Source organism: Salmo trutta, chromosome 2 (genome assembly GCF_901001165.1).
Source record: "Salmo trutta chromosome 2, fSalTru1.1, whole genome shotgun sequence".
Lineage (NCBI taxonomy): Eukaryota > Metazoa > Chordata > Actinopteri > Salmoniformes > Salmonidae > Salmo > Salmo trutta.
In genome coordinates, this window is record NC_042958.1 from 69584686 (window position 1) to 69728864 (window position 144179).

The window sequence follows — 144179 nt, forward strand, 5'->3', positions numbered from 1 at the left end:
TAGTTTCCTCTATATTCTTCACTCAGCTCCAACCTCAATGAGCCTCTTCAATCAACAACATCGCATGCGGATCATTTTTGTAGGCTATAAAAGTATTATAACTTATGACACTTGACTTCTCAGACAAAATGTCCTTATTTTTAAAGATTGAGTAGGACCTAGCCTATTTTTGTATAATGACCATCGGCCGATTTGTGGTTAATTCGCAGTAGCACGTAGGTATTACACAAACCACACTGACAAATGTTCTGAGCTGGAATGATGTTGAATGAAACAATTGTTGGTAAATATACAGATGTGTAATAGAATGTCTTACGTTGTACCTGACACATCTGGTTTCTGTGGGCAAAGGCATGGCTATGGTAAGGTCACGTGATAAAAGAATGCATGAAAGACATTATTGATGCTCTGACCAGCACATGAGCTGAAAGACTTCTTACCTGTGCCGTATGCACCTGTCTTCTTGTAGGTAGGCTTATGATGATATTGGTAATGCCTTACTCACGAAGAACTTATGTATTTAATACCCGAAAATAGTTTCAAAATAATTTCAATAATTGACCTGTGCAACAAGGCACGTGAGTATATATCCTTTGTTGCCCTCTAGTGGAAGGCTTTATCAGACATTAATTTACAGGAGGCTATATGGAGACGATACCTGTCAACAACAACAAAAAGAAGACTAGACCACCTTTATTAGGTCTCCTTTCATTAGGCAAGACACAAGTTGAAATGACATAAATGCCTGTTATAACATCAATAACAAATGTACACCCTGTCAAAGGGGTGAATAAAGGCGATAAATAACGTCGCAATTGGCATGCCTACACTACAGTAATCTATAACCGTACTATGTCAATTCCCCTCAGATAAAGTTCTCTCTGCACTGAATGACCTAAACTTTCATTTGTTACGCAATCGGCAATAGTGATTTGGCATAGACTATTTGGGAAAATTGAGTCACAAGCCTGTAATTATTTACTTACGGGCGGTAATCTAATCAGACAATAAAAGTGTAAATGGGCTGCATGTGCAGAGAGATGCCACCGGGCCGCTGGAAGGGAAAAGGCGGCGAAAAGTCCCAGGTTTGTTGTTTGTGAAAGAAAGAAAAAACCAGAACGTGAATGTTGGAGTGGTGGGCGTGCCCTTAGCCCATAAGAGGAGCACAGCTGTCATATGAGAAGCTGCACTTGAGCAAGAATATACTTCCTATCATTGGACATCTCTCTGTTCCGCGCTGTGGGCTGTTCTCTCGCAAGTGCGCCCCGGACTGTCCCGCAACATAGGCTACTGCATGAGTACATCTCTGCAGGTTGCTTGCTGAGGATAATTATTATACAGTGACTCCAATACATGGACTGACTCATTTATTTTGGAGACTTCGGAAACACAAGAGAGTTGGAGCCGGACGAGACGTATGAGGATAAAATACAGACGTATATTTTTATGCATGGGCATTATGTATATTTTATCCACCAAATAAATGATGTTCTTATTTTTTTGTGCTTTTCTCGTCAGTCCGTTGACCTATTGGAAAAATACATAAATATCGAAGAAGTGACAGGGATTCAGAATGTGTACTCTGTTCTTAACAGTGCTACTCGGAGCGGTGAGTGTCAATATACTTCTAGAACATTCATCTTGTGTTTTTTGCATGGTCCATTTTTTATTAAGTTGTTTGAACTACCTCGTGCATATTCACGCCGCTATATGTGCGACAACACTGACACTTGCGCATCCAGGTAGGACGGTGTAGCCTAGGCTAGAGTGCCAGGCTACGAGTCGTGATTTCTACAGGCTTCTTTGGTGAAGTCATTTCATCATGTAGTACATGTTAAAGTTTCTGTTCATTCATAGACTCACGTAGTGCATGTTAAAGTGTATCTTCATTCATTGACTCTTTCATTCAATACTCTTGAAATAACCTCATTCACTCTGTCAAACCCACCCCATCGTCCCATTGTTAGCCGATTGGAGACAACCCGCACGTAAAGTAACCATTTAACATGATATCAACGTAATTATGAAGTGTTTTCGGATCAGGGTCTATCAATTGACCATATGGAGCAGGGACTATCAATTGACCATACGTAAAATGTATGCACGCATGACTTTCTCATTAGATAAAAGCGTCTGCTAAATGGCATATATTATAGCCTATACAGAGTTTCATCCTGCATATTTATTTTCCCGTTCCATTTATGCACAAAGTATAGCTGCGAACCTTGGAAACGACATCCTTCTCGATTACATTGTAGACAGCATGACAATAACAATGTCGCAGTAGATCATATAGAAGAGGTCAGCATTAGGCTACCAAGAACATCAGACCTATAGCCCTATAATACACTCCAGCCTGGTCTCATAGACTAGACATAACATAGTAAATGTACATCCAGGACACTCAAATAAGTATGTTAGGTTACATTTGGTATGGTTACATACGACAGATGGTTACTTAATGGCATGGTGGACGGATGGGCATATAACGCAAAACGTCTAGCAAACCGAAGGTTGCGAGTTTGAATCTCTTCACGGACAACTTTAGCATTTTAGCTAATTAGCAACTTTTCAACTACTTACTACTTTTTAGCGACATTGCAACTAAACTCAGCAATAAAAGAAATGTCCTCTCACTGTCAACTGCGTTTATTTTCAGCAAACTTAACATGTGTAAATATATGTATGAACATAACAAGATTCAACAACTGAGACATAAACTGAACAAGTTCCACAGACATGTGACTAACTAATTGAATAATGTGTCCCTGAACAAAGGGGGAGGGGGGGGGGGTCAAAATCAAAACTAACAGTCAGTATCTGGTGTGGCCACCAGCTGCATTAAGTACTGCAGTACATCTCCTCATGGACTGCACCAGATTTGCCAGTTCTTGCTGTGAGATGTTACCCCACTCTTCCACCAAGGCACCTGCAAGTTCCCGGACATTTCTGGGGGGAATGGCCCTAGCCCTCACCCTCTGATCCAACAGGTCCCAGACGTGCTCAATGGGATTGAGATCCGGGCTCTTCGCTGGTCATGGCAAAACACTGACATTCCTGTCTTGCAGGAAATCACGCACAGAACGAGCAGTATGGCTGCTGGCATTGTCATGCTGGAGTGTCATGTCAGGATGAGCCTGCAGGAAAGGTACCACATGAGGGAGGAGGATGTCTTCCCTGTAATGCACAGCATTGAGATTGCCTGCAATGACAACAAGCTCAGTCCGAGGATGCTGTGACACACCGCCCCAGGCCATGACGGACCCTCCACCTCAATCGATCCCGCTCCAGAGTACAGGCCTCGGTGTAACGCTCATTCCTTTCGACGATAAACGCGAATCCGACCATCACCCCTGGTGAGACAAAACCGTGACTCGTCAGTGAAGAGCACTTTTTGCCAGTCCTGTCTGGGCCAGCGACGGTGGGTTTGTGCCCGTAGGCGACGTTGTTGCCGGTGATGTCTGGTGAGGACCTGCCTTACAACAGGCCTACAAGCCCTCGGTCCAGCCTCTCTCAGCCTATTGCGGACAGTCTGAGCACTGATGAAGGGATTGTGCGTTCCTGGTGTAACTCGGGCAGTTGTTGTTGCCATCCTGTGCCTATCCCGCAGGTGTGATTTTCGGATGTACCGATCCTGTGCAGGTGTTGTTATACGTGGTCTGCCACTGGAGGACGATCAGCTGTCCGTCCTGTCTCCCTGTAGTGCTGTCTTAGGCGTCTCACAGTACGGACATTGCAATTTTTTGCCCTGGCCACATCTGCAGTCCTCATGCCTCCTTGCAGCGTGCCTAAGGCACGTGCATGCAGATGAGCAGGGACCCTGGGCATCTGTCTTTAGTTTTTTTTCAGAGTCAGTAGAAAGGCCTCTTTAGTGTCTTAAGTTTTCATAACAGTGACCATAATTGCCAACCGTCTGTAGGCTGTTAGTGTCTTAACAACCGTTCCACAGGTGCATGTTCATTAATTGTTTATGGTTCATTGAACAAGCATGGGAAACAATGTTTAAACCCTTTACAATAAAGATCTGTGAAGTTATTTGTATTTTTACGAATGATCTTTGAAAGACAGGGTCCTGAAAAAGGTATGTTTCTTTTTTTGCTGAGTTTACTTAGCATGTTAGCTAACCCTTCCCCTATTCTTAACCCTAACCTTAACTTTTTTAGCTAACCCTTCCCCTAACCTTAACCCTTTAAGCCTAACCTTAACCCTTTAACTAACTCCTAAACTTAAACCTAACCCCAAGCCTAGCTAATGTTAGCCAGCTAGCTAATGTTAGCCACCTAGACAATTTTTTGGCACCTAGCAAATCTAGCTAGAATTCGTAACATATCATACGTTTAGCAAATTCATAACATATTTTACAGTTGAAAAGTCATAACATATTGTACGTTTTTCAAATTCGTAACATTTAATACTAATTGTAGTTTGTAACATATCATACGAAATGGGTGATGGACATCCACAAATTGATACATACCATACGAAATGTAACATATCATACTGAATGAAGTGTCTCGGATAATACTAAATGCTCTGACACCAGGTTTTACTCTCTACTCTTGCGGCTACAGTTATTTGGTGAATGAATGTTATTTGACCAAACCAAACCTGGAACAGGCACTCCATCACTAATTTCTGTCCAGTGTCAACTGGTACACACAGTTTGTGCATTGTGTGTGCGTGCAGGCCCGTGCATGTGTATCCTCCACCAACCTGGACTCAGGGTTAAACATAACATAGTAATATGTAAAGCTGTCTCCATTTAGTATGATACGTTATGTTTCGTATTGTTTGTATTCATTTGTGGACGTCCATCATCCAATCCGTATGATATGTAATGACTTACACTGAACAAAAATATAAAAGCAACATGTTAAGTGTTGGTCTCATGTTTCATGAGCTGAAATAAAAAATCTCAGACATTTTCCATACACACAAAAAGCATATTTCTATCAAATTTTGTGTACACATTTGTTTACATTCCTGTTAGTGAGCCTTTCTCCTTTGCCAAGATATTCCATCCACCTGACAGGTATGGCATATCAAGAAGCTGATTAAACAGCATGGCCATTACACAGGTGCACCTTGTGCTGGGGACAATAAAAGGCCACTTTAAAATGTGCAGTTTTCTGTCTGTAATATAGCCCTTTTGTGGGGAAAAACAAATTCTGATTGGCTGGGCCTGACTCCCAATAAGGTGAGCCTGGCTGCCAAGTGGGTGGGCCTATGCCCTCCCAGGTCCATCTATAGCTGCACCCCTGCCCAGTCATGTGAAAGCCATAGATTAGGGCCTAATTTATTTATTTAAATTGACTGATTTCCTTATATGAACTGTAACTCAGTAAAATGTTTGAAATTGTTGCATGTTGCGTTTAGAATTTTGTTCGGTATACAATTCATATGATATGTTACGAATTGCAATTTGTACAATATGTTATGAATTTGCAATATGTATTATATGTTACAAATAATTCAAATTTATTGTGGCTAACGTTAGCTAGCTGGCTAGCATGAGCTAGGTTAGGGGTTAGGGTTAAGGTTGGGGTTAGGAGTTAGGGGTTAAGGTTAGGGTTAGGGGAAGGGTTAGCTAACATGCCAAGTAGTTGCAAAGTAGCTTAAATGTAGTAAGTAGTTGCAAAGTTGCTAATTAGCTAAAATGCTAAAGTTGTCCGTGATGAGATTCAAACACACAACCTTTGGATTGTTTGCATTATACGACCGCCCGACCAACCACCCTCCTTTAGTTTTTGCCTTAATAACCATACCTAATTAACATCATACTCATTTGAGTGTCCTGGATGTTACGTTTAGTCTATGAGACCAGGCTGCCTCCACTGCTGCCTCGAGCATGCAATATTGATATGAGTTTATGTCCCCTTCACTCCTCTTTCCATCTCTCTTTTGTTCCCTTTCTCATTTAGACAGGATGATTCAGCATCGGTTATCCCAAATGGCACCCTATTCCTTACATAGTGCATTACTTTTGATCAGAACCCCATAAGTCTCTGGCCAAATGTAGTGCACCATATAGGGAATAGGGTGCCATTTGGGACACAGCCCATACATTTGTCATATTACCAACACTGACATGCCCAAACCGCTCCCAAAACAGAGAAATTACTTACCTGACAGTTAAAAGCACTTGTCTTTGTTGTCGTTATTTGATAAAGGCTCAGAGAGTAGCTACCTTTAAATTAAAGCCAGCTTTACCGGAATGGCTACCGTTGTCCTAGTAGTAGATGTAGTCAATGTCTAATGGCTTAACAGGTGTTGACAGGCTGAGGTTGGAAGGTTAAGTGCATCCAAGTGGAAATGTACTCACATAGTAGCTTGGTGGAAGGTTCAAGTTTTGTTCCCTAAAAAATAATTTGGTGTGTGTGTGTTTGTGTGTGGTTGGCAGGCTTGTGTGGGCATCAGTGTACGAGTGTGTGCATACTGTATGTGTGTGTTCGTTTGTGCGCGCGTGTGTGTGAGAGAGAGAGGGATAGAGAACAGCCTCGAGTTCCACACTATCCCGTTCCACGCCTTGTGATCAACCTGTGCTTTTGACTCTCCAGGGATAACTGACTTGATAAAAAAACACAACAATAAACGATAAACTAAGGGGACTATATGCCAAGTCAAGCAATGACTCACTTGTGTCAAGAATCAGGTATCCTTTGGCATTTGCTAATTGCTAATAGCTAATTATCCACCAATCCAACTGAGCGCACAATTACTTTGTGTGACTTCCTGTACTTTTTGGCCATTGAAACATGTTGTACTACACCCATTCCTGAGACTATAAGAAATCTTGAATCAGAAGAAGCAAGGGCTGCTTCCCAAATGACACCCTATACCCTATAGTGGTTAAAAGTAGCACGTGCCATTTGAGACACAACCAAGTAGATTGAGCAGGTTAACATTTTTCATCTTGAATCTTGTTCTGGAGGCAGTTTTGCAGAGTGGTCACTAGCTGGCACAGCCACAAAATCTGATTTTAAACCTAACCCAAACCTAAACCCAAACCCTAACCCTAACCTTAACCACACTGCTAACAATAATGCCTTACCCTAAACTTAAATTTAGACCATAAAGCACATTTTTGTTTTCATAAATTTTTACAATATAGCCAATTTTGACTTTGCAGCTGGCCTATCTAAGGGGAAATTGCTCAGTGACAATAAACGTGAACTGTGAACATTTTTGGCAAGTCCAATTGTGGTTTTTATACATACCGGTAATATGGCTACCTTCAACTACAGTTTTAACAAGTAAACTAAAACATTTGCATTACAAAACTGGCTCAAATAGTATATCACGCAAAAATAAAACCAGTTATCAATGTAAGTAATATATTTTTCAATACCTCACTATAGAATGTTGAGCAAAACTCAAGAAACTGTCAGTTGTTCCAAAGTAATCTGTCCGTCAACTCAAGTGTTACCACATCACAGTGGACTTGAGCTCCTAGGGTTAAAATGGGACTAGCAGAGACTTAGAGGTGGATGGGGCACAGAACGGAATGGTCAAGGGAGTGAAGGAGAGGGGTAGGAGGAGAGGAGGAGGAGAAAGGCAGAGGGGAAGAGGGTGAAACGGACAACCTTTTTCCTGAAGGGAGAATGCATTGGGCATGTAAATTGGTGTGGATACACACACACACACACACACACACACACACACACACACACACACACACACACACACACACAATGTCACTGACAAGAGAGCTGCTTTAAAAAGACAGCAAATATCCCCTCGGTGGTGTGTGTGTGTGTGTGTGTGTGTGTGTGTGTGTGTGTGTGTGTGTGTGTGTGTGTGTGTGTGTGTGTGCGTGTGCGTGTGTGTGCGTGTGTGTGTGTGTCCACACCAATTTATAGACAGCACACAAACTGGTTCAAATAGCATATCATGAAAAAAATGAAACCAGTTATCAATGTAAGTAACTCAAAAAGCCCGAGGGGACATTTGCTGTCTTTTTCGAGCAGCTCTCTTGTCAGTGACATTCCACACCTGAGTGCGTTGGATTTCCGTCGACATCCTCACTCTGCATACCATGCATACCCCTGTATAGTTTAGGGTGAAGTTGCCCCTATACACTGATCCTGCGTCAGTTTTACATTGTCCCACTAATGCTGAAAGTTCATATTGGGGGAGGAGAAAGGGAAACTTCACTCCGGAGGACCCAGAATCCTCTCTACTCCTGTTTTAACGTTGCATAAAGTTGCTCAAACATGAGTTTGTTCATTCTATATTAGCAATAATAATATTACAATATTATAATTATATTTTAAATAGTCTATAATATTTTCCATACAGGATCCCCCTTCTGACACCAGTATACAGCATTCATAGAATCAGATCAAACAAATGGAGACAGTTCTCTCCCTCCAATTGTGGTCTGTGGTTTGTAACCGATTTCTTTGGGGGGAAAAGCTAATTCCTCTCTCAAATGGAGCCTTGGCTTGGAAAGGTATGCACCATCCAACATAGGAACCATGCAAAGAAGAAAAATGCTATTGCTACATGCTACCTTGCTTTCAAACTAAGGTGCACGGACAGTGAAGCAAGCTAAAAAGATTACTTCAAAAAGTTACCATTTTGGCTAATTCCTTGTATCGAAAGAGGAAGTAAGGAACCATAACATGCTACCTTCATAAGGGCTAAAGACAGAGCTCTCTTCTCAGCTCTCATCAGCATCACTGTCAAAAACGCATTTGCTTCTCTTTTTGAAGATTTACTTTGGAGATTAAGGGTCGTATGGAGTGGGTAGCATTTAAGGGACCAATTTTAGGAACATTGGGTTTAGTTTAAGAAGTGTAAGAAGTGCCCAGAGTATTCAACCTAACTAACACACACACAAACAACCCCCCCACACAGACACACAGACACACACATGCCTCACACACACATACACACACACACACACACACACACACACACACACACACACACACACACACACACACACACACACACACACACACACACACACACACACACACACACACACACACACACACACACACACACACACATAAACCACCAGTGCATTCCCTTGCCTTTGTGTGTGTTCTATAAGTGTTATAAGTGCACATTCATGGCCCTAGAGTCTACAGTGAGCTCTCATGTGTTCTCCCTATCATTTGTGTGTGTGTGCGTGTGTTTGGCCTTTCCATGTGTCTGTTGTTGTTGTTCGTGCCCAGTTGTTCGATCAAACATCCTCATCTGTGTCTCTCTGTTGATTGACAGGTCGGAGCTCTAGCCAATAAGGAGGCCTGTAGCTCAGGTAAGTTCACCACCACTGGGGAGTGCTGCAAGCAGTGCCAGCCAGGGGAGGGAGTCATCAAGCCATGTGGAGCAACACAGACTGTCTGTGCCCCATGTCTCGACAGTGAGTACACACACACACACACACACACACACACACACACACACACACACACACACACACACACGCCTTGATAGTGATTTACAGATTACACCCCCTTTAGCCATAAATGTCTGGACATTCATTACATTGTGATGTGGTCACCTAAGGGTTATGACCTCCTCATAGCAATTCCCCACTGTACTTATTGTCCATAGTACAGTACAGTACAGTTCAGTTCAGTACACACAGTACTGCTGTATTGGACGTGAAGTAAGTCTTGGCCGGTATTCACAAAGCGAAGAGAAGAAGTTAAGTAGTGCTGATCTAGGATCGGTTTTGCCTTCTAGATCATAATGAATACAATTATATGGACAGGGAGGGCCTGATCCTATATCAGCACTCTTCTGAGACGTTTTATGAATATGGGCCCAGATGAACAGTGACATCTGTTATCACGATTTCCCAACTTCCCAACAGTAATTATGCTGTACACTAGACCGAGTAAACACTTCTCTAGTCAGGACATACTTTTGAGTGAATACATACTGTACTTATGAGTGCCAAAGCAAGTGCCCTGTCCACGCGCCCTTGTTTGCCCATGCTACAGACGGCTATGTTGGTCCGCTAATACAGGAATAGTAAACTCCCGGTGCAACTCCTCTTATGCACTACTTTTTTATTCATCAATATTTATTATTATTATTATTTAAAACATTTTCAGGGGGTGCTGCAACACCCTCTGCACCCCTACTTCCCACAGCTATGACAGAAGAGTATGAACTATATATTTTTTTACCTGGATGCTGGATGCTAATTTCCTCAAAACAAAAACAATGACAAATGTGTCCCCCCCTAACAAATAAGACCCCCTTTTCGGTCTTATGTTCCAACATTTTTAATTGTGTTTTAGACGTTGGATAAAAGTACAGACTCAGAGCTTCAAAATGGTATTTCGTACACTGCAATAAAAAAAAGCAATGCTGCTTTGAAAGTTGATCAACTTGTAACCCGACTTTTGAGAAATGGCTCTTGAAAAGTTGTGGTTCGGTTTCCACACCTCTTTGTTCATCCTCATTCAGCATCGTTCACACCCTCTTAAGCATAGCCCCACCCATCTCTTTAAGGCTTGAGGCCATGTGCTAAACAAAGTGAGTAAGGAAGTGTAGTAAACAACCAAAGATTTCAAGGCTGAAAGTCGTGAAAGTAGTAGCCTTCCATAAGAAAAACTCAAGGTAAAAATACACTTTATCTAGTTATTGGCCTATATCCTAATCTGACTTTGGTGCAGGTCATGTTGTTCTTCATATTACTGTCTTTGGTAAACACACACTATATCAAATCAAAGTATATTTGTCACATGCACAGGATACAGAAGGTGTAAACAGTACAGTGAAATAGTTGCTTGCATAGTAGCAAAATCAAAAATGGAAAGTGTCAATATAAAAGTGTTAGGTTCTGAACAAACAGAGTAAAAACTCAAACGGACATCTAGGAAAAGCTCAAACCTAGTTTATTCAACTCACTGGGTGCTTGAGCTGCAAACACAACATACAAGTCGCTCAAGTACATATTTATAGCTTACAACTAGGCGGAGTCATTTCCTTGCATGTCTAAGATAACTAATCCTTCTCTGGTGTTAGGCAGAGACACAGTAGGTTCCTCTTACTGGTATTATCATGGCCCTGCCTAAGTCCAGGACCCTCATGGGCATGGAAATGTGTGTGTGAGATAGGACTATAATCAGATGGTCTTCGGGGTGAGCCCCTATGGCCCACCTCCCAGCAGTGTCTTCTATCTTCAACTGCTGATCTTATCTAGACGTCAGTTCCACATCTCTCTTGGTCCTAGTTCCTTAGAAACTGGCCTTCCTAATCAGGAACTGTACCTAGACTGTTGCCCTTTGCCCCCCTCCTTAGGATCATTAATATATATATATAAAAACATGTTTCAACAGAATATGAACTTTCTGTACTTCCTCTCAGTAACTTTCAATACCCAGAGTTCCTACACACCATTTATTGACCCCAAACATATACAGTTGAAGTCGGAGGTTTACATACACTTTAGTCAAATACATTTAAACTCAGTTTTTCACAATTCCTGTAATTTAATCCTTGTAAAAATTCCCTGTCTTAGGTCAGTTAGGATCACCACTTTATTTTAAGAATGTGAAATGTCAGAATAATAGTAGAGAGAATGATTTATTTCAGCTTTTATTTCTTTCATCACATTCCTAGTGGGCCAGACGTTTACATACACTCAATTAGTATTTGGTAGCATTGCCTATAAATTGTTTAATTTGGGTCAAACGTTTCGGGTAGCCTTCCACAAGCTTCCCACAATAAGTTGGGTGAATTTTGGCCCATTCCTTCGCTGGTGTAACTGAGTCAGGTTTGTAGGCCTCCTTGCTCGCACATGCTTTTTCAGTTTTGCCCTCAAATTTTTTATGGGATTGAGGTCAGGGCTTTGTGATGGCCACTCCAATACCTTGACTTTGCTGTCCTTAAGCCATTTTGTAACAACTTTGGAAGTATGCTTGGGGTCATTGTCCATTTGGAAGACCCATTTGCGACCAAGCTTTAACTTCCTGACTGATGTATTGAGATGTTGCTTCATTATATCCACATCATTTCCTACCTCATAATGCCATCTATTTTGTGAAGTGCAACAGTCCCTCCTACAGCAAAGCACCCCCACAACATGATGCTGCCACCCCCGTGCTTCACGGTTGGGATGGTGTTCTTCAGCTTGCAAGCCTCCCCCTTTTTCCTCCAAACATAACAATGGTCATTATGGCCAAACAGTTCTATTTTTGTATCATCAGACCAGAGGACATTTCTCCAAAAAGCACGATCTTTGTCCCCATGTGCAGTTGCAAACCATAGTCTGGCTTTTTTTATGGCGGTTATGGAGCAGTGGCTTCTTCCTTGCTGAGCGGCCTTTCAGGTTATGTCGATATAGGACTCATTTACTGTGGATATAGATACTTTTGTACCTGTTTCCTCCAGCATCTTCACAAGGTCCTTTGCTGTTGTTCTGGGATTGATTTGCACTTTTTGCACCAAAGTACGTTCATCTCTAGGAGACAGAACGCGTCTCCTTCCTGAGCGGTATGATGGCTGCGTGGTCCCATGGTGTTTATACTTGCATACTGTTATTTGAACAGATGAACGTGGTACCTTCAGTCGTTTGGAAATTGCTGGATGAACCAGACTTGTGGAGGTCTACATTTTTTTTCTGAGGTCTTGGCTGATTTCTTTTCATTTTCCCATGATGTCAAGCAAAGAGGCACTGAGTTTGTAGGTAGTCCTTGAAATACATCCACAGGTACACCTCCAATTGACTCAAATGATGTCAATTAGCCTATCAGAAGCTTCTAACGCCATGACATAATTTTCTGGAATTTTCCAAGCTGTTTAAAGGCACAGTCAAGTTAGTGTATGTAAACTTCTGACCCACTGGAATTGTGATACAGTGAATTATAAGTGAAATAATCTGTCTGTAAACAAATGTTGGATTTTTTTTGGGTGTCATGCACAAAGTAGATGTCCTAACCAACTTGCCAAAACTATAGTTTGTTAACAAGAAATTTGTGGAGTGTTTGAAAAATGAGTTTTAATGACTCCAACCTAAGTGTATGTAATCTTCTGACTTCAACTGTACATTCGTTATACATTTAGTATGGTAACATGAATAGGTATATTTCAAGTTGGAATCCAACAGTGTCAATAAAAAAAACAAGAACAAAAAGTGTCAATGCCAGTAGAGACAGAACAAAATAATATACAGTATGTAAAAGAACAATGTCAATAACAATAGCGGTGGTGTGTGTGTGTGAGAGTCATGTGAACGCGCATAGAGGCAGTGCAGATAGCCCGAATAACTGGAAACTCACCCCCAGTGATGAACTGAGCCGTCTACACCTCGCATGAACCAGGGAATCTATATATTCGGAAAGTCTGTTTCTGTCCTGCCGCAGGGCATATGATGTCCATGGCCTCTTCATCGCAAAACTCTCAGATCTTCTAAAAAATATAAGTTTGGTGGTGCTTGTACAGACAGACCATCTCTGTTAGGAAGGACGTCAGCCTTGTCCAGCAGCTGAAATCTGGTCCCGACTGAGTCCGAACGCTCATTGGCAACAACAACACCAAGCTCCAGGGCTTTGAGGCTGTAAAACATGAAAATAGACAAAAAATAGACAAGACATTATAACCTTGCATAACATAATACCTCTTCCGTTTAGATGATAAGATGTGTTGTTTATGCTTAACAAGTTGATGGGCCATGTAATCATCTGGCACAGTGGAACCCGGGTCTGCCACTCGGGAGGCCAACACTCCACTTCTTACTCATCACTGTCATCAGAAGACTCTACAATGTCTGGTTCAATTCAAATATTTTTTACCTAAGGCAGGACATTACTCATCGTTTAATTCATTATCAGAGTCAGAGAGAGTCAGCATGGCATGATCGTCCTCCAGAAAGTAGTCCATCACAACTTTTTCCCACTGATCTTTGTTGATAGCGCCTGCTAAATTCAGGGCAGCAATGCTGTTGATAGCAGTAGCAACACTTTTGCAGTTCTGCATGGCTATATCTTTCAAAAAAGCCACGGTAGCAAGGATTGTCTACACATACTGAGCAGCTCATGTTATAGACAGAAGCCTGCAACATGGCAGACCAATCAGAACTCATCTCTCGACATGTCCAGTCCATCCATTATCTCAACCTGTCATGGCTAGTGAAGGTCTCTGTCTTTTTCCGTGGCTAAACCAAGTAGGCTCGTAATTTAACAATTGTTTTTGTATTTACAGATGACATGCAAGTTTGTTATTAAGACACATGAATGTGCATGGGCGTATACCACAACAGTCTAGCAATCCAAAGGTTGCGTGTTCGAGTCGCATCAGGAACAACTGTAGGATTTTAGCCAACCCTTCCTCTAACCCTTCTCCTAACCTTAACCTAATTCTCCTAACCTTTTACATGAATTATCCTAACCTTTGTCATTTTAGTTCTCCTAACCTTTAACATAAATTATCCTAACCTTTGTCGTTAGTTCTCCTAACCACAAATGTAAATTCTCCCCATAATTGTCCTTTGTTGTTTTGACCCAACCAGCAACCTGCTCTCAGAGCAATACATATAATACTATATGTCCTCCAAAATGTATGATAAATTACTTCATCCAATTCGTATGCTATTGTATGAACAAGTAAGATGTATGATACTATAAGTCCTCTAATTCATATGATAATATACGATCGCTATTCAATTCATAACATAATGTAATGTAATAAATCATACTAAATGGAGGGTGTCAATTTAAATACCAAATCCTACGAATTTCCCTGAGACCAGGTTGGCATGATAGGAAAATAATAGGCCAATAAAGGAGTATTATAAAAGAAAAAGCAGTTTGAGACTGTTACTTGGTAGCCTGGTCCCAGATCTGTTTGTGCTATCATGCAACCTACTTGTCACTCATTGTCTTGCCAAACATGTTAGCAGAACTGGGACCAGACTAGTTTCTTGGATCAGAAGCTCCAAAATGAGAATGTTCTACATCTACTAAAACGACGGACCCGTCTCCCATGTAGGATGAGTCCATATTTAACTTCTTCCCCTGACTTATTGCTCGAGGTCAGGAGGTCCTAGTTGAGTTGGGGCTGCGTTTCAAATGCCCTGGTTATGGGCCAGTTCCTGTCGGGTTCCCAGAGTCCTCTCTGGCCGCATTTGTGTGTGAATCCCATGGCTGGTCTGGGCCACCCTGTCAAGTCACCACTACTCTTGCCAGTGTGTGTGAGTGTGCGTGTCTCTGTCTGTGTCTCTGTCTGTATCTCTGTCTGTGTGTGAGCCAGAGAGATATACTGTAGAATCCACAGGGCAGACAGACACACAGACAGGGTCATAAGAGTGTTTTTAGGTTTTAAGGATGAGGAGGACAGGATTGGTCTGCACTTTGTAATTTATTCATGGGTAGTTTCTGGGAAATTATGTACATCTATTTCTGTAAGACCATAATACAACTCATGACATGAGTTAGACTACTTTAAGTGGTCATGTTGTTTCTCAGAGAAGTAACATCAGGGCTGCGTCCCAAATGGCACCCTACGGGCCCTGGTCAAAAGTAGTTCTCTATATAGGGAATAGGGGGCCATTTGGGATTCAGACCAGGAGTGAGTGATTCTCTGGTTCTACTTTTCAAATTCCTTTTTTGGTAATATAAACACATGATATAGACTTTAAAGGATTTCAGGGCTTTCCACACATTTGTTTTTGATTCCAAGAACAAGGTATTTTGTTAAGGACAATATCTTAATTTGGGGGGGTTTGTTGCTTCCTGGTCTGGTTGCATACGAAGTACAGCATTTATTTTGTTTAAGTGTGTTGTGCCTGTCTTGTCTGGACTTGAAAGGCGTTGAGTCGCAAAGACACAAAATCATCACGGGACTACACAAGTTTAGTGACTCATACAGAAAACGTAAAAAGAAGATAAATAATGCGATGCCTGTCAGATGAAGGATTAAATCACATGACTGATTGAAGCTTATCGCATTAGTACATTTTGCTTCAGTCTAAAACTCAATTCAAACCACGTTTGTTTATATTCACATAATATTGAACTTGAATCGGACATCAAATCAAATTTTATTTGTCACATGCACCGAATACAACAGGTTTTAGACTTTACCGTGAAATGCTTACTTACGAGCCTTTTCCAAACAATGCAGAGTTAAAAAGAAAGAAAAATGTGTTAAACATTTAAAAGGTAATAGTAACACAAATAATAACAAGACTATATACAAGGAGTAGTGGTACCGGTAGACATACAGTATAACATAAAGTAATGTATGTATAGATACATATGAGTATTAAACTACTATTTCATATGGCCAAAACTTTAAGCAAGGGGAATGGAGCACATTGTTCTATCTAAGCCCTAAGACACCTTATCCAACTTAATCAACTTAATTATCAAGTTGAATAACATATATTGCTGGGCTTAAACCAAAATGTGCACCACTTTAGGTCCTCAGGACCAGGATTGGGAAATACTACTGATTGTGGGCTTTGAGGCAGCACTTCATTCATCACTTTAAAGCCATTTGTTCCTCCACTTGTCAATCACAGCAAACTCAAAGCATTCCATTTCCTGGAACACATTTTTTTGCCCCATCTCTAGGGAGGAACTCGCCCCAAAGGCACGTACTGATCTAGGATCTGTTTTCCTGACCCCCAAGCTTAACCTTCACCATAATCAGCCCAGAGAAAGCAAACTGGCCCCAGAACAGGTGTGCTTTCCTTTAAAAAAACGAACCTGACTTCACCATTCCTCTGGTCCAGAGATGCTGAACAGCTAACTTGAGTAACAGCCTCCAGCTGTTAATCAAACTGACAGGCCCAATATACCACACCCTGTAAGTTGTTTTCCTCCCTTCGCTTGACCCCTGCCTTGCTCTTGCCCTCTTTGTATTTCTTACCACCATAACCTTAACCTTTAAACAGTAGTTCAACTCCTATGCAGGAGAGCTAATATACGCTAATGTGATTAGCATGAGGTTGTAAGTAACAAGAACATTTCCCAGGACATAGACATATCTGATATGGGCATAAAGCTTAAATTCTTGTTAATCTAACTGCACTGTCCAATTTACAGTAGCTATTACAGTGCCATAATACCATGCTATTGTTTGAGGAGAGTGCACAGTTATGAACTTGAAAATGTATTAATAAGCCATTTAGGGACATTTGGGCAGACTTGATGCAACATTTTGAACAGAAATACAATGGTTCATTGGATCAGCGTAAAACATTGCACATACACTGCTGCCATCTAGTGGCCAAAATCTAAATTGTGCCTAAAATTGAATAATACATTATGGCTTTTGTCTTGCATTTCAAAGATGATGAAAAACAAATCGTGTTTTTTTCTTTGTATTATCTTTTACCAGATCTAATGTGTTATATTCTCCTACATTAATTTCACATTTCCACAAACTTCAAAGTGTTTCCTTTCAAATGGTATCAAGAATGTGCATATCCTTGCTTCAGGATTTGGGTATGTCATTTTAGGCGACAATTGAAAAAAAGGGTACGATCCTTAAGAGGTTTAAAAGGCCTGTCTCATCTATGTTAATGATCGCATATATGCATGACAATGTTGTGCTCTTTAGGTCACAGACTGTAAAAAAAATATGGACGAAGCTATCCATGACGTCACCCCATTGTTTCCTATGAGAATGCTCAGTGGCGCATTTGATAATCAGGAAGTGTCATTTCAGCGTGTCGCCATCTTGCTACACGGATGAGTTTTTGGAAACATTGCATGCGCGGTTTGAGCTACTCTAGGAAGTGATGTTGCAGGCTAGCTCAGGGCTGCCCCCTCTCATGGAGTATCTCAAGTTGAAGGCCGACCGAGTTACTGCAGGCTGCCATTAGCAACTAAATTATCCTTATAATTTCGTCTGTGTGTGATTTTAAAGTAATCGGTTCTAGGACATACATCTGGTGAACTATAAGTAATTATTGGTACCATAATTGGGTTAAAACATTTTTTTTATATCAACAAATATTGACAACGAAGATCGCCATTTCCCCATTCACTATAATGGGGGATCCTGTTTTCTGGAAACAATGCCTGCAGTACCGTGATCGGCTTTCAACTTGAACTCCTCAATGCGAGGGGGGCAGTCGTTCTCCCCTGCTTTAGGCCACCAAACTGCTGTGTCAGTTTACAGTGCAAGAGAGACTCAGTGGTTACTTGAGAAGAAAAACTTAACAACAGCCACACACCATTTTTGTCTTGGAACGTGGAACTGATCAGGGCTGATCAGGGCCAACTGAAACATGAGTTCTTGGGAGTGGATAGATAGACAACACAAGATAAAACAAAGCTAACCCAGCTGTGTGAGAACTTCAAGAAGAAACATCTTGCCAAGCGAAAAACATGTCATATTCACACAGGCACACACGCACACACGCGCACACACACGCACACGCACACACACACGCACGCACGCGCACACACACACACACACACACACTTACACACACACACACACCGGCTGTATAAGAAAAATACACATCTCATCCAGTGAAAAACACTCCATCCTAACACACATGCTCATCTATTGCCGGCTGGCCAAAGTCGGAGTCCTTTTATGGGAGTTCAAAACAAAAGAATGCATTGAATGCTAGCTCCAGGCTAATGTACCGCTTTTATATTATAATGCTGAGCCAGGCAAAGACAGCCTGTACTCCCTCCACTCCACCTCAGCTGCAGGCTAGCTTTATTAATGTATTGACTACTTGAATTATTGATGTGTGGCATTATGATAATGCATTTGAGAGCACTGATGGGGCAGGGGGGGGGGTGGCAGAGGGGCTGAGTGGACACATATCTGACACACAGGCAGGCACACATACACTTGCATGCACCAACACAATCCAAATAGATGCCACATTTGGCCTCCATCCCCATGTACCCAGGCATTATCTTAACAGTCCATTAGGTACAGTGCCGTGCAGAAGTATTCTGACCCCTTGGATTTCTTCTTTTATTGTGTTGAAAAGTGGGATTCAAATTGATTGAATTATCATGTTTTGTCAACAATATACACAATACTCTGAAATGTCAACGTGGATTTTTTTTAAAGATTGATAAAACATTCTATAACTAAAATATAGTAGAAGTATTCAGCCCATTTGTTTAGGCAAGCCTAAATTAGTTCAGGAGTAACATTTGGCTTAACAAATCACATAAAAAGTTACATGGACTATGTTTAATTGACTAATTTTCACTCTGTCCCCAAATTCAACTACAAAGACTAGGGAGCTTTTCGAGAGCCTCGTAAAGAAAGGGGAGTGATTAGTAGATGGGTAACAATACATCCTGTACATCCTCATTAATCTTCAACATGCTCAAATCAGACATTAACTATCTCTTTAAGCATGGTTTAGTTAATAATTTAATAATTTAGTTAATAATTATGCTTTCAGACTGCTTTACACCAGACACTGGGAGAGGAATTCACCTTTCAGCAGGACAATAATCTACAACACAAGGATATATCTACACTGGAGTTGCTTACCAATAAGACGGTGAATGTTCTTAAGTGGCCAAGTTACAATTTTTACTTAAATCTGCTTGAAATACTATGGCAAGACTTGAAAATGGCTGTCTAGCCATGATCACCAACATCTTAACAGAGCTTGAAGAATTTAGAAAATTATAATAGGCAAATATTACACAATCCAGGTGTGCAAAGCTCTTAGAGATTTACCCAAGAATACTCACAGCTGTAATTGCTGCCAAAGGTGTTTCTAACATGTATAGACTCGGGGAGCCGAATACTTATGCAACAACTATATATATATATATATAATTATTATTTTTTTTAAATTTATTTATTATTATTTAGAAATCAATTTTTTATTATAAAAGTACACATTTCTTCCACTTTGACATTAAAGTATTTTGGGTACATTATGACAAGAACATGAAAATTAAATCAATTTTAATCCCACTTTGTAACACAATAAAATGTGAAGAAATCCAAAGGGTCTGAATACTTTTGCAAGGCACTATCTATTGAACCATAAAGCAATGGTCTATGGATGATGGTCACTAGCACTGTAACTTGCAGAGCAATAAAGAGACAGAGTGGCATTCCTGCAACACTTCCTTGGAAACTGTAGTTGGCAGACACTTCATTACCTTAACGGTTTATCAGGATAGGTTCTCTTTCTCCAAAAATGTTGTATTTTTATGTTTATGCAAAATAGCAAAGTTAGTATGTCCAGTGTCGCCTCCCTCTCTTTAACTTTGGGCTTCTGCAGTATACAGTATGTCCTTGTTGGTGCACCAATGACGCAGAAAGAAAACACTTGATATGCCATGGGACATTGAGCATACAGACCACAGCATAACTCTCCTTGCACTACACTACACCCCCTCACACAACTGTACTGTACATCCTCATTAATCTTCAACATGCTCAATACTTGCCATTTAGTCGAACACAGACAGACACACACTCTCAAGAACAAGAACATCACAACGGCTCTTACAAATAGGTCTGTTGCATAATTTAGTGTGTTTCCGAGTTTTCTATCCAGTCCAACTACAACTAAACACGCAATATTGATGGATACCTTTGAAATAACATAGATTCATTAAACTTTCTGAATAAATGTAAAAAAATAAAACATTCTTAAAAGAACCCTCCAGCTTGTGCTTGATATCACAGGTGAAAATGTTTTTTTTTTTTTTTATTCTTTAAAATGTTCAGACATTTTTGTTCACTTCCCCTAAGTGGCTTACATCGCTTTTGCTAACACTAATCCCCATTCATGCAGCTGAATATCTACCCACTGGACTAACATAGGAGGAATTGCCTCAAGGGGCATAGCACCTGGGAATTGAACTTTTAACCTTTGGGGTCACCAGTAAGATGGATTTCTAAGAACATGCATAATAGTCACCTCTGTCAGACTACAAGACATCTCAGGATGGATTAATGTTCAAAGAAGGTCTTGGAGTTGAAATTGTTTTTCTTATTGATTGTATTCACATGACAAAATGAGGGGGCGGTAGTGGGACGTAACATATCAAATGGATGACGTAGTACACAATTGTGCAATTTTCAGGGACCGGTTTTGGCTCATGAGCACTACTTTCAAAACTACTGGCTGAAATTACTATCCAAAACCTCTGGAGCATCACTAGCTTTCCCAACATTCCCAGGTTTTCCAGAAATCCCAGTTGGAAGATTCCCGGAATAAGCAAGAAAACTGGAATCCACCGACAAGGATTTCTGGATAACCTGGGAAATTTGCCAGAATACTGCAACCCTATATAATTATATTATTTTCTCCATTTTCTCCAAGGTGAGACGTTTGCGGAGAACTTAAGCCACACCGAGACGTGCCAGCCGTGCACCCGCTGCATGGGCCTTCTCCGCATGCAGACGCCCTGCACCGACACCAACGATGCCATCTGTGTTTGCGACTATGGCTACTACCTCAACGAGCTGTCCAGCCAGTGTCAGAGCTGCACCAAGTGCCCTGAGGGCCAGGGCATGCTGTACAGCTGTGAACACGACCGCGACACCGTGTGCGAGGAGTGCACCAGAGATACGTACTCTGACCAGGAGAGTTCGCGGGAGCCCTGCCTGCCCTGCACCATCTGCGACGAGGACGACGAGCTGGAGATCGAGGCCTGCAACTCCTTCAGTGACACCGTTTGCCAAGGTAAGGGAGACAGAGCTAATGTTACAGAGAGACTAAAAGTCAATGTTAATATAGCATGCGGAACTCTGGAAGCAAATAGAGCTAGTGTGAAAAAAAACCAAGGTTATTTAGGATCCGTAAACCTCAAACACAGGCAGGAGGCAGACAGTCAGAGTTACAGTTCTTTAATATGTATTTTCTCTTTTCGTTTAGAAGGGTACTACAATAAATGAAAACATTTTAATTTCTTCTTAGTAGCCCGCTGTGGCTCCGTTCGGCCGCCGCGGTTGTCTTGGTCGTTGCATCTTGGTTCCGCTGGAGAGAGGGGAGAGCTGAAATCAGTAACATAATCGCAATGAAAACGTAGCAGTACTTCAGTCACACGAGAGCTGCGGTTGACGTCGTTCGATCGTTTGGCTCTTTCCATATGGGGTCTCATTCGCTTCAGCAGCAGCTCCCCTCTCCCCAGGCAGCCCAGTCACCTGCTGTGTAGCTGGTTTGCTGCAGTGTCGAATCCCCAGCGCTGACTGAAGAGCTACCTTGATGCAGGTGGCAGCTTGTTAATGCTCATCATGTGCGTTGGGCCCCTGGAACCATTTCGGGCAACTACTTGACTCGCTCATTCCCTCATTCACTTAAGCCTTTTTGTTGTGTTTGTCTGGTTGTCAATTTCAAGCAAAATATGTAATATATGAATCAATAGTTTAGGCCTATTTTAAATAGTGATAACTGTAAAACAAACCACACAATAAATAAAGCACAAGTCGGGAAAAGGGAGAAAACGAAACACACAAAGCCATGGCGCACGTATGACTAGCTCGCACATCTAGTAGCTTGCGATGTCAAGGTAGGGGAGACGGAGAGCTAACAGTACTGTACGTCAGCTGCCTAATGTTACCGGGATGCATTGTAATATGGGGAGATCGGGAAGCAATTAGAGTTAGCTCACACACCGAGTGAGAGACTAAAACAGAGGCCACATGCAGGCAGGCAGGCACGCACGCACACGCACAGGCACGCACGTATGCGCACACGCGCACACACACACGCACAGACTGTACATCGGTTCACATCCAGCACATACTTTTCTTGACATTCAGAGATGAGTTGGAGCCATTGCATTGTGTTGTCAATCAATGATATATATTGTATAAAGAACCACCGCCACCACAGTGCTCACCCTGCACTATATCAGCCCTATATGACTCTATCAGATCATATCTCTATCTCCCTCACCACAATATGGACATTGTTGGGCTAGAGATGTAACTACCACTCCATACTCGTCTCAATGTCCACATAGACTCATCCCACACAAAGACCACAAAGACCACCCTCTGTGTCTCCTGGGGCCACTTGAAAGGTCATGATCACTATTGGCTCTGAATGACTTTTTATATCATTTCGCCCTGTGGCCATCGCAGTCCTCCGAACCTGGAATTCCCCATGATCGGCATCACCGCAGATTTCAATGTCTTCATGCTTCCTCCCTGGATTAAATCGATGCTTTATGTGAGCTTATTATAAAGGGAGTCTATTGAACAGTCATGGAAAGGCCTTTATTTCGGTAGCGTACTGCAGACGGAAGGAGACCAGGATTAAAGGGAGTCTTTTGTGCTCTCCCATGATCCCTTTTGGTGCGACAGGCTCTTGGATGGCCCAAGAGGCATGCTGGGCTATTTGAGGGACCTACAGAAGATGAGTGAACCCTTTACACTCGTGGGAATTGGCCTGTATGGATAGTGCTAGATTAAAATGTGTCTTACAGGAGAAATACGAAAAGCATATGCATAAGCATGGTAGCAATTGAAAGGAGATTATGGAAAAATTATTAGACTAAAGGTGAGGACACAACAGTTCACCTGACACAAGACTGAACCCAAACAATAGATGTTTGATTATATGTGCATTTTATATTGAGTGTACTTTTCGCCACATTTGTTGATAACGAAATCTGAAAATACTCTGGATACATTCAGTAACATGATAAGAATATTCCTGGATAATGTGGGGTAGGTGCAACGAAGGGTTTGAGCGTGAGGACTAACTGCTGGCTCCAAGTGGCCACATCAAAGTGTGCGCACTTCTTAAGCCATTTCAATGCACTTTTATGGCTCTAACTATAAGGTGCTTTTTTGAGCTCTCCTAGCTGTGTCGTTGAGGAACTAGGGCAAACACACTAGTTTTGTTTGGAACACAGCCCTGCATCCCCGCAATCACACAATTACTTTTGTTGTTTATCCAAAAATGGCCCATTATAAATCGAAATCTGGGTTAGGTGGGCATCATTTGAAAGCGTGTTCTATTGCCAACATGAATAGCTAAATTATAAAATATGATCTTAGTGTTAGGCTTTCACAGGCCAATTCAGAGAAACAGATTGAATTTTCACAATAGACAAACATAGGCTCATTCTGTTCAGAACAAACCAGGGTATGAAGGCTTGTCATCTTGTAACTATACATCAAACAAAGTGATCATAAATGTTGACAGTTTATATGACATGCGCTTTATTATATGAAAATGTGAAGTGCTCATTTAGACTCTCGGGTGTTTGGGTTGCTCGTAGGACATCAAAGCTGTATTTATTATAATCGTCAACGTCTCATCTTTCAAAATACATAGAGTCCTCGTAATTTTCAGCATTTCCCTCACTCAGACAGCAAAACATTTGCAAAGGTTTCCCTATTAGCTGGAGTGATGGGGGCAACTTCTTGTACTGTGCGGTACTCAACTTCAGAACGGCTGTCAGTTGAAACCCATACAGCGCTGTGAAACGCATGGTCTGAGCTCTGACGTCATTTATAGCATGATACTGTACAGCCACTCCGTTCCAATTTAGGTGCTTATCAATGCTTAAATCTGCAACAACAAAAAATATTGTATTCCTTTGAAATTGATATATAGTTATGTTTGAGTTTGCGTAAGAGGAAGCTATATCAGCATGTACAGTTGAATAATGTTCCATAAACCTCGGGAGTCAGGAAGCAGGTGCAGAATGTGAGTTTAATAATGATACATACAAATTAAGAAAACAACATGAGAAGCGTACAGAATGTGAATGAAAGTAATACTACCTAGTGACTGATTTCTACTGAGGGCTAAATAAAGGGAGAGAAATCAAGGAAATAATGATGTCCAGGTGTGTGTAATAATGGGGAGCAGGTGTGCGTAATGATGGTTGCCAGGCGACGTTGAGCAGGAGTAGGCGTGACAGTAAATGGCAGAATTTAGAGAATCTGTCAACAACAACCATAATAGTAGTAAAACCATCAGAAAGAGGGGAGATCAGTGACGAAGTCTATGGACAGATGGGTCCAAGGCCGCTGATGCACGGGAAGGGGAAGGAGTTTCCCTGCTGGAGCGTGCAGGGGAGATTTGGTTTGAGCACATACAGAGCAGGAGTAGCGGGCGTAGCAGGTGACCTCCCGCGTCAAGGTGGGCCACCAGTACTTCGTGAAGAGAGATTGAATTGTATGGGTAATATCTGGATGTCCAGAGGCGAGATTTGTGTGTTCCCAGGTTAACAGCCGATCCCTTACCCCCGTAGGGATGTAGGTGTGCTCCGGAGGGCAGATAGCGGGCGTATGTTCCCTCTGCAGAGCCTGGCAGATGTCTACGTTCCAAAGCACGATTCGAGAGGGTGTAATGATGGGTGCACTCAGGATCGGTACCTCTCCTGAGTCATGGAGACGGGACAGGGCATCGGCTTTGATGTTCTTAGAACCTGGGTGATATGACAGTGTGACGTTGAATCTAGTGTAGAAAAGGGCCCACCTTGCTTGGTGCAGGTTCAGCCGCCTTGCCGTCCATATGTACTCCAGGTGGTCGGTGAGATTGAGGAATGGCTCCTTGTTGCGCTCCAAGCTGACGTCATAGTTCCTCTCTGCAGGAGGCAGTTTCTTTAAGAAGTATGCACATGGTTACAATTTCTGTGGGTTACCTTGGCGTTGGGACAGGATGGCTCCCATGCCCACTTCTGAGGCGTCCACTTCCATCACGAAGGGCATCATGGGATCTGTTTTTTTCAGGCAACGGGGCGGAGGTGAAACGCCCCTTCAGTAGGCGGAAGGCCTCAATGGCCGCAGGACTCCACACCAACTTACGAGGATCACCCTTGAGGTGAGAGGAGAGGCGATAGAGCTGAAGTTCTTAATGAAGCAGCGGTAGAAGTTGGCAAAGCCCAGAAACTGTTGGAGACTCTTTACGGTGGTTGGGACTGGCCATGACCTGACTGCTTCGACCTTCCTTTCACCCATACTTCACCCAACCCATACCAGGCTCATCCGGTATCCCAAGAAGTAGACATCGACCTGATGGAACTGACACTTCTTGGCTAATCCATAAGGCATCACCAAGTACACGTAGTGCCCAGACGTTGTGCTGAAGGCCGTTTTCCACTCATCCCCCTCTCGGATGTGGATCAGATTGTAGGCACTCCGCAGGTCCAGCTTCGTAAACAAAACGGGCCCTATGGAACTATTCGATGGCAGCCGGTACCAATGGGAGAGGGTAGCGGTACTTAGTGGTGATGGAATTGAGACCTCTGTTAGCGATGCAGGGATGCAGACCCCCATCATTCTTGGTCATGAAGAAGAAGCCTGCCGATGCAGGAGATGTGGATGAGTGGACAAAACCCTGTTGGAGAGCCTCCTGGATGTACTCCTCCATGGCCTCGATCTCAGCCACCAACAGAGGGTAGACACGGCTGTGCGATGGCGCGGAACATTCTAGCAGGTCGATGGCACAGTCCCAGAGGCAATGAGGAGGGAGACAGGTGGCTTGGTTCTTGGAGAACACCTCCCAGATATCCTGGTAAACCACCGGGATGTCGGGCTCGAGGGCAACCACAGGACTCTCAACCGACGTGAAACATCAGGGCAAGGGAAAGCAGGTCCTCCGACATCCCGGTGCCCAGTCTGTAATTTCCATCCTCGACCAGGTGATGCTGGGGTTATGAAGTTGGAGCCACGGGAGGCCGAGGATGACTTTGTGCACTGGTGCGGTGATGATGAGGAAGGGAAGGCTTTCCTGGTGTATGGATCCCACTGTGAAGGTGAGTGGTGCTGTGACGTGTGTGATAATGCCTGATCCCACTGGTTGATTATCCAGGGAATGGACTGGAAGAGGAGAGCGGGTATGAGGAGATATTCATGGAGGAGACGAGGGCCTGGTCGATGAAATTCCCCGCGGCACCAGAATCCACTATAGAGGTAAAAACAACACATGAGTAACAGCCAACCAGTGAAATGGAAACCAGGAACGGTTTGGTGGAAACCATATCTCCATTGGTTCAGGCTCTGCCTCAGGACGGCCAAAGGAGGGAGGCGAGTGGCGAGGTGGGCTCAAACAAACACTCAATATTTGAAAGAAAACAAATACTCTGTGAACCCACGTGCTATATGAACATGATTCAGAGTCTGATGTAATTCTGCAGTCTGCAGATGGCTTATACAGTACTGCACTTACCAGTAACATCTTAATCTAGATTTTCATTCCAGGCATGAAGTTTCACAGACCACTGTTTCGTGTTTCGTCCTCATCATCATATATTACTCTTGAATCTAACCTAATCATGTACTCTTACTATCTGATCTAATCGTTTTAAGGAGCACATGATTCATCATTACTTCTCAATCTGTATCCCTGCCAGATGTCCTTATCCATTAGGGATGTGGAGTAAGTTGATGCAGTCTTAAGGCTATAGAGTTGATGCAGCCTTAAGGCTATATACTGCCAGAACATAGTTAGCAGGGTGGAGAGAGAGAGAGAGAGACATAGAGTGAGTGAGAGAAAGAGAGACAGAGAGAGCGAAAAAGAGAGAAAGAAGAGAGAGAGAGCCAGAGAGAGAGAGAGAGAGAGAGAGAGAGAGAAGGAAGGGGAGACACTGCTTCTTGTTGTAACTCAAGCGGTGAGAGAGATCAGTGCGTTTAAAAATGGAAGGCATCAGAAAAGCCATTGTGTCCGTCCATTGACATTTACACTGTATCCAATTCATTATTTGTATGTCTTGCGAAGTATATTTTTGTCGGCCATTGGGATGATTCGGCATTCTAGCAGCTCATGAAAGTGGAGGGAGTTGAAAAAAGAGCTGCGATGGTTGAGAAATGGTTGTGTTTACCTTAGTTCCGCCAATAGCTGCTGTGAACATTTCCCCCTCATTACCAAAGGGATTACTGTTAGTGTTATATCGGAGATTTGAGAAGGAATACTCTCACCAGTCCTCACCTTAGAACACGAGGATGATAATATAGAACAGACTCTGAGTGTGTCACAAATGGCATCATATTCCCTATACTGTACAGTGCACTTCTTTTGACCAGGGCCCAATGGGTGGGTTTTCCTGTGGGTCCTGCTTTTTGTTTCACATCCATGGGCTTATTAACACTAAAGATAACAATGACATTATTAATAATATATATATATTTTTTTAACAATGGCAACACCAGCTATTCTATCTTGGAATTTGAGAGGCCTAAACTGTCCTATTAAACGTTACAATCTACATTGATATCCTAGCAAGACACCATGTTCATATAGCAATGCTCCAAGAAACACACCTGCTCCAAGAAACACACCTGCTCCAAAAGGACTCACATAGAATAAAAAAAACATTTGTACAAACTGGCTGCTTTTTCATCAGCCCCAAACAAAACTAAAGGTGTGATCGTAACGATACATAAGAAACTGAAAATGCACATGTTGGGTAAAGGTGAAGACCAAGAATGCAAAGTCACTTTCTTTAAATGGAAAGAAAATGGCCTTTATTAATGTGTATGCTACAAATTCATATGATCCTATATTTTATTATTCTCTGAACAGCATATTGTTAGGATTAACTGAATGCCATCTGGTTATTGGGACAGTGATGAATGCCATTTTGGACATAGTAAGACTAACTACAATCCACAGGCAACCAAGGCTCTCCAGCATATACTGTCTGATTACAACCTCATATCCTGAATCACATAATCCTGAATCCTGAAGCAGTTATCCAAGCAGGCATCAATCATTCTCACAAATCCATTTCATACTATTATCTACTCCTCTATTTTCTTTCTTTAAGAAAAAAGAAATTAGACAGGAGAGCTTGTCGACAACCACGCTTACTACTGCCAAACTTCACATTTCAGAATCTGCTAAAAGATCCACAAGATGGATTTCTGCGATCAATTTGAAATTGAACTAAATTCATTCATAATGATCAATACAAATTCAGTCGGACCCCTGGATTCTATGGGATGCCACCAAAGGTTTTACAAAAAAATAATGCAACTGCATTTGCATTTGGGTTGAATAAATCACTATTAGAGAAGATATCACCTCCCTGGGAGCCCAAATCTCTCTCAATGAACTCAATAGAGCATTGGATATCATGAATAAAGGCAAATCACCTGGATGGGACGGTTTTCCTATATTTAAAATGTTGGAATCAATTAGGTCCGCTATTGCTTTAAACAATGAATACAGCTGTTCACAAAGGTTCATTTGGGAGAGATGTGAATACAGCCCTAATTTCGTCCCCCAAAAAAGTTAAGATGCCCCCCAGTGTTCTCACTATCGTCCCCTATCTTTGATAAACACAGATATTCAACTGTTTTCTAAAATGCTGTCATCCCGTCTCGAGACTTACGTACCCAAATTGGTCCACACGGACTAAAGCAGGTTTGTTAAAAAGCGTTTCTCCTCGGATAACCTCTGTCGACTTTTACTTATCTTAGATGCTTCATCAGAAACAACAGCACCTTGGGCTGTATTGTCTCTCGATGCAGAAAACGTTTTTTTTAGACTAGAATGGTCATATCTATGGTCTGTCTTGGAACAGATGGGAATTGCCTCTATTTTCATTAATATGGTTAAAATACTATATTCCAATCCCTCATCCATAGTTATAACAGGCAATATCTCCTCTGCTCCATTGAAAATGACTAGAAGCAGCAGACAAGGCAATCCAATTTCGCGTTTGCTATTCTTATTATCCATGGAACCCCTGGCCCAGGCAATTTGTCATTCGAAGGAAATAACATACATTTCCATAAAATCTACTGATCACTTCATCTCATTATATGCAGACGATATTTTACTACCTTATATCTAGACAATGTATCTCTATCGTTCCCAAACGCATTGAAGATCATAGATACATTTAGCATAATCTAAAGCCCTACAGTACTGCCACTCAAGACCCCGATGGAGGACTCCATCTCTACTGGAATCCCAATTGTTTCCCGTTTTAAATATTTGGGAGTAGACATATTTCCTTCCCTAGGTAAAAGCATTGCCAGAAACTTTAACCGAACGCTCAGCTCAATTAAATCCAACCTCAGTAGATGGAATAATATCCTAGTTACTTCAACCAGCAGAATATCTATTATCAAAAGGAATATATTGCCAGATGAATTTCTGTAGAGGTGGGATGGAAGAAGGCATCCAAAAGTAAGTTTGTTCTGAAGTGTCTGTCCTATATCTGAGAGATATAAAGCAGTGCGCGATGGAAGGGACTGAGGTGGCATTTGAGACGCACCCTCTGTGATGCTAGTCCCTTGTAAGTGGAGTTGACGACCAGTAGCGCGTCTCAAGTGAAATGATGATGGTTATCTAAAGGAAAGTGCAGTATGCCTTCGACTCTGATCCATGCCAGTGAGGCCACCGTGTAGAGGTCAACATTCGCAAGCCATGGGAGGCTATCATATCATGTGACAGAGGTCTGTTTGGGAGGTTAGAGTGGTTCAGAACCCCCCCCAAGGGACATGACTGAGATGGAGAAAACAACAAAGGGTTAATCCCCAAAAATTCCTGCTGGGTTCAAATTGCTCCAATGTTGAAGTTCATGAATGAAAACAGTCTAGTTAACCAAAACCAAGCCTCAGTCAGAGCGACATCTTCGGCGGGATCGTAAATCAACTTGGACAAAGTGATGCTACTGTGGAGTGTATGTGATTAATCCTCAATGGAATATTGGTGCTGTACAATGCTCCGGGGTGAAGTTTCCCCTGGGTACAGATCTAGAGTCAGATTCTCCTCCCCCAATCTTAATCTTAACCATTATTGGGGAAAATGCAAAACTGATCAGCGTCTAGAGGCAACTTCATTGTACACCCTGTACAAAGGAGGATGGGGCCATGAAATTGCTGTGTAATATGGCTAATAACAGGATCGGTTTACAGGGTGACAGATGTGTTTGTCTGTTGAGCCCTGGGGTTATTGTTACATGCACACACTGTGTGTGTGTGTGTGTGTGCATATGGTCATGTAGCACGTGTGCTCACATACTGTACATGTGCGAATATGTGTGTGTGTTCTATACAATAGCTAACACAGGTTGGTAAGCTTTCCTTATTGTAACAGCTTTCTCTTGGACCATGACTGGGTAAGCAGTCCAAAAGGTCCTCATGTCCAGTTCTTATCAATTTGAAGCACTGGCTGAGTACCTCAAGGACAGTGGGGAACAGGAGAACACTATCCATGGCCTCCCTCCCTCCTTTGGATTATAGCCCAGACACGCTGCACATGTTCTGGGCTGGCCTCTAACCCAAGGCTGGGGCCCCTGGATGTAGGGCCTCAGGGCCAAGGGTAGTGGAGAGACTGATGACAAACACACGCACACGTATATTAACATAGGTTCACAAACAGTGGTGTAGTGGAGGCTAAACGCACATACCCACTTTTTTTGGGGGGTGCAAGCGTTTACCCACCTTTTGCGCAAAAATGTATTGAAAGTTTAGGGAGTGATACAGTACTTTACTTACCATGAACAGCGGTCATTATTTACCCACCTATATTTTTTTACCACTACTACACACACACACACACACACACACACACACACACACACACACACACACACACACACACACACACACACACACACACACACACACACACACTTACTTTGAGGTTCATGGGCTGACTTATTGGACATGACAGAGCATTGTACACAAGGTCAGGTGGGGATCAGAGGAGAGGGGATGGAGGAAGCATCGGGCCAAGTGCATTCTGTTATTAGGTGGGTAGGTGGGGGAGTAGGAGGGTGGGCTAAGGCTGTTTCCTTCCTGTGTTTGGTTGACATTAACGATTGACAGACTGCCCTTAACAAATCGGGAAAAGGAGTGATCAACTAACCAGCACCATATACGAACTAGGGTTTTTTAGTGGAAACCGGGTTACCGAGATTTACCGATACTTCCTGCCCAAACCCACTCCCGTTTTCCAGGATAAATAACTGCGAGAAACTGGTCAATTATAATCAATTATTTATATGAACAGCATGACGTGAAATTGAACTGTTAAATTATATTCAATGTCTAATTCTGGCTTCTCTATAGCCTTCTTTGCTCTGCTATCTGATCAATAATGATCAATAATCATGGCTCAGTGTATGCTGTTGTAATAGCCTATCGCATTTACTATATTGGTTATGCACATTGTTTATGCTGAAACTGTATACACAACCTTGAAATACAGTTAGTAGGCCTACGGTAAAGTAATGCCACTGAGGCAGAATGCAAATATGCAAGTGCAGAATAAAATGTAGCCTACAGGCAGTTCGACAAGCGGATTGATCCGACGTGCAGGCCTACACCCCCAACACTTGTGAGGCAAGTGCGGATGGGGCTTCAGCAAGTGCAGATGGGGCTTCAGCAAGTGCAGAGGGGGCTTCAGCAAGTGCAGAGGGGGCTTTAGCAGCCAAACGTCTGAGAATGATGCAGTCTTACCTCAAGCTGAGGCAAGCACTGAATTAAATTCTAGCAGAAATGGCTGCGAGCGACGGATTCTCCTACCATGCCATTGCAAACAGCATTGTGCTACATACAATCTTCCTCACTTTCTCCAATGTGCTGCTCAGCTCCCCTCTCAGCTCATACTGGGGTGTCTGTTTCTTCACACTATCCATCTTCTTCAGCATCAACACAAACTTTGTGTGGCCAACAGGCTCATGTTTCATTTATTTTATGCTGTGGCTATATTTGGATCTTAATTATTATTTTGTTACTCAGAATTGTCCTGCTCAGCAGGAAATGCAAACTTGTAGTGTATTGGAGGTTTTTAAAGGCTTGTAAAGTTTGTAATTTCGACGTAAACATTTCAGACTTGATTTGCCTTAACAAAAAATATATAAATCCCCCCAAAAAATGCCAATTAATTATAATCCCATAATAATTCAAATTGCTTGAAGCAAACTGGCTCAGATTAAGATGCTACTTATGTAGACTAGCCTATGTGTTTTGACCAACATATTATTTTGTGAAAAGCCAGATTTATTCGAAAGAGAATGAGAGAGAGAGAGAGAGAAAGAAAGAGAGAGAACGAGAGAGAGATTTTATGTTCCATAAAAGTACCACATAATTAGCTGAGGCGACTGGTTAGACCCTCACCCAGGCCTAATAACTTGAGACTATTTTGTCTGTCTGCCCCTACATCTGTCTGTCCGTCCATCCGTCTGTCTTTGTAAAGTGTGCCATTGTAAGGCCATAGCGCGGGCTACCCTCTGAGTGCACTTTTGGCTTCTATGGCCTTGCATCAGTTCTATTGACTTGGGCTATATGGCCACAGTTGACCTTCTCTCCTTAACCCCATTGCTCTCTATTCAACACAATACAAGCCTTGTGCCGATGAAGGGAGTTTTAAGTCTCCAAATTCCACGCATGTAGATGCAAAGAATTGTCTCCTTGTGTTAAGGACTCATAACAAATAACGAATGGAGCAGTGTGGCCATTTTCTGGAATGTTGTGTAATTCAGCCCTTCGACATTCCAAGAAGAATTCTTGGAGGTTGCTTTTTTTAATTGCAGCGTTGCTTTCCGGTCCAGGGATGACCACAACACTTGTGGCAGGGCTCGTGCCGCTTCCATTCATGGCCAATTTTCCAGTTGGTAGCCAAGTCCCTGTGATAGATGGATGATGTGTTGGAAGCTTGTATGTAGGCTTGCTTGAAGCATGGCCAACCCTTCCCAACGGTAATTCTTATCAGCTATATGCTATAGTTATCAGATATCTGCATTGAGCATGGCATAAACTCAACATGCAACAATTTCAATGATTTTACAGTTAATATAAGGAAATCAGTCAATTGATATAAATTCATTAGGTCCTAATCTATGGATTTCACATGACTGGGAATGCAGATACCTTACAAAAAAGAAAGGGGCATGGATCAGAAAACCAGTCAGTATCTTCTGTGACCACCATTTGCCTCATGCGGCACGACACATCTCCTCTGTCAAAGCTATATATTCAAGTTATATGAACTCTCGTCTTTATTTGTAGTTATTTATCAGAAATGAACGTTGGTCCTTGGTCCTCGGAATCTTCTCCAGCAGTCCAAATCTAACGGGGAGAAAAGGCTCTTCGTTTTCTTCTGTTTTCCCCCAGCAGGTTATTAAGGAACACATTTTATGAATGATGTATACCAATACCTTTGTTTAATAGCACTGCCTGACTTCTTAGACCTTATTCCTCAATTTGATCATTTGGGTGAAAGGAGGAGCAGAGGTTGCAGATGAAAACAACAAGAGAAAGACAGGTAGAGGAGGGAGTGACAGCGAAGAGAGAGGAAGAGAGACAGAGGGGGTGGTGCAGAAGCAGAGCGAAGGCGAGAGGCTAAAAGGGGAGAGACGGAAGAGAGGACAGGAGAAAGGGGAACAGATGCTGAGAAGAGTGTCCCGGTCGATAAAAGCGATGGAGTTACTCCTCTGCACTCTCAGGTTTCGGCGGGTGACCTCTAGCAGTGCCTATCACATTCTGCCGCAGAGCAGACACACACACAAGCGCAAATATGTACGCGTGCAAGCACGCACGCACACACACACACACTCAGCAACACCTGTGCACAAGTCCATCCGTACACATGAATAAACACATGGGTATGTGCACAGATAAATGAGAAAGGTATAGGGGAGCGAGAGAGAGAGAAAGAAAAAGAGAGACAAACCAAGTAAGAGCTAGCCACATAGCCAGAGAGAAAGAGAGATCAGGTGAGGAGAGAGGAAGCAACAACAACGGTTTGTTATGAAGTCAAGCCATCTAATATTTGTATTGGCAAAATTCTGTCATTACATGCGGAAGTACATTTTTGTCACTGAGTCTAAGCAATGAATGAATATCACAATTTCTGAAATACTTTTTAAGCAACTGTTAAGTTACTTAACTGGATTCTAGGACAGGACTGGGCTTGTGGTGGGCAATGTTACAGTTTTGGCACCACTCAAGCGTAATGACGTAATAAAAACACGGTCGTGTCGGAAACCCCTCTTTTCTCCAGCCCTGAAATCATAACCCTACACTGTGGAGTCTGTAAAAGACTAGGAACACTGTTGACTACAGTATTCAAGAGGTTGGAATGCAGAATGGTCAGGGCTTTTTCAGGTGTGGCCAGCTACTGAAATATATACACACACACACATTTATAAGTGCCTAGTGAAAGTCTACCCACCCCTTGCAGTCTTGACATCTTGCTGCCTTAAAATGTTATCTTAAAATTGATTCAACTGGAATTTTTTGTATTTATTTTTTTCAAAGCCAGCATTCTTCTTTCACTGTGCAGGGAGAGATTATAAGGACACACCTGGTTCCCAAATTGATAACGTTTATCGCGCATCGAGAGTCGCGTGGAGACGAACAGATTTGGTTCAGTCGGTTCAGTTCAGTCAGTCATCCTGAAGAGCCATTCCCATCTAGCTAGTTTATGCTTGTGGCTAGAAAACATCAGCGAGAATTTGAGACTTGCCTGCCGAAGTTAGGACTTTGGGAGTGTTCAGAATCATTCTATTTTTATCTGAGTAATGTTTTATTATACACTACCGATCAAAAAGTTTTAGAACACCTACTCATCCAAGGGTTTTTCTTTATTTTGACAATTTTTTTTAAATTGAAGAATAATAGTGAAGACATCAAAACTATGAAATAACACATATGGAATCATGTAGTAACCAAAAAAGTGTAAAACAAATCAAAATATCGTTGAGATTCTTCAAATAGCCACCCTTTGCCTTGATGACAGCTTTGCACACTCTTGGCATTCTCTCAACCAGCTTCACCTGGAATGGTTTTCCAACTGTCTTGAAGGAGTTCCCACATATGCTGAGCACTTGTTGGCTGCTTTTCCTTCACTCTGCGGTCCAACTCATCCCAAAACATCTCAATTTGGTTGAGGTCGGGGGATTGTGGAGGCCAGGTCATCTGATACAGCACTCCATCACTCTCCTTCATGGTAAAATAGCCCTTACACAGCCTGGAGGTGTGTTGGGTCATTGTCTAAATAAATCACAGACAGTGTCACCAGCACAGCACCCCCACACCATAACACCTCCTCCTCCATCCTCCGCGGTGGGAAATACACATGCGGAGATCATCCGTTCACCCACACCACGTCTCACAAAGACAAGGCAGTTGGAACCCAATATCTCAAATTTGGACTCCAGACCAAAGGACACATTTCCACCGGTCTAATGTCCATTGCTCGTGTTTCTTGGCCCAAGCAAGTCTCTTCTTCTTATTGGTGTCTTTTTAGTAGTGGTTTCTTTGCAGCACTTCGATCATGAAGGCCTGATTCACACAGTCTCCTTTGAACAGTTGATGTTGAGATGTGTCTGTTACTTGAACTTCTTGAAGCACTAATTTGGGCTGCAATTTCGGAGGCTGGTAACTCGAATGAACTTATCCTCTGTAGCAGAGGTAACTCTGGGTCTTCCTTTCCTGTGGCTGTCCTCATGAGAGCCAGTTTCATCATAGCGCTTGATGTTTTTTTGCGACTGCACTTGAAAAAACTTACAAAGTTCTGGAAATTTTTTGGATTGACTGACCTTCATGTCTCATAGTAGTAATGATGGACTGTTGTTTCTCTTTGCTTATTTGAGCTCTTCTTGCCATAATATGGACTTAGTCTTTTACCAGATAGGGCTATCTTCTGTATACCAGTCCTACCTTCTCACAACACAACTGATTGGCTCAAACGCATTAAGAAGAAAATACATTTCACAAATGAACTTTTAAGAAGGCACACCTTTTAATTGAAATGCATTCCAGGTAACTACCTCATGAAGCTGGTTGAGAGAATGCCAAGCATATGCAAAGCTGTCATCAAGGCAAAGGGTGGCTATTTGAAATATATTTTGTTTTGTTTAACACTTTTTTGGTTACCACATGATTCTACATGTGTTACTTCATAGTTTTGATGTCTTCACTATTATTCTACAATGTAGAAAATAGTAAAAATAAAGAAAAACCTTTGAATATGCAGGTGTTCTAAAACGTTTGACCAGTATATTATTTTACAAAAATGTAACATTAGACGTTAGTGCCGTAATTGTACATTTTCGGTGAACTCACTACAATAAATGTGCTTTAGCTGTTACACTGGCCGGATGTTGGCTACACTATCTAGCTGCACACAATGACCAGAAGTATGTGGATATCTGCTTGTTGAACATCTCATTCCAAAATCATGGGCATTAATATGGAATTGGTCCCCCCTTTGCTGCTATAACAGCTTCTACTCTTCTGGGATGGCATTCCACTAGATGTTGGAACATTGCTGCAGGGACTTGCTTCCATTCAGCTACAAGAGTATTAATGAGGTTGGGCACTGATGTTGGGCGATTAGACCTGGCTCGCAGTCGGTGTTCCAATTCATCCCAAAGGTGTTCGATGGGGTTAAGGTCAGGGCTCTGTGCAGGCCAGTCAAGTTCTTCCACACCAATCTCGACAAACCATTTCTGTATGGACCTCACTTTGTGCATGCTGAAACAGGAAAGTGCCTTCCCCAAACTGTTGCCACATATTTGGAAGCACTGAACCGTCTAGAATGTAATTGTATGCTGTGGCGTTAAGATTTCCCTTCACTGGAACTAAGGGGCCTAGCCTGAACCATGAAAAACAGCCCTAGACCATTATTCTTCCTCCACCAAACTTTGCGGTTGTCACTATGCATTGGGGCAGGTAGCATTCTGCTGGCGTCTGTCAGACCCAGATTCGTCAATCGGCCTGCCAGATGGTGAAGCGTGATTCATCACTCCAGAGAACGCGTTTCCACTGCTCCAGAGTCCAGTGGCGGCGAGCTTTACACCACTCCAGCCGACACTTGGCATTGCGCCTGGTAATCTTAGGCTTGTGTGCGAATGCTAGGCCATGGAAACCCATTTCACGAAGCTCACGACGAACAGTTCTTGTGCTGACGTTGCTTCCAGAGGCAGTTTGGAACTCGGTAGTGAGTGTTGCAACCGAGGACAGACGATTTCAGCACTCGACGGTCCCGTTCTGTGAGGTTGTGTGGCCTACCACTTCGAGGCTTAACCGTTGTTCCTCCTAGACATTTCTACTTCACGATAACAGCACTTATAGCTGACAGGGGCAGCGCTAGCAGGGCAGACATTTTACGAACTGACTTGTTGGAAAGGTGGCATCCTATGACGGTGCCACGTTGAAAGTAACTGAGCTCTTTAGTCCATTCTACTGCCAGTGGCCATTCTACTGCCAGTGTTTGTCTATGGAGATTGCATGGCTGTGTGCAGCAACGGATGTGGCTGAAATAGTCACATCCAATCATTTGAAGCGGTGTCCACATACTTTTGTATATACTGTATATTGTACTTCCCTTTCTTTACTGAGGCAAGCGGGAGCAAAGGAAACTGTGTTGTTGTGCTGTTGGCTTGCAGCACAAACTATCCCCATCGAGCAGTGTAGACTGTATCACTGTGACATCCAGATGGTTACTTCCATTATTACAAGTTATTTCTCGTGTTTGCTGCTATCCTACTAGAAAATAATCAAGTGGGATGGTACAAATTGGAGATGGTGACCAAATCCAGATGGTGACCAACAACATTAGGTCAAGTTATTTCTCCCTTGCCCATCGAAATAAACATCACTTGAAGAGTTTATTTCCGAAATGCTGTATCCACCAATTTTTCACATTTATGTTTTTTCAACAGAGATGATTGTGTCTGTAAAATATTACTGTTCTCAGATGTTTTATTAATAGATTTTAGTTGTGTATTAACATGTTTTTTTTGCAAACCACTATATATTGATTGTTTAGCTGTAATGGAATGTTCGTAAACTGTATATTTGACGGTGATATGGGTTTGTCTCACCTAGCTATCTTAAGATGAATGCACTGACTGTAGTTCGCTCTGGATAAGAGCATCTGCTAAATGACTAAAATGTCAAATGTAAATGTTTTACATACCTGTCTCATATTACTATCAACAAGGTGTTGAAAGCGTTCCACAGGGATGATGGCCCATGACTCCAATGCTTCCCGCAGTTGTGTCAAGTTGGCTGGATGCCTTTTGGGTAGTGGACCATTCTTGACACACAAAGGAAAATGTTGTGTGTGATAAACCCACAAACCGATGTGCCTAGCACCTACTACCATACCCTGTTCAAAGACACTTAAATATTTTGTCTTGCCAATTCACACTCTGAATGGCACACATACACAATCCATGTCTCAATTGTTTCAAAATACTTCTTTAACCTGTCTCTTCCCCTTCATCTACACTGATTGAAGTGGATTTAGCAAGTGACATCTATAAGGGATCATAGCTTCCACCTGGATTCACCTGGTCAGTCTATGTCATGGAAAGAGCAGGTGTCCTTAATGTTTTGTCCACTCAGTGTATAGCATTTAGCTAAAAAACATGATTGTTTGTCTTAAAATGGGTATATAGCGTCTTGGAAAGAAACTCTTTGCTTTTTTTTACAAGTTGTACTAGCGCCATGTTGCTGTTGTTGCCATCTAGCCAGGATAAACTAGCTGAGAAGGGTTTATCAGGATGACTGACTGAACTAAATCCATTCGTCTCCACCCTCAACTCTGAACTCCGTGACATATGTCATACATTTGGGCTCCAGGCGTATCCGTACAGCTTCTCCCCACTGTGGAAATCATCAATGTGCGTCTTGCTAGCTGTCAATCAAATGACGAGGTGCTGAAGCTCATTGGTTGAAACTCGAATTGCTAGGAGGCTTGCTACATGGGCCCCGCTTGCAGTACTCAAAATGGTGCCACACAGCTTCCAGAAAACCGTTGCTTTCAAATTAGGGATTTCATGGCTAATTGAACTCTGGAGCAGTGGAAACGCGTTCTCTGGAGTGATGAATCACGCTTCACCATCTGGCAGGCCGACGGACGAATCTGGGTCTGACAAACACCAGCAGAATGCTACCTGCCCCAATGCATAGTGACAACCGCAAAGTTTGATGGAGGAAGAACAATGGTCTAGGGCTGTTTTTCATGGTTCAGGCTAGGCCCCTTATTTCCAGTGAAGGGAAATCTTAACGCTATAGCATACAATTACATTCTAGACGATTCAGTGCTTCCAAATATGTGGCAACAGTTTGGGGAAGGCACTTTCCTGTTTCAGCATGCACAAAGTGAGGTCCATACAGAAATGGTTTGTCGAGATTGGTGTGGAAGAACTTGACTGGCCTGCACAGAGCCCTGACCTTAACCCCATCGAACACCTTTGGGATGAATTGGAACATCGACTGCGAGCCAGGTCTAATCGCCCAACATCAGTGCCCAACCTCATTAATGCTCTTGTAGCTGAATGGAAGCAAGTCCCTGCAGCAATGTTCCAACATCTAATGAAATGCCATCCCAGAAGAGTAGAAGCTGTTATAGCAGCAAAGGGGGGACCAATTCCATATTAATGCCCGTGATTTTGGAATGAGATGTTCAACAAGCAGATATCCAAAAACTTCTAGTCATTGTGTGCAGCTAGATAGCTGTTACCCTGGCCGGATGTTGGCTACACTAAAGCACATTTATTGTAGTGAGTTCACCGAAAATGTACAATTACGGCACTAACGTCTAATGTAACATTTTTGTAAAAAAATATACTGGTCAAACGTTTTAGAACACCTGCATATTCAAGGGTTTTTCTTTATTTTTACTCTTTTCTACATTGTAGAATAATAGTGAAGAAATCAAAACTATGAAATAACACATATGGAATCATGTGGCTCAGTTGGTAGAGCATGGTGTTTGCAACGCCAGGGTTGTGGGTTCGATTCACACGGGGGACCAGTATGGAAAAAAAAGATGTATGAAATGTATGCATTCACTACTGTAAGTCGCTCTGGATCAGAGCGTCTGCTAAATGACTGAAACAATATAAAAATAAAAAAGTAACCAACAAAGTGTTAAAGAAATCAAAATATATTTCACATAGCCACCCTTTGCCTTGATGGCAGCTTTGCATATGCTAGGCATTCTCTCAACCAGCTTCATGAGGTAGTTACCTGGAATGCATTTCAATTAAAAGGTGTTCATTTGTGAAATATACTGCTCAAAAAAATAAAGGGAACACTTAAACAACACATCCTAGATCTGAATGAAAGAAATAATCTTATTAAATACTTTTTTCTTTACATAGTTGAATATGCTGACAACAAAATCACACAAAAAGAATCAATGGAAATCCAATTTATCAACCCATGGAGGTCTGGATTTGGAGTCACACTCAAAATTAAAGTGGAAAACCACACTACAGGCTGATCCAACTTTGATGTAATGTCCTTAAAACAAGTCAAAATGAGGCTCAGTAGTGTGTGTGGCATCCACGTGCCTGTATGACCTCCCTACAATACCTGGGCATGCTCCTAATGAGGTGGCGGATGGTCTCCTGAGGGATCTCATCCCAGACCTGGACTAAAGCATCCGCCAACTCCTGGACAGTCTGTGGTGCAACGTGCGTTGGTGGAGCGAGACATGATGTCCCAGATGTGCTCAATTTGATTCAGGTCTGGGGAACGGGCGGGCCAGTCCATAGCATCAATGCCTTTCTCTTGCAGGAACTGCTGACACACTCCAGCCACATGAGGTCTAGCATTGTCTTGCATTAGGAGGAACCCAGGGCCAACCGCACCAGCATATGGTCTCACAAGGGGTCTGAGGAGCTCATCTCGGTACCTAATGGCAGTCAGGCTACCTCTGGCGAGCACATGGAGGGCTGTGCGGTCCCCCAAAGAAATGCCACCCCACACCATGACTGACCCACCGCCAAACCGGTCATGCTGGAGGACGTTGCAGGCAGCAGAACGTTCTCCACGTCGTCTCCAGACTCTGTCACGTCTGTCACGTGCTCAGTGTGAACCTGCTTTCATCTGTGAAGAGCACAGGGCGCCAGTGGCGAATTTGCCAATCTTGGTGTTCTCTGGCAAATGCCAAACATCCTGCATGGTGTTGGGCTGTAAGCACAACCCCCACCTGTGGACGTCGGGCTCTCATACCACCCTCATGGAGTCTGTTTCTGACCGTTTGAGCAGACACATTTGTGGCCTGCTGGAGGTCATTTTGCAGGGCTCTGGCAGTGCTTCTCCTGCTCCTCCTTGCACAAAGGCGGAGGTAGCGGTCCTGCTGCTGGGTTGTTGCCCTCCTACGGCCTCCTCCGCATCTCCTGATGTACTGGCCTGTCTCCTGGTAGCTCCTCCATGCTCTGGACACTACGCTGACAGACACAGCAAACCTTCTTGCCACAGCGCGCATTGATGTGCCATCCTGGATGAGCTGCACTACCTGAGCCACTTGTGTTGGTTGTAGACTCCGTCTCATGCTACCACTAGAGTGAAAGCACCGCCAGCATTCAAAAGTGACCAAAACATCAGCCAGGAAGCATAGGAACTGAGAAGTGGTCTGTGGTCCCCATCTGCAGAACCACTCCTTTATTGGGGGTGTCTTGCTAATTGCCTATAATTTCCACCTGTTGTCTATTCCATTTGCACAACAGCATGTGAAATTTATTGTCAATCAGTGTTGCTTCCTAAGTGGACAGTTTGATTTCACAGAAGTGTGATTGACTTGGAGTTACATTGTGTTGTTTAAGTGTTCCCTTTATTTTTTTGAGCAGTGTATATTTTCTTCTTAATGCGTTTGAGCCAATCAGTTGTGTTGTGACAAGGTAGGGCTGGTATACAGAAGATAGCCCTATCTGGTAAAAGACTAAATCCATATTATGGCAAGAAGAGCTCAAATAAGCAAAGAGAAACAACAGTCCATCATTACTTTGAGACATGAAGGTCAGTCAATCCGAAAAATGTCAAGAACTTTGTAAGTTTCTTCAAGTGCAGTCGCAAAAAAACATCAAGCGCTATGATGAAAATGGCTCTCATGAGGACCACCACAAGAAGGGAAGACCCAGAGTTACCTCTGCTGCAGAGGATAAGTTCATTAGAGTTACCAGCCTCCGAAATTGCAGCCCAAATAAGTGCTTCAAGGAGTTCAAGTAACAGACATATCTCAACATCAACTGTTCAAAGGAGACTGTGTAAATCAGGCCTTCATGGTCGAAGTGCTGCAAAGAAACCACTACTAAAAGACACCAATAAGAAGAAGAGACTTGCTTGGGCCAAGAAACACGTGCAATGGACATTAGACCGGTGGAAATGTGTCCTTTGGTCTGGAGTCCAAATTTGAGATATTGGGTTCCAACCGCCTTGTCTTTGTGAGACGTGGTATGGGTGAACGGATGATCTCCGCATGTGTATTTCCCACCACAGAGGATGGAGGAGGAGGTGTTATGGTGTGAGGGTGCTGTGCTGTGCTGGTGACACTGTCTGTGATTTGTTTAGACAATGACCCAACGCACCTCCAGGCTGCGTAAGGGCTATTTTACCATGAAGGAGAGTGATGGAGTGCTGTATCAGATGACCTGGCCTCCACAATCCCCCGACCTCAACCAAATTGAGATGTTTTGGGATGAGTTGGATCGCAGAGTGAAGGAAAAGCAGCCAACAAGTGCTCAGCATATGTGGGAACTCCTTCAAGACAGTTGGAAAACCATTCCAGGTGAAGCTGGTTGAGGGAATGCCAAGAGTGTGCAAAGCTGTCATCAAGGCAAAGCGTGGCTATTTGAAGAATGTGCCATCACTATCAGAATAAAATGACATGATACCAAGGTAAAAGGCAGTTCGATTTGGCTGCTGGGGGTCAAGGAAGAAGTAGACTGATTTTTTTTTTTAATCAGTGGAATGCCCGGTGGAAGCAGAGTATGATAGCTAAGGAGAGGGAGAACATTTGTTCTTTTGATTGCAAATATGCGGAGGGAGTCGAAAAAAGAAGTTGTATGAAATACCTGTCTGTGGATTACATCTTAAAACTAAGGGCATCCATGGGATCACTGACAGAGAGGGAGAAGCGTTAATCCATGTACATGGGTAAGAAGAGTCTAGCTAGCTACATTTTCAGATATTATAAGTTTCGAATTTTGTCTGAAAGTCATTTTCCTTGCAAGTTAAAGCTTACTGTTAGCTAGCTAGCTAACATTAACTGGCAGGCTTTCTAGGTAACGTTACGTGTATGATCTTTGTAGTAATATTAATTGTATTTCAGAAAGCCAATTGTATTGCTAGTTATAGCCTAATGTTATCTACCTAACATTGAACCTAGTTTGTTAGCTTTAACTACCTGCAGATCCATGCATGGTGGCTAGTTATGAAAATCAGTTTGTATTGTTAGTAGTATATGGGTTGGGATTATTGCTGCATTCAAGACAACTGCAAACTCTGGAAAAAAAATAAGCTCCGACTGGGAAAAAATATTTTGAACGGTCATCCAACTCGGGAACTCAGGCCTCTTTCTAGAGCCCCGACTTTCCGACCTGAAGATCGCTGACGTCAAGATTTGACCTCGTATTTTTCCAAGTTCCCAGTTGCCTTGAAAGCATCATTAGGTCCATTGTTTAGCTAGCTAGCTATATGTCTGAACAAAAGAATCCACTATGCTAGATGATTACATGACCCATCAAGTTAGCCAGGTGTGTCTGGAGGTGATTACTGTAATCTAATGGACTAGATAAAGTGTATTTTTGCTACTACTTTAACCACTTTTAGTCTTAAAATCTTTGGTTGTTTACTATACCACCTTACTCTGTTTAGCACATGGACTCACATGTGAATCCTAAAAGAGATGGGCGGGGCTAAGGCTTAAGAAGAGTCACTGGGTTTTGGTTGGGAGTAGGCCTAGGCTACTAAACGACTGCGAGTGAAGAACAAAACAATCAAATTGTTAAGCTACACAACAGAACAACAATGTTCTGATAATAAATTAGCTGACTAGACAAGATGATCATGAGCAGCACCCACCTCAACTTAGCTAACATTTCTACAGCCTAATTGTAGCCTAACCAATATCCAAATGGTGATTCAGTAAAAATAAAATCTGACATTGATTGATTTATCAAGATTTATCAAGTCCCCACACTTGTCTCAAACCAGCATAAAACGGTGCCAAAATACTTGAACACACGCAGGTAGGCTATTGCTTCAAATGTATTATAACAATTTAATGACTTTTGGAGTTTTAGTAAGCAACAATTTGATGCCTTCAATTGCATTGGCCTACTTTATTCCAATATTTTCATAATTCAATTATATTTATATCCACAGTAATTCTTTATGGATCCATCCAGTCGTGGTTAAGAAAACAGTGCATGCCCAGCTAACACAGTGGATCTGTGGATCTGGACCGATTCCGGCTGAGAGTCGGGGCACCCGGCTGAGAATCAGACACGGCCGACGCTCGGGCCGATTCCGGTGTGAGCTATCTGGCCCAAATGTATTACTTGGGGCTTGGGCCAATTCCGGTGAGAGTAATCTGGCCCAGATGCTGGTTCGAGACCTGTGCCGGCATTGATCGGGAGACCCATGAGCCGACGCACATTTGGCCCAGCGTCGTCCGAGTTAGGGGAGGGTTTGGACGGCCGGGATGTCATTGTCCCTTCCCGCTGTAGCGACTCCTGTGGCGGGCCAGGAGCATGCATGCTGACACATCACCAGGTGTATGGTGTTTCCTCCAATACAATAGATTTTTTTTTGATTGGGTATAATTTTTATGTATAAAATGTATAATAGTAATATTTAAAATGACTAAATCAGGTAATTTTGTATACATATATTAAAATTTGCATCGGGCCGCTTCTGGGGGGATTCTGGTAAGTTGTCGGCAAAGTCAGCTGAATTCCGGTAGACGGAAACGGCCCGATATACTTGGGACGATTCTGGGCAGTCATTCATTTTGATTCCAGGCCGAGTCCAACACCCGATTCTGGGCCGATTTAATCAGTTTCTGCCCCCCGGAAGAGGGCCGCTTCTGGGCCGATTCCTCATTGCTAGCTGGGTGTGGTGGGCTATGTGAAGAGATGGGTGAAGTGACATCGCAAAGTTTAGAACTGCCAGGAGGATAGTAGTAACGGGCACTGCCTGGCAACCATCAAGAGCTTAAGAGCATAGTGCATGCTAATGCCGCCTCAGCATTACAGCTAAATTTCATACTAAGCCGTAGGCAGAACTTTACTACATTTAAAAAGTTCACAAAAAGTTGGCAGGATGCTAAAGTTGCGGGAAAAACATATTGGTTTGAAAGGTGTATAAGCTAAGCAACAAGTTCTCAGGGTCTCCCATAAGAAATAGACATTCATCCATGTCACTCAACTGTAAAATTTTGAAGTGTTGGTTACTTCTCTGTATCATTCCAAGGTTACGTTTTTGAACATAAGTGTATAAATGCATGCATATTTCTATGCATATCTGTGTGAGAGTGTTTATTTCTGTAGAGTATACTACACTACTTTATATCATGGAATAGTAGAATACTATTGGCTTGAAGGTAATTCTAGAGCGTGCATTATTTAAGTGATAATGCCAGAACAGCCTGTGTTTGGAGGATATATTCACAGGGGTGTTGTTTCGTCTCGGGCCAGCAAACCGTGCATTCAGAAAGTATTTTTTTTTAAACTTATTTATTTTTTACTTAACACTTTTTTTTCTTTAACTTTTTAAAGCGTTGTTGGTTAAGGGCTTGTACGTAAGCATTTCACTGTAAGGTCTACACCTGTTGTATTCGGCACATGTGACAAATACAATTTGATTTGATTTGAAAAAATGCGCTGCACCTGTACCTGCACCTATACCCCTCTGCGGGAGAGAGAAGGTGCTGTAGAGTGGACTCACTGTAACCTGATCCTTAGTATCCTCACAGGAGAGTCATGACACTAGTCAGGATCGAGGGAAAGATGAACGGAGCAACGGACAGAGAGATCCTTGATGAAAACCTGCTCCAGAGCGCTCAGGACCTCAGACTGGGGTGAAGGTTCACCTTCCAACAGGACAACGGCCCTAAGCACACAGCCAAGACAACACAGGACTGGCTTCGGAACAAGTCTCTGAATGTCCTTGAGTGGCCCAGCCAGAGCCCGGACTTGAAACCGATCAAACATCTCTGGAGAGACCAGAAAATAGCTGTGCAGCGACGCTCCCCATCCAACCTGACAGAGCCTGAGAGCATCTGCAGAGAAGAATGGGAGAAACACCCCAAATATAGGTGTGCCAAGATTGTAGCTTCATACCAAAGAAGACGCGAGGCTGTAATCACTGCTAAAGGTAAAATTAGGTAAAATTAGGTAAATGTGATTTCAGTTTATATTTGTAATATATTTGCAAAAAAGAATTTTGGGCTTTGTCATTATGGGGTATTGACAAGGAAAACATTTTGGAAAAAAAAATCAATTTAATCCATTTTAGAATAAGGCTGTAACGTACCAAAATATGGAAAAAGTCAAGACTCAATACTTTCCAAATGCACTGTATCCTCCAAACACCGGCTTTGAGGGCATTATCACTTTTATACAACGGGTTACCAACATATTCAAATAATGACTGACATATTTTCATTAAAAAGATTATTTTGATAAATTTATTCATACTATTTTATCCTTCCACAAGATATAGTCCCGACACAAATCTAGAGTTGCTACCCAAGCCGGCTGGTCGTTCGTTCAGTCTTTTTGTTCTGTATCTATGGACGCGACCCAGTCGTTCAGTCTTTTTGTTCTGTATCTATGGACGCGACCCAGTCGTTCGTTCTAAATGGTGCATTGCCATACTGGCTGGCAACGTTCTTATCCCTTGCTTGCTAGCTAGCCAACTACGGCTAACTTACAGTCACGTCAAAAAGCCAAAATAACAGCAAAGTAGCTGCATTTCCATTTGTTTAAGCTGTTTTCTGTTGACATTTATTTGGTTACATCCATTACAATGAAGTGCGGTTTCACCTGGCATAGAAAATGTGCTCACTCGTCACGACACTTGATCAGAGTAGCTAGAAAAAACATAGCTAACAGAATCACCTAAAACTAAAGCTGGAAAGATGGCAAGCTACAGTAGCAGCACTTTGTTTAATTTTACTTTTGGCTGAGTAACGCTGCCTGCCTGTCTGTCTTGTCCTGACTCGTTCATTACTATGCTGGAGATCGAATTTCAATATTGAGACAATGTTGCAAATATCTGAGAGACAGACAGCAAGGTTCATACAAATCTCCGCTATTGAAAACTAAATTCAGTCTAAAAGAAATGTGAGATAATGTCTTGATGCTTCTTATAGTGGAGATCAAGTTTATAAATTGCATGGCTGGGCTGATGAGACAGTGGATTGCACAGGCAGATGGAACAGAGTAAATAGGCATTTTAACGTCATAGATTTAGCCGGTAGAAACTTGTGGAATAGACACCGGCTGGAATGTGGTTTTAACCAATCAGCATTCAGGATTAGACCCACCCGTTGTATAATTAAGCAATAAGGCCTGAGGAGGTGTGGTATATGGCCAATATACCACGACTAAGGGCCGTTCTCTGCATGACGCAATACGGAGTGCCTGGACACAGCCCTTAGCCGTGGTATATTGGCCATATATCACAAACCCCCGAGGTGCATTATTGCTATTATAAACTGGTTACCAACATAATTAGAGCAGTAAAAATAAATGTTTTGTCATACCCATGGTATACGGTCTGATATACCACGGATGTTAGCCAATCAGCATTCAGGGCTCGAACCACCCAGTTTATAATTCCCAATAGGTCATTATGAATAAAACGTCACAATAAGTTTCAAAGCCTTTGATTTGCCTGCTGGGAGGCAAGGAGACCCCCATCTCCGCTAAAACCTTTGATAACTGCATGCCATTTTCAAGGGATTGTTAAATAAATGTTAACTATTAGTTGTAATATCATCAACACTTGTAGAGCGTAATCAGAACTACACATTTCCGATTATTCTATGCAAACAATTGCGCACATTTGGCTCCATCATCAGAGTTATACATGCTTATCATGATCAGTAAACATCAATTGATCATGTAATTTCAGATACGTGAGGGTAGTCTTATGATATCTCTAAATATTGGCCACAATTAATTGGGTATTTGAGTGAACTATACCTGACAAGTATGAGTGGTTTAGGTTAATTTCTCATCCTTTGTGGGCTCTGCCTGTCAAGCAGCAGAAGGTTTTGCCGATGCACTGTTAGCTGATAATGTTTACTTTGCAAGCTACAGGTAGAACCTTTGTAGAGTTGGCTAAACATAGTGGTAAGTAGACCTAATGTTTTCTTCTCCAACCAACGTAGGCCTATCCAGCGAAGTTAGCTATCCTCTTTTTAACATTGTTTTAAAGAGTGTTTAATCACGATTGCTGATGACAGATATGATTGGAAACATTGATTGATGGATAATGTCAAATTGGCTAGCTAGCTAATAACAGATCACGTAAATATGGCTAGTTAACAAGCTAACTTTCAGGGGATGAACTAGATGGCAATATATGACCGACCTGCTCGATTCGGTCCTACGTAGCTAAATTTGCGATTACAGCCTCGAGTCTTCTTGGGTATGACGCTACAAGCTTGGCACAGGTGTATTTGGGGAGTTTCGCCCATTCTTCTCTGCTGGTCCTCTCAAGCTCTGTCAGGTTGGATGGGGAGCGTCCCTGCATAGCTATTTTCTGGTCTCTCCAGGGATGTTCGATCGTGTTTTCAAGTTCGTGCTCTGGCTGGGCCACTCAGTGACATTCAGAGACTTGTTCTGAAGCCGCTCCTGCGTTGTCTTGGCTGTGTACTTAGGGTCGTTGTCCTATTGGAAGGTGAACATTCGCCCCAGTCCTGAGCGCTTTGGAGCAGGTTTTCATCAAAGAACTCTCTGTACTTTGCTCCGTTCATCTTTCCGTTGATCCTGACTAGTCTCCCAGTCCCTGCTTCTGAAAAACATCCCCACATTATAATGCTGCCACCACCATGCTTCACCGTAGGGATGGTGCCGGATTTCCTCCAGAAGGGATGCTTGGCATTCAGGCCAATGCGTTCAAATTTGGTTTCATCAGACCAAAGAATCTTTTTTCTCATAGTCTGAGAGTCCTAAAGTTGCTTTTTGACAAACTCCAAGCGGGCTGTCATGTGCCTTTTACTGAGGAGTGGCTTCTGTCTGGCCACACTACCATAAAGGTCTGATTGGTGGAGCGCTGCAGAGATGGTTGTCCTTCTGGAAGGTTCTCCCATCTCCACAGATGAACTCTGGAACTCTGTCAGAGTGACCAAATGATTCGTGGTCACCTCCCTGACCAAGGCCCTTCTTGGTCAGTTTGGCGGCCAGCTCTAGGAAGAGTCTTGGTGGTTCCAAACTTTTTCCATTTAACAATGATGGAGGCCACTGTGTTCTTGGGGACCTTCAATGCTGCAGACATTTTTTGGTACCCATCCCCAGATCTGTGCCTCGACACAATCCTGTCTCGGAGCGCTACGGACAATTCCTTTGACGTCATGGCTTGGTTTTTGCTCTGACATGCATTGTCAACTGTGGGACCTTATATAGACAGGTGTGTGCCTTTCCAAATCATGTCCAATCAATTGGATTTACCCCAGGTGGACTCAAATCAAGTTGTAGAAACATCTCAAGGATGATCAATGGAAATAGGATGCACCTGAGCTCAATTTCGAGTCTCATAGCAAAGGGTCTGAATACTCATGTAAATATTTTTTATATATTTAATACACACATTTTTTTTTTTATTGTTTTTGCTTTGTCATGGGGTATTGTGTGTAGATTGATGAGGAACATTTTTATTTAATCACTTTTAGAATAAGGCTGTAACGTAACAAAATGTGAGAAAAGTAAAGGTGTCTGAATACTTTACGAATGCAGTGTATGTTTGTGGGAGGACATTATGAAAATATTCACAATTTCTGATCTCTAAAATGGAAAACTATAGCAACATATTAGGGGCTGTTTAATTGTAATATAATGAAGCCTGTATTTTATAAGAAGTGAGCTCTAATCATCTATGTCATTACACAGGTATAAGAGCCATGAGCTATAATTTATAAGAATCATAACGTTAAGATACCATAATCCAATTGGTAGCATATTGCATGGGAAATTCATGCTTAGTGCTTTATTTACAATGTTATAATTTGTGTTACTGTACATTTCTATCATTTGGTGGGAAAATTTCCCAATTGAATTTAGTTAACACATTCACAAATGGTGGCTTTGATCACAATTTTGAAGTTTAGGCCTAGGTGGATTGAGGTTCATAACTAGCTAGCAGCACAAGCAAACATTGTTGTGCAAACTTCTCTTCATGCACCATCAACACCAACAATCTCTACAATCCTCCTTCATGACGTTGACCTTTTTGATTTTGACTCTGTATTCTAGCAAAGCAACCTCATATATAATTGAAAAACAGAACCGATGGTTAGTTTTCTTCCATCTTTTTTTTATTTTGCTTTGCTCGGAACAGATGACTGGCGGAACTACTATATGTTTTATGAACAGAAGATTTTCAAGCAAACATCTGCTCCTCACCTGATTGGTTAACGGCGGCGGTGGCCGGGTGAAATTTGAATAAAGTAGTGAAGCGCTCCCCTTTTCTCCCGCGCCGCCAGCAGGGTTCTCTTCGCTCACCTTCACACAATCCCTTCTCATTTCTCTTCATGCCCTTGTTGAAAATGAATGGGGGAGGAACTTCTCCTGCCGTACTGTCTGTACTGAGTGATACAATAATAGGGCTCAATCCTAACTTGAGGTTACACACACAAGCTCTTATAAGTACAAACCAAGGGCCATTTCTCCTGCTCTGGGGATACTGTATGAGCTGAGCTCAGCAGAATGTTGTAGAAGAGGAGGATAAGGTCACTCCCAGGGTGGCCATTCATTGCGTTGTGAGCAGCACTCAGTCACGCTAGTAAAGGGCACTTTAGCTTCCTCTCTCCATCATACAGAGATAAAGAGAGAAATAGAGAGAGCGATGCAGAAACAGACAGACAGCGAGAGAGAGACAGAAATACAGTATAAGAGAGAGAGAGAGCCAAAGAGGGTGTTTGTGTGTGAGAGAGAGAGAGAGAAAGAGAGAGAGACTGTGAGGTCCAAGTGAGTTGGGGATGGAGACAAAGGAAAGTGCATATGGCTTGATAGAGAGGGAGATAAGGAATGGACAAGGGGGCAAGTAAGAGAGATGGCATATTCTGATAGAAAGAGAAAGAGGGAGTGAGGGAGAGAAAGAGAGGGAACATTTGTGCCCGACAAAGGGGATCTCTGTCAGTGTAGGGTGTCTGGTGTCCTTTCTTGTTGGGCGGGGGGTGGGGGGGGGGGGGGGGGGGGGTGGAGGGGTGTAATGAAGGGGGTGGTGGGTGTGGTGGGGGAGGGGGTAGTAAAAGAGGGAGAAGTCATGATGATGAGAGAGGAGGAAATGTCATGAACTAGTAGTAGATATAGGCAGCAGGTAGCCTAGTGGTTAAGAGTGTTGGGCCAGTAACAGAAAGGTCTCTGTTTCGAATCCCCAAGCTGACTTGGTGAAAAATCTGTTGATGTCCTTGAGTAAGGGTTGGGGGAAAATAGCAATTATCAAAAGAAGTGAAAAAGTTGTCAATTAGGCAGTCAATCAGCTTAGCTCCCTTTAATGACAGTCAATTTGTTTAGAAATCCAATCGAAGCATTTGCGGTTTTTCCTGTGTTGGGGGTAATGTAAATAGTCCGGGTAGCAATTTGATTAGCTGTTCAGGAGTCCTCACAAGGCACCCCGACCTACGTCCCAGATATCGCTGTCTCTTTTTCATGCAAATGACGGGGATTTGGGCCTTGTCGGGCGCCTGAAGTGAAATCCTTCACGTCCGACTCATTAAAGAAAAAATGAACATCCTCAAATGCTACAGGGTTAAGCTACAGAAGCCAGGTTAGAGTAATGTACATCAGTAGAAAGGGGTAAAGAAAGGATAACCAGAAAGAGAGAGAAAGAAGCGCTGGCGTCAGCCACCTGCGTCTAAGCTGTGTTCTGCTGAGTAGGCTGGACCCACGGAGAGGCCACTTGACTGGAGCACAAGGCTCATTGAACACAGCAGGTGGACCATTCACTGACCTGGCAGTCACAGGAGGCCATAGTCACCTAGCAGTCAGAGAAACAAGCATCAGACAGATTTTTTTTTTAAAACACCTGCAATCTACCAGTAAACTAGCGGCCAGACAAAACAATCAGACTAACTGGCTGTTATTAACAACACCTGCAATAAAACATGCATCACTAGAACTGATCTGCAGTCAGACAGAAAAAGAAGTTTGAACAAACTAGGCCTCAAGTAAATCAGTAGGCTAGCTAGTCAGTCACACAGTCACACAAGCCTGTAAATTGCACACAAAATAAAATAAAATATCAGTTTTTTTGTATTCATGGTCAGAGCTGCTATGAAGTTATGACTAGGACGCTTAATAACATGAGATATGAAATATGGGGAAAGCAGTCAAAGATTTAAAAAATGTATGTACAAATGTGATGTTCAATGTATTTCTAATCTTAGAATTCTGTACAGTTCAAACGTAGCGGTCTCATTAAGAAAAAACACAATTACATGTCAAACTAATTGAACACTTCCTGTCATTGACATTGGTCACACTAAGACAGCATACTAAAAATGTATCCTCTCCTTCCATACTACTGACCCCTCCCCTGACCTGCTCCCCTTGAGTCGCAATCACAAGGTCTCACTAATTATTTCATCACATTAGTGTAAAAACGACTACCATCTCCTTCCCCAATGCAAAGCAACTCTCCTGAGTAATTTAGTGCTGTCGGTAGAGTTCCTGTTGATGTGAGTAACTGTAAGTAAATGACAGACGTGGATAGTTTTCCACATCAGCAGCCAGCGCTGAGGAGTGAACATGTACGCTAGGCGTTAATGGTGGAGAGAGAGGGAAAGTGGGCCGGATGGATGGAAGCACGGGCTCTTACTCTGGTAATGACTCCTTGGGGGTATGGGAAATGACCAAGTGATGTGGGATGGATAGGAGGAGGAAGTCAAGTGTGTGTGTGTGTGTGTGTGTGTGTGTGTGTGTGTGTGTGTGTGTGTGTGTGTGTGTGTGTGTGTGTGTGTGTGTGTGTGTGTGTGTGTGTGTAGGGAGATGTTCTCTGTTAAGTATACCCACCTTCTCCTGGGTTTTCGAGCTACTCCTCAAAATGGAGTCAATTACTGACAGTTACAGGACAAGAGAGAGATGAAGCATGGTGTGTGTGTGGGTGCGTGTGTGGTGTGTGCATGAGGTTGAGCTTAAAGGGGGATTGTCTACAGTCCAGGCCCAGGGCTACATGTGCCGTATTCAACTCCTGTAGGCTCACTCCTGTTTCCATCCTTGGGGCCTATACCCACCTCACATCTTAGATCCCTAAAACCTCCATATGGGCAGGGTATCAGGACCCACAATATGTTTCTCCATCTGCCACCACATGTGACAGAGGAAACAGTCTCCATATTGAGGCTCCAGGCTGGGCTTATAGAGGTGGGGGGTGACCCCCTTATCAGGCCTCTCCCTGAATATATGCGGGTGTTTGTATGAAACTCAAACTGATAGCAATACTTCAAATATGGAGATAGATACAGAGGGCTGAATCCTGTTCTCAGTGCATTATCTGCCTGAAAGTTCAAGTGGCAAATGTGTATTTCAAGACAGGATTCGGACAAAACTGAAGTAGATGTTGATTGTATGGTGGGTTAAGATAGTGTGGGAAAGGACTTCATATTTGATATTGTACAAAGGAGGGAGTTTAGCAGTAAGTCGTCGTACAATACATGTTTACTGATACAATATCAAATCAAATCAAATGTTATTTGTCACATGCGCCGGTGTAGAGCTTACAGTGAAATGCTTACTAACAAGCCCTTTAACCAACAATGCTGCTTTAAGAAAAATAAGTGTGAAGAAAGTATTTACTAAAATAAACTGAAGTAAAATGTTTTTAAAGAGCAACAATAAAATAACAGTAGCGAGGCTGTATACGGGGGGTACCGGTACAGACTCAATGTGCGGGGGCACAGGTTATTCGAGGTAATTGAGGTAATATGTACATGTAGGTAGAGGTAAAGTGACTATACATCGATAAGAGTAGCAGCAGCATAAAAATTGGGGGCAATGCAAATAGTCCGAGTAGCCACTTGATTAGCTGTTCAGGAGTCCTCACAAGGCACCCCGACCTACGTCCCAGATATCGCTGTCTCTTCTTCATGCAAATGACGGGGATTTGGGACTTGTCGGGTGTCTGAAGTGAAATCCTTCACATCCGACTCGTTAAAGAAAAAATCATTGTCCAGTACGAGGTGAGAAATCGCTGTTCTGATATCCAGAAGCTCTTTTCGGTCATAAGAGACGGTGGCAGCAACATTATGTACAAAATAAGTTACAAATCACGCGAAAAAACACACACAATAGCACTATTGGTTAGGAGCCTGTAAAACGGCAGCCATGAGGACATGATGGCGCTGGAGAGGATGGCTGCCGTTTTATTGGCTCTTAACCAACCGTGCTATTTTTATTTTTTTTTTCACGTTGTTTGTAACTTATTTTGTACATAATGTTGCTGCTACCGTCTTTTATGACCGAAAAGAGCTTCTGGACAGCGATTACTCACCTCGAATTGGACAAATAATTTTTATTTAATGACTTAGACGGGAAGGATACACTCCAAACACTCGAACAGGCCCTCATCCCTGTCATTCGCAGGAGAAAGAAACAGAGATTTCATGGAAAGAGATCGGGGTGCCTTGTGAGGATCAGGCCACGAGTGGCTAATCTGCCTTTGCCATCCGTACTGTTAGCCAACGTTCAATCTCTGGAAAATAAATGGGACGAACTGAAAGCACGTATATCCTACCAACAGGACATTCAAAACTGTAATATCTTATGTTTCACCGAGTCGTGGCTGAACGATGACATTAATAACATACAGCTGGCAGGTTATACTCTCTATCGGCAGGATAGAACAGCAGCCTCTGGTAAGACAAGGGGCGGTGGCCTATGTATATTTGTAAACAACAGCTGGTGCACACATGGTGTCTAAGGAAGTATTGAGGTTTTGCTCGCCTGAGGTAGAGTATCTCATGATAAGCTGTAGACCACACTATCTACCTAGATAGTTTTCATCTGTATTTTTCGTAGCTGTCTACATCCCACCACAGACTGATGCTGGCACTAAAACCGCACTCAATGAGCTGTACACCGCCATAAGCAAACAGGAAAACTCTCATCCACAGGTCGGCGCTCCTAGTGGCTGGGGACTTTAATGCAGGGAAACAAATCAGTTTTACCTAATTTCTATCAGCATGTTAAATGTAAATAAAACTCTAGACCACCTTTACTCCACACACAGAGACGCATGCAAAGCTCTCCCTCGCCCTCCATTTGGCAAATCTGACCATAATTCTATCCTCCTGATTCCTGCTTACAAGAAAAATTAAAGCAGGAAGCACAAGTGACTCAGTCTATAAAAAAGTGGTCTGATGAAGCAGATGCTAAACTACAGGAATGTTTTGCTATCACAGACTGGAATATGTTCCGGGATTCTTCCGATGGCATTGAGGAGTACACCACATCAGTCGCTGGCTTCATCAATAAGTGCATCGATGACGTCGTCCCCACAGTGACTGTACGTACATACCCCAACCAGAAGCCATAAATTATAGGCAACATTCGCACTGAGCTAAAGGGTAGAGCTGCCGCTTTCAAGGAACAGGACTCCGACGAACCATCAAACAGGCAATTAGGGTTGCACATTTTGGGGCATATTCAGAGGTGAAAACTTTTTGTGGGAATTAACAGGAATATATGGGAATTAATGGGGATATATTTGGATTAAAGGAAATATATGCAAATAAATATTAATGCCATTTAAATGTAGTTGTTTTTTGCATTGGATATACACTGCTCAAAAAAATAAAGGGAACACTTAAACAACACAATGTAACTCCAAGTCAATCACACTTCTGTGAAATCAAACTGTCCACTTAGGAAGCAACACTGATTGACAATAAATTTCACATGCTGTTGTGCAAATGGAATAGACAACAGGTGGAAATTATAGGCAATTAGCAAGACACCCCCAATAAAGGAGTGGTTCTGCAGATGGGGACCACAGACCACTTCTCAGTTCCTATGCTTCCTGGCTGATGTTTTGGTCACTTTTGAATGCTGGCGGTGCTTTCACTCTAGTGGTAGCATGAGACGGAGTCTACAACCCACACATGTGGCTCAGGTAGTGCAGCTCATCCAGGATGGCACATCAATGCGAGCTGTGGCAAGAAGGTTTGCTGTGTCTGTCAGCGTAGTGTCCAGAGCATGGAGGCGCTACCAGGAGACAGGCCAGTACATCAGGAGACGTGGAGGAGGCCGTAGGAGGGCAACAACCCAGCAGCAGGACCGCTACCTCCGCCTTTGTGCAAGGAGGAGCAGGAGAAGCACTGCCAGAGCCCTGCAAAATGACCTCCAGCAGGCCACAAATGTGCATATGTCTGCTCAAACAGTCAGAAACAGACTCCATGAGGGTGGTATGAGGGCCCGACGTCCACAGGTGGGGGTTGTGCTTACAGCCCAACACCGTGCAGGACGTTTGGCATTTGCCAGAGAACACCAAGATTGGCAAATTCGCCACTGGCGCCCTGTGCTCTTCACAGATTAAAGCAGGTTCACACTGAGCACGTGACAGATGTGACAGAGTCTGGAGACGCCGTGGAGAACGTTCTGCTGCCTGCAACATCCTCCAGTATGACCGGTTTGGCGGTGGGTCAGTCATGGTGTGGGGTGGCATTTCTTTGGGGGGCCGCACAGCCCTCCATGTGCTCGCCAGAGGTAGCCTGACTGCCATTAGGTACCGAGATGAGATCCTCAGACCCCTTGTGAGACCATATGCTGGTGCGGTTGGCCCTGGGTTCCTCCTAATGCAAGACAATGCTAGACCTCATGTGGCTGGAGTGTGTCAGCAGTTCCTGCAAGAGGAAGGCATTGATGCTATGGACTGGCCCGCCCGTTCCCCAGACCTGAATCAAATTGAGCACATCTGGGACATCATGTCTCACTCCATCCACCAACGCCACGTTGCACCACAGACTGTCCAGGAGTTGGCGGATGCTTTAGTCCAGGTCTGGAAGGAGATCCCTCAGGAGACCATCCGCCACCTCATCAGGAGCATGCCCAGGCGTTGTAGGGAGGTCATACAGGCACGTGGAGGCCACACACACTACTGAGCCTCATTTTGACTTGTTTTAAGGACATTACATCAAAGTTGGATCAGCCTGTAGTGTGGTTTTCCACTTTAATTTTGAGTGTGACTCCAAATCCAGACCTCCATGGGTTGATAAATTGGATTTCCATTGATTATTTTTGTGCGATTTTGTTGTCAGCACATTCAACTATGTAAAGAAAAAAGTATTTAATAAGATTATTTCTTTCATTCAGATCTAGGATGTGTTGTTTAAGTGTTCCCTTTATTTTTTTGAGCAGTATATTTACCATATCATATGGAGACAGAAATATAAACCTTTTACCTTATCATAAGTAGACATAATTGCAAATTATGAAATCCTTCCAATAGAAATAAAAACAACTATTTAGTTACGAATTTAACTTTAATTAAATGAGTTGACCCTTCACATGGGATTATTTCACTGAACAACAAAAGAAAGGGAATATTGAATGTTCCCCAATGATCCATCACATCTCCCAAAAATGTTTTCAACATACATCTGTAAAATTATAGTCTAGAAACTAAAGCGTTGGTTGTCTTCCTCTCAGGCTCCCATATCTTCTCCCTGGACCTCCTCAATGTCCACCTCTTGAACATCACTCTGAGGCCTCATCTTCACTGTCACTTTCCAACTTTGTTGAGGATGGCTCGTTGTCAGGCTCAAAAAGCCTCAAATTTGCCCAGATGGCCACCAATTTTTCAACCCTTGTATTGGTCAGCCTGTTGCTTGCTTTGGTGTGTGTGTTCCCAAACAAGGACCAGTTGCCCTCTGAGGCGGCTGATGTTGGTGGGATTTGGAGGATGATGGAGGCAACAGGAGAAAGAGCCTCAGATCAACAAAGTCCCTTCCACCAGGTAGCTGATGAGATATGTTGGCACGACTGCCATATTGCATCTCCATCCCAAAGCCCTTGCTTGGAAGTGTACATCGCCAGACTGCCAAGAACCTTGCCCTCATCCAGGCCAAGGCGGCGAGATAAGGTAGTGATGACACCATAGGCCTTGTTGATCTCTGCACCAGACAGGATGCTCTTGCCAGCATACTTGGGGTCCAACATGTACGCTTCGGCGTGTATGGGCTTCAGGCAGAAGTGTTCACGCTTTTTGATGTATTTCAGAACTGCAGTTTCCTCTGCTTGGAGCAACAGTGAAGTGGGCAGGGCAGTACGGATTTCTTCTCTTACATCTGCAAGCAGAGTCTGAACATCAGACAGGATGGCATTGTCTCCCTCAATCTGTGCAATGGCTACTGTTATAGGTTTCAGGAGTTTCAGGCTGCTTACCACTCTCTCCCAAAATACATCATTCAGGAGGATCTTCTTGATGGGGCTGTCCATATCAGCAGACTGTGACATGGCCATTTCCTGGAGAGACTCCTTCCCCTCCAAGAGACTGTCAAACATGATGACAACACCACCCGAATGGGTTTTGGGTGGGCAGCTTCAATGTGGTGCTCTTATTCTTCTCACTTTGCTTGGTGAGGTAGATTGCTGCTACAACTTGATGACCCTTCACATACCTAACCATTTCCTTGGCTCTCTTGTAGTGTATCCATTGTTTTCAGTGCCATGATGTTCTTGAGGAGCAGATTCAATGCATGAGCAGCACAGTCAATGGGTGTGATGTGAGAGTAGGACTCCTCCACTTTAGACCAAGCAGCCTTCATGTTTGCAGCATTTTCTGTCACCGGTGCAAATACCTTCTGTGGTGCAAGGTCATTGATGACTGCCTTCAGCTCATCTGTAATGTAGAGACCGATGTGTCTGTTGTCCCTTGTGTCTGTGCTCTTGTAGAATACTGGTTGAGGGGTGGAGAGGATGTAGTTTATTATTCCTTGCCCACAAACATTCAACCACCTATCAGAGATGATTGCAATAGTTTGCTTTCTCTATGATTTGCTTGACCTTCACTTGAACTCTGTTGAACTCTGCATCCAGCAAATTAATAGATAAAGCATGTCTGGTTGGAGGGGTGTATTCTGGGCGAAGAACATTCAGAAATCTCTTCCAATACACATGCCTGTGAGCATCAGAGGTGAACCAGTTACGTGCACAGCTTGAACATCAGCATTTCTCTGACTACGTTCCTCCATTGAGTCAAAAAATATTGTGATTCCAGGAGGAGGGGTGAACTGTTGCTATCGAAAAGGTGTCTTATTCATCATTTTCACCTCGAATAGAAGTAGAGGGACTTTTGTCAGAGGTTGCTAATTGTGAGCGCTGAGGGAACTTAATGCACTTTGCCAGATGATTCTGCATCTTTGTTGCATTCTTCACATATGATTTGGCACAGTATTTGCAAATGTACACAGCTTTTCCTTCTACATTAGCTGCAGTGAAATGTCTCCACACATCACAGTATTTGGAAATGTACACAGCTTTTCCTTCTACATTAGCTGCAGTGAAATGCCTCCACACATCAGAGTGCCCGTGGCATTTTCCTGTAAAGATTAGAAAAAATGAGTAAAAAAACCCAAATACAATTCCATGTACAGATAAATAGTTAAGCAGTTAGATTAAACAAGTCCTTTGTAAGATAAATGTTTTAAAATGAAACATGTATGGAAAGAGGTGAATTAACACTCCTCAGTTAGCAGGCTTAAGCAAGCTAAAACCCATATGGTAGTAAAAACTAACTAGCAGAAATTGTGAACAAGTTAGAAATTATTTAAACACACTTTGTTGAATGCTACTATGTATGTCATGTAAAATATATTCACCCAATATTGTAATCTAAACCCAATATTGTAATCAAAGCCAGAAAGCATGTAGGCCTTGGCTCAGACAGTGTAGTAGTGTGGGCTCAATAGCATCTCATTAGTGTGCAAGATCTTGAGAATCAAATGTGCATGTGATGGAAGAGTGCACTGCACATGTGATGGAAGAATGCACTGTGCATGCAGATCAGACGCTTGCAATTCCATTGAATTGGGTATAGTTTAATTGAAATATGCCACAAGACCTAGAATTGCCTTATGTGTATCCCACAAAAAAGGTTCACTGTTATGAGCTAACTTTTTGGATGAATTTAAGCAAAATTCCCCAAATTCCAGGGCTTAACTTCTCATTGAAAATTTCCAGAAAAATTCCCTAGCGTCAATACAGGACTAAGATCAAATCGTACTACACCGGCTCCGACACTCGTCAGATGTGGCAGGGCTTGCAAACTATTACAGACTACAAAGGGAAGCACAGCCGAGAGCTGCCCAGTGACACAAGCTTACCAGACGAGCTAAATAACGTTTATGCTGTCTTCGAGGCAAGTAACACTGAAACATGGATGAGAGCATCAGCTGTTCCGGATGACTGTGTGATCATGCTCTCCGCAGCATATGTGAGTAAGACCTTTAAACAGGTCAACATTGACAAGGCCACAGGGCCAGATGGATTACCAGGACTTGTACTCCGACCATGCGCTGACCAACTGGCAAGTGTCTTCACTGACATTTTCAAACATCTCCCTGTCTGAGTCTGTAATACCAACATGTTTCAAGCAGACCACCATACTCGCTGTGCCCAAGAACACTAAGGTAACCTGCCTAAATGACTACCGACCCGTAGCACTCACGTCTGTAGCCATGAAATGCTTTGAAAGGCTGGTCATGGCTTACATCAACACCATTATCCCAGAAACCCTTTACCCACTCCAATTTGCATACCGCCCCAACAGATCCACAGATGATGCAATCTCTATTGCACTCCACACTGCCCTTTCACACCTGGACAAAAGGAACACTTATGTGAAAATGCTATTCATTGACTACAGCTCAGCGTTCAACACCATAGTTCCCTCAAAGCTCATCACTAAGCTTAGGACCCTGGGACTTAACACCTCCCTCTGCAACTGGATCCTGGACTTCCTGACGGGCCACCCCCAGGTGGAAAGGGTAGGTAACAACACATCCGCCACGCTGATTCTCAACACGGGGGCCCTCAGGCGTGCATGCTCAGTCCCCTCCTGTACTCCCTGTTCACTCATGACTGCACTCCAACACCATCATTTAGTTTGCCGATGACACAACAGTGGCACTGATCTCCGACAATGAAGAGACAGCCTATAGGGAGGAGGTCAGAGAACTGACCATGTGGTGCAAGGACAACAACCTCTCCCTCAACGTGATCAAGACAGAGGAGATGATTGTGGACTACAGGAAAAGGAGGCCAAAGCATGCCCCCATTCTCATCAACTGGGCTGTAGTGGAGCAGGTTGAGAGCTTCAAGTTCCTTGGCATCCACATCACCAACAAACTAACGTGGTCCAAGCACACCAAGACAGTCGTGAAGAGGGCACTACAAAACCTATTCCCCCTCAGGAGACTGAAAAGATTTGGCATGGGTCCTCAGATCCTCAATAGGTTTTACAGCTGCACCATCAAGAGCATCCTGATGGGTTGCATCACTGCCTGGTATGGTAGAGGGTAGTGCGTATGGCCCAGTACATCACCGGGGACAAGCTTCCTGCCACCCAGGACCTCTATACCAGGCGGTGTCAGAGGAAAGCCTTAAACTTGTCAAAGTCTCCAGCCAACCTAGTCATAGACTGTTCTCTCTGCTACCGCATGGCAAGCGGTAACGGAGCGCCAAGTCTAGGTCTAAGAGGTTTCTAAACAGCTGCTACCCCCAAACCATAAGACTCCTGAACATCTAATCAAATGGCTCCCCAGACTATTTGCATTGCCCCCCCCCCCCCTTTCTACTCTCTGTTATTATCTATACAAAATCACTTTAATAACTCTACCTACTTGTACATATTACCTCAATTACCTCAACACCGGTGCCCCCGCACATTGACTCTGTACCGGTACCCCCTGTATATAGCCCCGCTACTGTCATTTTTTCTGCTGCACTTTAATTATTTGTTATTTTAATCTCTTACTTTTTAGGTATTTTCTTAAAACTGCATTGTTGGTTAAGGGCTTATAAGTAAGCATTACACCTGTTGTATTCGGCGCATGTGACAAATACATTTTGATTTGATTTGATCTCCTCCGGCGCCATCTCTCATGAAATTCTATAACAGATTTGTATGCCTCTATCTAGTATCACATCAGATATGTTCACGGTTCATATATATTTACTGTATATTTACTGTACATGAATACACAACAGTCAATTACATTCACTCCATTCCTCTCCCACTTTTTATTCTCACCACCATCTTCTTCTTTTCTTCTCCTGCAGATCCGAACCCGCCGCTCTTCTCCTCCATCTCGCCCCCTCCCTCTGGGGGCTCGTCCCTGCCCTCGTTCACTGACGATGACAACCTTTTCCCATACGGCCCCACGGAGACCGCCACCACCACCACCACTACCAGTACAATCAAGTTCATAGGTGACGAGCTGAACAAGAACCTCATCCCCATTTACTGCTCCATCTTGGCAGCCGTTGTGGTGGGCCTCGTAGCCTTCATCATCTTTAAGAGGTGAGGAAGAAGAGCAGATGGGATGGGACTTCAATGAGGAATGGTGTTGTATTGTAATATTTAAGGGAACCAATCTACAGGATGAAATGTTCGATATATGAGATTTTCAAGACATGAGGTATTCATGAGTCATATTTCATGAAGTAATCTGCCACTTTTCTGGGTGATGGCACAAGCCCCTGACATTCAGCCTGGGGATCCCCAACGTCTGTTCAGAGAAAACGGCCTATTTTGTGCTACATTTGAGTTGCTATCCTTTTAAACCTTTTACACCCACTGACCCCTGCATAATATTAAATGCCTATTTTTCCAACTCTACACTCTCTACACGGCACTGCTAGCTTTAGTGTGATGATCTGACGCGCTTTCAGCTCAAGAAAGGGGCTTCAAAACAAACAGACCAGAACACGGTTGGGCGAGCATCGATGCTTGCTGCAGTCGGCACCGGGGGCAGAAGGGGGGCTATGAAATATTCAGATACCCCATCAAAGGGTGTCACTTTGACCCACTTCCGCCCCATGAGCATGAAAAGCAGACTATGGACATATATAGACAGGGCGCACAATAGGTCAGTTACTATTGACTTCTCTGTGAAATTGACATTTCTTTCATAGTTTTTAAAATTTGTAACCTTTATTTATCTAGATTAGTCTCAATAGCTAGGTTTCCATCCAATTTACAACATATTTTCATGTGAATGTTATATAACTTGCCAAATCTGGTTTTCGCACATGCTCTCTAAACAACAGTTCACTGATAAAGTGGACAGGTTAAGTTATATGATGAGATGGATAACAGCAAGAGCATTTTTATTTGTAATTGGCAGCTAAGCACCAATCATCATGTCACTATACAAATTAAGACCCTCAATATTTACGGGAAAGGAGTATCAAGCTCATCCCCATGGACTTTCACCACCCTGGGAAGGTCATTATAACTTATATCATCTGTAGCCTAATAAACTGTGCATGCGTTTTCAAGTCACAGTGAGGACCACACAAAATACCTCGACAGGATGGTTATCTTATCAACAATTGCGCAATAAATAGTTTCCCCCACAATTCATTTTACCCACACAAAAAGATCCCACCATGTCGAACGAACAAATTGTACATTACATTATTTATTTTTAAATGTTTTGTTTAACAAGGCAAGTCAGTTAAGAACAAATTCTTATTTACAATGACGGCCTACCCCGGTCAAACCCTAACCCGGACGACGCTTGGCCAATTGTGCACCGCCCTATGGGACTCCCAATCACGGCTGGTTGTGATACAGCCTGGAATCGAACCAGGGTCTGTAGTGACACCTCTAGCACTGAGATGCAGTGCCTTAGACCACTGCGCCACTCAGGAGCCCAACATTACAGCTGTTGTGATTTTTTTTTTCTGTATGACTTTACTCACATAAAAACTGTGGATCGAAATGTGGCTATTGAGATGAAATCTTGTTGGCAAGAGAGACCTGGTTAAAATAGCAGACAGAAATGATGTGCCAGCAACTAAAGGGTCAAAAGTTCCAAAGTGTTTTTTTATTTTGATCCACTTCAAAGCTTGTTGAGTCTAGGATGAATGTTGTGTTGGTGTAACTGACAGGTGTTGACTAATCAGAACAACAGGAGACACATTGGTATGGAAGATGACAGGATTAGATTGAATGTAGTTTAATCAAATAAGGGTGCATAGTATGGAATGCCGTTTGGGTCTTTGCGTGTCAAAAAAGATACACGTCAAATAGTGTCAAATAAGCTTATTACATTTTTTTAAACATTTTAGTCACTTAGCAGACGCTCTTATCCAGAGCGACTTATAGTAGTGAATACATACATTTCATTTCATGCATTTTTTTTTCTTTGGCGTTTCTCTGGCGTTGCACACACTGCTGGCGTTGCAAACACCATGCTCTACCAACTGAGCCACAGGGAAGACCACAGGGAAGACCAATGATTGACCAATCAGGACCTGAATATGACTGCACGTCACATAATCATTTTACGCATTCATAATTTTTTTACGTAGTTATTACACATTGATTACACTATCACTCGTATTTCATGTTACAACGATTCATCGATATGTATGCTATGATGCTGGATATAAAAAAAAGTTAGCTAGCTGATGGATGCAAACAATGTTCTTCCCCAAAAACATAGCAAAATGACATAATCTGTTTCAGAAGCTATAGTTAGCAAGATAATTATATAGCTAGGTATCATCATCTAAAATAACCCTAATTTATAAAACAGTTCTTATTGGATTAATGGTGGTCGGATCCATCTATGTGAAGCTAGCCACAATAAGGATTAGCCACACCGTTGGATTTTGCGGTTAGCCTTCAAAATAAAAGTATGCCATTGACAGTGACGCAAATAAAAACAAATAGTAGAATTATGCCATAATTGAATAGATCATAATAAACGAGGTTGTAATATTGTAATATAAAATTAACAAAAGACAATAATTTGTTAATTTGACAAAAATCTGTTGAAATCACACTGGATGTATTATACTTTAGAATTGCATTGGGGACACACTTATTTCACTGTACAGCCTTACCTATGGATTGTGGATCAATGACACGGGGTATCAGTCTACTCAGTGACACCCAGAGAACATTAGCGTCGTAGCTCTTATTGTGGGACTCTGAAACAACCTAATTGAGCCACATTTATTGTCAACCTATTGAACATTATTCCAGAGGAAAAACAATACTGCGTGGATGTTTTGGAGTCTGATAACTCTGAGGAGGGCATTGGGAAAAAATATCTTGGGTATTGAGTAGACTGATACCCAATTTCATTGATCCCCAATCCTTAGGTAAAGCTGTACAGTGTAATATGAACATCAATACACACAATAGGCTGACTGGGGAGGTGAATTCACACAGTCACAGTTCCGCGATAAGAGCTACAACGCTAATATTTGTGTAAACTCTGCGCAGTTGTGTTCTGTGGGTGTCACCGAGTAGACTGATACCACATTTCATTGCTTCACATTCCAACATTGTTTAACGTTATCTAGTCTAAATATGTCATGATTCCACCAATTGTAACCTTCTGCATCACTTTCAAATAGGTACTTTTATTTTGAAGGCAAACCGCAAATTCCACTATTGTGCATAATCCTTATTGTGGCTAACTTCACAACACATAACCCGGTCCCGTCGAGCCTCACTAGATGAAGCTAGCTGGCTGCTTATAACGTTAGCTTTGGGCAACAGGGTTAAGTAGTTGGCTAGCTATTTATTTTCATGAACTGAAGTTCAATTTCAATAAGCGAACAACAAGTGGCTATCTAGCTAATACTTACTCACTAGGATTGCTAAATCATTGCTAAGAATAATGAAAAGGACTTCAGTTTATACTGGTCATTGTTTTCAGGTACCAAGCTAAAGCTAGCTAGCTACCCCAGAAGTAGCGGTCAAACAAATAATGCCTTATTACCAACGTGGTATTGTAAACACATCGTTCGTGGCCAGTGTTTGCTTGTTTGCAGACTTTTTTGTACAGCTTTGACAGTGCTACTGATAGTAGTGGTTGCACTTGGTTTGCACATGCAAATTCAGCACACACAACATTATATAATAGAATTGTGTTATTTGACGTGTATCTTTTTTGACACGCAAAGACCCACACGGCGTTCCGTAGCTAAGGGAGCATGTGGGAATGGCAGTGGACTGTGTAGAAAATGAAGTGACTATTGAGAGTTAGTGCCAGCAAGAGAAAATTGGGTTGGGGTTCTATCCTCTGCCAAAGGATTCAACATTCTACCTGTTCATGTATGTTGTTAATTGAAAGTGATGGGGAGGAAGTGAGCGTGTCTTCAGGCGGGCACTAATGGTGGGTGGGATTATCATGGTAAATTAGTCATTTAACCCAATAGAGTCGCTCTTGGCTCTCCAAATTTCCTCTGCATGTTTTAAAATAACCCACTATTACTTTTGTAAAACGTGTTATTACTATTGCTTAGTTGTAATATTAGTCCTGATGTACCAATGGGTACAGTGAGGGAAAAAAGTATTTGATTCCCTGCTGATTTTGTACGTTTGCCCACTGACAAAGAAATGATCAGTCTATAATTTTAATGGTAGGTTTATTTGAACAGTGAGAGACAGAATAACAACAAAAAAATCCAGAAAAACACATGTCAAAAATGTTATAAATTGATTTGCATGTTAATGAGGGAAATAAGTATTTGACCCCTTCTCAATCAGAAAGATTTCTGGCTCCCATGTGTCTTTTATACAGGTAACGAGCTGAGATTAGGAGCACACTCTTAAAGGGAGTGCTCCTAATCTCAGTTTGTTACCTGTGTAAAAGACACCTGCCCACAGAAGCAATCAATCAATCAGATTCCAAACTCTCCACCATTGTCAAGACCAAAGAGCTCTCCTAGGATGTTAGGGACAAGATTGTAGACCTACACAAGGCTGGAATGGGCTACAAGACCATCGCTAAGCAGCTTGTTGAGAAGGTGACAACAGTTGGTGCGATTATTCGCAAATGGAAGAAACACAAAAGAACTGTCAATCTACCTCGGCCTGGGGCTCCATGCAAGATCTCACCTCGTGGAGTGGCAATGATCATGAGAACGGTGAGGAATCAGCCCAGAACTACACGGGAGAATCTTGTCAATGATCTCAAGGCAGCTGGGACCATAGTCACCAAGAAAACAATTGGTAACACACTACGCCGTGAAGGACTGAAATCCTGCAGCGCCCGCAAGGTCCCCCTGCTCAAGAAAGCACATATACATGCCCGTCTGAAGTTTGCCAATGAACATCTGAATGATTCAGAGGACAACTGGGTGAAAGTGTTGTGGTCAGATGAGACCAAAATGGAGCTCTTTGGCATCAACTCAACTCGCCGTGTTTGGAGGAGGAATGCTGCCAAGAACACCATCCCCACCATCAAACATGGAGGTGGAAACATTATGCTTTGGGGGTGTTTTTCTGCTAAGGGGACAGGACAACTTCACCGCATCAAAGGGACGATGGACGGGGCCATGTACCGTCAAATCTTGGGTGAGAACCTCCTTCCCTCAGCCAAGGCATTGAAAATGGGTCGTGGATGGGTATTCCAGCATGACAATGACCCAAAACACACGGCCAAGGCAACAAAGGAGTGGCTCAAGAAGAAGCACATTAAGGTCCTGGAGTGGCCTAGCCAGTCTCCAGACCTTAATCCCATAGAAAATGTGGAGGGAGCTGAAGGTTCGAGTTGCCAAACGTCAGCCTCGAAACCTTAATGACTTGGAGAAGATCTGAGGAGTGGGACAAAATCCCTCCTGAGATGTGTGCAAACTTGGTGGCCAACTACAAGAAACGTCTGACCTCTGTGATTGCCAACAAGGGTTTTGCCACCAAGTACTAAGTCGTGTTTTGCAGAGGGGTCAAATACTTATTTCCCTCATTAAAATGCAAATCAATTTATAACATTTTTGACATGCGTTTTTCTGGATTTTTTTGTTGTTATTCTGTCTCTCACCGCTCAAATAAACCTACCATTAAAATTATAGACTGATCATTTCTTAGTCAGTGGGCAAACGTACAAAATCAGCAGGGGATCAAATACTTTTTTCCCTCACTGTATCTTAATAAACTAAACTATACAACACCATACAAGAAAACTGAACACTGGTATTCTTGAATTTATCAAATGTTTTTTAACTAACTTTTCAGTCATTAGACCTTCGTCTCTGTGAAGCTGCAAGGGTCATGGCCGGTATTCATAAAGCGCCTCAGAGTAGGAGTGCTGATATAGTATATATACTTTGATACGCTTTATGAATACGGGCCCTGACCTTCATCAGGGCCAAGTCCATTTAAGTCATTTATTAATCCATTTTTTATAATGAGTACTTTAAAAAAAATCTCTGTCCAGGTGGAACAGCTGTAAGCAGAACAAGCAGGGCGCCAACAACTGCACAGCAAATCAGAACCAGACTCCATCGCCAGAGGGGGAGAAGCTGCACAGCGACAGTGGCATATCGGTAGATAGCCAAAGCCTACAGGAGCAGCAAGGCCAGGGGCAGACTCAGGCACAGACAGGTAGGCCTGCACAGAGATACACTCACACAGGCGAGCACAGATGCATGAGCACGCACACACACACCACTCACACGCACACTCACATAGGCGGCGCGTCCAATAAGTAAAGCTAAGCTTCCTTTGAAGTAAATTGAATTAAACTTGCCAAAATTATGTAATTACCACTGTCTATACAAAAAGAAATTAAATCCTTCAAAATACTAGCTTCTCTTTTTTTAAAGCGTGGATTGTTTTCAGTCACAAGGCCGGGGCATAACCTACAGTCGGGAAGCGTGCAATTTTGGCAGCGCGCAGCATGTCAAATAGCTGATTGTTGATTTGCGGCTGTCAGTGAAAAGCATCTAAAATAGGCCTAGGCATATCTCAATATTTCTAAATACAATCGTTGGAAAAACAGAGGAGGCAAAGAAAAAACTCTAACCTGTCTTTAGTTAAGCTATCACAATTGTCAACTCCCAATAGGCTATTGAGCAAACAGCACTTAGCCAATGGCGGGCATATGCCGATATTGAGTAATTTAATCTTACTGTCTTACTTAGCCGCTACACACTTGTGTCCCCCGTGGACCAGTGGGTACATAAAACATTCTCCATTGAAGGCTGCAAAGGCGCTAATTTCCTCCTTAACTCTATTTAATCTCGAGAAGGCAGAAAAAAATTGAAAATATACATACTTTCTTTATGAAAAACCATTTTCCACCACCATGCTAATCCCAGATGTTGTGTATCACGTTCAGCAAATCAGGTTGCTGCAGTCTGTTTTTTCACCCAGGGTCTAAATGATTCAAAATAAAAGACTGCTGCAACCTGATTGGCTGAACACAATACGCAACATCCTGGACTAGCTTTAGCTACTCTAGCATGGCGGGGGAAAATGGAGAAAGTATGCATATTTTTCCAGTTTTCTTTCTTCTGCCTTCTTGCGATTGAATAGAGTTAGGGAGGAAATTGATGATTTTGCAGCCTGAATAGGGAATGTTTCATTTACGAACCGGTCCACGGGGGATACGATTGTATATCCAGCCGGCTGTATACATTCCCTTTGGACGGTAAGATGAAACGACTCAATATCGCCATCTGCCGGCCTTTGGGCTAATTGGTACTGTAGCGGAGAGCATCGGCCATATCCCCGGTGAGTGAGCACATTCGCTGTCTTTATCATTGGGTGAGTCCGTGCTCCAGGATAGTTTTTTAGGATAACAATTTCCTCCTCCAGGCTAGATGGACGTCATAGCCTACAATACGTGTCTCCCCTTTTCATATGCCTTAATTAGATGGTTGTATTCAAGACAAGGTTGTTTTTATTTAGCTCAGTTTGTCAGCAGAGTAGCCTACCCTGTCATTTTTGTTGTATTAAATATTCTGCTATTGTCTCCAGTCATAGAGAGTAAAGTGTCGTAGAATTGCACGAAATGTGTTTATAAAAGACCAATTTTTTTCTCCGATTTTTCCCGGATCCTCCTTAAATATCTCTTCTAGCTGGGTCTGAGCTCTGGTATTTTTTGCAAACAGTAAGTCAGTTATATTATTAGCCTTATGACTATCCAATCTACTCCTCACATTAGGAATAGTGGGCTAGCTTACATTTGTCTGCAAATGCCATAATAGATGCATGCAATACTTTACCATAAAGGTAAAAAAAAATTGTTGTAGACTTTTTTTTAGCTTCCCCTTACTTGAAGCTCACGCACCGCGTACAGTATGCACGTACACACATACTTTAACACACACACCTGTATGTAGAGACAAGTCAACCCAGGGACAGACAGGTACAGACGGGAACTTTACTACAGGTCTGTGCACCCGACACCTAGTGTAATGTAAATATAGGTGAATGTACAACATCCACAATAGCACACCTAGACAAGCCCCCCCCCCCCAAAAAAAAAATAATAAAAAGGTCCATTCATGAATTCACATTTAAGTCAGCATTCAGGTCAATTATACCATGTGCCACACAACAAAGCAACTCTATAGAGGTACCATGTATTTGATGGCTGCTTGCGCTTTGAGGGCAGTTTTTCGAAATGGAGCAAAGTACATAATTAAGCTATTTAGGTTGAACCGTGATACCACTCAACAGAACACTACCAAAAATAGGTTTGATGGACAGTAAGCTGGTGTGGAATAGCTTTTCTTGATGCCATGTTTGTTAACACCCTGAGGGCCTTCACTCAGCAAGACAAGAGGATAGGAATTTCCCTTGGGGAGAGTGGCATCTGGTGGCCTCGTAAGCTCCACTTTGAACACAACCTCTCAAACCTACTGTAGCAAATCAACAACAATAATAACACACCTCTGTTAGGGGCCACAGTTAGTTCACCAGCGGCATGAGCTCTTGGCGGTTTGGAGTCAAGCCCTGAAGAACCAGTTTGGAAGAATGTTGACCTTTTGAAACACACACTTGGCTGAGACTAGACCTGATGGCTGGTTTGTCTGTGGAGTCGCGTGATTCTCTTGAGATTACAGGTACCTTAGAAAACCTTCAGAGAACTAGAACTAGTTCCAAAGAACTATAAGCAACTGTAGCAGAGGAAATGGTCAGTCAGGAAAGAGCACTCCAGCTGGCCTGAACAAAGTACTACAATATACTGTCTATAAGTGTAGTCAATCAATATTATTGGCTGATGTGCATTTCTGTTTAGTGATTCCGTCTGGCAACAAAGCCACATTCAAAGTCAAAGCTATGATGTAATGATGACCCATTGACATTAATGTATGATTGACAAAAAAGTCCACACAGATCCCGAGTAAGGATTTGGACCTCACTGACCAGTGTTATTAAACATTACTTCAACAGATATGAACGTAAATGTAACCTCAGACTAACGCTCATGTAACGTCTTTCTCCCCGCAGTGGTCACTGTGGATGAGGAGCCTTGTCTGCTCCTTCCCCTCCACACGCGAGAAGAGGTGGAGAAACTCCTCTACAGGGGCGGAGCAGGGGAGGGCTACGACCACACGGAGGACAGAGATTGGTGCAGCCTGGCAGGGCTGCTGGGATACCAGGAAGAGCGCATCGCCACATTCCGGCAGCAGGAACATCCAGTGCGGGCACTGCTCTCTGATTGGGCGAGCCAGGATTGCGCCAGCCTGGACACGCTCTGCACGGCGCTGTGCAAGATCAACCGCGAAGACATCGCACAGAGCCTTGTGCTCAGCCCCAACACCGTCAAACCCACTGCCACATCTGCGGTGTGACCATTTAACCATTACCGCCAATGCTACGAAAATCTCACTGCAACATCATAGCCAAACCCCGCCCGCCCCCCCCGCCACAGTCCATCCATACTGTGACTATTTAACCGACTACACCAACCATCTGAGCAATTACAACAATGCCAAACCATTCAGATCGGCAAACCAAAGTCTGATCATCCACACCCGATGCCAAAACTACTGCTATCAATCCACCAAGACTCAGCCCAGACCTAAATCGAACATTTCCGCAAGACTTTGCAGCCACCGCATCCCTTACCGCCTTCACGGTCCTTCATAACCGTGCCGCATCGTGTGAAACCTATTGCTTCCCGTTCCACTTGTTCGAACCTATGTAAAACTCTGTGGCTATAGTGCACTTTCAAGATAACACAAACCCATTATGGTCAACTGTGGCCTCGTAACCACACTACTGGACGTTCAACTGTGTCTTCAGTGTGCCCAAAACAGTCAGGCGCCATTTTGCTCTGCTCTCTCACTAACCCTGAAGTAGCAAAGGGCTACAAAAAACTCTGGGGATTGCGCTTCGTTTTCTGTGCTCCTCTTTCGACTGAACTAATTCTTTTTCATCCGTTCCTCACTTGCAACACCGAACTCTGGCTTGTGGTGCTTTGATGAACACCACTTGGCATTCAACACGTACAGTACAGTAAGGTACTACTATTCTTTCATGTCATTTTTGTTGTCCTGTACTACCAAAGCCTAGCTTATCAACCATACCTATACCTATTATAACATCTGAACATTAAATTGTTTGTAATTTATTGGCAAAATATTCCATTATTTGTGACAATTTGCTAGTCAATCAATGACTGTCGGTCACAGCTGAGTAGTGGTCATTTTCCGCAGAGATCAAGGACTGGGAAGATATAACGAGCTAGACTACAAAAGCACTAAATCCAAACCAATTCTTATGTGAAAAAAGCTATTGCCATATCACCCTGCATCATCGCCTCTATTATTTTCGACACATTGATATGGAGAAGCTCAATTATTTCCTCCATAATATTTTGCATAATGAAATATTAATGAGAAATATCCCCTTTCAAACTTAAATTATCGTATGAATTATTATTATTTCTTTAGACCTGACATAGGAACAGTTCCCAGTATCAATATATCTACTGGAACAAAGTCAGAGCAGTGGACTGGCTGGTCTGTGCTGGCTAACTTGGTAGTCTGTGGAGCAGGCAACCTGACTCCAGCTTCTATCTGGCCAGGCCCATCTGCATAACACTGGAGCTCTCACACTAGGCATATACTCTGACCTAGATAGGAAAGGACTAGGACTTTAAAACTCACTCACACATATAGGCCTATCTACACACACAAACATCCATGAAACACACACACACACACACACACACACACACACACACACACACACAGACATACAAAAATGTATATCTACACACACAAACATCCATGAAACACACACACACACACACACATACACATACACACACACACACACACATACAAAAATGTATATCTACACACACAAACATGCACAAACACACAAATGCATGCATGCATGCCAGTATCCACACACATGTATGCATACACATACTGTATAAGAGAGAGAGAAAAAAAAGCCTACTGTTCACTCAAGTGCTGTGTCAATCAAGTGTGTCAATGATAAGGGACAACAGGACCAAGGTCATTGGACATGAGCATACACCCTTTCAGGGACCACACGCAGGGCACCTTATTGGACATGATGGACGTAGGCCAACCTGTTCGGTCAATGAAAAAGATTGTAGTCTTTTACACCACAAAAACATCTTGCTTGGAATCTGTATAAATCATGTAATCCTTTCCCGTGAGGTCATCCACTGCTTTATTAGCAAAAGGAACAGCATGTACAAACTAGCGAGTCATATAACCGATACACATCATATTCAAAATACACATACAAGTACTGTACATAAAATAACTTACGACTGAACAACTAGCCATTATTCAGGCTAAGATATACAAATAATCCAGGGTTATCTATTTCTGTTTAGTTTCTCAGGGTCCTTTTGTGTGACTTAGTGATTAGCTGGATGTTTGTCTAATGTTGTTTCCTTTTCCTAATCAAAGCTCAGACAACCTGAATTAGTTGTGTATAGGTTGAGGAAGGTTAGAGGCCTTGTCGAGGGATTCAACACTAGCTAGTGTTTCAGGAAAGGCCCTTTGTAGAACTTACTCAGGCAGTGATATCAGTGGCATTCCGGGTTGTTTTTATGCAGTCGCGCTGCTCGGGAGGATCAGATCTCACATTGCCTGGAAAAGTGTTTAAATCTCTAAAGTAGCAGGGACCGTATTCATATGATATCTAGCAGGTGACTGCCAAAAAGACGACCTGGTGGCCATTGTGACTGACAATCCTTCAGCCAGAAGAACAGGGATGGACGCAGATCAGAGGAAAAACAGGGGTTTCTAGTTTCCCCATTGTTCACGACGACAACCTTCGAATGAAAGGCCAGTCATTAGAGATTGGAGACGAGCAATACGGGAGGAATTCCAACCACTGAGAGTTGAAAAGATGAAAAGAAGCATCCCAATTAGACGTTTTGGTAACAAGTTACTTAAAGCTGACGGGTATAATGCATTAAGATGTGGTTATAATGCATTGTAAAAAATTGTTATAGGCATTTATGACCCACTTATAATGTCTTATTGTCATGCCATAGTACCTGCATATTATAAACCTCATAGTATGCTTATAACGAGTAATAAAGCACTATACGTGTAAGCTCAAAGTAAAATGTTAGCACATCGGCGCATTCATAAAGCCTTCGTAAATGCTTCAAAATGTGTCATAGGCGTGCATAACCATTACAGGCAGCTATGAATTAAGAACTGAGGGGGGTGTTCCCGTATTTATTTTGTGCTTCGTGGGGCCATTTTTTTTAGCTTATTTGAGGATTAAAATGCCAATGCATGCTTATAACAAATGTAATTGCAGCATAATACAGCCTAAAGTGAAGCGTATCCCCATTTATTCTCATTGTCAACTTGGTTTTACATTTTTTTTTTTTCAATTTCACATTGGGAAACTTTTTTTGGGGGGGGGTGGGGTTGAATGACAGGAGTTCCGAGGAAGTAACAGTGGTCGCTTGCTTTCTGTCCGTCATTTAATGCAAAGAGATCTGTTAGGACTGTCTTGTTAAATTCTGGCATTACTGACATATAGGTAGGTTCAAAGAGAGCGAAGACAATATTAATGCTTTGCTGTATTTGAACCAGTTTATGTCACTGAATTGACCCACGTCTGGTTTAGCTTGCTACTGCGAGAGTCTGGCCTGAGTCTATAGGTACATGTGCCTATTGTAAGTACTGTACAGAACGTTTCACCAATAGTTTACTGATCTTAGTTCAGTAGCTTAATTATGAACAAAGGTATTCTCAAGGGTTTTTATGTGTTACTAGCAGTAATAAACGGTATTATAGGTTAGATTGTAGAATACCGTATGTATTCAACATCATAAGTGCCTGGGAAATGTTTCAGGTCCCTGATGATGATGTTGTGTTTGTTTTGTATGTATTTTGTTTTATTTTTTACAAGTGTTCATTTGAAGTTTGTGTTTTTGAGCCCTCAAGGCTTATCGTAAAATGTCATGGACTTCTGACTCAGATGCAGTCTCTAGAGTCTATTGACAGTGACTCAATCCCACTTTACCTCAATGACCTGACTCTAAAGAAATAGAATATTTGGCCAAAATGGTTTCACTGTATGCCTTAGCCACAGTCGAGTAGGACACAAATTAAGCCTAGTCCTGAACTAAAAAGCTATTTCAAAGAAGATTCTCTGTTGATGCTTTTTAGTCCAGGACTATGCTTAATTATTTGTCTAGGAAACCAACCCCCAGATGTCTGGATCAACAGTATTGCATGGTAAAAACCTGCTGGGGCTAAATGTGGTATATCCCTGTATAGTGTGTGTGTGTGTGTGTGTGTGTGTGTGTGTGTGTGTATATATATATATATATATATATATATACACACACATATATATATATATACTGAGTGAACAGAACGTTAGGAACACCTTCCTAATATTGAGTTACACCCCCTTTGCCCTCAGAACAGCCCCAATTCATGAGGGTATGGACTCTACAAGGTGTCGAAAGCGTTCCACAGGGATGCTGGCCAATGTTGACTCTCAATGATTCCCACAGTTGTCAAGTTGGCTGGATGTCCTCTGGGTGGTGGACCATTCTTGATACACACGGGAAACTGTTGAACGTGAAAAACCCAGCAGCGTTGCAGTTCTTGACACACACAAACTGGTCCGCCTGGCACCTACTACCATGCCCCTGTCAAAGACACTTCAATCTTTTGTCTTGCCCATTCACCCACTGAATGGCACACATACACAATCCATGTCTCAATTGTCTCAAGGCTTAAAAATCCTTCTTTAACCTGTCTCCTCCCCTCCATCTACACTGATAACAAGTGACATCAATAAGGGATCATAGCTTTCACCTGGATTCACCTGGTCAGTCTGTCATGGAAAGAGCAGGTATTTTTTATGTTTTGTATTCTCAGTGTATATACTGAATGTGTACAAGTAGGTTAGGTAAGGGATGAAGTGAAAACCTACAGGACGATAGCTCTCAACGACGAGTGTTGTGCGTGAAATGACAGTAGGCTGTTCAATACTGAGCCATACTGACTGACGGGTGGCGTGGATTGATACAGCTCGGCTCAGTCCCACGTTATCACTTATTTAGCAAAATGATTATCCATAGTTGCCTCTTTTCATACAGCAGCAGTCTTTAAATGGACTGTTACCTTGAATGCAACACTAAGATGTTAAAGCTTTTCAACTCCAATTTAACTATGAGATTTCCTGACATAGTTTTACACTCTCTCTCACTGCAGTGGTTCTCAGGAGACGGGCCAGTTTGTGTGTGGAGAACATATGTCAGACAAGGTGGAGTCAGGCGTCTAATGTTTTGTACACCCAGTGTATAGCCATGACTGTAACAACAAAGTTGGTTTCCCCTACAGACACTGACGAGGAATGTGCTAATATGATATGAAAACTGAACTGAGGACTGAATTGTTTCCCCCCCCCAAACAGTATTCACTTAATTTCTTTATTTTTAAGAGAGGACAGTTGCAGGCCATACGTTTTGTATAGTTGTGAAGCAGCACACCTAGTAAGTACAATAAAAGACCAATGAAGGCTTATATTCAACTTAACCTCGCACTTGGCAGCATACTGTTTGGTCAGAGGAAGAGGGGGGAGTTTGACAGTGAAGGGATTGTTCAAAATATTTGGAGGACAATGGAAATTGATGGAGATGTATCACCAAGCCATGATGATGTGGCCCATAGTGAAACAAGACTGATTCTTAATGCGCCAAGATGTACAGAAGTGAGAAATACTGAATGTTCCTTGTATTTACTAATATGTACACTGTATTATACAAATGTGAATTTGCTATATAAACAGTACAATCCACAAAGTAATAAAGTCCTTAAATCAACATAATGTGGTCTTGTCAAAAAGCAATGATTTCAAATATGGTCATAAAAGTAATTATTGTGTCTCTATCTCTCTCACTCACACACACACACACACACACATTCACACACAAACTCATGCACACACACCACCCCCATTAACAATGTGGCTAGCTTGTGTAACTTCCATGGATTCACACATATTATCTCCTTAGGCTGCAGGAATCTGGGCATTTTCCCACAAAGCCACTCCAAAGTCCTTCTGACATGTAACTCGAGCCAAATGAGACAGATTGATTACCGGGGGCTTCAAACATAAAGAACACACAGAGAGGAGGAGGAAGGAGGTGAGGAAGAGTTATTTATTAATTGTTCCTCCTCATTGGCTGCTTTACAATGAGTGTAATGGAAACTTTGTGTTATGGCCAAATCAACTGAAATTAGTTTGACCTCAGTTAAAAAAATCATTTGACCGTTTAAAAAAAAAACGTTGCATGGTTGTTTAGTTAGCTGAAGTTTTTAGTGGCTGTTTATTAAAGAAAACTTAACCACGGATTACAGTCTCTGACAACGTTTAGGGTGAAGAAGCATCAAGTTGTAAAATAGTGAAATCCCGAACACCAGCTAAGTTGGTTGAGAACGCATTCACATCAACATGCTAGGGAAGCGTCAACCATAGGTCTTTTGCTGTGTGAAAAAAAACATGCATTGCAACTCATGCTACCGTGAGTCCACATGATGTTGAGGCGTGTGTCAATTGACCATAACATGACCGTGAATATGTTCACAGCCGTTTAATGTCCAATTTCAAACACAGCAACTCCTACATAGGGCAGTGGTTCCAATCACAACTGCCCTGGGGCATAGGGTCTCCTTAGACCAGAGGGAAGAGGGTCCCCTATTATCCCTACAACACCACTTCCAGCAGCATCTGGTCTCCTGTCCAAGGGTCGACCAAGCCCTGCATAGCTTCAGAGGCAAACCATCAGTGGGATGCATGCAGACAGAGTGGTATGGCTGCTGTATGAGTTATTGTTGGCCTTTGACATGGGGGTTGCTGTCATGATGGTAACATAATGCTATCATAACAATGGCATATAGCTTGTCAAAACAACTAACCTCAAGTTGGCGAGTGACATAGCTCGGTAATGAAGCATAAGATGACACACGCTTGAACATTCCATCGTTTCACTTTCACAACAGAGTTGTGCCACTTAATATTAGATGTGGTAGATATCATGACTGTTGACATTCTGTCAGGAACTATTATCCCAAGTGTTATATAGTTCTTATAGCAGTTACTAACAATGTAAGAATTGTTCATGGAATAAATTACGTTTTTCATCAGCATATGTATAACAATTAAATTCAATGTGAACTATCTGACAATTCCCTGTCACATACTGTACACTCTTAACAGCAACTACCAGAACTGTAATTCTTCTGTTAAGCTGTCAATGATGTTCTACCATTATAGAAGACAGAGTATGGTGTAGAGGAGCTATTAGTGCATTTGCTTTGGCAGTCAATACATTTTTAAAGTGAAACCAGAACTTTTAGGGGATAGATCAGCTTTAATATTGCAGATAGACTGTGGTCTCCATCAATGTAATTGTCAGCATCATTTCCAATACCCGATATATTTATTTTGTAAAAAAAAAAATATATATATATATATATATAAATGCAGAACTGAAGTCTAACAAAACAGCCCCCAGAATCTTTTAATCAATTTCTCTCAGTCAATCATCAGTAATTTGTGTAAGTAATGTGCTTGTTGAATGTTGTTCCCTATAAAAGTGCTGAAAGTCTGTTGTCAATTTGTTTACTATAAAATAACATTGTATCTGGTGAAACACCATTTTTTCCAAAACTTTACCAAGGGTTTGATCGGCTATTTGAGCCAGTAAATGGGACATTACTATTCTTAGGTAGTGGAATGACTTTTGCTTCCCTCCAGGCCTGAGGGCACACACTTTCTAGTACGCTTAAATTGAACATATGGCAAATAGGAGTGGCAATATTGTCCGCTATCATGCTCAGTCATTTTCCATCCAAGTTGTCAGACCCTGGTGGCTTGTCATTGCTGATAAACAACAATACTTTTTTCACCTCTTCCACACTCACTTTACGGAATTCAAAATTACAACACTTGACTTTCATAATTTGGTCAGATATACTTGGATGTGTAGTGTCAGCATTTGTTGCTGGTATGTCATGGCTATGTTTTCTAATCTTGCCAATGAAAAAATGATTAAAGTAGTTGGCAATATCAGTGGGTTTTGTGATGAATGAGCCATCTGATTCAATGAATGATGGAGCTGAGTTAGCTTTTTTTCCCCAAAAATATCATTGAAGGTGCTCCAAAGCCTATCATTCTTTATGTCATTTATGTTTGTTTCATAGTGTAATTTCTTATTATTTTTATTCAGTTTAGTAATTTCTCAATTTGAAGTCTGTTTGCCAATTGGTTGTGCAGCTAGACTTATTTGCCATTCCTTTTTCTTCAACCATAAAATGTTTCAATTCCTCATCAAACCACAGGGATTGAACAGTTTTTACAGTAATTTTCTTAATGGGTGCATGCTTAGTAGTAACTGGGATAAGCAATTGTGACCGACCACTCTTATGTAGCACAACTTCAAATTGTGTTTTTTAGATTGGATAAAAGCAGAGAGACAGAGATACAAAATGGTATACACTGCATTTTTGAGGAACAATGGGAAAGTAATTCTGCTTTGAGTTGATAAACTTGTAACCTCAATTTTGAGAGATGGCCTTTGAATGTTTTGGCACTAATACTGGAGAGCTCTCTTTTGTCCACACTAATTCAGCATTGTTCACACCCTCTTAATTGAAACTTGTTCAGGCTAGGACCCTTTTTTCTCCACTTCCTGTTTGAATGACGTGCCCAAAGTAAACTGCCTGTTGCTCAGGTCCTGAAGCCAGGATATGCATATAATTGGTACCATTGGAAAGAAAATACTTTGTAGTTTGTAGAAATGTTAAAATAATGTAGGAGAATATAACACAATAGATATGGTAGGAGGAAAACCAAAGAAAAACCAACCAGATTTTTTTTGTTCGTGTTTGTGTGCGCTATGACGACATTACGCACCTGCTAAAATCGGTTTCCTATTGAACATACTTCTTTCCGTAAGAAATATTATAGTTTGATTACATTTTAGGGTATCTGAGGAGTGAATAGAAATGTATTTTGACTTGTTGAAACAAAGTTTAGGGGTAGATTTTCGGATTCCTTTCTCTGCATGTTGAACGAGTGGATTACTCAAATCGATGGCGTCAACTGAACTGACTTTTTGGGATATAAAGAAGGATTTTATCTAACAAAACGACACTACATGTTATAGCTGGGACCCTTTGGATGACAAATCAGAGGAAGATTTTCAAAAAGTAAGTGAATATTTAATCGTTATTTGTGAATGTATGAAACCTGTGCCGGTGGAAAAATATTTTGATGTGGGGCGCCGTCCTCAAACAATCGCATGGCATGTTTTTTGCTGTAATAGCTACTGTAAATCGGACAGTGCAGTTAGATTAACAAGAATTTAAGCTTTCAGACGATATAAGACCCTTATATGTACATAAATGTTTAAAATCCATATTATTTATGATTATTTAATTGAATTGCGCGCCCTAAAGTTTCATTGTCCCGCTACCGGAACCCCTAGCCCTAAGAAGTTTTAAGACTAAAAGTGGTAAAAGTAGTAGCCTACAATAAGGAAATATTCCAGGTAAACAGAAAGTGTCCAGATAAAAATATTTTATAAATATTAGATGACGCTTACCCAGACACACTTGTCTATATTGATGGGTCATGTGAAAGAAATGCTATAACCCCCAGCCACATCTTGCTAAGTGGATAGGTCTCTGCAGAAGGTGTAAATGGTACAGCCAAATGGTTACTTGTATAGTAGCAATATCAAAAATAGACCGTGTTAATATAAATAAAATAATATACAGTATGTACAAGAACAATATCAGTGATAGATGAGGTAGTTATATGCATACAATCAGGGGTAAAGTGGCTGAGCAGCGGGATAAAAAAATAGTACATTAGCAGCAACGTGTGGCGTGTGTGTTAGGGAGAGAGTCATGTGAATAGAGGCACTGCAGATAGTGCTGATGACTGGTCCGTCCGAACCACGCATGAACAAGGGAATCTATATTCGGAGAGACTGTTTCTGTCCTGCCCTTGGTGCAGGGCATGTGATGTCCATAGCCTTTTTGTCGCAAAACTCCTTGATCTTCTCACAAAGATAAGTTTGTCTAGCTGTTTCCAGTCGAGGTGGTGCTTGTACAGGCAGACCATCTATGGGAGGAAGGATGTCAGCGTTGCGCAACAGCTGAAACCTGGTCCCGACAGTCCAAACGCTCCTTGGCAACAACACCAGGCTCCAGAGCATCGAAGCTGTAAAACAGGAAATAACCCAAAAAATGTAGAATACATTATATCCTTGCACAACATTAATTCACCTCCCACGTTTAGATAAGAATAACCTCATACAATGCAATGAAAATGATATTAACCTGAACAGCTGGTACAGCTTGATCTGTGGCAGTGGCCTGAAGTACAGAGTCAGGTTTTGTCGCCAGACGTAGCTTTCCACCAGCATCGTACCATCCTCCAGTCCAACCAGCTGTGGGATGTTGACCCCTGTTGTCCTTCACAACACCAGCAATCTCAGACAAAGTGTTCACTCTGGTCTTTCTGTAGTGCTGCTTGATGAGGCCGAAGCACCAGTCGGGGGCAAACTTGGTGTGGACTGTGATCAGGAAGTGAAGGTCCAGACTGTGGTGGAGCTTGTGTATGGTCTGCCAGGCACAATACCAGAGCACAAACTTGTTCTTGTTTGGCCACTGCAGTTATCACAATTCTTTTTTACACACGTGTTTCCCCAACTCCGTAGTTGGTGAAGAAATGGTGCATGTAGCTGATAACTGTGCTGCTGCCTTAGCTGGATGACATGCCTTCATCAATCAACTAGTTGACTTGTTGTGGTATTCCTTCACAGAGGACACCAAACAAGCCACACTTGCGAGGAGTTAAAAAGTAGATGGGACCTGGCTGCATAGGGTCAGAAGGATAGTGCACCTGCAAACAACATGTAAATGAATTACACAGCTCCATGAAAGTCTCTCTCTCTCTCTCTCTCTCTCTCTCCTCTCTCCTCTCTCTCTCTCTCTCTCTCTCTCTCTCTCTCTCCTCTCTCTCTCTCTCTCTCTCTCTCTCTCTCTCTCTCTCTCTCTCTCCTCTCTCTCTCTCTCTCTCTCCTCTCTCTCTCTCTCTCTCTCTCTCTCTCTCTCTGCCCTTAATCAGTATAAAGGATAGTGCACCTGCAAACAACATGTAAATGAATTACACAGCTCCATGAAAGTCTCTCTCTCTCTCTCTCTCTCTCTCTCTCTCTCTCTGCCCTTAATCAGTATAAAGGATAGTGCACCTGCAAACAACATGTAAATGAATTACACAGCTCCATGAAAGTCTCTCTCTCTCTCTCTCTCTCTCTCTCTCTCTCTCTCTCTCTCTCTCTCTCTCTCTCTCTCTCTCTCTCTCTCTCTCTCTCTCTCTCTCTCTCTCTCTCTCTCTCTCTCTCTCTCTCTCTCTCTCTCTCTCTCTCCTCTCTCTCTCTCTCTCTCTCTCTCTCTCTCTCTCTCTCTCTCTCTCTCTCTCTCTCTCTCTCTCTCTCTCTCTCTCTCTCTCTCTCTCTCTCTCTCTCTCTCTCTGCCCCTTAATCAGTATAAAGGAGGAAATGTTGCTTACTTGTTGAGCAAAATCAAAGCAGTAATGCATCCTGATGTCTTTTCTTGCTGGTTCAGTAGGGGCCCCCAGAGACAACTGCATGTCTTGACAGGTGATCTTGCAGTCAGCAACCATTTTCTGGTAGACAGACCGCTCACTCTGAACAAGCAGGAGATGCCGCTCTTGCTTCTTCAGCTTGGCTGACTTAACAGCTTCTGGCAGATTGGCAGATCTGAAGACCTGATTGATGCTCCTCTGGCACTGCCAGCACAGGTCTGTCCTGGGCTTAGTGCCTGAGATGTGGGGCAGACATTTTCTCTACAGATTCCTGAAGGAAGACAGCCCGTCTACATGTACCTCTGGAAAATACAAAAATAATGTGATATCAATTAAAGTAGTGCCAATCATGTTGGAGGTCAATTAAATAATCAAAACATGTTGCTTATGCTTTACATACCAAGTGTTGTCATCGATTCCTTGTAGAGACGCCACACTGCTGCTTTTGTCACATGGCATGGCAGTAGCTTTCCACCAAAGAGTTTGTGTCCTGGGTGGCATCCTGGTAATACTATTGCATTATCCTATGCGTTGTTGTTGATGAAGTTCACCACTCGCTACAAGTCCTTATGTATCAGGTGTAACCTGTGCTTGCTTTGGCCAGCTCTCTTTTTGATGTGAGGTGTTAGATTAGACCATTCTCCTTGTATGACTGGTGGAGGAAAGTCATGCTTGTTCTACTGATGCTAAAAGACAAATTCCAATAGATAGCCATAATCACCCTCAGACATGCCTGGCTAACTTGATGGGTCATCAGCTAGCTAGCTAACAGTAAGCTTTAACTTGGGGTCTTTTGTTTAGCCATGTAGCTAGCTAGCTACAGTGAGGGGAAAAAAGTATTTGACCCCCTGCTCATTTTGAACGTTTGCCCACTGACAAAGAAATGATCAGTCTATAATTTTAATGGTAGGTTTATTTGAACAGTGAGAGACAAAATAACAACAAAAAAATACAGAAAAACGCATGTCAAAAATGTTATAAATTGATTTGCATTTTAATGAGGGAAATAAGTATTTGACCCCTCTGCAAAATATGACTTAGTACTTGGTGGCAAAACCCTTGTTGGCAATCACAGAGGTCAGACATTTCTTGTAGTTGGCCACTAGGTTTGCACACATCTCAGGAGGGATTTTGTCCCACTCCTCTTTGCAGATCTTCTCCAAGTCATTAAGGTTTCGAGACTGACGTTTGGCAACTCGAACCTTCAGCTCCCTCCACAGATTTTCTATGGGATTAAGGTCTGGAGACTGGCTAGGACCTTAATGTGCTTCTTCTTGAGCCACTAATTGTTGCCTTGGTCGTGTGTTTTGGGTCATTGTCATGCTGGAATACCCATCCACGACCACCATTGGTACATCAGGACTAATCTTACAACTAAGCAATAGTAATAACACGTTTTACAAAAGTAATAGTGGGTTATTTTAAAACATGCAGAGGAAATTTGGAGAGCCAAGAGCGACTCTATTGGGTTAAATGACTAATTGACCATGATAATCCCACCCACCATTAGTGCCCGCCTGAAGACACGCTCACTTCCTCCCCATCACTTTCAATTAACAACATACATGAACAGGTAGAATGTTGAATCCTTTGGCAGAGGATGGAACCCCAACCCAATTGTCTCTTGCTGGCACTAACTCTCAATAGTCACTTCATTTTCTACACAGTCCACTGCCATTCCCACATGCTCCCTTAGCTACGGAACGCCGTGTGGGTCTTTGCGTGTCAAAAAAGATACACGTCAAATAACACAATTCTATTATATAATGTTGTGTGTGCTGAATTTGCATGTGCAAACCAAGTGCAACCACTACTATCAGTAGCACTGTCAAAGCTGTACAAAAAAGTCTGAAAACAAGCACACACCGGCCACGAACGATGTGTTTACAATACCACGTTGGTAATAAGGCATTATTTGTTTGACCGCTACTTCTGGGGTAGCTAGCTAGCTTTAGCTTGGTACCTGAAAACAATGACCAGTAGAAACTGAAGTCCTTTTCATTATTCTTAGCAATGATTTAGCAATCCTCGTTACCTGTATAAAAGACACCTGGGAGCCAGAAATCTTTCTGATTGAGAGGGGGTCAAATACTTATTTCCCTCATTAAAATGCAAATCAATTTATAATATTTTTGACTTTCAGACGGATCGGACCAATACGCAGCGTGATCGTAGTTCCACATCTTTTATTCAATCGTGAAACTCATGCAATAAACAATAAACTTGAAATACAAAAAACAAGAAAGCCGTGACGCAGAGCAGGCATACACTACTCACAAAAATAATCACCCACAAAACACCAGTGGGACAAACATCAACTTAAATATGGCCTCCAATTAGAGACAACGACAACCGGCTGCCTCTAATTGGAGGTCATGCCAAAAAAAACGAACCTAGAAATACAAAACCAGAAACTAAACATAGAAATACAAAAACTGACAAACACCCCCTGTCACGCCCTGACCAACTCTACCATAGAAAATAACAACTTACTATGGTCAGGACGTGACAATTATAGACTGATCATTTCTTTGTCAGTGTGCAAACGTACAAAATCAGCAGGGGATCAAATACTTTTTTCCCTCACTGTAAACAATTAACCATAATCCCAATCCATAGAGTACTAGCAATACAAACCAATTGTCATAGCTAGCTAAAGTTAACCAAATGGGTTCGATGTTAGCTAGTTAGCTAGCTAACATTAGGCAATAACTAGTAATGTGAAATGGCATTCTGAGATAACATTACTACATATAGATCATAAAGGTAATGTTAGCTAGCTAGCTAACAGTAAGCTTTAACTTGCAATGAAAACAACTTTCTGACAAAATTAGAAACATATAATATCTGAAACTGTAGCTAGATTCTTACCCGTATACATGGATGAACGCTTCACGGCAGACTGTAACCCCTTTCATTAAATAAGATGTCCTGTGCCGTTTCTGTTTCGTTTGTACAGCTTGCTTGGCCCGTTGCGTCAAGTCACTCTGGTTCACACTACTGACCGTGTGCAATACTACAAGAATCATCTTAAGCTTCAGCCCCCACCCAAACTCTGATAATTTTTCTCAACAGAGCTGGTTAGGCTGTTTTCCCACAAAATCCCATGACAAAAACACTCCTAAATATAGGACCTTCAATCGGAGGCAACGATAGACAGGTGCCTCTAATTGAAGACCCCAATCCCCATTACAAAACATAGAAATACAAACACCTAGACAGAACATAGAAAAACTAACATAGAACAATAACCAAAACCCTGGACTAATAAATCAAATACCCCTCTACCTAAAACATAGCCCGAACCATATAAACCAAATACCCCCTCTACATGAACACATACACAAACACACCCTGAACCACATAAAACAAATACCCCCTGCCACATCCTGACCAAACTATAATAACAAATAACCCCTATTACTGGTCAGGGCGTGACATGTGTATTAAATGTAACAAAAACCATTGGACAGCTGACAATAAAAGAAGCAACAAAATAGCTAGATAGGACGAAATGGAAGGCTAGCTTTCACCTACTGTATCACTAAGCTAGCTAGTGGTTAGCAATTATCATGCAACCATTAGAAACACATTTAATAAAAAGTAACCTTCTAAAATACATATCATTAGCATGGTTCATACAGTATGTAACCTTTTAACAGAAGGACATTACAGAATTTGCAATTACACATATAGAAACATTGCTACTGCAACATGTTAACAATACCCCCGCAAAAAAAAAAAAAAATACAAATAAAAATAAAAATGTAACAATACCTTTTCACATGTGAGGAGAATAACACTATTTCATCCCTACATGTGAACTTGCAATTCCACATGTGAAAATTAGATTTTCACATGGAGTTTTCTTAGATGTGAAACTGCAAATGTAATTTTCACTTGATTGTTTTTTTACATGTGAACTAGGTAATTTCACATGTGAAACTGAAATTCACATGTGAGATGAAAACGTGGTAACATAGGAACTCTAAATTTGCCTTGATGACATCTTTTGCCTTGATGACATCTTTGCACACTCTTGGCATTCCCTAAACCAGTTTCACCTCAAATGCTTTTCCAACAGTCTTGAAGGAGTTCCCACATATGCTGAGCACTTGTTGGCTGCTTTTCCTTCACTCTGCGGTCCAACTCATCCAAAACCATCTGAAATGGGTTGAGATCAGGTAATTGTGGAGGCCAAGTCATCTGATACAGCACTCCATCACTCTCCTTCTTGGTCAAACAGACCTTTCACAGCCTGGAGGTGTGTTGGGTCATTGTCCTGTTGAAAAACAAATAATAGTCCCACTAAGGGCATACCAGATGGGATGACATATCACTGCAGAATGCTGTGGTAGCCATGTCGGTTAATTCAAGGTGTGCCTTGAATTCTAAATAAATCACAGACAGTGTCACCATCAAAGCACCCCCACACCATCACACCTCATCCTCCCTGCTTCACGGTGGGAACCACACATGAGTAGATCATCCGTTCACCTACTCTGCGTTTCACAAAGACACGCTGGTTGGAACCAAAAATCTCAAATTTGGATTCATCAGACCAAATGACGGAATTACACTGGTCTAATGTCCATTGCTCGTGTTTATTGGTCCAAGAAAGTCTCTTCTTATTATTGGTGTCCTTTTGTAGTGTTTTTTTTGTTGCAGCAATTCAACCATAAAGGCCTGATTCACACAGTCTCCTCTGAACAGTTGATGTTGAGATGTGTCTGTTACTTGAACTCTGGGATGCATTAATTTAGGTTCCAATTTCTGAGGCTGGTAACTCTATTGAACTTATTCTCTGCAGCAGAGGTAGCTCTGGGTCTTCCATAGTGTGGCGGTTGTGGGGGAGAAATGTGTATTAGCATTACTTTAAATGATAGGTATGTACAATCCTGTTACTCTGGTTGTGTAAGTTACTGTTTCCACCTAACTCTGTACCTAATCCACCACGGCTGTGCACATCTCGTGTTCTTACCCCCACCCTCTGTACTCTGAAACTTGCACGTTCGGAACGAGGTATCTCTGTTCCGAACGAAGTCTTTCCTCTATTCTAACAACAAACAGTTCTTAGTACTCGCAGAACACAGAGGACTCAGAATATTTGGCCCCCTCATCCAGTAGATATCAGTTAGTTTGACACATTGAGACAGTTGTGGTGGATTAAGGAAATGTAACAAGGTTGGGTTATATAAGGCAAGCCCCAACTTGCTGAGTTCTCACTCTTTTCACTTGTGTGTGTGGTGCTCCCTTATTAATACATTTTGAATAAAGAAATAACTTGATTGCTGACTGCCCTTGTCTCTCCTCATTAATGAATTAGCATTTCCACGACACGGTCTTCATGAGAGCCAGTTTCATCATAGCGCTTGATGGTTTTTGCGACTGAACTTGAAGAAACCTTCAAAGTTCTTAACATTTTCCAGATTGACTGACCTTCATGTCTTCAAGTAATGATGGACTGTCATTTCTCTTTGCTTATTTGAGCTTGTCGTGGAAATTCATACTGAGAGAGACTTTGTCATTTATTCAAACAATCATATTTTTTTAATATTGATTAATTATTGCAATAATGAGGCTGGTCGACCCCACACCCTTGAGTGTTGGACCAAGTAACCTAACCTTTACACAAATGCAGAGTACTACATATAGCTGACACTAAAAATGAGTTTCCCAGTTCCTGAGTTTCCCAGTCCCAAGGATGATTTTGAGACAATGAGGGATTGTTCTACTTCCAAGCTATCTCTAGTAAAACACATTCTTGTCTATGTAATGTAGTCTTTAACTCAGATTAGCTGCAGGGAACTAGAGTGGAGACGATAAAAACACAGACACTTGTAGGACAGAAATGTCTTACTATTAGTTAAATATTAATTGTTAACCATTAATATTAAATAGATCAGGTAAATACGTACTTTTTCTGTCACAAGCTTTTCTTGCCATAATATGGACATGGTCTTTTACCAAATAGGGCTATCTTCTGTATACCATCCCTACCTTGTCACAACATAACTGATTGGCTCAAATGCATTAAGAAGGAACGAATTCCACCAATTAACTTTTAACAAGGCACACCTGTTAATTAAAATGCATTCCATGAAGCTGGTTTAGAGAATATCAAGAGTGTGCAAAGCTGTCATCAAGGCAGAGGGTGGCTACTTTGAAGAATCTCAAATATTGTCACGACTTCCACCGAAGTCGGTCCCTCTCCTTGTTCGGGCGGTGTTCGGCGTCGACGTCACCGACCTTCTAGCCATCACTGATCCATTTTTCATTTTCCATTGGTTTTGTCTTGTCTTCTTTCACACCTGGTTCCAATCCCATCAATTACATGTTGTGTATTTAACCCTCTGTTTCCCCTCATGTCCTTGTCGGACATTGTTTATTGAAAGTGTTTGTGTTCGTCTGTACTGGTGTGTGTCGGGTTATGTTACCCATTGATTTTTATTATTATGTTTTCCAGTGTTTTTTGTTGTTGTAATAAACTGCGCCGTTGGAAACACAGTTATTTCTCTCCTGCGTCTGACTTCTCTGCCGCCAGTTAAACACCCCTTAAAAATATAAAATATATTTGGATTTGTTTAACACTTTTTTTGGTTACTACACGATTCCATATGTGTTATCTCATAGATTTGATGTCTTCACTACTATTCTACAATGTCGAAAAATAGTAAAAATAAAGAAAAACCCTTGAATGAGTAGGTGTGTCCAAACTTTTGACTGGTACTATACATTTTGACTGTACCACATACTGTAAATGTTACAAAAGTGAGTGCCCCATCCAACAGAATATAGATTCCAAATGAGTCAGAGGTCAAAAGTCGATCCAAATTTACTGCAACGAGATGACATCCCTCTATGAAACAGAACAGACCTGACTCTTACGATGATGTATGACATTGTGTAATAAGTCTGTGCCTGTATCCCAAAAGTCATCCTATTCCCTATATAATGTGCTACTTTTGACCGGAGCCCCAGTTGGGACGCACCCCGTGTGTACGTTGCCAGATCATTCCACATGTATTCTGCTTCGTCATGGTTGACTGTAACAACAGATCAAACGGCAACAGCGGCTTTGGAAAGAAGCAAAGGAGTGATTAGTGTAAGGGGGGAAAAGGAAGAAAGGGGGAAAAAGAGAAGGTATTTTGTAGGAATTACAGTTTCTATTACTTTAATATAATAATGATGATATCATACTCAATATGATAGCATAGCTTAGATTAGGTATTGGTCAAATCAAAGTAGCTGTTGTAAAACCCCATTTAAAATGTGCTCCTCTGCTCTTTCTGTCCTCCTCTCTCTCACACACACGCACGCGCACGCACGCACGCACACGCAGAGAAAAGTGTTTGTTCACCTTTTATACTCTCTGCTGGTGGGAATCTGGTTGCATGTTGAAATTAAGGTTTATGATACCAAGACTATTGTGTTTCTGTTTCTCTGGTTTCAGTTTGTGACAACTGTTGATGTAAAAAGGGTTTAATAAATACATTTGATTGATTGGATCTCTAGTGATATATTACATTTACATTTTAGCAGACACTCTTATCCAGAGCGACTTATGCATACATTTCAATTATTTTTTTTATTTTATTTTTTTTCTTTTTGTACTGGCCCCCCGTTGGAATCAAACCCACAACCCTGGCTTGCACACACCATGCTGACATTGCAAACACCATGCTCTACCAACTGAGCCACAGGGAAGATTATATTTCAATTAGCAGGATAATAGTACTGTTAATTCAAACCATTTTCATGAACTTCTTCTTACACACAATTACCATAATGTTTGACCTCGGGTCGTGAAGGTTCATGTGCTGTTGAAAGCTGTCACTTAAGGTAAATTAAATTATGTGGTTTTCAGGAACAGTTCTACTCCTGCTCTACATCCATACTGCCACCTGCTGCGGCCCCCATCATGCTTTGCTGCTGTTGTTCTGTGGCAGAGAGGCAGACAGACAGAGGGTCTGGGAGTGATGCACACAATTATCTGCAGAGTGATGAAATTATATCTCCAACCCTAACAGATGGAGGGAGGAGGAGGAGGGGAGAGTCCATTCTACTTCCCTCTGGGATCAGGGGAAATTCTATTAGGCCCGATAATAAGGCCATTTGTCACCTCTCTCCTCCACTCTCTCCCTCCATGTCTGTCTATCTGTCCCTCCCTCCTCTCTCCCTCCCTTTTGGAGAAGCTATCTCTGGCTTCTCTTTCTGTCTCTCTGATTCTCTTCCTTTCTTTCACTCTCTCTCCCCCTCCCTTCCCTCCCTGCCTCTGTCCTCTTGTGCAATATGGTCTGATTAAAGTAAAAGCTATGGGAAGAGAGCGAGAGAGAGCAAGAGCGAGAGAGAGAGAAAGAGTGAGAGAGCGGTAGAGAAAAGGATAAATGAAATAGCAAAGGGAGGCTAAGAAAAAGGTTGTGAATGACTTAGGCTACTTATCTAAGGGCTCTTTAGTGGTTTTGACCCCAAATGTGGTGGGTTCCATCACTCAAACGCTCAATGTTTTACTGGGCACTTGATAACCATTTGACTTTCTATTTCCTTTGATATCAAATAAACTCTAGTAATGTTAATTATATAAGCCACATCATCATTGACTGAACAGTAATAAACCATTTGTGGTCTGAAAGCAGGTGATTAAAAGTTAATGATGTTGATCTGCTCCAGGGAAGCACTGCATGCTTTTATCGTCCACATTGATTTAATTTTCAATCATGATCATTCATCTTAATTGTGCAAGAGGGGGGGAAATTGCATTAAAGCGAAAATGTAGAAAAGTTGCAAAAGTTTTCCTGTCTTGGAAAGCAATAACTAGGAGGACGTCCGGTTGGCCGTTTTGTGGTTCATTTGCATCTGTTTTCTTACAACCATTTGTTGTTTGGAAGAAACACCAATAAAACATTATTTGGATAATTTAACTGACCACATTGCACATTAGGCATGCATATGTCTTCGTTAAAGTCTTTCTATCTTCTAACAAGGAACATTGTGTTGTGCAATTTCACTTTGATGGTGATATGTTGAAGCAGTAACAGCCGCATGTCCATGTTTAAAGTACTGTATCAAAACACACCAAAACATACTATACTGATTTTAATCCAATAGTGTTGGGTTGGGAATGTAATACATAATAGGCCAAAACCTTCCACCCAATGACAGATAGCTTATTGTTTACAGTAGCCTATTATATCAGTTTACTCTTCAAGTGTAGTTATTATACAAGAGTATTACATACATTGCCTTCGGAAAGTATTCAGACCCCTTGACTTTCTTCACATTTTGTAACGTTACAGCTTTATTCTAAAGTTGATTACAAAACAAATCATCAATCTAAACACAATACCCCATAATGACAAAGCAGAAACAGGTTTAGACATTTTTGCTAATTAATTTTAAAAAAGGGGAAATATCACATTTTTCAAAAGTATTCAGACCCTTTACTTAGTACTTTGTTGAAGCACCTTTGGCAGCCATTACAGCATCGAGTCTTCTTGGGTATGACGTTACAAGCTTGGCACACCTGTATTTGGGGATTTTCTGTCATTCTTCTCTGCAGATCATCTCAAGCTCCTGTCAGGTTGGATGGGGAGCGTTGCTGCACAGCTATTTTCAAATCTCTAGACATAATGGCGCCAGAGGAGATGGCCAGAGGACATGGCTGACGTTTTATGGGCTCCTAACCAAATGTTGTTATTGTGTAAATTTTTTCACATTATTTGTAACTTATTTTGTACATAATGTTTCTGCCACCGTCACTTATGACTGAAAAGAGCTGCTGGATATCAGGACAGCGATTACTCACCTCGTACTGGACGAATATTTCTTCTTTAACGAGTCGGACACAAAGGATTTACTTCAGACACCCGACAAGGCCCAAATCCCCATCATTCGCATGAAGAAGAGACAAAGATATTGGGGATGTAGGTTGGGGTGCCCTGTATAGGAGTGAGTAATCCCTCTCTACCATCAGTCCTATTAGCCAATGTGTAATCATTGGATAACAAAATGGATGAGTTCCGATCAACACTATTCTACCAATGGGACATTAAAAACTGTAATATCTTAAGTTTCACCGAGTCATGGCTGAATGACGACATGGATAACATGTGTTTTCAGTCCATCGGCAAGATAGAATAGCTGCCTCCGGTAAGACAAGGGGTGGCGCTATGTGTCTATTTTGAAATAACAGCTGGTGCACAAAATCTAATATTCAGGAAGTCTTAAGGTTTTGCTCACCTGAGGTAGAGTATCTCATGATAAGCTGTAGACCACACTATTTACCAAGAGAGTTTTCATATATATTTTTCGTAGCTGTCTATTTACCACCACAAACCAATGCTGGCACTAAGACCGCACTCAACGAGCTGTATAAGGCCATAAGCAAACAAGAAAATGCTCATCCAGAGAAGGCGCACCTAGTGGCCGGCGACTTTAATGCAGGGAAACTTAAATCCGTTTTACCTAATTTCTACCAGCATGTTAAAAGTGCAACCAGAGGAAAAAACTCTAGACCACCTTTACTCCACACAGAGATGCGTAAAAAGCTCTCCATTCACCCTCCATTTGGCAAATCTGACCATAACTCTATCCTCCTGATTCCTGCTTACAAGCAAAAACTAAAGCAAGGAGTACCAGTGACTCGCTCAATAAGGAAGTGGTCAGATAACGCAGATGCAAAACTACAGGACAGTTTTGCTAGCACAGACTGGAATATGTTTTGGGATCCTTCTGATGGCATTGAGGACTACACCACATCAGTCACTGGCATTATCAATAAGTGCATCGATGAAGTCGTCCTTACAGTGACAGTACGTACATGCACCAACCAGAAGCTATGGATTACAGGCAACATCAGCACTGAGCTAAAGGGAAGAGCTGCGGCATTCAAGGAGCTGAACTCTAACCTGGCTGCTTATAAGAAATCCCGCAATGCCCTCCTACGAACCGTCAAACAGGCAAAGCATCAATACAGGACTAAGATGGAATTGTACTACACCGGCTCCGAAGCTCGTCGGATGTGGCGTTGATTGCTAACTGTTACAGACTACCAAGGGAAGCACAGTCACGAGCTGCCCAGTGACACAAGCCTATGAGACGAGCTAAACTACTTCTATGCTCGCTTCGAGGCAAGCAAAACTGAAGCATGCATGAGAGCATCAGCTGTTCCGGACAACTGTGTGATCACGCTCTCCGCAGCCGATGTGAGTAAGACCTTTAAACAGGTCAACATTCAAAAGGCCGCAGGGCCAGACTAATTACCAGGACGTGTATTCTGAGCATGTACTGACCAATTGGCAAGTGTCTTCACTGACATTTTCAACCTGTCCCTGACCGAGTCTGTAATACCAACATGTTTCAAGCAGACCACCATAGTCCCTGTGGCTAAGAACACCAAGGTAACCTGCCTAATTGACTACCGACCCGTAGCACTCACATCTGTAGCCATGAAGTGCTTCGAACGGCTGGTCATGGCTCACTTCAACACCATTTTCCCAGAAACCCTAGACCCACAACAATTTGCATACCGCCCCAACAGATCCACAGATGATGCAATCTCTATTGCACTCCACACTGCCCTTTCACACCTGGACAAAAGGATCACCTATGTGAGAATGCGATTCATTGACTACAGCTCAGCGTTCAACAACATAGTACCCTCAAAACTCATCACTAAGCTAAGGACCCTGGGACTAAACACCTCCCGCTGCAACTGGATCCTGGACTTCGTGATGGGCCACTCCACAGGTGGTAAGGGTAGGTAACAACACATCTGCCACGTTGATGCTCATTACGGGGGTCCCTCAGGGATGCGTTCTCAGTCCCATCCTGTAGTCGCTGTTCACCCATGACTGCATGGCCAAGCACGACTCCAACACCATCATTAAGTTTGTTGACGACACAACAGGCCTGATCACCGACAATGATGAGACAGCCTATAGGGAGGAGTACAGAGACCTGGCAGTGTGGTGCCAGGATAACAACCTCTCCCTCAACATGACCAAGACAAAGGAGATGATTGTGGACTACAGGAAAAGGAGGACCGAGCACGGCATCATTCTCATCGACAGGGCTGTATTGGAGCAAGTTGAAAGCTTCAAGTTCCTTGGTGTCCACATCACCAACAAACTATCATGGTCCAAACACACCAAGAGTTGTGAAGAGGGTACGACATTGCCTTTTCCCCCTCAGGAGACTGAAAAGATTTGTTATGGGTCCTCAGATCCTCAAGACGTTCTACAGCTGCACCATCAAGAGCACCCTGACTGGTTGCATCACCACCTGGTATGGTAACTGCTCGGCCTTTGACCGCTAGGCACTATAATTTTTTTGTTGCTCCTAAATTAATTGTTATTTATTTATTTATTTTATTAATATTTTTACTTCAATTCATTTAAGTAAATACTTAAATTCTTAAACCTGCATTGTTGCTTAAGGGCTTGTAAGTAAGCATTTCACAGTAAGGTCTACCTGTTGTATTCAGTTTTTTGATTTGATGTTCAAACAGATTTAAATCCGGGCTCTGGCTCAAGGACATTCAGAGACTTATCCCAAAGACACTCCTGCGTTTTCTTGTGCTTAGGGTCGTTGTCCTGTTGGAAGGTGAACCTTCGCCCCAGTCTGAGGTCCTGAGCGCTCTGGTGCAGGTTTTCACTAAGGATCTCTATACTTTGCTACATTCATCTTCCCTCGATCCTGACTAGTCTCCCAATCCCTGCCGCAGAAAAACATCCCCACAGCATGATACTGCCACCACCATACTTCACCGTAGGGATGGTGCCAGGTTTCCTCCAGACGTGACACTTGGCATTTAGGCCAAAGTGTTCAATCTTGGTTTCATCAGGCCAAAGAATCTTGTTTCTCATGGTCTGAGAGTCTTTAGGTCCCTTTTGGCAAACTCCAAGTGGGCTATCATATGCCTTTTACTGAGGAGTGGCTTCTTCTGGCCACTCTACCATAAAGGCCTGATTGGTGGAGATGGATGTCCTTCTGGAGGGTTCTCCTATCTCTGCAGAGGAACTGTAGAGCTGTAGAGTTCTTGGTCACCTCCCTGACCAAGGCCCTTCTCCCTTGATTGTGCAGTTTGTCCGGGCGGCCAGCACTAGGAAGAGTCTTGGTGGTTCCAACCTTCCATTTAAGAATGATGGAGGCCACTCTGTTCTTGGGGACCTTCAATGCTGCAGACATTTTTTGGTACCCATCCGCAGATCTGTGCCTCGACACAATCCTGTCTTGGAGCTGTACAGACATTTCCTTCAACCTCATGGCTTGGTTTTTGCTCTGACATGCACTGTCAACTGTGGGACCTTATATAAACAGGTGTGAGCCTTTTCACATGTTTTACCTTTATTTAACTAGGCAAGTCATTTAAGAACAAATTCTTAGTTACAATGACGGCCTACTGTGGAAGAGTGGGTTAGCTGCCTTGTTCATGGGCAGAACGACAGATTTTTACCTTGTCAGCTCAGGGATTCGATCCAGCAACATTTCGGTTACTGGCCCAACGCTCTAAGCACTAGGGTACCTGCTGCCCCAAATCATTTCCAATCAATTGAATTTCCCACAGGTGGACTCCAATCAAGTTGTAGGCACATCTCAAGGGTGATTAATGAAAACAGGATGCACCTGAGCTCAATTTGGGTCTCCTAGCAAAGGATCTGAATACTTATGTAAATAAGGTATTTCTGTTTTTTATTTTTTTCTGCATTTGGCAAAAATTAAAAAAAAATAGTTTTTCGCTTTGTCATTATGGGGTATTGTGTGAAGAATGCTGAGTATTTAAAAAATAGATATGTTTTAGAATAAGGCTGTAACGTAGCAAAATGTGAAAAAGCCAAGGGGTCTGAATACTTTCCGAAGGCACTGTAAAAGCGCCCATCCAGGAAATTGTTCAATGAGTGCAAATCCATATTTGTAATTAGAACAACACAGCATATTGTAAGAATGATTCAATGCTGGAATACCCCTTAAAACATTGCTAATGTATTTGTGTCTATATTGTGTTTACAGTTAGACAGTCAATTCAGTTTATTTTTCTCCCCCCTCCTATTTATGCTCTATTGATATTTGTCAGCAAGTTGACATTGAATCATTAGAACCCGCCATGTCATGTCAGAACTCAAAAAGTAGGTTTGATTGGCTTGAGAATCAGGATTTGAATTTACATATCACTGTACTGTAGGCTGCCCACATCAATAAACACTCACACACCAGTTGACTGTCGTTGTCTGTGGTTAGATGAATCTGTAGAGCTTCATATTTCATAATCATACTTACAATGCTTTCAGAAAGTATTCACACCCCTTTACTTTTTCCACATTTTGTTGTTACAGACTGAATTTAACATTGATTAAATTGAGATTATGTCTCACTGGCCTACACACAATATCCCATAACGTCAAAGTGGAATTATGTTTTTTACATTTTTACATATTAATAAAAAATGAAAGCTGAAATGTCTTGAGTCAATAAGTATTCAACCAATAAGTATTCAACCTCTTTCTTATGGCAAGCCTAAATAATTTCCGGAGTAAAAATTAACATGCTTTTGAATGACTACCTTATCTCTGTACCTCACACATACAATTATCTGTAAGGTCCCTCAACTAAGCAGTGAATTTCAAACACAAAGAGCAGGGATGTTTTCCAATGCCTTGCAAAGAAGGGCACCTATTGTTAGATGGGTGAATATAAAAAAAGCAGATATTGAATATCCCTTTGAGCATGGTGCAGTTATTAATTAAATTTTGGATGGTGTATCAACACACCCAGTCATTACAAAGATACAGGCGTTCTACCGAACTCAGTTGCCGGAGAGGAAGGAAACCGCTCAGGGATTTTACCATGAGGCAGATGGTGACTTTAAAACAGTTACAAAGTTTAATGGCTGTGGTGTCACGTCCTGACCAGTAAAGGGGTCATTTGTAATTGTAGTATGGTCAGGGCGTGGCAGGGGGTGTTTGTTTTGTGTGTTTTGGGGGTTTTGGTTCTAGGGGATTTTGGTTGTAGTTTTCTATTTCTATGTTTATTTTTCTATGTGTGGCCAGGTATGGCTTCCAATCAGAGGCAGGTGTCTTTCGTTGTCTCTGATTGGAAGCCATACTTAGGCAGCTTGTTTTTCCTGTGTTTACGTGGGTGGTTGCTTTCTGTATAGTCTGTGTACCTTGCAGAACTGTTGATTGTCGATTTTTTGTTTTCGTTTAAGTGTTCACTTTATTGACAATAAAAGAAGATGAGCACTATACCCACTGCGTTTTGGTCACCTTTCATCGACGTCTCTGACATGTGGATGGGTCAACAACATTGTAGTTACTCTACAATACTAACCAAATTGATAGAGTAAAAAGGAAGCCTGTACAGAATACAAATATTTAAATTACATGCTTCCTGTTTGTAACAAGGCACTTAAGTAGTACTGCAACAAACAAAAAAGTGTCAAAGCAATACATTTTTGTCTTGAATAAAGTGTTATGTTTGGGGAAACAACACATTCCTGAGTACCACTGCATATTTTCAAGCATAGTGGTGGCTGCATCATGTTATGGGTATGCCTGTAATCGGTAAGGACTGGGGAGTTTTCAGGATAAAAAATAAATGGAATGGAGCTAAGCAGAGTCAGATTCCTAGAGGAAAACCTGGTTCAGTCTGCTTTCCACCAGACATTGAGAGATTAATTCACCTTTCAGCAGGACAATAACCTTGAACACAAGGCCAAATGTACACTGGAGTTTGAAGAATTTTTAAGAGAAAATGGTGCAAATATTGTACAATTCAAGTGTTCTGCAAGCGGATAGGCCGAACTTGAGATCTGATTAAAAAAAAATAGAACCGTAAGTAAAGAAACATGGTTCAAAGATGTACAATGTTTTCTGGAAAGCATCAAAATGTCCACCAACAATTACTACAGTGCCTTGCAAAAGTATTCATCTCCCTTGGCGCTTTTCCTATGTTGGTGCATTACAACCTGTAATTTAAATATATTTTTATTTGGATTTCATGTAATTGACATACACAAAATAGTCCAAATTGGTTAAGTGAAATGAAATAAATAACTTGTTTAAAAAATAAAAGCTGGTGCAACCAATTACCATCAGAAGTCACATAATTAGTTAAATAAAGTCCACCTGTGTGCAATCTAAGTGTCACATAATCTGTCACATGATCTCAGTAGATGTACACCTGTTCTGAAATGCCCCAGAGTCTGCAACACCACTAAGCAAGGGGCACCACCAAGCAAGCGACACCATGAAGACCAAGGAGCTCTCCAAACAGGTCAGGGACAAAGTTGTGGAGAAGTACAGATCAGGGCTGGGTTATAAAAACATATCAGAAACTTAAATCCATTATTAAAAAATGGAAAGAATATGGCACCACAACAAACCTGCCAAGAGAGGGCCGCCCACCAAAACTCACGGACCAGGCAAGGAGGGCATTAATCAGAGGCAACAAAGAGACCAAAGATAACCCTGAAGGAGCAGCAAAGTTCCACAGCGGAGATTGGAGTATCTGTCCATAGGACCACTTTACGGACAGAAAAAAAGCCATTGCTTAAAGAAAAAAATAAGCAACACGTTTGGTGTTCGCCAAAAGGCATGTGGGAGACTCCCCAAACATATGGAAGAAGGTACTCTGGTCAGATGAGTCTAAAATTGAGCTTTTTGGCCATCAAGGAAAACTCTATGTCTGGTGCAAACCCAACAACTCTCATCACCCCGAGAGCACCATCCCCACAGTGAAGCATGGTGGTGACAGCATCATGCTTTGGGGATGTTGTTCATCGGCAGGGACTGGGAAACTGGTCATAATTGAAGGAGTGATGGATGGCGCTAAATACAGAGACATTTTTGAGGGAAACCTATTTCAGTCCTTCAGAGATTTGAGACTGGGACAGAGGTTCACCTTGCAGCAGGACAATGACCCTAAGCATACTGCTAAACCAACACTCGAGTGGTTTAAGGGGAAACATTTAAATGTCTTGGAATGGCCTAGTCAAAGCCCAGACCTCAATCCAATTGAGATTCTGTGGTATGACTTCAAGATTGCTGTACACCAGCGGAACCCACCCAACTTGAAGGAGCTGGTGAATAAAACTTTCAGCTGGGGGGGTGAATAAAACGCTACATGTAAAGTGTTGGGCCCATGCTTCATGAGCTGAAATAAAGATCCCAGATGCCCAATAAGCTTATTTCTCAGAAAATGTTGTGAACAAATTTGTTTCAATCTCTGTTAGTGAGCATTTCTCCTTTGCCAAGAAGCTGATTAAACAGCATGATCATTACACAGGTGCACCTTGTGCTGGGGACAATAAAAGGCTACTCTATAATGTGCAGTTTTGTCACCAACACAATGCCACAGATGTCTCAAGTTTTGAGGGAGCATGAAATTGGCATGCTGACTGCAGGAATGTCCACCAGAGCTCTCTACCTAACGCTACCCGCAATGTCATTTTAGAGATTTTGGCAGTACATTCAACCGGCCTCACAACTACAGACCACGTGTAACCACGCAATCGGTTAGTCACCCATGATTCACCAAATTATATTTTGAAAGAGGAAGCAAGGTAATTTAAGCATATGTTTTCATTTCAGTCTCCTCCATCTCCTCTAACTGAAGCTAATTGTATGGATTTCTATTAATAATGTAAAATGTACAGCTGTACAGAAAAACTCATGTGAAGGCGCAATTACAGAGGAGGAACATCTTGATGCAATTAAAGCCTTTAAGTCCGGGAAAACTCCAGGGCTGGATGGCATACCAGTTGAGGTATACCAAACTTTTTTGATATACTCAGAGGACCGTTATTATCATGTTTTAACCACTCCTATGTAACTGTTAGATTATCGGACACTCAACAAGAAGGTCTGATTTCATTATTACTGGAGCAGGATGAAAGTGGTAATATGCTCCCGAGTGGCACAGCGATCTAAGGCACTGCACAATTGGCCCAGCGTCGTCCGGGTTTGGCCGGGGTAGGCCGTCATTGTACATAAGAATTTGTTCTTAACTGAATTGCCTAGTTAAATAAAGGTTACACATAAAGATCCAGTCCATAACAAAATTGGAGGCCCCTTACACTTCAGTGTTGGGATGCAAAACCTCTAGTGAAATGTATAGCGCATAGAATTAAAAAGGTATTGTCAGATATTATTCATTCTAATGACGATACAAGACAAGTACTGGAAACAATAGAACGCAATGAAAAATCTGAGAAATCAGGCCTGCTATTCATAGCTGACTTTATATATATATATATTTAGGTCGATGAAAACAGCTGCACAGTACTGCCTTTTATCTATGGCGGTTATGATATCGTTTAGGACCTTGAGCGTGGCTGAGGTGCACCCATGACCAGCTCTGAAACCAGATTGCATAGTGGAGAAGGTATGGTGGGATTCGGAATGGTCGGTGAACTGTTTGTTAACTTCGCTTTTGAAGACTTTAGAAAGGCAGGGCAGGATGGATAAAGGTCTGTAACAGTTTGGGTCTAGAGTGTCTCCCCCTTTGAAGAGTGGGATGACCGCGGCAGCTTTCCAATCTTTAGAGATCTCAGATGATACGAAAGAGAGGTTGAACTGGCTTGTAATAGGGGTTGCGACAATTTCGGCAGATAATTCTAGAAAGAAAGGGTCCAGATTGTCTAGCCCAGCTGATAGTAGGGATCCAGATTTTGCAGCTCTTTCAGAACATCAGCTATCTGGATTTGGGTGAAGGAGAAGCGGGGGGGGGGGGGGGCTTGGGCAAGTTACTGCGGGGGGTGCAGGGCTGTTGGCCGGGGTAGGGGTAGCCAGGTGGAAAGCATGGTTAGCCATAGAAAAATATTTATTGAAATTCTTGATTATCGTAGCTTTATCGGTGGTGACAGTGTTTCCTAGCCTCAGTGCAGTGGGCAACTGGGAGGAGGTGCTCTTATTCTCCATGGACTTAACAGTGTCCCAAAACCTTTTGGAATTAGTGTTACAGGATGCAGATTTCTGTTAGGAAAGCTAAGGCTAGCTTTTTCAAACTGACTGTGTATATTGGTTCCTGACTTCCCTGAAAAGTTGCATATCGCAGGGGCTATCGGGGGGGCTAATGCAGTATGCCACAGGATGTTTTTGTGCTGGTCAAGGGCAGTCAAGTCTGGAGTGAATCAAGGGCTATATCTGTTCTTAGTTCTACATTTTTTGAATGGTTCATGCTTATTTAAGATGGTGACGAAAGCACTGTAAAAGAACAACCAGGCATCCTCTACTGACGGGATGCGGTCAGTATCCTTCCAGGATACCCGGGCCAGGTCGATTAGAAAGGCCTGCTCGCTGAAGTGTTTTAGGGAACACAGGGCAATCAATTCACACATGGTGTCCAGGGCACAGCTGGGGGCTGAGGGGGGTCTATAACAAGCAGCAACGGTGAGAGACTTATTTCTGGAAAGGTAGATTTTTAAAAGTAGAAGCTGTGCCCCGACACAATCCTGTCTCAGAGCTCTTTGGACAATTCTTTCTACCTAATGGCTTGCTCTGACATGCACTGTCAATGGTAGGACCTTATATAGACAGGTGTATGCCTTTCCAAATCATGTCCATTTATCACAGGTGGAGTCCAATCAAGTTGTAGAAACATCTCAAGGATGATAAATGGAAACAGGATGCATCTGAGCTCAATTCGAGTCTCACAGCGAAGGGTTTGAATACTTATGTAAATAAGCTATTTCTGTTTTTATTTTTAATAAATTTGCAAACATTTCAAAAAACCTGTTTTTGTGTCATCATTATAAGATATGTTGTGTAGATTTATGAAAAAAATCATATTTAATCAATTTCAGAATAAGGCTGTAATGTAATCAAATGTTGAAAAAGTCAATGGGACTGAATACTTTCCGTACGCACTGTATAGTGTAGACTGTGAGTACATTTTTAATTAGGCCCACAGTTGCATAGGCCTACATGATGCAAACATACATAAAGCAAGCTCAGCCTTGTGAGTGTTATTGTCTATCAGTTGTTTTCTGTGTCTGGGTAGAGGAAACTCCCCTTTTAGTCTACTGACTAATCACTGTCATACCATATAGGGTATAAAGTTTTCCTGGTTAGTTTACCAGATAAAGAAAAACTCTGGGCATCACAGGGAAGAAAATTCCCCACAATAATTTGAGACATATGATGCCACCAGTCTGCTGGCAGTTGTCAGTTATCGTCAGGTATGTGTCACGCCCTGACCAGGTGAACTCTTCTATTTTGGTCAGGGTGTGGCATTTCTATAGTTTATTTTCTATGTTTTTGGTATAGCCTTGCTTTGGGGCGTATTTCTACGTTGGGTTCTGTCGATTCCCAATCAGAGACAGCTGTCGCTAGTTGCCTCTGATTGGGGAATCATATTTAAGTTCCTTTTCCCCCCACGATGTTTGTGGGTTGTTGTCTCTTTTTGTTGGAGCAGTAACGATACGTTTATTCTCTGTTTTGACCGTGCTATTTCAGTCTGTATTAAATAACATGTGTTCGCTCCCAGCTACGCCTTGGTCCACTTCTTCCTTCCTGCACGACGATCGTTACAGAACAACCCACCAAACCAGGACCAAGCAGCGGGAGGATAAGGAGCGCGAGAGATGGGCTCGCGAGGGGAAGGAGTTCTGGACCTGGGAGGAGATCATGTCGGGGAAAGGACCCTGGCGGAAGGATTCCCAGGTCGAGGAGGTGATGCCAGCCGGTGGAAGGAGTCGCAGGCGGCGGTCGAGGAGGCCCGGAAGACACCCCCAAGAAATTTTTTTGGGGGGGCTAATGGGGTGGACCGGAAGGGCAGAGGAAGAGCCCAGACCACTGCTCTCGTGGGGGATAACGGCGAAGGAGGAGGCAGAGATGTGGCAGGTCCTGGAGGACCTGCGTAGGGACAGCGTGGAGGAAGAGCCTTGGGTGGCAGAGGTGCGCACGGTATCGCCAGTGCGCCTGCACAGCCCAGTGCGCTCTGTGCCAGCGCCCCACATTTGCCGGGCTAGGGGGAGTGTTCAGCGAGGACGTGTTGTGCCGGCTCAGCGCTCCTGGCCTCCGGTGCCCCTTCTCGGTCCGATGTATCCTGCGCCGAGGACGCGCACTGTGTCTCCGGTACGGCTGCACAGCCCAGTGCGTTCTGTGCCAGCGCTCCACACTTGCCAGGCTAAGGTGGGCGTTGAGCCAGAACGGGTGATGTCAGCTGTGCACTCCAGACCTCCAGTGCGCCTCCTCGGTCCAGGATATCCGGCGCCGCTTATGCGCACTGTGTCGCCGGTGTGCGGTCATGGTCCAGCACATCCTGTGCCAGCACCTCGCCCTTGCCGGGCGAATGTGGTGCGTGTCCACAGTCCAGTCCGGCCCATCCCTGCTCCCCGCACCAGGTTAGTGGTGCGTGTCCCCAGTCCTGTCCGGCCCATCCCTGCTCCCCGCACCAAGTTAGTGGTGCGTGTCCACAGTCCTGTCCGGCCCATCCTTGCTCCCCGCACCAAGCCAGTGGTGCGTGTCCCCAGTCCTGTCCGGCCCATCCCTGCTCCCCGCACCAAGTCAGTGGTGCGTGTCCCCAGTCCAGTCCGGCCGTCCCTGCTCCCCGCACCAAGCCAGTGGTGCGTGTCCCCAGTCCAGTCCGGCCCGTCCCTGCTCCCCGCACCAGGTTAGTGGTGCGTGTCCCCAGTCCTGTCCGGCCCATTCCTGCTCCCCGCACCAAGCCAGTGGTGCGTGACCCCAGTCCAGTCCGGCCCGTCCCTGCTCCCCGCACCAAGCCAGTGGTGCGTGTCCCCAGTCCAGTCCGGCCCGTCCCTGCTCCCCGCACCAAGCCAGTGGTGCGTGTCCCCAGTCCAGTCCGGCCCGTCCCTGCTCCCCGCACCAGGTTAGTGGTGCGTGTCCCCAGTCCTGTCCGGCCCATTCCTGCTCCCCGCACCAGGTTAGTGGTGCGTGTCCACAGTCCTGTCCGGCCCATCCCGGCTCCCCGCACCAAGCCGGTGGTGCGTGTCTCCAGTCCAGTCCGGCCCGTCCCTGCTCCCCGCACCAGGTTGGTGGTGCGTGTCCCCAGGCCAGTCCGGCCCGTCCCTGCTCCCCGCACCAGGTTGGTGGTGCGTGTCCCCGGTCCTGTCCGGCCCGTCCCTGTTCCCCGCACCAGGCCCACGGCGCATGTCCACAGTCCGGCACGGCCTGTGTCCGGTCCACCGGTGACCAGTCCTGTTCCGGTCGGCGGCTCCGCTCCGGAGCCTGAGCATGCCGCTCCACCGTGGTCCAGTCCGGGCCAGAGGGGTAGGGCTAGGGTGGAGGCAGGGGGAGAAACACGCCCGGGGCCAGAGCCTCCACCGAGGGTGAGGCGCCCACCCGGGTCCCCCCCCTAATAGACTTTAGGTTGGTGTGCCGGGAGTACGCACCGTTGGAGGGGGGGTACTGTCACGCCCTGACCAGGTGAACTCTTCTATTTTGGTCAGGGTGTGGCATTTCTATAGTTTATTTTCTATGTTTTTGGTATAGCCTTGCTTTGGGGCGTATTTCTACGTTGGGTTCTGTCGATTCCCAATCAGAGACAGCTGTCGCTAGTTGCCTCTGATTGGGGAATCATATTTAAGTTCCTTTTCCCCCCACGATGTTTGTGGGTTGTTGTCTCTTTTTGTTGGAGCAGTAACGATACGTTTATTCTCTGTTTTGACCGTGTTATTTCAGTCTGTATTAAATAACATGTGTTCGCTCCCAGCTGCGCCTTGGTCCACTTCTTCCTTCCTGCACGACGATCGTTACAGTATGTGGATGATCAGGGCTTCATTCAGGCACGTTTCTTGTGTCAAATGTTTTACTTTGTGAATTCTGAGATGTCTGAATTAAACTTTATGGAGAAACTTATTGTCCAAACCTATCATGGCGCTGCTGTAATGGAACAAATCTGCTATTTGTATTTTCTGCTAAGTCCCCTCCTGTTCCCTGGTTAAGAGGTGATGACCACTCCACTCCACTACAATTGTCAGCTCTCTCCTCACATGAACTGAAGCCACGTATCATGTGCCCGCTCATCTACTGGCACATTGAATGTTTCCCCTCCAAGCACTGAGTACCCTTATCAATTTTCTCTCATTACTGTATGTAGAGTCAATCACCTACACAAACACAAACTCATTCTTAGCTCTTTTGTTCAACTGTGTAGTGTATTGTGTTATTGTTTTTTTTCTTTCCAGTCAAATCCTGTCCTGCCCTCAGTGGAAGAGTTGAGCTCTTCTCCAACACCATCCACCTATGATGAGCCTATCCTGCACTGAAGCTTATGAACACCTCAACCCCTGTCCTGCGCTGAAGTCAAGCCTCTGAACACCTCAAGTCATGTCTCATACCCTCATTCAATCACTGCTGTGATCCCTTCCCAACACTGTGTAAGTAGCACTCTCATTCCAATTCCCCATAATTCTGTACTATAAATGTATTTATGATATGCTTTGGGTTAAAATCATTTCTCTTTGACGATTTTTGAAACACGCTTTGTCGTCAAATCAAATCAAATTATTTGTCACATGCGTCGAATAACAGGTGTAGACCTTACCGTGAAATGCTTACTTACAAGCCCTTAACCAACAATGCAGTTCAAGAAATAGTTAATAAAATATTTACTAAATAATAATAATACGTTTAAAAAAATCGAATCAATCAAAAAGTAACAGAAGAAAGGTACATAACAATAACGAGGCTATATACAGGGGGTACTGGTACCAAGTCAATGTGCGGGGGTACAGGTTAATCCACTGTGTCTCCGTGTGCTCTGCGCCTATACCATGGGTCTCCCATCCTCCTCAATGTTTCATGTGACCAGCCTCCACTGTTCCCAATGGATTCTTGGTCAGACACAGTTTAAATGCTTTTTTTTCTTGGATTCAGTGGGCAAATTCTGCAAGCAAGCAGCAGAGCTCTGGTGGACATTACTTTTTTTTACAACCAGTCAGGTGAGGTGTTGTCATTCTCAAATGCGTTTTCATTTTTTACAAAGTTCCGGTCTGGAAGCAAGCTTTCCACTGTGCTAAATATGGATCAAATTTGTAAAAATGTACTAGCTAGCTTAAATGATATTCACAAAACTTGAAAGCTACAACAAGGCATTGGTGAGGAAGGTGAAGGGAATAATTAAAATGAGTGTTTCCACATAGCATAACCGCTACAAAGCTGATGCTCGCTAGTTAGCTAGCCTCTTTTCATGGCTGGTTATCTATCTAGCATTAGAGCTTTCTGGCTAGCCTGTATCCTGTATCTAGTGGTTCTTACAATGTGTAACAGAGCAATAGGTCTTGGTCTGTACTTGTCATTTTGTTAAAACTAACATTAGTTTAGAAAATAATTGTTTGCTCTGTGTACATGTGGTGTGTAGTTGGTTGGCTTTGCTAGTTAGCAAGCTGAGATCTCTGCTCAAGATGGCTAATGTTAGCTAGCTTGTTAATAATGTTTTGACGAGAACAGGCTAGCTCCCTGTAGAATCAACACAAGAGAGGATGGGGAAGAAGATCAGATGTGCAGTTGCTTTATCTGGCTGATGCAGTGCCCAGATGAGATGAAAGCTAACTGCTACAGAGATAGAATCTGAGGGATCTCACCTTTTTATCTTGATTAGCTAGCTAGATGTCAATGACGAACCAATGCATTGATATTTATTGTATTGGCTTGTTATTTGAGCTGCCTTTCCTGACAATGTCTATCTGATATAGCTAGCTAGTTGTTCTAGTGTCCGTTAAATGTTACAGCCACAACATCATGTAGTCATGTATCTGCAGACGCGCTTGGAGGAGAAAAATATGCTTTGGGTGAGCTAGCTACAACAACATCAACTAGCTAGCTATAATATCAGATACACATTTTCAGGAAAAGCATGAATAGAACTAGCTACCTGTAGTAATTTTATTTTAAACCACCCCATGCACGTCATCTGTATCTGTTTTACACTCCATATTATGTTTTAATACATTTGTACTGTATTTCTGTCTGTCTCAAGTTGTACAAATCAACAGAATGAAGAATACTGAATTCTGTTTGAATTGTCAAGTGGACTCAATTCTCATTCAAATAATGTTGTGCCTCTCTTTCAGATTTGCTAAGCACACCTCTGCCTCTGCTAGCCACACAACCACTGTGGTTGCGTAAGCTCCTTCCTGGCTGGTCCTGTCCATCAGTGACATTGAACAGAGCCACAGTGTCTCCCAACCCCCCTGTTTCAGTCCCCAGTCATTTTTCTGCAATAGTTTATGTCCTGGGGAGCTAGGGTCAACGTTTCTTATCTGGACCGGTATTCACAAAGCATCTTAGAGTACTGTAGGAGTTCTGATCTTGGATCAGTTTTTAATTTTAGATCATAATGAATTGAATTACAGTATATTGACTGGTAGGACATGATCCTAGACCAGCACTTCAAAAGGCTCAGACTTTTCTGTATCCATCTACGTGGATCGGCACCCTTGTCTCACTGGGCCATGGCTCCGAGGGACCTGCACCAGAAGCTAGGCCACTGATACTTTTCAGCTGACATTTGCATAACAATGGCTAACTGGGAACTTAACATCTTCTCGCAAAGCTGTTTTGATACTAGATGGGAGGGGTTGACTGGAGCTGAAGGATGGGACTAAAAGCAAACAAAAGATAACTATTGTAAAATATACTGTGTCCGTAAAATGTATATAGTATGTATAAGATAGAAACCTAAGTGTTGTTGCCCATTAGTTTACTCCAATTAGGGGAAGGGTGGTAGGGTTAGGGGAAAATAATAAAGGAAAAAATATATATATATATATATATACAGTACCAGTTTTTCTTTATTTTTACTATTTTCTACATTGTAGAATAAAAACTTGCTTGGGCCAAGAAACACGAGCAGTGGACATTAGACAGGTGGAAATCTGTCCTTTGGTCTGATGAGACCAAATTTGAGATTTTTGGTTCCAACCGCCGTGTCTTTGTGAGACGCAGAGTAGGTGATCGGATGATCTCTGCATGTGTGGTTCCCACCATGGAGGATGGAGGAGGAGATGTGATGGTGTGGGGGTGCTTTGCTGGTGACACTGTCTGTCATTTATTTAGAATTCAAGGCGCACTTAACCAGCATGGCTACCACAGCATTCTGCAGCGATACGTCATCCCATCTGGTTTGCGCTTATCATTTGTTTTCAACAGGACAATGACCCAAAACACACCCCAAGGCATTTTCTCTTTAATTATTTGTTGTTTTTATTTATTATTTTTGCAGGTATTTTTCATAAATCTGCATTGTTGGATAAGGATTTGTATTTGTTTACCTTTATTTAACTGGGCAAGTCAGCTAAGAACATATTCTTATTTAGAATGAGGGCCTAACCGAACCAAACCCAGATGACGCTGGGCCAATTGTGCGCCACCCTATGGGACTCCCAATCATGGACGGCTGTGAAACAGCCTGGATTTGAACCAGGGTGTCTGTAGTGACGCCTCAAGCACTGTGATGCAGTGACTTAGACCGCTGCGCCACTCAGGAGCCAAAGGCTTGTGAGTAAGCATTTCACTGTAAGGTCTACACCTGTTGTATTCGGCGCATGTGACAAATACATTTTGATTTGATTTGTAAGGGCTATTTGACCAAGGAGAATGATGTAGTGCTGCATCAGATAACCTGGCCTCCACAATCACCCGACCTCAACCCAATTGAGATGGTTTGGGATGAGTTGGACCGCAGAGTGAAGGAAATGCAGCCAACAAATGCACAGCATATGTTGGAACTCCTTCAAGACTGTTGGAAAAGCATTTCAGGTGAAGCTGGTTGAGAGAATGCCAAGAGTGTGCAAAGCTGTCATCAAGGCAAAGGTTAGTAAATGTATTGCATTCATTCTCAAATGTACATATTTGCATGCTTGCAAATCTTACTGAATTTATTCACATATCAACTTAAATGTTTGCAAATGTTGTATTTATTCACACATCACGTTACATATTTGCAAATACTTTTTGCAGCTACAAAACTGATTGTACAGGTGCAACTCATATTTTACATGGGCAAATCATACTTTACATGCTTGTACACTTAAGGCAATATTTTACCTTCATAGAGCTCCTCCACCACATTCTGAGAGGCCCATCATTCGCATCTGTGGTGTTCTCTTCCCATCCACTGGCTGAAAATAACCTACTCTTTCTGTCACGCCCTGATCTGTTTCACCTGTCCTTGTGATTGTCTCCACCCCCTCCAGGTGTCGCTGATTTTCCCCAGTGTATTTATCCCTGTGTTTCCTGTCTCTGTGTGCCAGTTTGTCTTGTACGTTTTTCCAAGTCAACCAGTGGTTTTCCTGTACTCCTGCTTTTTGCTATTCTCCTTTTTCTAGTCCTTGCAGTTTTGACCGTTGCCTGTTTCTGGACTCTGTACCCGCCTGCCTGACCATTCTGCCTGCCTTGAGCATGTCTGCCACTTTGTACCTCCTGGACTCTGATTGGGTTTTGACCTTTTGCCTGTCCACGACCATTTTCTTGCCTACTCCTTTTGGATTAATAAACATTGTAAGACTCCAACCATCTGCCTCCTGTATCTGGGTCTCGCCTTGTGTCATGATAGTACAAACTGGCCATGACAGACCCAGCAGACTTGGACCAGCTCCGCCACGCTGTCTCCCTGCACGGAGCCACCATTGGGAGACATGAGGAGTTGTTACAGGGCCTTTTGGAAGGGCTCAGTTCCTTGACGGAAGGTGACGACCATGGCATAAAGGCTATTATGGAGCAAATCAAGGAGTTAGCTCTGAGGCTGCCTGCCACCTCTAGAAAAAACCCAATCACCCAGTAATTTTTTCCCTCTCTGTGGTGAGTTTGTACAGCCTATTCCAGCTCCCCGAGAACCCCCAGTTACCACCTCCGGAGCAATATTCAGGGAATCCTGGTGCCTGCCGGGGATTTCTTTCTCAGTGCTCGCTTATTTTTGAGCTACAGCTATCTTAGTTTCCTTCAGACCAATCGAAGATAGCGTGTATCATTACGCTTATGTCGGGAAGGGCGCTCTCCTGGGCTACGGCAGTTTGGGAGCAACAATCTGCCATTTGTGGTTATCTGGAGGAATTTATGGCAGAGGTGAGAAAGGTATTTTGTGTCTCCGGTATCTGGGAGAAAGGCGGCCAGTAAACTGCTTGACTTATGTCAGAACTCCCGTAGTGTGGCAGACTATGCGGTTGATTTTCGCATGTTGGCTGCCTAGAGTGCCATGAATCCAGAGTATTTTTTTCGATTCTTTTCTGCACGGATTATCTGAGGATGTAAAGGATGAGCTAGCTGCTCGGGAATTGCCAGTGGACCTCGACTCCCTTATCGCCCTAAGCATCAAAATCAATGGACGCCTAAGGGAATGTAGGAGTGAGAGGTCTCGTCTCGGGCACACTCGTGCACCCGCTATGGCTCGTTCATCTTCGAGGGAATCCGGAAGATTCCGAAGGCAGCTTTTCCAAGAGGATTCAAAGCCACCGGAGCCCTCTCGTGAATCTACGATGGGTGAGTTGGATACTCCTGAGCCTATGCAGTTGGTAAGAGCTAGGTTATCAGTTGGGTAGCGCTCACAGAGGATGAACAGTAACAGTTGTCTGTACTGTGGAGGGGCAGGACATTTTATAACTACCTGCCCTATTAGGAAACCCTTGTCTCTAGTGGGTACCAGCACTATGGTGAGTCAGACTGGGAGTTGCCTAATTCTCATCACCTGCACACCCTTTTTTGTGCTTGTGCTGTGGGGAGACCAATCCAAGTCTCTCCGAGTGCTCATTGACTCTGGGGCTGATGAAAGTTTTATGGATGCCACTATTGCTTCGGAGCTTGGTATTCCCACTCAGCCTCTGTCTGTTCCCATAGATGCTAGGGCACTGGACAGCAGCTCTATAGGGGAAGTCACTCCTAGTACTGTGCCCGTTTAATTACGGGTTTCTGGTAACCACAGTGAGACCATACAGTTCCTCCTCATTGCATCTCTCCATATTCCAGTCATTTTGGGATTTTCCTGGCTACAAAAGCACAATCCGGTGATTGACTGGACCACAAGCTCCATCCTGTGTTGGAGCCCATTTTGCCATTCCCAATGCCTTCAAGCAGCACAGCCTTTCCTAAGACGTCTTCCTCAGAATGTTAGCAAGACTGTGGATGTCTCAGCTATTCCCAGTGAATACCATGATCTCCTGGAAGTGTTCAGTAAGGCACGTGCTGCCATTGATCTTCTCCCAGGCACTACACCACCTCGGGGTCGGATTTATTCTCTGACCGGACCAGAGACCAAAGCTATGGAGGAGTTAGATAGAGGAGTCTCTGGCCACTGGGGCCGTTCGTCCGTCTGCATCTCCTGCCGGAGCAGGGTTTTTCTTTGTGGAAAAGGACAAGACACTGCGTACGTGCATTGACAACCGGAGACTTAACGACATTACGGTAAAAAATCGTTATCCTCTCCTTGGTGTTTGAACCTCTCCAGTGAGCCACCATGTTTTTCAAGTTGGACCTTCGGAATGCCTACCACCTGGTTCGGATACGCGAGGGGGATGAGTGGAAGACAGCCTTTAACACAGCCAGTGGACATTATGAGTACCAGGTCATGCCATTTGGACTCACCAACGCCTATGCTGTTTTCCAGGCTTTGGTCAATGATGTGCTTCGGGACATGCTAAACCGTTTTGTTTTCATTTACCTGGACGACATCCTGTTTTTATTTTCAGATCTGCCCAAGAATATGTACTTCATGTCAGACAGGTTCTTCATCGCCTCCTGGAGAACCAATTGTTTGTGAAAGCCGAGAAGTGAGTTCCACTGCTTTTCTATCACCTTTCTGGGATATGTCATTGCTGAGGGCAATGTTCAGATGGATCCTGGAAAGGTGAAAGCAGTGGTGGATTTGCCTCAACCAACGTCCAGGGTGCAGTTGCAACAGTTACTTGGTTTTGCTAACTTCTACCGCCGTTTCATTCGGGACTACAGCACCCTGGCGGTCCCCCTCTCGGCACTCACCTCCCCCCAAGGTACCGTTCAAATGGTCTCCAGCAGTCGACAAAGCCTTTGTGGACGTGAAGCATCGGTTCACAACAGTTCACAACATGCTTTGGATGTTTGAGTGGGGGCCATCCTGTAAACTGGGGATGATTCGGTAACTGTGATGGTATGAGGGCCAGATTGGGAATTGAGCCAGGACACCGGGGTTAACACCCCTACTCTTACAAAAAGTGCCATGGGATCTTTAACATCCCATCTGAAAGACGGCACCCTACACAAGGAAATGTCCCCAATCACTGCCCTGGGTTATTGGGATATTTTATTTTAGACCAGAGGAAAGAGTGCGTCCTACTTAGCCTCCAACACCACTTCCAGCAGCATCTGGTCTCCCATCCAGGGACTGACCAGGACCACTCTGCTTTGCTGGCTTGCTTCTGAAGCTGTGGGATGTAGCAACTGCAGATTGTCCACTAACAACACAGGAAAGGTAGATAACCAGACTCCCAACACCCAGCCCTACCCCATTCCCTTCTTCCCATTCTGTAATTCTACTGAGGCAGAATGCAGTGTCGGGTTCTGCTACAATATCAGATAACAGGGATTGGAGTCGGATCAAAGGGGAACGGTGAAAAGAAGGGAGATCCACACCCTGGCTCATCTCCATACAAAGCGGCCCTGTGAAGGCCCTCCTCTGGGGGTTGTAATGAGAGTGACAATCCCCGTGGACCAGGGCCATGGGCCAGCCCAGTGGAGCCAGTGCTGCTGTGGGTGTCAGGCTGTGGTCCAGGCCATAGGGCTCTGGTCAAAAGTAGTGCACTATGTAGGAGATAGGGCGTCATTTGCGATGTACCACTGGTCTGGGGAAATGAAGAGTGAGTAAAGTGAGGAGTTGGGCCAGATAAGGGTGCCAGAATAGACTTGTTGGAGCTCTCTCAACAAACCTGGGTTCAGATAGTGTTTTCTATCAAGTACTTTAGCTGTGCTTGATTGAATTTGCCTGCCGCAATGGGACCAATGGAACACTCCCATAAGTTTCAAACTCCGCCCACCTGGCACTCAATCAAACCCTAAAAGTATTTGAAAGAATACTATTTGAACCCAGCTTTCAATGCCGCTCACAGTTTTGTGGTCTTTATATGCATTGGGCCAAAGTAGAGAGGTGACCAGAAACAAAAGTGCAGCTAAAGTAGCTTAATGGTAAACTATACCAGGTGTTGGGCTTAGTATGCTTGCTCAACATTGATTGCTTTGTATATACAGTACATTTAAACACTTTGACCAGCCACAAATCCATGTTTCTCTCACCATTCTCACCGCCTTCACCAATTCCTGACCCACATTCACTGATTTCACCCCACTCTTATCTTCACTTCACTCTACAGTGATCAGACTGCTGGGTCATGCTACAGGAAGAGGACCACTCTATTCTATCCCCCTCAGAAAAAAGAGAGCCAATAATGGAGGTAGGACCGATCCGCTGCCAAATGTATCTAAAATCCTCGCCAATACAGATCTAAATGCAGACCCTGGTTGTGCCTAAATTACACTTTATTCCCAATAGTGGTATATGGGGCTCTGGTCAAAAGTAGTGCACTATATAGGGAATAGGGTGCCATTTGGGAAACACTCAGACCATTAGTGCCACAGCCTCAGATTATTGGTGATTACTTTAAGAAATAAAGCATCAGAAAATAAAAATAATTCATATTTATAGTATATATGATCCGGTAATCACATCCAAGACAACTGCTGTGCACGTGGGATCATGCTTAAACAATCTTTAAAACTCTGGTACAGTATGCTGTTCTATAACGCACTTTGGATTGATTCCCTTCCATAGTCTGTTTTATAATAGCTGTGTCCATAGCCTTTGTCCTATATTCAAAGCAGTACGGAAAGGAAGTACAGTCAGGAAGAGGAGCCCGTGAAGGATCCCATAAAATATACTGGATGTACTGTATCTTAATGGGTTAACCACTAAAACCAGATGGAGAAAGAGAAAGCCCTCTGGTGCCCTGTGATCTAATCTAATATTTCAAACAGTGGCCTGATGGAAAAAGCAAGAAACACCATTATTCATCAGTATCCACCCTGTCTAGGACAGAAAGATTTTATGATCAAACTGCAATCCAATTTCTAATGGAACCAGATATCTGTATTTGTTATTTGATTTAAATAAATAAAAATAAACCCGGTGTTTGTTGTTTTGGTTGATATTTGGTATGAGACATCATTACAGGTCTTGTATTGGTTATAAAGATTTTTTTCTGATTGTAGATACATCAGATATCCAGATTACAACCAAATAAAGATGCTTTTTTCCCATGATGTAATGAAGACATCAGGAAAAGATGTCGCATTTTGGTTGTTATCTGGCCGCATACTAAAACCATTACAACCAGTTTAAAGCCTGACCATAATGACACAGATGTCGTCATCATGATGTCATTGCAACCAGTTCTGTCCACTGAGTCCATGAAGTACCTGAGTACACATGAGAGTTTTAATGTGCTAGAATATTTCCCTATTGATTGCTGGTCTATGTCATGAAGAAGTTGTCCGAGATGTTAGTACAATGTTTTCACAATTCCCTATTCAGTGCGCATCATTTTGGTTGTGATCTTGTCCGAAAACCAGATTGCAACCAGTTAAATAAATAATTTCATCTAAAAAAACGTCCCTTTACAACCGTTGTATGGCTTCATTGGCTTTCCTTTCGTTGCTACAGTTCACTGCCAGGCCTATATCTTCTCAGGAGTATAGTATTTAGCCCATTTGTCAAGAAATGCTTATCAGGATCTAAAGCTTTGTTAACAAGGAAGGATAAGAGCGGTGAAAATGATTCCCAGGATTTTCTATTAGCGAAGCAAGAAATGTAAGAAGTTCCCTAATCCACACTGAGCCATCCACATAATTGCACCGTCATTGTTTGAGTTAGATTTTTTCACTGACAGTGCACATTAATACACGTTTCAGTAAAAGTGCTGGTTTTAGCCAGCTGGCTGAATTCAACCGCAGTCCCTGGGCAGGTTATTAAAAAAAATTACAATAACAATACAGACAAACAATGAGCAGTGAGCACATGCAGAGCAACATATGACAAGCAGCACGCAGACAGAGCAACAGCACAAAAAGCAACTCAACAAAATACCTAAGTTTACACACCTTTCAAGCTACAGACAACAGATAACTTGGAAAGCGACAATACACAGCTAGGGATTATGTTCACAAGTCAGATTGTCCTTTAGCTATGTCTTTATGTTTTTTTGTGAAGGTGTAATACATACATCAAACATACATCTCTTAATAAAGTTTTCTTTGAAAACAGACTTCTCGTGTCTTTACGACTAGTAGGGTTGCAAAGGCATCTCTATGGTGCTGTCCCAAATGGCACCCTATTCTCCATTTAGTGCACAACTTTTGACCAGCCCCCATTGGGCTCTCGTCGAAAGTAGTGCACTATGAAGGGAATAGGGTGCCATTTGGGACGAAGCCTGTGGCTAAAAAGAATGCGGAGCGTGCCAACGAACAACATATCTGCATTCAAACTATTACCCGTCAAAGGTCAAAATGGGTCAGTTCATCTTTGGTAATTGTTTTGACAGCAGGGTTTTGTTGTACAAGAAAACACTCATTTAGGAGAGTGCATCATTTTCACTTACTTCCCCATTTTAGTGATGCAAAAGTATTGGCCTTTACTATAGTGATAACTGCAAATGGACAATAGTTTGCCTCAGCTAGTAAATCCGTTTTTGTGTTCCTCCCACAAAGTTAGACTATTATGATGAGTTCTAGAAATAATATTCTCTAAGGGTGAGAGATTGAGTTGAATGTTGTTTGTCTTACTAGTCTTGATCGGTATTCAGTCATCATGCTTAGTACTACAAATATGTAATCGAGAGGACACCAGAGGGAAATGAGGTGAAAAGTAAGCCTAATGGGAAGGTCAGTATGTGTGTAATGTCAATGACCGGTGTAGTCTAGTGTGTGTGTGTTTTTTTTTTATGCGCATGCATTCATGTGTCTGTGTGTGCATGTGTGTGTGAACTCCTACTCTTGTGGGACATGGAGGTTAAAATCAATGTCTTTCGCACATCATTGCAGTGCTCCCTTAGCAGCGACGTGATTTACAATCAACACAGGGAACAAATTGACTCAGACAGTGTGCAGTGTGTATCCCTAGCCCCCTCTGCCCCATGACACACGACACCTGTCCCCCGCACATCAAATAACCTCCTTTGTGTGTTTTACACACCTTGTAAGTGCATGTCATACCTTTCACCTTTAAGGTTGGTAAGTGTTTTCGCTGTTGACTTTGAAGATGGTGGTGTAAGGCAACACAGCAGGACATACATTCTCAAAGAATAGAGGTAAGAGAAAAAGGGGAAAAAAGTACAGAGAGGATGTAGGGAGTGGTTCAAGAGAGCAATGTCATACAGTCCAGGGGTGTATTCAGGGACGGGAAGTGCTCTGAATGTTGCAGATAAAAATGTAATGAATAGACCGGACACAATTCCATATTTTATTGGACGTACAACCATTTCTGTTCTACAAGATACATTTCTATCTGAATGTTCCGTGACACTACATCCTGAACAGGCCCAAGTTATCAGTGTTGGGGAAGCTAATCTGAAAATATAGTTTACCAAGCTACCAATTACTTCACACTGGAAGAAGATTAGCTACACTAAAACAACCCTTAAAAAAATATAGTTTACTTAACTAAAGTTACTTTGAAAAAGTAGTTCTACATGCAAACTACTTTGTGAAAAATTATAATATTTAAGTCTGAAATGTCATAGATGACAAATTGCAAGAACAGATCACTTTGTAGTCAGATGTTAACAGAATATACCACGGCTGTCAGCCAATCAGCATTCAGGGCTCGAACCACCCAGTTAATAACAGAATTTATACAACGGGTGGTTCTAATCCTGAATGGTGATTGGTTAAAACCACATTCCAGCCGGTGTCTATTCCACAAGTTACCACCGGCTAAATCTATGATGTTAAAATGCCTATTTACTCTGTTCCATCTTCCATCTCCAGATGAGACGGACAGGCAGGCAGAGTTCCTAAGCCAGTCAAAATCATGAATCAGCATAATTTTTAATTGATACACACTACCGTTCAAAGTTTGTGGTCACTGAGAAATGTCCTTGTTTTTGAAAGAAAAGCACATTTTGTGTCCATTAAAATAACATCAAATTGTTCAGAAATACAGTGTAGACATTGTTAATGTTGTACAGTCGTATGAAAAAGTTTGGGCACCCCTGACAATTTCCATGATTTCCATTTATAAATAATTGGGTGTTTGGATCAGCAATTTCATTTTGATCTATCAAATAACTGATGCACAGTAATATTTCAGTAGTGAAATGAGGTTTATTGGATTAACAGAAAATGTGCAATATGCATCAAAACAAAATTAGACAATTGCATAAATTTGGGCACCCCAATAGACAAATCATATCAATATTTAGTAGAGCCTCCTTTTGCTAAAATAACAGCCTCTAGACGCTTCCTATAGCCTCTGAGTGTCTGGATTCTGGATGAAGGTATTTTGGACCATTCCTCCTTACGAAACATCTCGAGTTCAGTTAGGTTTGATTGTTGCCGAGCATGGACAGCCCGCTTCAAATCATCCCACAGATTCTCAATGATATTCAGGTCTGGGGACTGGGAAGGCCTTTCCAGAACATTGTACTTGTTCCTCTGCATAAATGCCCGGGTAGATTTTGAGCAGTGTTTTGGGTTGTTGTCTTGTTGAAATATCCAGCCCCGGCGTAACTTCAACTTTGTGACTGATTCTTCAACATTATTCCCAAGAATCTGCTGATATTGAGTGGAATCCATGCGACCCTCAACTTTAACAAGATTCCCAGTACCGGCACTGGCCACACAGCATGATGGAACCCCCACCAAATTTTACTGTGGGTAGCAAGTGTTTTTCTTGGAACGCTGTGTTCTTTTGCCGCCATGCATAACGTCCCTTGTTATGACCAAATAACTCAATCTTTGTTTCATCAGTCCACAGCACCTTATTCCAAAATGAAGCTGGCTTGTCCAAATGTGCGTTTGCATACCTCAAGCGACTCTGTTTGTGACGTGTGTGCAGAAAAGGCTTCTTACGCATCACTCTCCCATACAGCTTCTCCTTGTGCAAAGTGCGCTGAATTGTTGAACGATGCACAGTGACACCATCTGCAGCAAGATGATGTTGTAGGTCTTTGGAGGTGGTCTGTGGGCTGTTTTTGACCGTTCTCACCATCCTTCACCTTTGCCTCTCCGATATTTTACTTGGCCTACCACTTCTGGCCTTAACAAGAACTGTGCCTGTGGTCTTCCATTTCCTCACTATGTTCCTCACAGTGGACACTGACAGCTTACATCTCTGCGATAGCTTTTTGTAGCCTTCCTCTAAACCATAATGTTGAACAATCTTTGTTTTCAGGTCATTTGAGAGTTGTTTTGAGGCCCCCATGTTGCCACTCTTCAGAGGAGAGTCAAAGAGAACAACAACTTGCAATTGGCCACCTTAAATACCTTTTCTCATGATTGGATGCACTTGTCTATGAAGTTCAAGGCTTAATGAGCTCACCAAACCAATTGTGTGTTCCAATTAATCAGTGCTAAGTAGTTACAGGTATTCAAATCAACAGAATGACAAGGGTGCCCAAATTTTTGCAAAGCCTATTTTTCACATCTGATTTAATTTCATACAACTTAATATTGCTACACTAAAATCTTTGTCTGGACAATACCCCAGTACTCAGCTTTTATTAGAAAATGGATGGCATGCCACTGTGATCATTTTCTGTGACGACAGAGTAAATTATTATGCAGCCTCAGAGGGGTACCCAAACTTTTTCATACGACTGTAAGTGACTATTGTAGCTGGAAACGGCTGATTTTTTATTTTTTTTTCTTCTGAAATATCTACATAGGTGTACAGATGCCCATTATCAGCAACACTCACTCCTGTGTTCCAATGGCACATTGTGTTAGCTAATCCAAGTTTATAATTTTATAATTGATCATTAGAAAACCCTTTTGCAATTATATTAGCACAGCTGAAAACTGTTGTTCTGATTTAAAGAAGCAATAAAACTGGCCTTCTTTATACTAGTTGAGTATCTGGAGCATCTGGATTTGTGGGTTTGATTACAGGCTCCAAAAACTCCCATCAGTTAACATGGTGTTTCAAAACTAAATGTAATTGCCTATCAACCCAGAAACCAGTTTTACATTATCAGGCAACTAATTTTACAAGATTAATTATGCAAATGTTGTCAAAATAGCACTTTTAAATTCAATACCCGATGTTCCCTATAGTCCTACAAAAGCTTTTTCACTGATAAAATAAGCCATTTAGAAGTACTTAGCTAGCTACTATAACTTAGCGAGCTGTCTCTAGCTAGCTAGCTATGTCTTTTAATATTCCAGTAACGTTAAATGAGAACGTTACAAGAACATTTGTGTCCAGTTTTCTATGGGTTAGGACAATATTCCATCAATGTCCCACCAAACATACACAGAACATGGTTGCACTGTCCTCTGAATATAAGATATTACGGTTCTAGACACATTTCATGGGACCACTGCTGGTGGTGGAGAGGACATTGATGTTACGGTTGGTGAGTATGTGTCATCTATGGTGACATATTGATAATACCTTTTATTCAATCTTAAGCTCTAAATTGCAGTCATATCAATTTAATGTAAATTGCAATATCTATTTTAATGTTCAGATTTGAATATTCATGTGTTTGCCAAGAGGATATGCAATTCTGTTCAACAATGTACTATTATACCCTGGGATAAAGAAATAATGACAAATTATTTAATGACAAACTTGTAATTTATTGATCATTATTAAAGTAGGTAACAAGACAAACTTGAAAGACAATTGTTACTGGACATCATGCTGATTTGACGAGAAAACATTATTTTAATTGTTGCTCTAACATCTCTCTCCTTTACAGGACAGCACCATAATCAGGATGGAGAAAGATGTCCCCCTGAGGGAGAAAGACAAGGACATTAATTCCGCTAACTTTGACAATCTCTAAAGAATCACCACATTAAACTTGAAAGTGTCAGTGGAGCTGAAAAGGAATAAGTCAACTAAGTCAAGGTGGTGACGAGCTTTGCATATCAGAAGGAGGACCTTGTAGTCAATAAAGTGCGAGACAGGGAGCCAGTGGGTTGGATCTATGGACTAATTGGCCCAGATTGTAGTTTCTGCTGTGTCACTACCAGGCACAGTTCAGTGGTAACTACAGCTCTCACTTTGTGGAAACACACACAAAATAGGTTTTATTGGACTTACAGTATAACAGGACTATAGTTGTATGTACTATTTGTAGCGGGCGGTAGGCTAGCTCACCTAGTAGGGGTCCTTCTCAATACTCTTTTGCCCTGGACGGCTGAGACAGCAAAGGGATCTTGGTCCCTGCCCCCAACACAACTCGCCTCCGTGCCTATTTTGTACAGCGTGACTAGATGTAGTGAGGAAGGCTTCAGGATTTTTAGCTATCAAGGTGACAACCTGAAGTGAGTGTGTGTGTGTGTACCAACAGGACTGAAAAACCTACCTAGTAACCCCTCCAACATAATTAGTATCCCCTCCTTCACTAGACCTTACAGAATAGGTGAGACGCCCCGATTCCGGCGCAAGTATTATACATCAACACACTGTTACTTATGAAACCTCTGTTTATATTTACTTTCAATTATCATGTTTTCCACAAAAAAGAAAATGCTTAGTTTAATTTTAGGCATCAACGTTCGTTTTGTTTCTGAATAGTCTTTTCACTTTTCTCTCAATAAGAAAAATATACTTTCTGGTCACCTGAATACATTATCAATGACTTCCCTTTCAGCACAAATAGTTCAACATCACTCTTTAAACTTAGTGATCAACATGTACATAACAGTTACACCAGAATGTCACATTCATCAGTCTTTTCTTTTAACTCAAACCACTTATTTCAGTAATGTTCAGCCACTAATAACTATGTAAATGATACTGTATTTCCTTTGTCCCTTTACTTCGTCAGCAACCTGGAACATTGGAGAATTGTCACTGGTTGGCAGTGCGAAACTTACCTATACTCAATGTTGCATAGGCCTCCCCCAAGATGGCGATGGCTGTAGTAGAACTGGTCAGAAGATGGGTAGCGCATTCCGACTGCACCGCAGGTCTCTCTCTCTCCTATTCCCTTTTGACAGGCGGAGAATGCAGCTCTGCTGTAGCCCATCTCCTCCTGACGGGCAAAGTCCTATTCACTTTACCGTATCCCTCCTCTCCTCTTGACTGGCAAAGTTCCGCATTAACTTCTATGGGCTACGTGGGACCTGCGGGACACAGCCAGTGAAATATCAGGGCGGCAAATTCAAAAACAACAAAATGTCATAATTCAACTTTCTCAAACATACAACTATTTTACACCATTTTAAAGATACACTCCTCCTTGATGTAACCACATTGTCCGATTTCAAAAAGACTTTACAGCGAAAGCAAAACATTAGATTATGTTAGGAGAGTATATAGACAAAAATAATCACACAGCCATTTTCCAAGCAAGGACATGTGTCAATAAAACCCAAAACACAGCTAAATGAAGCACTAACCTTTGACGATCTTCATCAGATGACACTCCTAGGACATTATGTTACACAATACCTGTATGTTTTGTTCGATAAAGTTCATATTTATATCCAAAAACAGCATTTTATATTGGCGCGTGATGTTCAGAAAATGTATTCCCACCAAAACGTTCGGTGAATGTGCACATCAATTTACAAAAATACTCATCATAAACGTTGACAAAATATATAACAATTATTTAAAGAATAATAGATAGACTTCCCCTGGATGCAACCGCTGTGTCAGATTTTAAAATGGCTTTATGGAGAAAGCACATTTTTCAATATTCTGAGTACTTAGCTCAGCCATCACGGTGAGCTATACAGACACCCGCCAAGTTCGGGGCAACCTAAACTCAGAATTAGTATTAGAAATATTCTCTTACCTTTGCTGATCTTTGTCAGAATGCACTCCCAGGACTCCTACTTCCACAAGAAATGTTGTTTTGTTCCAAATAATCCATATTTATGTCCAAATACCTGTTTTGTTCATGCGTACAGATCACTTATCCAAAGGCATAACGCACGAGACAAAAAGTCAAAATGTTCCATTACCGTGTTCCACTACCGTACTTAGAAGCATGTCAAACGCTGCTTAAAATCAATCTTTATGGTATTCTTAACGTAAAATTGCGATAATATTCCAACCGGACAATAGCATATTCATTCAAGGAGAAAAAGAAGGAACAGCGTGCTCGCGGCTGTTAATGCGGTCACGGCCAGATAAAAAATGTTTGGAAAGCTCATATTCTTAGCTAGCCATTAAAAAAGTATTGTCCACAGATCTTATTGAATTTGAACAATTCTTTAACTGGAATGGAAAAATATGACCTTGGCATCTTGTAATCTTAACCATGAATTGATACCTTTCTAGTTTGTTCACAGACTGTATTTAGCACCAAGGAAACGTTTTACAATGAAATTGGCCCCAACTCCCAAATGTTCACTGTGAATCTGATGATGTGGGAGTGCAGTGTGGTTAAATGCTTCTGGGACAAAGTTACTAAATTCATTTAGAATTGTATGAATGTAAATATTCAATGCTTTGCATCTACTATGTGACTAATGATGATAGCTCCTTGAATCTCAGTCAATCAGAGACGATTACTGCTGGCAGGCAGCACTGCAACAAAAAAAGACGTTGACTCAGATGGCAATCATCTCACTCTCTCCCAATTCACCAGCGGATACATGTATTGTTATTTGTAACAATCGACAGCGATAACATGTTGGTTGGGTGGGGTTGGGAGAATGGGATGGGAGGTTGGGGTTGTAGGCCCAGTTATTTTTTACTTTCCTGTATATATTTAATTTATTATTACTCAAACTTTATAGTGTGGTCAAAGTGATCAATGCTTTGTAGTTACACTATTTATACAAAAGTATGTGGACACCCCTTCAAATTAGTGGATTTGTCTATTTCAGCCACAGCCATTGCTGACAGAAGAAGAAAGAAAAAGTAACAATTTTGTGAAATGATTCATTGAAAATATCCGAACAAAATATGAATTAATACTAATATAAATATTGTACCGGGGGACGTACGCAAGGACATTTTTAGAATGTTCTTTGGATGTTGTGTCATGGTACCCTGGAGGTTTTGTCTAGTTCCTTGTTTGTCCCAGGGACATCCCTGAGGAAGTTCTTAAGACGTTCTTGGGACATTGTGTCATAGTCCCCAGAATGTCCCTTAAACATTATTGGGACCTTGTGTCTTGGTCCCCTGGATGTTCTTGTCACGCGATGCTGCCAGGTGTCCCCAAACCATTATATGTAAAGTAATTAAATAGTATGGGTTGGAACGTTTCTTTGTGACCATCGGGTGACGTCACTGGGAACTAAACAAAAACCTCCAGGGTGTCATGTAACAATCTTCCCAACATGAAATAGCTCCCAATCATTCTGATTGTGGCGTCATGTTGTAAAATTGTTCACAGCGGGAAAATGTTCCCAGTTCAGTAATTGCACGTGCGTCTCTTTGTGTGGATGGCTGAGCTCATACGGGTCTCACACACCCTCCCTCACCCTTGATTTAGCTAGCTAGCTAACAATTAGCTGTCAGTTGGTCGAGATAGCTACAACCGCACACCTCTGAGAATAAGCTTATTTGTATAGCTAAAGAAACAAGTATAAAAGCTAGGTTTTAGCCAAAGTATAAACAACTGTTTCACATCTCCACTAGTTACTTTTGATAACCAAATGCATTGAGCTAGCTATCTGCCATTCCGAGCAGCACATGATAGGCTGCAGTAGCTAGGTAGCACAACTAGCTTGTGGCCACAACTAGCTAGACTATAACTTTACCCACCGTCTCTCACATTACCCAAAGCCAACAGTACCATGGTAGCCTCTGCTGGAGCAATCGTTGAGTGGAAAGTAAATGGCAGCACTAAATATACACGCAATGACAGCTGATTTGGCTTTACCATGAATTATCAACACTACTACCAAATATTTATATAACTAACCCATGGTACTGCAATTTCTCCCAAATAATCAGTTTTTGCTGTCATTTGTCACTTGAGTGGCCTCTACTGTCGTAATGTGGAATTGAAGACTGGACTGTGTTGCGAGTGTGTCTTCCAAGTTTGTCGCCAGAATATTACCAAGGAGAAAGCAAGTCCTTGATGTAATTTATGGCCATATGCTTAATTAGTAGGTTGGTAACAGAAATTGACAGTGAAATACTTGAGTGAACATCATTTATTCCAGGGTATAAGGGGAAGAGACATTACATGCTATCCAAAAGAGAAGTAATATATATCAGACCAAAAACATGTAAAACCTGCATAAACAAGTCACGTCCGGCGATCTGCTGTCTTATAGCTGGTGTTTGACACTTTAAAAAGCAAATCAAATGAGTAGATATGACCCCCCCTCACCAAATTGAGATGCTGACCAACAAAAATAAAGTCATACATTTCTGTATACTTCCAACCATTTAGGGTAATAGAATGAACTATGGCTGTTTTTACACAGGCAGCACAATTCTGAACTATTGGCATAAACAATTGGGACAGAAATGGGCTGCCTGTGTAAACGCAGCCTATGTGGGTTCCTCAACCTTCCCTGAAAAAGGTGGTGAAATGTAGTTTATTTTCATTAAATCAGGGGTGTCAAACTCATACCGTGGAGGGCCTAGTGCACGTGTCAAACTCATTCCACGGAGGGCCGAGTGTCTGGGTTTTCACTCCTCCCTTGTACTTACTTGATGAATTAAGGTCACTAATTAGTAAATAACCCCCCCCTCACCTGGTTGTCTAGGTTTTAAAAGGAAAAAACCGTCAGACACTAGGCAAGGGGTTAGGCCTAAAACACGCAGACACTTAGCCCTGCATGAATGAGTTTGACACATGCATTAAATGATCAGAGTATACAGTGCATGTCTGACTTTATTTTATAAGTAAACAAAGTCGTAGGCTACTATGAGCTAAGATTAAGTGCGAACAAAGTAACAAGAAGCAGACCCCTAAACAGTAAAAGGACAATAAGAAATAGGCTATTTTTTAAGATAACAAAACAGTTACGAAATCCTGTGTGCAACTACAGTGGCAAGAAATAGTATGTGAACCCTTTGGAAATACCTGGATTTCTGCATAAATTGGTCATAAAATTTGATCTGATCTTCATCTAGGTCACAACAATAGACAAACAGTCTGCTTAAACTAATAACATGCAAAGAATTATACGTTCTCATGTCTTTATTGAACACAGTGTAAACATTCACAACGCAGGGTGGAAAAAGTGTGTGAACCCTTGGATTTAATAACTGGTTGACCCTCCTTTGGCAGCAATAACCTCAACCAAATGTTTTCTGTAGTTGCGGATCAGACCTGCATAACGGTCAGGAGGAATATATTCCTCTTTACAAAACTGTTTCAGTTCAGCAATATTCTTGGGACGTCTGGTGTGAACTGCTCTCTTGAGGTCATGCCACAGCATCTCAATCAGGTTGAGGTCAGGACTCTGACTGGGTCACTCCAGAAGGCATATTTTCTTCTGTTGTTGATTCACTTTGTGTTTTGGGTCGTTGTCCTGTTGCATCACCCAACCTCTTCTGAGCTTCAATTGGCAGACATTCATCTGCAAAAATGTCTTGATAAACTTGGGAATTCATTTTTCTGTCGATGATAGCAAGCTGTCCAGGCCCTGAGGCAGCAAAGCAGCCCCAAACCATGATGCTCCCTCCACCATACTTTACAGTTGGGACAAGGTTGATATTGGTGTGCTGTGCCTTTTTTTCCATCCTCACATAGTGTTTTGTGTTCCTTCCTAACAACTCAACTGTAGTTTCATCTGCCCACAGATTATTTTGTCAGCGCTGTGGAACATCCAGGTCCACTTTTGCAAACTTCAGACGTGCAGCAATGTTTTTTTTGGACAGCAGTGGCTTCTTCCGTGGTGTCCTCCCATGAACACCATTCTTGTTCAGTGCTAACATCAGATGTTAGCATGTTCCAGAGATTTCTGTAAGGCTTTAGCTGACTCTAGGATTCTTCTTAACCTCATTGAGCATTCTGCACTGTACTCTTGCAGTCCTCTTTGCAGAACAGCCACTCCTAGGGAGTAGCAAAAGTGCTGAAATTTCTCCATTTATAGACAATTTGTCTTACCGTGGACTGATGAACATCAAGGCTTTTAGAGATACTTTTGTAACCCTTTCCAGCTTTAAGTCAACAATTCTTCCTCGTAGGCTTTCTGAGATCACTTTTGTTCAAGGCATGGTTCACATCAGGCAATGCTTCTTGAAAATAGCAAACTCAAATTTTGTAAGTGTTTTTTTTATTGGGCAAGGCAGCTCTAACCAACATCTCTAATTTCATCTCATTGATTGGATTCCAGGTTAGCTGACTCCAATTAGCTTTTGGAGAAGTCATTAGCCTAGGGGTTCACATACTTTTTCCAACCTACACTGTGAATGTTTAAATATAGACAAGAAATATACAATAATTTGTGTGTTATTAATTTAAGCACACTGTTTGTTGTTGTGACTTAGATGAAGATTAGATTAAATTTGATGACCAATTTAGGCAGAAATCCAGGTATTTCCAAGGGGTTCACATACTTTTTCTTGCCACTGTATAACCCATTGATGAGATTTACTTGACATGATGAGCGAGACATACTGTAAGAACGGTGTGCTGGTGTTACAATATGATGGTGGCATTGCATACATCAAAATAAAAAGCATACATGTTAATAGGGATGTGCATCTTTCCCTTTCAAGACGATTTGATACATATCTAGATACAGGGGCATCGATATGATACAGTAATGATACGTTTTAGGTTGAACCTACCTAACGACACTGAGGATGATTACAATCTGACCAGGCAGAGAATGTTGGCTAGCTCTAATATTGCCCACTTAACCCTTTAGACTCTGACTCTAAAATGAACATGCAGACGCAACCAAATAGTGAAATACAATTTTTTTTTAAGTTATGGGGAGGCAATATGTGTGAGGATAACTAAGTACAGCTTTATTCAACTGAAACACTCATGCTTCTGCAGAAACCACACTGTGACCTGTAAAATAAGAATGCTCACAGAGATTGTGGATTGACTGCAAAATATACACTCCTGTAACACACAAAAACATCCAATAGCACATTTCCTTACCTCACAGAACATAACTTCTGGGTGTCTGCGTCAAAGTCCTTGCCCAGCCGGGCGATGACCCGGAATATCATCCTTATGAGGGCCTCTTGGCTCTTGGAGGCTGCAGGATGAGCAAATGTTAAGCCTTTTTGTCTCACCCTGGATGATCCTGATGGATCCAGCCACTTGCTCATCCGGTCGTGTCTGGCTGTACCGTCGGAAAGCTCTCGGGTATGCAATTTAATAGTTGTGGAAGCGTACTGTTCGTCTTGTGAATTGTAAGCAAAATTGTAGTTGAGAGACTCATCAAGACAATCATAATGTCTTCAGACAAGAAAATTACCTCTGTCTTGTCAGTGAGGGCATGAACGCTGAGGTGGCGGTGGAGAGCAATTCCAAGAAATAAAGTCATTTTCTATTGATCAAACGTTGTATTCCAATTGCAAAATTATGCCTCAACTATGAGTTGGACTCTAATCACATACCTGTCATATGTCATCTTCGAAACCACACACTCTGCCAGAGAAGCGGCACACTCGTCGGTGCCAACTCATCGAGTTCCTGTGTCTCCGCCACAAGGCTCGAATTCTGGCATCCGTAATACATAAGCAACAATATGATTGAGTTGAGCATCTTCATTCAGACTCTTGGCTCAGAACCTGGAACACATGTTGCGTATTTAAGTAAGGCGACGACTTACGGAGCAAACAAAAACTCCAGTTGTCAGAATCAGTCTGAGCCTGGCGCCATTGTGATGGGTACACGACGGTCCATTCACTCAAATCCCAAACGTTTTTGAAGCCATTGCTGCAATAAAATAAAGGATTTTGTTATGTAGCCCTTTACATTCGTACCCGACAACTTTTACAAATGTTTTGTTGTCCGAGAGGGAAATGCTGTAAATTTAAAACTATTTTGAAAGGTGAGACGTTGAGGATTACAATAAATACCACTTTGATGTCATACAAGCAAACAAAACACCCGTGAGTCCAAATGTGCACAATTCCATATCATAAAACTTGTCATACACAGTGTCAACATTTATGATCACTATGTTGCATGTACAGATACAAGATGACATGGCGCCAAACCCTGGATTATTCTGAACATAATGAGCCTGTGTTTGTCTGTTGTGAAGAAAATCCACAGTGGAACACACCTGAATGCACTCATTATGAGCACCAAAATTATGATCTGTTACCCTGAATTGCATTGTGAAAGCCTAACACTACTGCCATATTTTATAACTTCACTAGTCATGTTGATAATAAAACAAGCTTTCAAATGATGCCCACCTGACCTAGATTGTGATTTATAATGGACTGTTTCTCAATAGCGTAAACAGTAATTGTGTCTTGGCGAGGATGCAGAGGTGTGTTCCAAACAAAAGCAACTACAAGTGTGATTGCTCTAGTTCCTCGACGGCACAGCTAGGAGAGCTAAAATAAAAACACCTTATATAGTTGAAGACTCTTCTTTGAGTCATAAAAGTGTATTGAAATGACTTAGCAACTGTGCACACTTTGTAGAGGTGTGTGGCCACTTGGAGAAACCAGTTAGTCCTCCCACTAACCCTTGTAATTTTGTTGCACCTACCCCATATTTTCCAGGAATATTCTTATGTTACTGATTGTATTCAGAGTATTTCCAGATGTCGTTAATATTTCTGCTATTGTTGTGTCTTCACATTTGGTCTAATAATTTTCCCCTAATCTACAAACTGGCCCCTTTCAATTGCTACCATGGTTATGGATTTTCATATTTCTTCTGTAAGAAACATTTCAATTTATCCCTATCCATATAGGCCAATTCCCATGAGTGTAAAGGGTTAATATACCACACTCCCCAGTCAGTGATGTTGTCCACAAGTCCAAAATCAAGAAGTTTGTTAGTGACTATTGAAGAGATCTCTGTTCCAGATTTGCCCTTCAAGGGTTCAGCAATTACCCATTTGCTGAAGAGGTCAGTCATGGTTAGGGCATACTGGTTTCCAGCCGCGGTTCTCTATTCAAAAGGGCCTATGAGATCAATGCCCAGGATAGACCATGCTCGTCTAACTTCAATAGGATGCATCACTGGGGACCGCGGTTTCATATAGTTGACACACTGCACTCCTCAACCTTAGAGAATGTGAAAACATAGCACATTAGATATAACAAATGCTCTTTCAATGTCATTTATAATAGCAAAGTCATAAAACGAGTTGTTTGGAACCTGGATGCTGATTGATTGATAGCAGGGACCCACATTACCCATATTCCACGGGTAATGCCTGTTAACAGTTCAGTTAGATTTATCAATGCACATCCACTGTCCCACAGCCTAGCCAGTCAATTTATAAACTTAATCTCCACTGGAAAAAAGCATCAAGACAAAATGTATTCCCCATGCCACTAGCCTAGCATTTGTTTGGTACAGCAGGGGTTAATATAAGCCTTGCTATGTTCCCCCCCAATCTCATGCATATGAATGTGACAAGACTGACACCTTCTCTAAACCAGGCAGATACATTTATCAGGATAATTATTATAATGTATATATGCAAAGAATTGGCAATAGAAACTAAGGTAAAACAAATGAAAATGCACATAGTTCGTCATCATTTCAGCTGCTTGATGTGATTGTGTTACGCTGAATTCCCGTGATATGGATTGAATTGGCTAGCTAGCAAAGGAGAAGTAACTTTAGCTTGTGATTACTTGTGACTGAGAAAGAAAGTTAGCACTTATCAAGTAGATCGTTAGCCTTCAGCAGATGTTCCCAGGTACTGTTTTGAGATATATTTGTTCAAGAAGGCTATGCACTATCAATCAAAAAGTCTTTGCAATCGCTAAAAATGTCCTCACATCACTTAGCACTTTGACGCCCGAGTCCGGATTGGCAGATGTAGCAAATGCACGCGCCCATTTGGGGGGGGGGGGGGTTAGAGAGAGACATCCACAAAAGAGATGAGCGTTATTGAACTGGGAACATTTTCACGCTGTGAGAAAGTTTACATGACGTCACAACACAATCAGAACGATTGGGAACTATTTCATGCTGGGAAGATGTTTACATGATACAGGGGACAATGACACAACGTCCCAAGAACGTTCAGGGGACAATGACACAACATCCTAATAAAGTCCTAAAAATGTCCTTGCAAACTAGACAAAACCTCCAGGGGACCATGACACATCGTCCCAAGAACGTCCTAGAAAACATCCTCTGGGATGTCCCTGGGACCAACCGGGAACTAGACAAAACCTCCAGGGGACCATTACACAATATCCTGATGACTTTAGGTGACCATTTCATGACATCCCAGGAATGTCCTAATAACTCATTATTGTTTTCTGGGTTGTAAATATTGTGCGGTATCAGTGTGCAAATTTTAATGTTGGTGTAGCTTAAGATATAAAAGTGCAGTAGGCCTATTGTTTTAAATATTATAATAGTGGCCACTACAACCCATTTATGCAAACTTCACTTACACTGTAGTTTTAAAAGTATATCAAGTATGAAAAAGTGGGTCAGGGTTCTTAAATTTAGAGTATTCTGAACATTAGGCCTATCATGAAGTTATCGTTCCTACTGTAGCTTCAGTGTAAGAGCAGTGGGGTCCTAAGAATTGCAAAGAGCTTGTGGTATCAGTGGAGTGGAGTAGTCTTCAAATTCCTGGTTGGTCAACCTGACAGGTATGGCATATCAAGAAGCTGATTAAACAGCATGATCATTACACAGGTGCACCTTGTGCTGGGGACAACAAAAAGCCACTTTAAAATGTGCAGTTGTCACAACACAATGCAATAGATGTATCAAGTTGAGGGAGCGTGCAATTGGCATGCTGACTTCAGGAATGTCCAACGGAGCTGCTACCAGGGAGTTTCATGTTAAAGTCTCTACCACAAGCCGCCTCCAATGTCATTTTAGAGAATTTGGCAGTATATTCAACCAGCTACACTACCACATGTAACCACACCAGCCCAGGACCTCCACATCCGGCTTCTTTACCTGCGGGATGAGCCACCCAGACAGCTGATGAAACTGTGGATTTGCACAACTGAATAATTTCTGCACACACTGTCAGAACCTGTCTCAGGGAAGCTCATCTAGGTGCTTGTCGTCCTCACCAGGATCTTGACCTGACTACAGGTCACTCATTTTTTAGGTCAGTAGTTGTAGTTAGTAGTTGGTCAGAAGTTGTGTTTGTGGTCAGTAGTTGTGATCAGAAGTTTGTGGTCAGTAATTGCGCGGTTGTGGCCAGTAGTTGTCATTAGTTGTGGTCAGTAGTTCTGTGGTTGTGGTTTGTAGGTTCTGTGGTCTGTAGTTGTGTGGTTGTGGTCAGTAGCTGTATGATCAGTAGCTGTGGTCAGCAGCTGTGTGGTCAGTAGTTGTGGTCATTAGTTCTGTGGTTGTGATCCGCAGTTGTGGTCAGTAGTTGTGGACAGTAGTTTGTGGTAAGCAGTTGTGTGGTTCAGTAGTTCTGTGGTCAGTAGTTCTGTGGTCAGTAGTTCTGTGGTTATGGTCAGTACATCTGTGATTGTGGTTAGTAATTGTGGGGTTCAGCAGTTGTGTGGTCAGTAGTTGGTTGTTGTGGTCAGTAGTTGTTGTCAGTTATTAGGGTCAGTAGTTGTGGTCAGAAGTGATGTGGTTGTGGTCAGTAGTTGTGAAAAACTGAGTTTAAATGTATTTGGCTAAGGTGTATGTAAACTTCCGACTTCAATGGTATAACATGAGCTGCTAAGTATGTGTGGATAATCCTGTCTACCGCTGCTTTTTTTTTAAAAGATATCATGAAGAACTGAAAAAGTTTTGCTACTGCTCTCAACATTTCTTCCTTGAAGTTAATGGTGCTATTGACAAAGCTCAGTGGGAAAAAGTTGTGATGGATTACTTTCTGGAGTATGATTGTGACTCTGAAAATCAGACAATGAGGAAATCCCTGATTTAGATAAAAACATTCTTTCAACCAGACATTGTAGTCTTCTGATGACAATGGTGGGGAAGAAACGGTGTGGTTGTCACGGAAGTAGTTGACTGAGTTTTGAAATCAGTGGAATTCCCGGTGGAAGCAGAGCTGATTACCAAATGCGGAGAGGGCTAAAAAGAACACAGAAAGAAGGCTGTTGTATAAAACACCTGTCTCCGGATTACATCTTCAAACTAAGGGCAACCATGGCATCATGACAGAGGGAGAAGCGTTCATCCATGTATATGGGTAAGAGTCTAGCTAGATTCAGATATTATACGTTTCTAATTTTGTCAGAAAGTCAATTTCATGGCAAATTAAAGTGTACTGTTAGCTAGCTAATGTAAGTGGTCAGTAGTTGTAGCCATTAGTTATGCTCAGTAGTAATGGTCATTAGTTGTGGTGAAAAATGGTGGTTAGTAGTTTTGTGTTCAGTAGTTCTGTTGAGGTCAGCAGTTCTGTTAAGTAGTTATGGTCAGTAGTTGTGTGATTTTGGTTAATTGTTATTTTACTAGGCAAGTCAGTTAAGATCAAATTCTTATTTTCAATGATGGCCTAGGAACAGTGGGTTAACTGCCTTGTTCAGGGGCAGAATGACAGATTTTTACCTTGTCAGCTCAGGGATTCGATCTTGCAACCTCTCGGTTACTAGTCCAACGCTCTAACCACTAGGCTACCTGCCGCCCACAACTCCTGGTAATCATTAATTGTGGTCAGTAGGTGTGGTCAGTATTTAGGTGGTTGTGGTCACTAGTTATGGACAGTAGTTGCATAGTTGTGGTCAGTGGTTCTAGTCAGTAGTTGTGGTCAGCAGATGTGGTCTGTAGTTCTGTGGTTGTGGTCAGTAGGTGTGTCCAGTAGTTCTGTTGTGTTCACCAGTTGTATTCAGTTTGTGGTCAGTAGCTGTGTGATTGTGGTCAGTAGTTTGTTGTGTGGTTGTGGTCCGTAGTAGTGTGATTTTGATTAATAGTTGTTATCAATTAGTGGTCAGTAGTTTTGGTTAGTTGTTTTGTGGTCAGTATTTAGGTGGTTGTGGTCACTAGTTATGGACAGTAGTTGCATAGTTGTGGTCAGTGGTTCTAGTCAGTAGTTGTGGTCAGCAGATGTGGTCTGTAGTTCTGTGGTTATGGTCAGTAGGTGTGTCCAGTAGTTCTGTTGTGTTCACCAGTTGTATTCAGTTTGTGGTCAGTAGCTGTGTGATTGTGGTCAGTAGTTTGTTGTGTGGTTGTGGTCCGTAGTAGTGTGATTTTGATTAATAGTTGTTATCAATTAGTGGTCAGTAGTTTTGGTTAGTTGTTTTGTGGTCAGTATTTAAGTGGTTGTGGTCACTATTTATGGTCAGTAGTTGCATATTTGTGGTCAGTAGTTCTGTTGTTGGGGCAGTAGTTGTGTTCACCAGTTGTCAGTTGTTGTGGTCAGTACATTTTATGGTCAGTCCTTTTGGTCATTAGTTGTGGGTAGCAGTTATGTGGTTGTAGTCAGTAGTTGGTGGTCTGTATCAGTTGTGGTCAGTAGTTGTCAGTTGTGTGATTTTGGTTAATAGTTGTAATCATTAAATGTGGTCAGTAGTTTTGGTTAGTTGTTTTGTGGTCAGTAGTTGCATTTTTGTGGTTTTAGTTTTGTCAGTTGTTTTGTGATCAGTAGTTGTGTGGTTGTTGAAAGTAGTTGTCAGTAGTTATGTTGGTGTGGCCAGTAATTGCGGTCAGTAATCCTGTGGTTGTGGTCAGTAGTTGTGGTCTGTAGTTGCATGATTGTGGTCAGTATTGGTGTCAGTAGTTTTAGTCATTAGTTGTGGTCAGGAGTAGTGGTCATTAGTTGGGGATGAAAAATTGTGGTTAGTAGTTGTGATCAGTAGTTTGGTTGTGGTCAGTAGGTGGGTCCAGTAGTTCTGTTGTGTTCAATAGTTGTGGTCAGTACTTTGGTTGTGGTTAGTAGTTGTGGTTAGTAATTGTGGTCAGTAGTTGTGTGGGTGTGGTCTATAGTTGTGGTTAGTTGTTTTGTGGTCAGTAGGTGTGTCCAGTAGTTCTGTTCACCAGTTGTGGTCAGTTGTTTGATTGGGATAAGTGTTTGGGTTGGTCAGTGGTTTTGTGGTCAGTAGTTGTGTGATTTTGGTTAGTTGTAATCATTAATAGTGTTCAGTAGTTTTATGGTCAGTAGTTGTGGCCAGTAGTTGTGGTGTCGGTACTTGTGGTCAGTAGTTCTGTAGTTGTTGTCAGTCGTTTTGTGGTAAGTAGTTGGTTGTGGTCAGTATTTGTGTGGTTGTTGAAAGTAGTGTTGGTGTGGTCAGTAATCCTGTGGTTGTGGTCAGTAGTTGCATGGTTGTGGTCAGTAGTTCTGTGGGTGTGGTCAGTAGTTGTGTGGTCAGTAGTTGTGTGGTCATTGAAAGTAGTTCTGTTTATTAGACGTGTTGGTCAGTAGACGTGTTGGTCAGTATTTACATGGTTGTGGTCACTTTATGGTCGGTAGTTGCGGTCAGTATTTGTGGTTATTAGTTGTGTGATTTGTGGCCAGTGGTTGTGTTGGTCAGTAGTTTTGTGGTCAGTAGTTTGTTGTGGTGAGTCGTTTTTGTTAGTTGTTTTGTGGTCATGTAGGTGTGGTCAGTATTTAGGTGATTGTGGTCACTATTTATCATCAGTAGTTGCATAGTTGTGGTCAGTAGCTGTCAGTTTTGGTCAGTAGTTAAGTGCTCAGTAGTTGTAGTCAGCAGATGTGTGGTTAGTAGTTTTTGTGGTTGGTAGTTGTATGGCTGTGGTCAGTAATTGTGGTAGTAGTTATGTGGTTGTGGTTAGTAGTTGTGGTCAGTAATAGTGTGGCTTCAGTCAGTAGTTGTATTCAATAGCTGTGGTTAGTTGCATTGTGGTCAGTAGGTGTGTCCAGTAGTTCTGTTGTTGTGGCAGTAATTGTGTTCACCAGTTGTGTTCAGTAGTTGTGGTCAGTTGTTTTGGCCAGTACATTTTGTGGTCAGTCATTTGGGTCAGTAGGTGTGTAGTTGTGTGATTGTGGTCAGTAGTTGTAGTCAGTAGTTGTGTGATTGTGGTCAGTAGTTGTGTTGGTCAGTAGTTTTGTGAGCAGTAGCTAGTTGTTGTAAGTAGTTGTGTGGTTGTGGTCAGTACTTGCAGTCAGTAGCTGTGGTCATTAGTTGTGCGTCGAACCTATCGACGGCTGGGGCGTGGGAACCTGACAGACCGGCTGAGGCAGGGGAGCCTGGCGATCCGGTTGAGGCATGAGAGCCTGACGAGCTGGTGGAAACAGGGGAGCGATCCGGTGAAGGCATGAAAGCCCGACGAGCCGGCTGTAGCAGAGGAGCCTGGCAATCCGGCTGAGGCATGAGAGCCTGAAGCTTGAGAGGCTGTAGCGGCTCCCACACCCGACATCATTCCCACCGAATTAATTAAAAAAAATAAAAAACACTCCCTGATGCTTCCCTTAGGTGAGGCGTCATTCTATAACAATGTGCGCTGAGAGTCGGGAAGCAAGTTCAGGGAGTGAGTGTATATGGGTCCCTGGTACTGGCATTAATATCTGTGGTGCCTGGATCTACCACCACAGGCTTTGGCAGCACTGGGCAGAGGCTGGTCCAGAAGCGGAGCCCACTTATTTTTGCCTCGCCTCTTTTGGCCGGTGAGGCAGCAGAGCAACCTCCAGAACCTCTCCTGAAGGGGGGCAGTATGTGCCATGAGGTATGCACATAATAGACTCACACTCTTGGCCAGAAAACTTGCAACCAGCTGGGTCAGAGTGATCACCAGCACCAGGGAGGAGATAAACACCTGTAGGTTACCAATAGCTGGAGGTTCCGGGGCCTTTGTCCATGTCGTCCGATAGAGCACGACGGACAAGGAAACCCAAATTGAGTGTCAGGAACTGCACAACGAAAAAATTAGCAAATACATCCATATTTTCAGAGCGACATATGAACCGTTTGCGTAAAATTTGAAAAGTGGGCCGTTGTACAAGGACTAGGGTGTTACATTGTATTATTGAGTCATGACATCACAATCGAATTCTGGGTGACATAATGTGCATCAGTACAGATCTGGCTCACAGTGATGTCATAGAAGAGATAGATGTTGAGAAGTGATTGAGGATTCTAAGTAAACTCTTGTACTAACTTTGGTATTATATCTGTCATAAAGCATCCCACCACAATTATAAACAAATCCACAAATAGATAAATAAACATTGGGAAACAATGGTGGTCCTGTGAGGCTCCGTTTGCAGACTATGGTGCTTGCAATGCCGGGATAGTGGGTTTGATTCCCATTGTGGCCACCCATACAAAAATGTATGCGCGCACTAATGTAAGTTGCTTTGGATGGAAGCATCTGCTAAATGGCATATAAATAAGAATATACAACTCACATTTCTGAGGGCCGCTACCTAGCATTTATCAACCCAATAACATACTTACTGTAGCTACAATTGTTTGACTTGACAATGACAGCATGGAGTTGGCAAGAGCACAAACAGACGTGAGACCATGAAATGACTGTTTTGACCATGAGACCAAAGCAAAGTAACCTTATCACACAGTATGACATCACACAGATACTATAGGTTTATCAGCTACAGAAACCTATCCAAATAGGATACATGGACGTAGAAAGGGGATTTGTTGTCTTAATTGTTCTTGCACCAGGGAGTATAATAAAACCTATGCTGTGAAGGATTAACTAATCCCTCCAACTATGGTTTCTAAGCTAGATGACCCTATACACAAGAGGCAATTGACACCTTTTCTTTATTTGAAGCCTTTGTACCGTAACATAGATGACAAATCACATGTTATGGGTGTGTGATGACAACTGTTATGTCTAGAGTCTCACCTTAACACCGCAAGGGACACATCCACTGACACTGAGTTATTAACTTTACCTTCACCAAAGAAACACTTGGGATATCAGTATTGTCTCCCCCTTCCTGGACCTAACATCAAAGGAGGCTTCAAAAAAAGTTGGAAAATTCAACCCCGCAACTTTTCTCAGTCTCTCAAATCCATATGGAAACTAGATAAATGCTTTAGGATGGTGGTTTGTCAGGTGTAGGGAGAAGTTGCACCTAGATGCTGATCTTGGGTTAGTTTTGCATTCATCTCGGAAACCCAGAACTAAAGCTCCATAATTGTGTCAGATTAAGTTCTGGGGGGAGATGTGTTGATAAGCAACTGCTTGCTAAGGTTAGGGTTAGACTTAGGTTTAGAATAAGAGTTAGGGTAAGGGTTAGGGCTAGGGTAAGGCTTAAGTTTAGGGTTAGGATAAAGGTTAAGGTTAGGGTTAGTAGATAGTTAGTTAATTAAAATGTTACTGATAGTCTGTATAGTATCAAAGATGCTAGAAAGAGGAGTGGATACAGGGCGGTAGCTCACCCCCTCTCTCTGCAAGTTTCAGGCAAATATATGGGCCAAATGTCCCTTCGTCTTCCAAAATTCGAAAGATGCGAGCACTTACGAAATTGTGATTTGTCCAATTGATCAATGACGAAAAATCAGGGTAGGGGAACAAAATTCCTTATTAGCCGTCACATCCCACACTCTGTTGACAGACACTACAATACCATATGATCACTTGATTGTTCAATTGCACACACGGTCCAACAGAAATTTGACTTCCGCTTTTAACCCAACCCCTCCGTAAGACACGCATACAGTTGAAGTTGGAAGTTTACATACACTTAGGTTGGAGTCATTAAAACTCGTTTTTCAACCACTCCACAAATGTCTTGTTTAAAAAAACTATAGTTTTGGCAAGTCGGTTAGGACATCTAATTTGTGCATGACAAGTCATTTTTCCAATAATTGTTTACAGACAGATTATTTCACTTATAATTCACTGTATCACAATTCCAGTGGGTAGGAAGTTTACATATGCCTTACATGTGCCACAAGTTGACTGTGCCTTTAAACAGCTTGGAAAATTCCTGAAAATTATGCCATGACTTTAGAAGCTTCTGATAGGCTAATTGACATCATTTGAGTCAATTGGAGTTGTACCTGTGGATGTATTTCAAGGCCTACCTTCAAACTCAGTGCCTCTTTGCTTGACATCATGGGAAAATCAAAAGAAATCAGCCAAGTCCTCAGAAAGAAATTGTAGACCTCCACAAGTCTGGTTCATCCTTGGGAGCAATTTCCAAATGCCTGAAGGTACCACGTTCATCTGTACAATCAATAGTACGCAAGTATAAACACCATGGGACAACGCAGCTGTCATACCGCTCAGGAAGGAGATGCGTTCTGTCTCCTAGAGATGAATATACTTTGGTGTGAAAAGTGCAAATCAATCCCAGAACAACAGCAAAGGACCCTGTGAAGATGCTGGAGGAAACAGGTACAAAAGTATCTATATGCACAGTAAAACGAGTCCTATATCGACATAACCTGAAAGGCCGCTCAGCAAGGAAGAAGCCACTGCTCCAAAATCGGCATAAAAAAAGCCAGACTACGGTTTGCATCTGCCAATGGGGACAAAGATTGTACTTTTTGGAGAAATGTCCTCTGGTCTGATGAAACAAAAATAGAACTGTTTGGCCATAATGACCATCGTTATGTTTGGAGGAGAAAGGGGGAAAGCTTGCAAGCCGAAGAACACCATCCCAACCGTGAATCACGGGGGTGGCAGCATCATGTAGTGGGGGTGCTTTTCTGCAGAAGGGATTGGTGCACTTCACAAAACAGATGGCATCATGAGGTAGGAAAACTATGTAAATATATTGAACACATTCAAGACATCAGTCAGGAAGTTAAATCTTGGTTGCAAATGGGTCTTCCAAATGGACAATGACCCCAAGCATACTTCCAAAGTTGTGGCAAAATGGCTTAAAGACAACAGAGTTAAGGTATTGGAGTGGCCATCACAAAGCCCTGACCTCAATCCTATAGAAAATCTGTGGGCAGAACTGAAAAAGCGTGTGTGAGCAAGGAGGCATAAAAACCTGACTCAGTTACACCAGCTCTGTCAGGAGGAATGGGCTATAATTCACCCAAATTATTGTGGGAAGCTTGTGGAAGGCTACCGAAATGCTTGACCCAAGTTAAACAATTTAAAGGCAATGCTACCAAATACTAATTGAGTGTATGTAAACTTCTGACCCACTGGGAATGTGAAGTTAGCAAAGCTAACTAAAAAGCAGCATTCCCCAAGAGAGGATGGCTTTCACTTCAGCAGTAATAAATTCATGAACTTTTTTGAGGAAAATATCATGATCATTAGAAAGCAAATTACGGACTCCTCTTTAAATCTGCGTATTCCTCCAAAGCTCCATTGTCCTGAGTCTGCACAACTCTGCCAGGACCTAGGATCAAGGGAGACACTAAAGTGTTTTAGTACTATATCTCTTGACACAATGATGAAAATAATCATGGCCTCTAAACCTTCAAGTTGCATACTGGACCCTATTCCAACTAAACTACTGAAAGAGCTGCTTCCTGTGCTTTGCCCTCCTATGTTGAACATAATAAATGGTTCTCTATCCACCGGATGTGTACCAAACTCACTAAAAGTGGCAGTAATAAAGCCTTTCTTGAAAAAGCCAAATCTTGACCCAGAAATTATAAAAAACTATCGGCCTATATCAAATCTTCCATTCCTCTCAAAATGTTTAGAAAAAGCTGTTGCGCAGCAACTCACTGCCTTCCTGAAGACAAATAATGTATACGAAACGCTTCAGTCTGGTTTTAAACCCCATCATAGCACTGAGACTGCACTTGTGAAGGTGGTAAATTACCTTTTAATGACGTCAGACCGAGGCTCTGCATCTGTCCTCGTGCACCTAGATCTTAGTGCTGCTTTTGATACCATCGATCACCACATTCTTTTGGAGAGATTGGAAACCCAAATTGCTCTACATGGACAAGTTCTGGCCTGGTTTAGATCTTATCTGTCGGAAAGATATCAGTTTGTCTATGTGAATGGTTTGTCCTCTGACAAATCAACTGTAAATTCCGGTGTTCCTCAAGGTTCCGTTTTAGGACCACTATTGTTTTCACTATATATTTTACTTCTTGGGGATGTCATTCGAAAACATAATGTTAAATTTCACTGCTATGCGGATGACACACAGCTGTACATTTCAATGAAACATGGTGAAGCCCCAAAATTGCCCTCGCTAGAAGCCTGTGTTTCAGACATAAGGAAGTGGATGGCTGCAAACTTTCTACTTTTAAACTCGGACAAAACAGAGATGCTTTTTCTAGGTCCCAAGAAACAAAGAGATCTTCTCTTGAATCTGACAATTAATCTGGATGGTTGTACAGTCGTCTGAAATAAAACTGTGAAGGACCTCGGCGTTACTCTGGACCCTGATCTCTCTTTTGAAGAACATATCAAGACTTTTTCAAGGACAGCTTTTTTCCATCTACGTAACATTGCAAAAATCAGAAACTTTCTGTCCAAAAATGATGCAGAAAAATGTATCCATGCTTTTGTTACTAGGTTGGACTACTGCAATGCTCTACTTTCTGGCTACCCGGATAAAGCACTAAACAAACTTCAGTTAGTGCTAAATACGGCTGCTAGAATCCTGACTAGAACCAAAAAATTTGATCATATTACTCCAGTGCTAGCCTCCCTACACTGGCTTCCTGTTAAGGCAAGGGCTGATTTCAAGGTTTTACTGCTAACCTACAAAGCATTACATGGGCTTGCTCCTACCTATCTTTCCGATTTGGTCCTGCCGTACATACCTACACGTACACTACGGTCACAAGACGCAGGCCTCCTAATTGTCCCTAGAATTTCTAAGCAAACAGCTGGAGCCAGGGCTTTCTCCTATAGAGCTCCATTTTTATGGAATGGTCTGCCTACCCATGTGAGAGACGCAGACTCAGTCTCAACCTTTAAGTCTTTACTGAAGACTCATCTCTTCAGTAGATCCTATGATTAAGTGTAGTCTGGCCCAGGAGTGTGAAGGTGAACGGAAAGGCTCTGGAGCAACGAACCGCCCTTGCTGTCTCTGCCTGGCCGGTTCCCCTCTCTCCACTGGGATTCTCTGCCTCTAACCCTATTACAGGGGCTGAGTCACTGGCTTACTGGTGTTCTTCCATGCCGTCCCTAGGAGGGCTGCGTCACTTGAGTGGGTTGAGTCACTGACGTGGTCTTCCTGCCTGGGTTGGCGCCCCACCTTGGGTTGTGTCGTGGCGGAGATCTTGTGGGCTGTACTCGGCCTTGTCTCGGGATGGTAAGTTGGTGGTTGGAGATATCCCTCTAGTGGTGTGGGGGCTGTGCTTTGGCAAAGTGGGTGGGGTTATATCCTGCCTGTTTGGCCCTGTCCGGGGGTATCATCGGATGGGGCCAGTGTCTCCTGACCCCTCCTGTCTCAGCCTCCAGTATTTATGCTGCAGTAGTTTATGTGTCTAGGGTCAGTCTGTTACATCTGGAGTATTTCTCTTGTCTTATCCGGTGTCCTGTGTGAATTTAAATATGCTCTCTCTAATTCTCTCTTTCTCTCTCTTGGAGGACCTGAGCCCTAGGACCATGCCTCAGTACTACCTGGCATGATGACTCCTTGCTGTCCCCAGTCCACCTGGCCGTGCTGCTGCTCCAGTTTCAACTGTTCTGCCTGCGGCTATGGAACCCTGTCCTGTTCACCGGACGTGCTACCTGTCCCAGACTTGCTGTTTTCAACTCTCTAGAGACAGCAGGAGCAGTAGAGATACTCTCAAAGATCGGCTATGAAAAAGCCAACTGACACTTACTCTTGAGTTGCTGACTTGTTGCACCCTCGACAACTACTATGATTATTATTATTTGACCATGCTGGTCATTTATGAACATTTGAACATCTTGGCCATGTTCTGTTATAATCTCCACCCGGCACAGCCAGAAGAGGACTGGCCACCCCTCATAGCCTGGTTCCTCTCTAGGTTTCTTCCTAGGTTTTGGCCTTTCTAGGGAGTTTTTCCTAGCCACTGTGCTTCTACAACTGCATTGCTTGCTGTTTGGGGTTTTAGGCTGGGTTTCTGTACAGCACTTTGAGATATCAGCTGATGTAAGAAGGGCTATATAAATAAATTTGATTTGAAAAGCTAAAATATATAATTCTCTCTACTATTATTCTGACATTTCACATTCTTAAATTAAAGTGGTGATCCTAACTCACCTATGATGGGGATTTTTTTTACTAGGTGTCACGTCCTGACCAGTAAAGGGGTCTTTTGTCATTGTAGTATGGTCAGGGCGTGGC

The 144179-nt window shown here is 42.5% G+C and overlaps 1 protein-coding gene across 1 annotated transcript; it reads left to right on the forward strand.

Moving 5' to 3' along the window:
• Nucleotides 1-1201: 1201 nt before the first annotated feature.
• ngfrb (nerve growth factor receptor b) lies at nt 1202-73378 on the forward strand. Its single transcript, XM_029712907.1, has 6 exons — nt 1202-1609; nt 9232-9373; nt 21248-21610; nt 63099-63339; nt 69221-69387; nt 72244-73378. Exons 1-6 carry the CDS (start codon nt 1574-1576, stop codon nt 72585-72587), a joined length of 1293 nt encoding a protein of 430 aa, XP_029568767.1. The 5' UTR covers nt 1202-1573; the 3' UTR covers nt 72588-73378.
• The last annotated feature ends 70801 nt before the right edge of the window (nt 73379-144179 follow it).

Coding starts and splice junctions, on each gene's coding strand:
- ngfrb (XM_029712907.1), top strand. CDS start 1,574: ATGTGTACTCTGTTCTTAACAGTGCTACTCGGAGCG. Junction 9,374..21,247: donor CTGTGCCCCATGTCTCGACA/GTGAGTACACAC, acceptor ATTTTCTCCAAG/GTGAGACGTTTGCGGAGAAC. Junction 21,611..63,098: donor CAGTGACACCGTTTGCCAAG/GTAAGGGAGACA, acceptor CTTCTCCTGCAG/ATCCGAACCCGCCGCTCTTC.